Raw genomic sequence first — 109,599 nt, 5'->3', positions numbered from 1 at the left:
AAATTTGACTTCTAAAAGGAAGGAAATGTCTTGTTGAGAAAACTTTGAGTGACTAATCTCAAACTACATGTACTGTGTGCAAATACGAGGTGAAGGTGAAAAGTGCATTAGGGAGAGAGGACCTTTACATGCCCCAACTGTGTCTACAGCAAACGATCTGTGTCTGTATCATAAGGTGGTTTCAGACCACCTCGAAGTTCGCCAGTTCCAGGTATTCTCTGATCGGGAAATTTACCCCGATCAGAAAATACCAGGTATTTTGGTAATGTGAAAGCAAACTACGCGTAATTTCCCCGAAAGAAAATACCCGCTAAATAGTAGGTACTTGGCGAAATTACGAGAACTTTCGAGGGGATTTTTCCAAGGTCGCTGGGCTAGTGATTTTGGCGATGTGAAAGCAAATTACGGGAACTTTTATCCCAGCGTGTCGTTGGGCGCGGCGGTTTGGGTGGCTGCTGGGCTAGTGATTTTGAATCTCCCGCCTTGCCTGCTTATCAGACCACACTGCGCATGCTCGTAACTTCGGGAACTTATCCCGAAGGATGTGTTTCGGGGCGGTGTGAATGCAGGAATAATAACGGGTATTTTTTAGCCTTAAAAAGTTCTCGTAATTTAACGGGGATTCTTGTGATCGAGGCGGTTTGAAACCGCCTATAGGCTGCATCAGGGGGAGGGGGGGGGGCAATCAAAGAATTCATACACTTGGAAGGGGTGGAGTGCAGGTACAATGTAGGGAGTGGTATTAGCGCAGACTCAAATTCGATAATTAAAAAAATTATAAATGTAGATGACTCAACTACAAACTATCTGTCTGTGTTGATAGGAGCAGCCACAGTGGTGAATGATGCAAGCCTTGCTACTTGCGACTGTGCATTATGGACGATGCAAAACCTACATGTATAAGGGGGGGGGGTATACTTCACTGTAAAGGGATGTGCCTGGAACATTTGCCGCAAAAGATGGGTTTGTACATGTAGGAGTTCAGGATCCAGTCCTCAAACCTCTGCCCCCCCAAAAAAAAATAAAAACAATAATAACAAAAAAATAAATAAATAAGAATCTGAGTATACCCTTTTTATATCAAAGGATATTCAAAGTGTAAACCCCCTCCTCAACAGGTGTACTACATGTAGAATTCTATCCTCTGATTGCTAAAAATGATCACAATTATAGACCTACACTGTACATGTACACATGTACATAATGATATCCTTTGAAATTCCATTCCTACCTTTATTCCCTAACTAATTTTCATTACTACGAGTAAAGGCCTGGTCACACCGCCCGAGCGTTGTTGGAGCGGTCGTGGAGCGGAGAGAAAAAATCATCACCGCTCTCTACTGTTCACCATTTTCGATTTTGATTGTTTTTATTTTTTTTTTGATTTTTTTTTCTCGATTTTTTCCCCCAATTTTGAGAGCGAAATTCGACCCTCTCTCCCTTCCGCTCCACGACTGCTCCAACAACGGTCGGGCGGTGTGACCAGGCCTTTACGTATTAAAGAGTATGAATATAGAGAAAGATGGAGAGGAAGTTCATCAATTTTGGGGGTAAAGAAATTAGTTTCATTCCAATTTTGTTTAGAACCATCAAAGAAATTATTTTGGAAAACTAATATTCCAGTTGTACATGTACATGTATGTTCAATTTCCAGGACTATCCAGTTATATATCATCTTCTGCAAATACAGTTTGTGCAATTGTCTAATCATGTACAGTACAGTAACTGCTGTTTTCATAACCCATTGCCTACACACTGTTGGTCAAATGAAAATTTTGTTCATAGGGCAGATCATATTTCATAAATGGACTATACAGTACATGGTACAGTATTAAGTGGATAGTTGATGAAATCGGTACATTTAGGCCAATAGGATAATATCTGGAAATTAGAGTAACTATTTCATAAACAAAATGATAAATGGGCTATTAATAGCAATAAGACCAAATCATTATTTTTGTGTCTAGACAAGCTAATGGGCTGTTGCAATTGGAGTGAAATTACAGAGCAGATTATTTGTATCTTTGGAACAGTTTTAAAAGGTGAGGAAATAAAATACCAATACTGGTTTTAACATACTTTGTATATCACGAAAATAAAGTTAAAAAATCATTCGCCCAGGGGTCAAACTCAAAGTCAAATTAAAGGTCAAAAGGTCATGACCTTATAAATCGCTAAAATACATATTTCATGTATGTTTTGGAATTTTAATTCCTCTCTGAAAAACCTTTTGAGTAGTACCGGTACCTGTTTCATGAAAATTGGTCAACTCGTTACGACGCAATGGCCATTTGAAAGTTGAAGGTCACAACCACTTCTTTCAAAACAAAGAGAAAAGGACGGGCCATAGCACGAAAACCGACAGTGTTAATTTGTTCTTGTAATTGTATTGTGCTTGGCCCATGGGAAATTTTTATCTGTACCAAACTTCAACAAAAACTGAGAGGGTCTGGTGTACTCACTGGGATAATCCTGATGGAATAACCCAGGTGTCAGTGTGTTTGACATCATTTGTGTGGATCTTGATCTGGTACAATTACATAAATGATAAACTAAACTTTGTAAAATCCTGAAATCTAAAAGGAAAAAGGGAACACACTGAAGACTGCAATCACAGGTAGGTATTATTAAAGCACATGCTGGACAGTGTATTATTATTTCTTGGAAAAAACCCTGATATTTGACTGGATCACAAGCTAAATGCTAATCTCTCAGCAATGACACAATTTCTTGCTGATTTTTTTTCACAATATCTTTGTCAATGCAAAGATACACTTGGAAGGTATTGACCTATTTCGAAATTGTTATCACAGAGGCATTTATCTAAATCAAATGTACATACAAGAACACTTATTGATTGATTTAAATTGGATTTTTTTCCTGCTTTGAGTGGTAATAGCATTGATTGCTAAATCTATTGAAAAAAAAATAAAACCCTGTACATGTACATCATTTATCATTATTTTTAATTGAACGATGAATAATTCATTAATATTTGAAAAATAATGAATCATAGTTTCTTTCAATGTACAAGTAGCCCAAATCAAATAGTTTTTTTCATCACAGAACATAATTTACAAAAAAAAAACAATTTTGGTTTATTATGTCGGACAGATTTTTTTTTTTATTTCTATAATTTGATGAAGGGCTCTACGCAGACTCTTTGCAAGCACTTAACATATTGCTATCTGCTATGGCCTTCCTACATGTACCAAAACATTGAAAATCTATGCTTTTGCAATTTGCATAAAAAGGGACATTTTCGTTCAGTCCGACATGTCTAGCTCCATCCAACATGATAATTTGGGCAATCCCTGTTTCCAAAGATGATAAAAGACCTTTTCAAAACAAATTTGAATACTTGTGTAATAACTGCACCATGATGGATTAAAGTGATTAATGGAACTTCCGGTAGAATAACATAATCAAAAGCCAGGGAACCACATTTGTAGCGATTTTATCCGTCATGGTCAGTTTTTGCTGCTCTCGACAAATTTAGAGAAGACAATTGGAAAGTTAGATCATAATATCTTGATACCCAAGTATGGTATCCATACACACGCAAAATAATATTAGCCTTCCAGGAACGAAACTGACGTCAGCTTTTTCCATTGAATTCCCCTGATATGAAACAGGCCCAGTAAGGCTAGGAAATGCATATATGCAATAAAAACATAAAGCAAAACAAAAGAAAATGGAGTGCTGCTTTTTATTATCATCCTAGTGTGAAGTATACTATATGCCCAAACCATTTTTTTTCCATTTATGTAATGTCAAGGATATACATGTATGCCCAAACCATTTTTTTCTACTTATGTATTATGTTGTAAACATTGTGGATTTTTTCATACATCTGTATATTGCAAACAATGTATGTATAATTTTGATGTGTTGTGAATGCAGAAATAAAACAAACACACAAGAGTTGGTGTTAAAGGTTGAGGGATGTGCTTTAACATACAGAAAGGGGGAGGGGGTTGGGGTGAGCTGGAGGGACGACAATAATAATGAAAAATATGTTTAAAAAATTGTCTTTTTTTCCATACTTAACGGCACATCTTTTCTCATGTATCACCATTTATTGCATGATTATTATTCCCCTAGATATCTACCATCACGACAGTATTCAATCTAATTGAAGTCATTTTATTTTTCAGGTCATTAAATCCTCTGAAATGTCCAATATGCAACACACACAAATTCTTGGACTTGCCCTTTCTTTCTCAGGACAATGGGGAGAAAATTTGAATGTTTCATATTCAATACATAGGAAATAACGAGAGGGTGATGTCATCAGCCCCATCATTTGCATACCGATCAGGCAAAGTATGTAACTGAATTGTGAAATTAAGTGAAATTTTACAATGTAATTAACTTTCTTATTTTACATCCGAATATGATATTTTCAGTATTATGCTTTGACGCTTGTTGGATTTTTCTCTTTTTATTCAACTTCAAGTCAACTTTTTGTTGGGGTGGACTTGTAATTTACCAACTTTTCTTTATTGCACTCCGTTTCCCCCCACCAAAAGGGGGAATAAGGAGAAATCGAGGAGGACGCACAAGGCGGGCTACATGTGTAGCTCACAGGCATTCACAAAAGCAATAGAGTTGTGCGATACACCGGCTGCACTATGAATCCTATGGGACTAGTGAAAGGCTTCAGTCAGTACGGATGGGAAACCGAGGAGCATAAAATCGATTTAAATCTGTCTAGATCAGGGATTCTCAAATGATGGCGCACATGCCATTTGTGACACACCGAGCCTTGCGGAGTTGCGCTTGGGAGCCGGTATAAAGAGAAGTAAAATAAGGTAAAAATTGGGGAGAAAGAAAGAATCTACCAGTAGCCTGAAAATAAGAATTTGGTGATCATTTTAATACAAAGAGACAACACAAACTCTTGACACTTAAGTGCTCATTTATTTTCTCAAATTTTGTCCAATTTAGCAACCCCTGATTATGGAGGATTGATGGTGTTCTCCTTACAAAGGACAAAGTTTATGTGCCACACAAGTGATATGAAAACCCCGTTTGTAGGATTTCTATTTCAACGGTGAGAAATTTTGCATTTCCAGAGTATACGTTTTGGTTGAGTTAAACATCAAATAATATGATATTCAAAGAACATCCTGATCATAAAAGATTACGAATTTGGGACATAACAAGCAGAAACTTTGTTTCCAGAGACGAATAAAATCCGAAGTTGTAAAAGTGAAATACATGCATGCTCAGATGTAATAGCTGCATGTACTCTTGCTTCGGGCGTTAATAGTGCAGTGCAGCGCCTAATTTTCAGCCCTTGCAAAATCGGGGAACGTAACTTCAGCCACTGGCATACAGATGGGGGTGGGGATTGGGGGCCCCCAAGTGTTCCATGGTCAGGAAAAAAAGGAGAAAAAGAAAGAGAAAGGAAAAGAGTGGAACATTTTATTACTTTCTTAATTATGTCAAAATATAGATTTTTATATTGAAAAGTTCAATATTTTTGCTTCAGCTGCCATATCTAGCCCCCTCATTTCTTTTTTTTACTCATTACGCCACTTCAGCCAATAGATCTGGTGCAGAACAGTCTTACCTAGTGGTATCATTCCCGTATGTTGTGAAAAAAATACTGGTCATTAATATTGTGTAGTTTGATGGCATTTGTATTTCTTCTGTTGATATTAATTAGAGCCCCTCTAGGCAATTTAAAAGGCCTCATATTCCAAAACTTCTCGGGGCTCTGCCCCCTCATCCCCCCGGCCATCAGGGGCCTCTGGACCCCCTCTGCTGATACATTGCTGGTGTGCGTAATGGATAGTGGAGCATTACAGATTCTCAACAAGAAATGTGGCACTTCAAAAAATGTAATTGAGAATGGCTGGTCTAGAGTAAAATCCCCAAACATCGGAAGAAAATGACTTCAACTCGATCCTCCCCACAACTACAGGGACCTGCACTGGCAGGGAATTTGCATGCATTGAGATTCATGAACACAGAAGATCCAGGTTTCTGCTCAAAAAAATATTCCAGGGGTAAAATCCATATTGACTTCCAGATATTCTTATGACTCTCGCTAATTATGGACTCCAAAAGAATCTCTTAAAGGGGAATCCAACCCAAATAAAACTTTGTTTTTATAAGGAAAAGAAAAATCAGACAAGTTGATTGCTGAAAGTTTGAACAATATTGGACAAACAACAAGAAAGTTAAGAATTTTTAAAAGTTGTAAATATTGGTAATCACTATACCCATGGAGACTTCAAATTGGCCACTTATGGGATGTCATAGTGATGTAAGGCAAGGACTACTCTTCCATGTACTCCAATACATATTATGGCTAAATTGTCATTTTTCCCAAAAGTTTTATTTCAAATTATATTTCTATTTCATGAGGACATAAAACAATATACTATCTGGGTTATATTTAGATTACTGCCCCAGGCGAATGGGTACTTAGGAGAAAACCACAAATCCCTGATAATAAAGTACATGGCCTATGGGAAAGTTGTCCTTGCCCCTTGTCATAATTTACTTACCCAGTTGCCAATTTGAAATCTACATAGTATTAGTGATCTCAATTTTAAAACAGCAATAACTTTCTTATTGCTTGTCCGATTTCTTTCAAACTTTCACCATTCTGTTTAATTTATTTTTCTCCTTCCCAACACACCATTTTATGGCCAAGGCTGGATTCCCCTTTAAGGGGGAAGTGCTTTTCACCGGAAATATCACCGCCGAGACCACACATGTTCGATCTATCTCAAAAAAAATCTGCAATGGCTGCTGCAGGGTTCCCCATGGAAGGAAATATGGCACGATCTCAAACATCGGACATCTAGGCCGATTGAATTGGAAATGCGTACTCTTAACATGCGCGCTCATTTTCAGAACGAAGTGCGTAACATTATGCGTAAGACTCACGCATTTTGGACTCTTGTTCATCCCCTCAAATCTCTGTCTCACGCAACTATCACAGCCTATCCCCATATACTTTGTACACAATGTCTGTGATCTCACTCAGATTCACAGAATTAGAAAATCTCACGCATAGCCATAGCTGGTCTTTGAACTTGGCATCTCTGTTTATCATGTCACCAGTCCATTCACTGCCATTTATTTTATCAACCAGTCAACAGCGGTGACTTCTTTCCATTGAACCATTGATGACGTACACACAACAAAGAAGAGAGCTGAGAGTGAGACTGAGAGGTGACAAGGCCAACCAACATTTGTCCGTCTACGGACATGACGGAAACAGACATGATTTTTATTTGATTCAATGATAGCATATAGATATACACTGCCCACACTCCACACGACCACAGTCACACCAGTGCACCACAACTTGCATGACAAGAGAAGCTAGAAGTGGCACTGCACTGGCCAGTGCAGTGTGGTCACAGGACACAGATTGAATTTAAAGGAAGGCAGTGTATACAGCCACACGCGTGTGTCTTTACCATCCAGCCACACGCGTGTGGTTATATCCAGAACACCCATCTGTGGATACCGCCACACGCCGCCAGTAATAACAGTAAAACACGTACCGCGGTACGTATGTAGGTCTGACCGTCTATATCACGATCAAAATAACCTAATTTCTTCATTAAATTCTTACATTCTAAACCCCTTTGATTTCTTTATGACTTTAAATCGTTTCAATTTCATTCTCACCGTCTTCTTTCCTTGCTTTTCTTGTCTTTTTACAAAAGGCCGCCTGTTAAATAGCAAATTTCCACACTTTTTCTACTTGTGTCGATTCTCTACTGAATGAATCTAGGCTATGTGCGCGTACGTACGAAACCCAAACTGTGTATGTCTACTATACTACTCACGTATGTGCACGAGATGGGAGAAGCGCTCGGGTAATGTATCTACAATGGCGCACAAGAGGGCGCGCATCCTAGTGAAGATCAAAAATTAATCACGCTCATTTTTACGACCGAGACTTCCGAGATTGCCCAAAGATAAATTCATATATAAAATCCCAAAATGGATTTCAACATCGTATAGCAATATAATATTGTCATTACAGACATATTTTACCACCGTTAGAAGTAACAACATTCAATTCAACAAAACTATCTCTTGGGAAGCATTTTACCTCAGCCGTCCAAACTTCCGGTTTCGTGCGACTTTTTTTAAGTAAGCGAAATTTACCCCAAAAGTTATGGTTTATCCTTTTAAAACCATAGTTTTTCCAGATTAAAAAAATAGATTAACGAAATAAGAGATTATTAGCTGATACAAATTAGATCTTAAATCCCATCCATCACTTTTTTCTTAAAAGGAATTCGTGTTCTTGCGTGACCCTCTAAGGCCTTGCTGCGCACAGTTGCAAGGCGTAATACACGCGGCTCTATGGAAGCACGTCGTCTGCTCAGGGCGTCCCATACGTCATTTTCTGTGTATGGTTTTAAGGGCGTAAATGGGCTGTGCGGCTGAGCTCGGGGGCTGAGCTCAAGTTGAAGAATGAATCTGAGTCTGTATGCATGGTTATGGAATTAAAATAGCTAAAAGATATATGTAGAGCGTTGCATGAATCAATAATTTCATTGGATTTTAGGTTTATTAAGATGTAATATTGTACATTTAATCAGATCCACCATTCATCCCTCTCAATCCATAGCCAAAACAGTCAATGTCTACCCACGTACTACCGTACCGCATTGACTGCACTCACCTCATAACATGTGAACCAATGTCTTTGTCTTAATTTTTTTTTACTTACTAATCTATTTATTTATTCACTTTAATTTGTTTCATTACAATGAATAAATTTTATCTTCATCTGTACCAAATAATTTATTCATTGATTTATTACGTACCTTTCCCTTAATGATTTGATGACAAATGTGTTAGTTTTATTCTGTTCAATTCATTGAATATTCAATTAATTAACCTGATCTTAATTACATCATCTTTTGGCTTATACATTGAAATAACAGGCGTTACGAGGGAGCAGGCAGGGGGCAAATGCACGCTATGACTTTCCAATAGTAGGGTGGGGGGGATGGAGAAGAACGGGGGGAAATAATAGGATGAAGGGGATAAAAATAGATATTTGGGTAATGTACATGAAAATATATAACTCAGGTAATTGATTAAGGTTAATAATTGATATTTATTTGATAAAAATTGCAATATAAATCATCTTGCTCATGGTCAGAAACCGGTGTACGTGATATACCCTCTCAAGGCCAAGGGTGAATTTTCGCTGATGAAAAAAAAAACTCCTCGAGATTTCATTGTCTGCATCTGTGAAGTGCCACACGTAAAAATATTTCCAACATATTTTAATCCAACTTCATAGAACTGTCAACACACTCTTACCAAGCTGATCCTCATAAAATATCAGTATCATAAGCTACGTTGTCACAATCTAGAGGCTACACCCACATAAAAAAAAGGAAAAGACAAGATCACCATCTTGAGCAAAAAGCTGTAAGTACATGTACCGGTAGTTACACAACACAGTCTCATTGAACTGTTCACCAAGTTCTTGAATTACAAAAGTCTTAAGATTAAAAACCATGACTCTAAGCAGAAGATATTTTTCTGGGGCCGGGGATACAGGACACACGCAATTGTCAAAAAAACTCTAAAGGGGAGATGATACTGGGGCAGTTTTCATTTTGTTTCATTGAAGATTTTGTGAACATGTTTCGTGAATTTTACCCCCCCCCCCCCCCCCGCACCCCTGTTGCGTACAGCCATGATAAAACAATTCATTTTTATCTTTAATTCTTGTAAAAATTCTTTACCACAACGTGAATAGATAAAAAGTCTTTCTACATCAATGAAGTAAAATGTAAAATAATTATATTTTGGATAATTAATAAGGGGCACTATCCTGCCTGGTTTCACCACTCCATTCACTGCAGTTCATTTCATCAGCGGCGGTGACTTCTTTCCTCTCCCATTGACTTTGTACACAACGAGCACACACACGAGAAGAAAGGTGACTTATTTCAGGATAATGTACCTATTTTCAATTTTTCATAATAATGAATGCCCCTGGGCCTACTGATATAACTGAAAAAAAAAAAATAGGGCCTAAAATATTCTCTTAATTTTTAAAGCCCAGGATTTTAAAATACATGTTTAAAAAGAACCCTAAATCAAGTCGAATAAACATTAGGGGCCTACTATTTTTACAATAAACGATTTTAAAAAAATTAATGACACCCCGGACCCCCCCCCCCCCCTCAAAATAAAAAGTAGAAATCAGAATTACCACCAAATAAAGATTCGATCTGGCTATTAAGTGGACTTCAGTAACTCCAGTCATATGAAAGTCATTTGGAACAAATACTACTAAACGTTTAAAATAGCCAAGAAACATTGCAATCACATTGATGATATTGTCAAATGCAGCAAAAGCAGCGAACACCATTCCACGTACTTCGATGCGGGACTGGGTTCGCATTGCCGACGACACCGGCAGTGCATTGGATGGCGTACCGCTGGAATTTGAATTTCGCTGCTCGGAACACTGGATACGAGCATAAATTCCAAAATCCATTTTGAAGTTAAAATACAGTGAAGACACGTATCAAATCAAATGAATATTGATGATTTTTAATGTGAACTTATGATTACCGTCTTCTTCTTCTTCTTCTTCTCTGTAGTCTGCTTCCTTCAATCCTGAAGATTCTTGCAGAACTTGGTGAGGTGTGTGTCACAAGGATAAAGTGCATGTGCCAAATATATACATGGTGCAAGTAAAAACAGGTATTGATCTAGCTGTTGTTGCCTTTCGTCAGTTGCAGACGAAAGGCTTCGGTTGATGGTGCTGTCACAACATTTACTGGGAGAGTGTTCCACATCTTGATGGTTCTGGGGAAGAAGGAGCATTGATGTTGTTGGGTCCTTGATTGAGGCATCAGATATCCTTGAGTGTGAACAGCTCTTGTTGATCTGGTACATTTGGTGATGTATGCATCAGAGTTGAATGGGACAAGCTCGTTGTGGATCTTGTAGAACATCACAAGGCGAGAGATTTCCCGTCGTTGTTGAAGGGATGTCCATCCTAGCTCCTGCAGCATCGATGACACACTTGATGTGTTGTGATATCGATTCAGCGTGAATCTAGCTGCTCTGCGTTGGATCATTTCAAGCTTGTAGATGTTCTTGGAGGTTGATGGATCCCAGACAGTAGATGCATATTCCACCAAAGGTCTGACGAGTGATTGGTATGCTGTAGCTTTCAACTTGGGAGAGTTTACTCGCAGGTTTCTTCGTAGGAAGGCAAGGGTGTTGTTAGCCTTATGACAAACATTGCTGATGTGACTGTTCCACTTCAGGTCTGATGTGATAGTGACACCAAGATCAGCATGTGTCACGTAAATTTCACATTCTCACTCTATCGTCGTTTTCCGGAGATGAAATGAGAATTTTGCCCTAAATTCCTCCAAATCAGAATATCAGAGAAAAAGTAGTGGAGGTTTTTTGTTGTGGTATGGTAATGAGGATCCTCGTTCGTATATTATAAAATACAGTTTTCAACCAAAATCTATGGTTAGAAAGTTGTGATATTTTTCCCAAACCCTGTATTTTTTTCTCAAAATACGCTATTTTATTGCAAAAACACGTCTCAAATTCGCCCTATGATTTGAGACATTTTCTCCTGAAAAAGCCGGCCTTAATAGGTTTATCGGAAAATATATGAATATTCACAAGGTTTGCGTAGGTATTTTTCTCGCGATTGCTTTCTTTTGATGTGATTGGTTGAAAGGGAAGAAGAGGTAAATTTTATCTGAATATTTATTTTGAGAACGGACCGTTTGCTCCATTTTCGATGACGTCACTATGGAAAATGGACGCACGCGTTAAATGAGCGCATATGAACATACGTGTACTGCACTGCGCTAATGCTGTATGGGTCTGCCACCACGAAGCCAGAATCGATACAAGTAGAAAAAGAGAATTTGCTGTTAAACAGACGACCGTTTGTAACACTAAGACAAGAAAAACAAGGAGAGAAGACGGTGAGAATGAAATTGAAACGATCTAAGGATATCAAAGGGGTTTAGAATGTAAGAATTTAATGAAGAAATGAGTAGGGTGTCTGGACGTTTTTCAGAAATCACCTATTTTGTGAATTTAATCACTGTCTCGTAGCAGAAAGTGAAGAGAATATCTTAAATAACATGTAAATCAAGTTTCATAACTCACAAGCATTTAAATCCAGAGATATTTGCTTCTAAAGTTTGGCATATTTTCAGATCAAAACGCGATATCACACCGATAGTGGCACATTTTGCTTGACCGAAAACACACACAGAGCTGCTATACGCCGCATTGAAGGGGCGGAGTTGAAGGGGCGCGCAATACGATCATTGCCGCTTGGGTTGTCAAGTTTGCCTTTCAAATACGCAACTTTACAACTGCTCATGAATAATGCGTTCGTAGACGGACACGTTTAGCGTTTAGGTCACTGCTCTAGTTGAAAGGTCACAGATACGTCACAATAGAGATTACTGGTACTCGTATAATGGCAATGCATATTCATCGGACTTGCAATTACTAGTAGTACATGTATTATGTGCACACAATAATGGTGTGTGAATGTATGTGATTTACGTGCACCGTGCCGTACCGCTATATATTATGCAATTGCCATTGTTTTTGTGTACCACCAGGGATTCCCTGATTCAGTGATTGTGTGTGCGACGGCAACCCACGTGCAGCATGGAGTGATGCATCTATAGAGACATTTAGTATACATCTCTATGGAGTGATGAGTCATTAATATGACGTACCAGAATGACATTGCAATACGTCATAGTAATGTCTTATCCACCATAGGCGGCGAAGGGGGGGGGGGGGCTGGGGGTGGCGGCGGGGAACAGGTTCTCTCCTTAATTTGAGGTGGATGGTTTCCCCTAAATTTTAGTTGATAATCTGTTTTAGTTGATCTATTTTTTTTCTGCTTGTCAATTTTATTTCTTCCGACTTCATAACGATCATGACTGCTGATTTGATTTACCCCCCCCCCTCACCCCACATACATAGAAGTCTTACGTTATTTATCATCATTGTCAACCACCATCGAACACGCGTCACGCACTATGTCATTTTTTATAGGGCAATTTCATAAAATGTACGTTCAACCCTCTACATTTGGGATCTTCATTAAGTTTTCTATCTCTATAAATTTTGGGTTCTTTAACGCTGTCAACTGACCATGACTTGGCCATTTTATTAAGTGATGTAAAACTTTAGAAAAAGGGGGGTCGAATGTACAAAGAGCTTGATCATTTTATGGAATTGCCTATTATTCAAACCATCATGCAATCATAACCATACACACCCAATCGTACATCATCACCTTGAGTTCATTTATCACAAAGGCCAGTCATCATCGTGAATCCATTTCATCACTTAGGGGGAAAAAAGGAAATAGTCATTAAAACCATGCATTGTGGAAAGAAATGTAGCATTGATTTTCTTGACTTTTTTCTCTGTTAGTATATTCATCACACGGAATGTCATAAAACCATAAACATCCACATCCACACTTCATTCCATGCAGGCAAATCATCTCCATCAAAACACACTTCATCATGATGCATTATGTTTACCATCATTTTTAGATGCACAATTCAAGATGAAAATATAACTTTATTCTACTTTTCTTTATTTCAGATTTATTAGGAAACGATCAGGGGTTTCGATCGTCGGACCTAAGAAATGAGAATCAGCGAGAACTCAAAATAACACACGTATATAGAGCTTGTATTTCTGTTTTCTTGTCAACTGTTCAAGTCATCTTTATTCTAAAATCGAGTTGACATATATATGCTGTTTCATTTAATGATGTTAACTCACAAAATGACGAAATATTACCAAATGAGATATTATAAACCGTTCACAATTGTAATAATTATGTCCACAAGGTTTTTCTGAAGAATCTGTAGATAATATACGACTGAGAGTAACTGCCTCAATATTTTGTCAACTTTCAATTAGGGAAACATTGAACACATGAACTACCATATGCATTATTCTTTGCATGAAAATTGCTGTATTATTTGGAAGTTCAGCTAAATATTAAGCATAATTTGGAACACGACGTGGTTATTATAAATAGGCCTTTCAAGCCACTTGCTTAATATCTCTCATTGTATTGTGTTTTCTGTATCCCCATTTATTCATTTTCATAACATTGAGTTCCCCATGAAATTGGCGGCATCACAGATCGATCACCGCAAGGGGCTTACAGAGTGTATAGTTCATATACCTTTCATACCGTTATGACTCTATATACATTCATATAGACTCCTTATCACGGAGTATATAATTATATCATAATGGCCATACAGCCGAGGCAATAATAGGTTATATGAAAAACAGTATCCCTACCCGACTGCTCTACCTTATTTTGTTAACATATATACATATTATATATTTACACAGGTATTGATTCATTTACAAAAGTCAATATATTTATAGAATAAACTCGTCGTTCTATAAGAGTAAAAGTTCAGTTCAATATGTGCATAATTCACGCAATTGATTACTTCGTAATTACTGCGTAAGGGCCTATACTCCCAATTGAGAATGTTCAAAATGTATAATTATATTTTCCAAGAGCTTGCTTGATTACTGCTGTGTTGTATAATAAATAACAAAAAGAGCTCCAGTGTTGACAGTCTTCGGTTTATACTTATACCGCGTTGACCTTCCACCACAAGATAACAACTTGCTGAACTCAAAAGGTAAGTCCACTCTTCATGCTCTTTATTTTTGAGCGTCTGTTCAACTATAATTATAGCTCTCATATGGCTGCATGAATTGTGTTTACACTAAATTCATATTTACAAATAAAGCGTTCACACGTGGGTTCATGATGATCATTACGTCAAAGGTCATCTATTGGTCAACATTATCATGTTGTAAATATGCAATATCAGGCGAGACCACAGACCCGTGGACGACCATGTTCATGAATGCATGTTTATAGCAGAACAAAACGATCAGTCACTATTTTCTCCTTCCGGAAAAATAGATGTAATCGAGCACTCATTGCAACTCGATATTCAATACTAGTATATAGGAATATGTTATAATAACTACATAGTTATGTTCCTTTTTATAATTCCATGTATTGCAATCAAGTATACATTGTAACTCGATTTATGCAGCCATAAAGCTATATTCATATATGTGTGTGTATATATATATATATATATCACTTGCTGTTTTCTTGCATTTATTAAAATAAGCTCATTCTGGCAATTATACCTTATATAATTCGATTTATATAGGCCCAACTAAACTTTCTCAAAAATTCGCACATCTCCTTTCCAATAATCTTCCAGCAATGCTCCCTCCCATGTATTTTCTTCGTCATCGCTTTCATCATTTAAACTCTCGTATTCCACCTTGCAAGATTTATCTACACCATAGCCATCTTCTGCCTCAACTACATAACCGGTAAACCATACCTTTGCGTTGTCTACTTCCCATTTGTGTCTTATCTTATACCCTACTAATTCTCTTGCTGATATATCTTTAACATACATATCTCCACTGTTCAAGTCTTCAACTACATCATTTTTGGGATACGAGTATACAGTTTGTGTATTGGACAAATAGACAAAATTCATCGACTCATTGTTTTTACTGAGGACGAATGCGGAGTACCAATTTTCTCCTTCATCATCTTCTGTTAAATGTTGAACAATTTTACCAACTAAATCATTGTACTCCACGTGTCGGCCTCTTTTTACTCTTTTTCTTGACTTGTTTTCTATCTCAGATCTCTTCCTTTTCATTTCTTCTTTGAACTGGTATACCCTCTCCTCTGGTGCGAGCAGGATTTCCTCTACTTCGTTGTCATCCTTGTCAATCTCTTGAGTTCTTTCTCTGCTCCTTCTCACGACTGAAATCAACTGTTCCTTTAACTCCTCCCAAGTCTTCACTCTACCCCTTTCTGTGAAATTGAAGATACCTTCTGTGTTTTTCTCTCCGAACACATATCGTCTAGCTTTCAATTGTACTTTCAGCATTTCCAATTTAATGTCATTGTTCTTCCTAGCGAGTCCTTGATCTATTTCATCTTCTGACATCCATATACCACCACATACATTTCTGACTTCCTCATATATATTTTCCTTTCTTACCGTTTCCTTTTCTTCTTTTTGGACCTTGCTATCTCTCCTTTCTCTTACTTTTTTCTCCCTTTCTTCCCAAATTTGCTTCGCCCTCTGACAATATTCCTTTCTTTGCTTGACAACATGCTTTCTAGCTATACTCATGTACTCCGCCCTTTTCTCTTCTTCCAATTCTCTGACCCATTGGTTTGTATTGTTCTTAGTGTACATTATAATGCTTTCCACTGCATAAATACTCGCCCTTGGCTTCTCTCTCATTATTCTATCCATCATTCCGAAATCTCTTTCAACGGACACATTTGTCTTAGGTACCCCACTAACTTCGTTTTCATTAACATCACTATAATGAGAAGAAATGTGCTCCCCAAGAAGCCTACTCGTAATCATGACATAACTACTGAATATAAGTTCGAGAACTTGTTTTGTAACTGCATCGTCTCCTGTGAGAAGTGATTCATATACTTCATCTCTTTGAACTGGTATATCGTGGAATAACACGGCTGTGCCGTCCAGTAATGGCGATGAGTCGACTGCCCATTCTTCAAATTTTGACAACATGATCTTGTATCTTTCGTCCATTGTCGTTATTTTCTCCTTACCCTCCAACACTCGCCACAATGGGGCTGTTACAAACTTATTTACGAGGCCTAAAGCCCTACAACCAGTTAAAAACTGGGGAACATTTATATCTGAGTCTACTGCTTTAATTAATAAGTTGTCTTCCCTATGATCTGCAAAGAAATCCTGTAAATCGTGTCTTAAATAATAAACACCTCCTCCATTGTGAAATAAAATATTAAATCTATTACCCTTAAAGGGAGCTAACGGAATTAACGTTTTGCCCCTTTCCTTCAGAAATGCTCGGAAATGTACGGGCTTCCCTGATTTTTCACATCCTCTGTCTTGAATCGATTTACACACCGTTCTTACTAACCGTACTACACCACCTTCTCCACCTTTTGGCGCCACTCCAACCTTCTGTGCCCCTACCTGTTCCCCATTAAATATCATATCTTCCCACACTTTCAACGTTTGCCCCGCCTGATCTGCCAATCCGACTATAAAATGTAATCCGCAAAAGTAATTATTCATTTTTGAAAGTGATTCCCTTTCCAGGTCTGATAATTGTGCCCACTCTCTAACAACTGCTGGCAATATCTCTCTCCTATAATTTTGTAGTAGTTCATTGAATTTCTTCTGTACTATGTGCCTATCACTGATTGTGTTTTTTATTCTTTTAATTACATTATTTATCTTACTTCCATCATTAGTAACCAAACATACATCTTCTATTACCGTCTTCATTGTTTCTAACATTTCCTCCGCTGTACCTCCAACCCCTGCTCTGACGCCTAATACCAAACACTCCCCACTACTTAAATGAATATCATACGCCCCATAGTGATGACCATACTTGGTCGTACCATCTCCTCCAACTGTCATATCAACCTCCTTCTCATCTAAGATTTTATTTGCCGCTTGTATTAAACTGAGCGCTCTGGCTTCCATATACATAGCAGATCCAAAATCCTTCTTTGGTACAGACTTAATATTTACATTACAGAGCCCTTCTAGTACAGTTTTCACAACCTCACCACCTTTCCTTGTACTAACACCCATTGAACAAACTAATTCTTGTACTACTGAACGAACTTCATCACTGTATCTCCCTCCTTCCTTTAACTCAACAACGTGCGAATCTGCCTTCAATCTTTCTTCTAATTTGTTGATCTTATCAGTCATTTTTTCCATTTTCTTTTTCATTCGATTGTTTTCTTTTCTAAGCATGTAATTAATCTTGTTCTTCGCTTTCAAATAACTTCGGCTCTGTTGCCTTCGTCTTACTAAGTCACTGTCTCTTCTCACAATTTTTTTAAGCATGAATATTCTATTCTCAAGGCTAGTGATTACTTTCCTTTTTTTGCACAATTCTATGTTCAATCTTATGATGGTTTCTTTTCTAACTTTCATCGCATTCAACATCCTATCATTCCGCTTCTTTATATTCCTATTTTTAGCACATGCCTTTACAAACCTTACGCTGCATGCATCTATTTTTTCTTCAAGTTTTTCAATTTTTTTCTTCAACCTTAAAACAACTTTCTTCATATATGATGCATCTACTTTAAATCCACTTCTCTGACGAGGTCTAACACAGTTCCGTCTACACTGACGGCACACCCTTGAATTGGTACTCTTTCTGAATTCTATTCTGATATTTTTTTTCTGTTTCTTTTTCATTTCTTTTCTAGCGAACACAAACACATCATCCATTATACCTTCATTCTTGTTTACTCTTTTCTTGTTTCTTACACTATCACACAAACTTCTTATCTTTTTGTACAAATTCTGATTTGAGATTAGCGTCGTATCTACATCAAAAAAACCTTCTAATAGAACCTTAAATTGTCCAGTCGTCATATCTCTCTTTCTTCCCCATGAAAATAATTCTATGACAGCACCGTTTGTGAGACCCTCCCATCCAATCTTTTCCCTATTATATTCTCCACACAACACGGCCTGTACATCTTCCTCGTAAATTCCCAAACTATTACAAAATGACCCTATTTCTGACAATGTTTTGAACTCTGTAGTTTTTTCATTACCCCTCCCCTGATTACATTTTTTTTCGGCCTTTCTTTTCAAATTACCCAGATGGACGTGATGGTATGTATTGTTTGGAAACATATTTACATACGCCAGCAGACAGTGCTGCCGTGACTCATCGCGAGGTCTTTGCTGTTCGGCATCATCATAATAATCAAAAAAATGCTTGATGTCTCGATATCGGAGACAGAGATCATCTTTATTGGGCCTACAGTTGTAACATGAGGTTGCGAATGAACGTGAATCCGACATGGTATGATGGAGCAATATACTGGCAAGTCAATTTTTTTGCAAGATTAAACTTAATCTATACAAAATTTGAGACCAAACCTATTATTGACTTGCAGTTGCACGAACGGCCGGATATGTGGACTTGCGGAAGTATGAGGGCTTTGAGGCTGAGTAACGGGCTGGTACTCGGGTGCGTAGACGAAGAACGCGGGAGGAGAAAACCGGAGAAGCACAGCCACAGAATATCAAAGAAAGGGATGATATATCACGAAATATTGATGATCCGAGTAGCAAAGACCTCGCGAATCGCAATTACATCACACTCGATGTACAAATCAGTGGATGCTTGAAGAACAACACACTCGATAAAAAGAGTGAAATTGACAAAAATATAGAGCAGTCGGGTAGGGAAATCCTCTACACAAAACATGCACAAATTATATGAACATAAAATCTCAACGTTTACACATCGTCAATGAATGCACACACAACAACAACACAACCGCGTGGTATTTCTCATCATAGCCAACGTACATGTTCCACCTCTACACACAAACATTCACACACCAAGTCGTAGTCATGCGGACTCCACATTCACTCATGTGTTTTCAAACTCGCGCGCTTGTGCTCACGTGGACGGCTTGCCGCGAATTTGCATATGATGCAAATTAATTTGGGATTTACGCGCTCTACGTATGGCTTCGTTGTCAAGAAAATAGACGCGTACGCCACGCCTCTAGATTTCGCTTGTCTGCACAAGGGTATTTTCAAATTGATTTTGCATTGTGATCTCGTGTAATCAGCTCAAAACTGAGTGCACCATCGAAATCAGCGATCCCGGAAATGCTTAAGTCCAGCTGGACAAGTTTGTAGCAACCTCGATCGCTGTGCTGTCGAAAGGGTAAGCAGCAATTTCGTATTATCTTCACTTCATGATATAAGAGAAAACTTGTCCTTAGAAGCATATTATAGGAAATTTAATTCCCTTTCGAACCATATCATTTTTGTTTTTAAAAAATGATCAGATCACAATTTTCTGAGCTTTCAAAGGGGACCTTGTATTCAAAAAGTGTGTGCCATTTTCGCTTCAGTACGCGACGCGCATTGCCGTGCGTGTATTAGGTATGGGCAAAGAGCTCCCGCAGCTATCGCTGAGGCTATCGTTTGATCGTCCAGACACCCTAAAATGAGGTTATTTTGATCGTGATATAGACGGTCAGACATACGTGTTTTACTGTTATTACTGGCGGCGTGTGGCGGTATCCACAGATATGTGTTCTGGATATAACCACACGCGTGTGGCTGGATGGTAAAGACACACGCGTGTGGCTGTATACACTGCCTTAAAAAGGAAAGACCTCGACCTCAGGCTCAGCTCAGTCATGTCACACAAATCCGTTCCCACTCGCACTATCGCAGATCACAATCACACCAATGACAATGTGAGTGTGGCAGCACATCGATTTGGAAATCATACTCACCAGTAATATATTCAAATATTGATGAAATGTTTAATCAATGACAGAGGGGAAGCCGACAAAGGTCCTTTGGAAAGGGTGAACGATGGGGAAATCTAGTAAATAAAGAAGTTAATCAACTCGGCTCGGAGACAGAAATTGGACTCGCCCATCTTCGTCTTGCTAGAGGAAATGTAACCCGCCCACCCTTTTAGAAAGCGCAAGTTTGATTGGTCAATTTTCTGAGAATGTGGATTATTACAAGTTTCAGAGTAGACTCGGAATGAATGATACTAGCTACAGACTTGGCAGTTCTGTTATTGAATCATCTGACACTTCTATTGCACAATGAAATATATTATTCGATTTATAAAACATCAAGAAAACAAGCAAATCAGTCTTCCATAAGTTCTAGCACGCCCCTTCTATACGAACCAATAGAAATCCATGTAACAGCAGTAAATAATTACAATGATGACCTTTGACATATATCGTCTGCTTACGTTAAGTTACTGGACTTTCGCCGAAGCAGAAGTGAATATTCATGATGAAATTCGTCTATTGGTCAGTAAGATCAGACGGTCCGCTCATAAAAAAAGAACTTTTACTTGGGAATGAGGTGAGTGACGTGAATCTGTAAGTTAAGACAGAATTTGAATCGAACTATGGGAACTTTGATTGATTTTGATGATGATTTGTCATTGTGTGCGTGCCTGGCTTTGGCTTCCGCGCACTGCTCTCAACATGTCATGGTCATGCATGGGACTTGGCGCATGCAGGCTCTGCCTCTGAGCTCTGGCCTCTGCGGCGCGGCAGCCGCCGCGGCAAGGGCGCGGCCTGGGCGCCGGTCCAGGGCATACATGTAGCTGAGCTGAGTGAGTGAGTGAATGAGGGAGGGAGGGGGACTGACTGAGGGTTGGAGGGAGGGAGTCAAAAGAGCTGGTACTATGGAGTGAGTGAAGGAGCATTGACAAAGACATTGTTTTGATGTTCTTTTTGAACTAATGACAATAATGTTTGTTACGGCATTATAAATGGGAACCACCGTTCACTTCATACAGCAGTAGTGTTTTATTCGGGCACCTGCATGGTTCCCTATTTCCACCTCCATTCACTTTGTACACAAGTGCATGTACACAAATCTACAAGTGGTTCCCAAAACCACGATTTGGCCGTTGTTACTGGTATTAAGGATGGAGTGATTAAAATCCAAATAGTATCATTCATACTGTCATGATGACAGTATGAATGATAGACATCAGCTGCCAGCTGTCTGTTTCGAGGAGTTTTTAACATTTTTATTTTTTTAATTTCTCCTTGTACACACACGGCTCGTTATCATGCAGCCACCATTATAGGGGGTTAACAATGCAAAATCCCCCGATTGCCATGGGGCTCATCAATTTTTGTCTTAGACTTTATTTCATAAAAATATATAACGAGAACTGTACACCTCCAGTTAAAACTTCTTGGAGTTGGAGTATATTTCGGAGGAACGTTATACCAAGTAGTACTAAAATAAAGATTGTTATTCCGTTTACGCGTTTTGGCCTGAAATGCACCAAAACGTGGAAAATAAACTTAAAAGGGGGAAAACAGTGTTACTGTTGCGCAACTTCACTTACCTGTTTTATCCAAACTTAAAACACAAAATGTAAACATATGACCATTGAGTCCCTGTACAGATCGAGCTAGAACTTTGGTCTCTGTATTAGGTGAGTGAAGCCAATGGAGTTCAGCGGAACAGCCAATTACATAACAGAGACCGAAGCTTTTGGTCTAATCCTGAAGCTTTATAGCTCCATGGTCTAATCATGACACTGCATGGACACAACTAAGTTATCTCATAAAAGTCACAAATTTCTGAATAATTGAAAAGGTTACCTGCTTCGCAGATTTTTAATGCACTTTAGGTGGGTGTTTCATGGAAGTTGTCAGCACTAAAAAGTTGTCTTTCTCCAACAGTAACCATAGTAACAGTCAGAGTCTGATGCTTCTCAGCCAATCAAAAGCAAGGATTTCACTAAAATAGTTGGCACTGACAATTTAGTCAGTGCTGACAACTTTCATGAAACACCCATGTCGATGCGAAATCGAACGATACACAAGATCAGCATGATGATGATCAGAGCTCACTCTCTCACAAGTCATCACTGGGACATAGTTTGCATGTGGGACAGATAATGTTTTGATATATACATGTATCAGCCACAAATTTATGTTTTCAGTGGCTTATCAAAATTAATTCCATAAACCATGAATATCTTGATCGGGAATTTTATATATACATCCTGTACAGTATCAAGTAAATTTGCCTCTTTAAAGAGACAAATTTGAGTTTGAAGAGGAGGCAAGCGTAGCGCTGTAGGTTGACTATAAAATAAAACTATATGTTTGAAGAAAAGGAATGAAGGGAATAACTTTAGTTTTTTGATATTCTATATTTCAAAAATATTTTTAGATATTTTTTGGATAAAATTAAGAAGTGGCATGGAAGAAAAACTGTTCACCCTGACAGAAAGTTTATTGTAAAAATAGCAGAAAAAATAATAAAAAATATTGCCGAAGGTTTGAGAAAAATTCATAAAATAATTAAAAAGTTATTAGAATTTCAATTATTTGATTTGTGACGTCATATGCGAGCAGCATTCCTACATAGCGAATGGTAAAAAATCAATGAAATGTCATTTTCTCAGAAAATTGAAAATGGTTTCCACTGTAACTTTTGTACATCAATAGACAAATCATTTCACACCTGTTTCATGAAAAGAAAACAAAATTAAGTCATCAGGAACCATAAAAAATTTGAAATTCATACATTTCATATTGATAACACATGGGGCAGCTGCTCGTTTATGACATCACAAATCCAAAATTTTGAACTCTAATAATTTTCTTACTCTTTAACAGATTTTCCTCAAACCTTCACCAATATTTTTTACTATTTTTTCTGCTATTTTTGCAACAAAGTTTTCTTCAGGGTGAACTTCCCCTTCAATATAGCGGATTCAATTTTCTTGGTTTTTGTCTTGATGAGGCATATTACATTTTGGAGAAGCGGAAAATGTACATGGGTTAACAAAATGAAAACATGAAGAAAAGCTTGATGAGGGGAATACTTTTATATTGTTGATTTTTATATTTCTAGATTTTATTTAAAGAATATTTTTGATAAGGTTTTTTTTATTTTTGATTTTGTAGAGCGTTGTGGCCCAGTGGATAAGTTTTCTTACTTTGAAACAGAGGGTCATGGTGTAATTTCCTTCAGCAAGAAATTCATCCACATTGTGCTGCACTCGATCCAGGTGAGGTGAATGGGTACCCATTATTATTGTAACATGACCGTTTGTACACTTCCAAAATCATAAACTCAGTCTCCTGTGCTCTCCTGTACATTCAATCTCCAAAGCTCTTCTTACTTTAATTAAACTAAAATTATTAAACTTAGGATAGGGTGAACACAGAATAAATTAGAAGTTAACACGATGAAGTCCAGACCAGCACTGACTTTACTTTCCAATCCAATCTGTTTGGGAAGTTCTGCCAATGTACCCACATGAGATAATAATAAGCCAGTTCGTAGTTCCTTTCTGCACATGATCAAAAGATTCTACGCATGATCAGAAGAAGGTCATTTGTACTAAAGTGACATGGTGCTTTAAAATCTAATGAGATAAGCACCAACTTTGATGTCTTGATTATTCATATATTCTTTCTAATTGTCGTTTTCATTTACATCCACAAAAAACAACAATGCTTTCACGAACGACTGGTATTTCAAAGTTTGCAAAGTACATCGTGCAACATGCTAAGATATGCATTCAAAGAAGGGATGCAACAAATGCCTTCATTAAGTGTCCATTTGTGTGCTATTCTAGTCACCTGGTCTATTCAATTTCTTCATCCTGCTATGTAATTGTAAGGCAAGCTTACGTAATATCTTGCTTTGAAATCTGCCTATCATGATGAAAGAAATCAAAGGTCATTTGACCAAAATTGTCCATGAAGTACGAACTGGTCTATAGAAATCAACCAATCAAATACAAGGAAAATGGTATGAACTATAAAATGAACTAACCCTATTTAAGAATAAGAACCAATGAGAGAATAGAGAAGGGTGATCATGAGTTAAACTGAATCCTAATGAGAATTAAACAATAAGACCATGTGGAGTGGAAAACTAATGGAACACCAAGAAGCATGACTGAGGGGAAACTGAATGAATGAAATGCAATGAACCTGTGTTGCTATGTGAGATGTATTGGAGATGGAATGAAAGATGAGATCATGACAATGTATGTGGATTGTGAGGATGGAAAGAAGGATGAGATGAGTTGGAATGGAAATAAACAAGTTGAATGTAAACAATAAAGTATGGAAAGCCAAATGTAAGAGTACAGATTAAATAAAATAAACCCAGCAAAATTTACTGTTACATTATTATTATAAAAATGATAGCCAACTTTTTGAAAGAAATTAAGTATTACCTGTAATTCTCAGCTTGAGCTCCCTGGCCCTTTTCAGAAACTTGAATAAGTTTTTTTTCCAGGCTGCAGTCTAAATATGAATAGAGTAAACTTCACAAATGCTGAAAATTTTATCAAAATCGGGTAACAAATAACTTCAAATGTTATTTTCTCCCTTTTTTGAAGCTCTTGCTGAATATTTTCTGCATTCAGTCAAGGACTTGTGTTGGCTGTTATTGATAAATTTTGACATGTTACATGTATATCACAAAAACTTTGATCGGATGTGCTTTTTAATCTCAATACAAAGCCCAGAATTCACTTTGACTTTCATACTGTTGGTTCTGGGGTGGCTTGTCTCATACAAAAAGCATCCAAAGGATGGGAAATGAGCAAATTAAGCAAATGCAAGAAACAACATAAACAAACAACATTTTTAGCTTTCACACATAAATTTAGTAGCACAGAGTTATTTTCTATGGTCTATTGACAAAAAGCCGGTCTTCAGAATACAGACCGATGCTTTTGGCTCAACAAGTCTGGCAGTGAAGATTTCCTTTTCTACATGTAGATTGTCATTTTTTAAAGCTGTTTCCTTCACCTCCTGTTCTGAATTTTTTGATGAAATGGTTACCCACTTGTACTTGTATAGGACAACAATCAATTTCCATGAATAGCGCCATCTCTGGGCCATGTTGTGAAAGTTTATTTGATTTCAGGGTTTGCTGTTATGTTCAGATGTCGATGAGCTGAAAGTCATGCTTGAACTACTTCAAAATACCGATAAAAAAGGAATGGGAATATTGGAGGGGGAAACCCCTCACTGTACATGTACGTACTGTACAAACATTTTGGGCAGTATTCTCCTTTTAAAAATTTCTTTGCTGAGTATGATAAACTAAAATTGATGAATGTTCTAAAGTAAAAAAAATGTATTAAAAGGGTAAAGGGGGGGTGGGGGCACTCAGTATATTAAGGCATAATGGGTATGTGCCGTGGAGGGGACCCCCATTTTTACACTCAAATTTCCGTTCCAAGGCATAGCATTTTGTTTTATTGAGAAAAAGAACAAAGAAAGCCGCTCCAAGGCATAGCATTTTCTTCTTATCGAGAAAAAAGTAGAAAGAAATCCGCTCCAAAGCTTCGCATATTTTCCATTACGCCGTTCCGGTCGCAATGGTCTGCTACAATGAGCGGCCGCAGAGCCCTGTCCGACCATTGCCTCTGCACGCGCGATCGCACTCGGCGGAGGCCGCGCTAGCTGCATCATGCATGCATGCCCGTTCCATAGGGCGCATACGCACCTACTCACACGCGATCCGTTCCAAGGACCCCCGTTTTCACAAACATTTGTAGTTCCGAAGCCCGTTCCGAGGACCCTCCTTTTTACAATAAGCCCGCTTCAAGGCTCCCGTTTTTTGTCTCGCCCGCGGCACACCCCTATCACTCCCCCGGGGGTATATATGTATGGGACATTCCACTATGTTAAGACCTATTTGCATATAAGACTCAACTCCCCCCCCCCAAAAAAAAAGTAATAAGATGTTGGGGTCCATGTACCACATATGATTAAATCTAACAAAATTTGATTTTCCATGAGTTTAATTATGCAAATTAGATGCCCCCAAAATTGATTGCATGAATTTGCATGATGTTATCAAATTTTTCTTGATGAAATTTAAGAATTTAACATTTTGGCTTTCTTATCCGACCAAAGATAATATTAAAATAGAGATGAAATTTTGCCTTCTAGGGTGAAATTTTCTTGGACTTACCCAGAAATAGTATCATATTTGATAAGTTTCCTTTAATTCCTTTCTTACTCTTTTCCTTTTGTCTTGCCACCCCCCTCCCCCCCATCTCATGTTTCCAGACTCTCACAATATAACTTTAATATGGATAAACACACTCTGTTATAAAAGCCAACTACTTTTGTGAAACAGTCCCCTGGTTTCTACTAATTTGCTCCAGAGGTTCTTATCTGTATCATGTAAGGCGTGTGGCCTGTCTAATGATGATACAATGTAACTTCAATATGTATTTTCTAAACACACTGTTATAAAAGCCAACAAGTACTTTTGTGAAACAGTCCCCTGGTTTCTGCTAATGTGCTCAAGTACATTTTTTTTCTTGAATGCAGGAATCGATTCCAGAGCCTGGAGGTCCAGAGGTTCTTGTCCGTATCAAGGCGTGTGGCCTCTCGGATGTTGACTCAGAGCTTCTACAGGCCTTGGGACAGACCAGACAGGAGGTACCATGTGGGCTACAAATAGCGGGTATTGTTACAAAAGGTACACATGCTTGTTTCAAAGTCCTGGGTCCCGTAACACAAAGGTTAGCGATTGATCGTACGCTTGATTTTTACGATTGATTGTACATTGTATTTGGAATCGGTCGTAAAAAATGTTCTACGATCATTGCTAAGTTTTGTGTCAGGGGCCCCTTGTTGAAGTATTTTGATATGTTCAACTAGAGAGCTCTTTGTAACCTGTAACTGTTTAAAGATAAATTCCAGTATTGGTAACGATCTCAAAATGAGTTTTTACAGAATGTAATATAATGACTATCCAAGTGTCTGTTTGTATGAATAAAAAATATGTGCCAAAGGATTCTGGAAGAAATTGTGTAATTGCTGAGAAATAAGCAAAATAAGCGCGGATTTGGTCACTTCCATCGGGTCTTTATTCCAGCAATAATAATACACTGTCCCACGTGTGCCTATCTGTGTTGGTGATCTTCAGTGTGAATATTTTTCGGCGTAGATTTCAAGATTTCACAAAGTTCAGTTTATGTATTACTGTACCAGATCTAGATCCTCGATGATATACTGACAATTAAACCTTGTTTTACAGACTTTCTCATGAAATCAGTGTTTATTGCAACTACTGGCATTTCTCTTTAACAGTTACAGCAGGTGCAACCCTTAAAAATGTGAATATATAATGGTGCATTCTTGATGAGTACCAAATGGTTAGACGAAATGGAATGGCATAAGACTAAATGAAGGTAGACCATTTTGTGAGTGGATGAGTTTGCAGCACTTGGACAAATTGGCAATTTACCCCTCGATGATATGGAAATCCATCAATGTCATAGTTTTTTGTAAAGGAAATTTGTACAATGTCCTTTGTACCTGTACTTGGGAAGTCCACTCAATTTTCAAGAAAACAATTATGTATAGAATTTTTTTTGAACATATATGCATTTTTATGTTGGCGTTAATAGCTTTCCTTAGTTGTGGTTGCTTAGATCAATTGCAACTCTTTGTAAGACGGGACCCTGGTTACTTCGATGTCATGAAATTATTTCTTAAAAATCGTTCAGGTCATCAAATTTTCATCATTGTTAAAATTTTGCTTTTTATTGTGAAATTTATTTTCAGTTGGGTCATCAGCCACCAGGTTTAGCGTCGGGGACGATGTCGTCGGGCTCCTCCCCATGGATACATCCTCATCTGGATGTGCAGAGTATTGCAATGTGAATGAGAATTATTTGGGTAAGCTATATATCAATCGTAAGCTAGTATTATAAGCTACATGTACATCAGGCTAAGAAATATTTTGGGGTTCTTTTGGGGTCTGCATCCTTTTTTCCACATTTTGGCGATTGTGGAATTTTAGGGGTTGTTTCTTTCAAATAAGGGCTACTTTTTTATAGGGGTAACAAGCAGTTTTGCAGTAAAAGCAACTATCATTATTAACACTTCATGCGTTACGTTCGCATTATTGCACATCCGTAGGCATGTTTTCGTTTGCATTTTTGCACAACCACACATATCCCATAGACATCCCCTGTCCCATTGTTTTTCAAACAATTGCATGCCCTGTAGAGTGCCTAGCTACTATGTATAGCCTGGCGTTTTTGTATATTGTACATGTGTACCGATCGATCGCACGTGCGACATTGGTTTAGTGTTCGACAGATTATCACAGTTTACAAATTACAGAATCGTTGAGTTTTCCCCAAAAATCAATACATCCTGATCACAGCCAGGAGGTTCATTGAAAAAGGAGAGGAGAAAATCAATAAAACCCTCCTCACAAACAATACCATGGCCAGGTTTATTGTTAGGAGTCTGTGACTCATGGCACGAATGTGAATGAGACCCTTTCAATGGAGTACAGTACCTTGACCAGGCAAAAATTTACTCTTTTATTTTCCACCATATATGGGCTATTTTTATCAGATTATCATGATACAAAGCTTATTTAATGAACAGTCCAAGTGGATAAATAAAAATCTTGCCACTAACACAAGAACCAAAATAAAAGGGGGGCTAAATTTTGTTGGAAGTATTAGGAGAAAGCATTTAGAAAATGTAATTTACTATACATTTTTCCATAATTTATCCAATAAATTTATATACGATAAGAAAGCCCAGGAAACACTCTACAAGTTTGCTACACAACATTTTCTTTCAAAATGATCAGATAAAAAGTTTTGGCACTCTAAATAACAGAGTGTATTATACTGCTTCGAGGGGATCACTGCTAAAATAATGCAACACACAGGGGGTTTACAGGTGAACGCATGAAGAGTTAATGATAATTCCAATATCAATGCCAAATGCATCCCTTTGCACTATGATAATTGGATATTATTACCCTGGCTTTAGCCCAGCAGCCTTTTACAGTGTGGTGGCATTTCACGTAATAAACTCCTGCCAGGTACCCATTTACCTCACCTGGGTCGAGTGCAGCACAGTGTGGATAAATTTCTTGCCGAAGGGAATTACGCCATTGCTGGGATTCGAACCCATGACCCTCTGTTTCTGAAGACTCATCCACTGGGCCACAAAGCCCCACATTTGTTGAATAATTCTGCCATAGTTACATGTAGAATATTGATTTTATGGATAATCTTGATTGCTGTAACTTATGACAAATCTTGGGGTGACTCTGGACAGAATGGTTGGTCACCCCAAATTATGTATTTTGGGTGAGTTTTGGGGGCAATTTAGGCTGTTATGAGGGTGAAATCGCCCGTTGCCCTCATATATTTCTTACACTGAGCAACATGTACACTATTTATAAAGAGTAGGGTGTCCCCCCAGTAAATTGCCCCTGCCCTTCCCGGATAGAACTCAAAACATGACTATGATGATACATGAAAAAGTTGGTCTATACTTTGGTTTCATGACATTTTCTCTGGACACTGTAAATTCCACACGCTAAAAAATGGAATGACCAACTTCAACTCTGGATTTAACACTATACCCAATCCTAAAGAAATCCTTCTTCACCCTTTCAATATTGAAGTTTTAAAGTTGAGCTATTTAAAAAAAAAACAAGATGCAAGAGTCTCTTTGACACCATTTTTTGCGGACTGCTTGGGAGTTTCAATGAGGTTTTTCAGAATGTGCATCTCATGGATGAGTGATCCCTGAACTTCAAACTTTGTTTTCTCCGTATTTGTTGAAGCTCTCGCAGATTTTTTTCAGCATTCAATCAGGTGCCTATTTAGTTGTGAGGGTTATGTCGATCATGTTTGACTAGATATGTATCATTTTAAAGCTATAGGACATGCTCTATCAAGCTTATTGTTGGTTTTGAGGTGGCTGTTCACATATAGGGTAGAAGATATTTTGGTTTTAATATACTGATCTTGCATTTGATTCAGGAATTTTTTTTATAGTTCTCCGAATAATAGAATAAAAAAAGACACAAACATCAAGTCATAGCAATCCATCCTATTGTCCCTCATTTTTTTGTCATGTGAATGGCCCCAGGCTGTTTTTTTTTTGGGTTTATATTGTACATGTTGTTATTGCTCGTTGACAGTTTGAAATATGTGTCATGCTCTGTCCCATATCTTCCGTTTCACCGGCGGACAAGTTGTGGTGCCTTTTGGGGGACACATATTAAATTATTTAGGCTCCATTTGTCAATTTGAAAGGTGTGTTCAAGCAAAGTTGTCAAAACTACATGTAGGATCACAATCATGTTCACTGGTGTGATTCAAGTTACAAACCTCCTGTTTAGGTTAATAATAATAATAATAATAATCCGCTTTTATATAGCGCTTAATACATCGGAACGACGTGCCTTTAAAAGCGCTTCACAGATATATTATTACCCCGGTCATCGGATTCAATCAGTCATTCCCGCACACAATGTGTGCACATCCTCCACTCCCTGGGGAGTATTCCAGTCAGTCGCCGGTGAGGCGCACACAGTACTGGACAAGCTACAATGACTTTCACATCCTACCGGGTGCCCATTTAGCACCTGGGTCGAGAGTGGCAAAGTGTGGATTAACGCCTTGCCAAAGGATGCCAGATGACGAAAATCTTGCGTTTAAGAGCAGTATACCCCATTTTTCCTTATCATCAAATCTCTTCTCCCAGTACTACAAATCCTATTGCCCTCAAGCATGAAATTTAAGTATAGAAACACCTGTTTCTTGACCTCGGTCCGAAGATAATACACCCCAGCATCAACGGTCACAGCAGGGGGCCACACACGATGGATTGCAATGTGTGTTCTGGTGAGTGCATGGAGTTCCATGTATACACGCGTTGATAGAAACTTTTTTCTTCCTTTCTTTCTTTTTCTTTCTTTCTTTCTTTCTTTCTCTCTCTCTTCCTTCCTTTCTTTCTTTCATTAAGACTGTATCGTTGCGTGAGTGAACGGCATGCATCCCATATTTTCTTGCTGTACGGACAGAAACTAGATGGGATGCATCGCGGTCCTTGCATGCTAAGCATACCGTAATTTTTATTCCGCATACTTATTTCGAGGTCGATTTTCTTCGTTCGAAATTGAAAATGGACTAGTATTGGATGTCTGAATGTAATATGCCTTTGAAAACGTGATTAATATCGAATACAATAATTTCATACCGAAGATCCTTCTACAGGCAGACAAGTCTTACGTAATAGCACAGCTGTTGTTTATCATTTCGTCCTTGGCTCAACGCTCGTTTGGCTGGCCCGTGGTGGTGAAATTGAGACAAGGGGATTACCTGGCCATGATAGGTTTATCGGGGTTGGAAATGTTTTTGAGTTTCCAAATGCAAAACGGGGTATCCGACCGCAGTTTGCAGTCCGAAGTGAGGTCGGGAATCAAACGGGAAATTTTCGTAATGAGACCGCGGTGGGATTCGAACACACGGCCCTCAGTTTACAAGGCGAGAGTCAGAACTACTACACCACGGCTCCTCCACGAGGTTGTGGGTTGAGGCTCATGTAATGTGTCACTGCCCTCCCCCACACACACACTCTCACACACTTGAATACAAGCTCCGAAATCCAAATTTCACATTCAAGTTGATAGAAATTCAAAATTTCACATTTCAATTTTCATATTGAAGTTTTGTAGTAAAGGGGTAATCTATTAATAATGGATTATGAAATATTGATAATGAAAAATATTGTTCTAGCCAATAGAAATATTGATTAAAAAAACAATGATAATCCCTATTCATGACAAAAAAATATATATATCATGGACCATCAGTAATGGAGTTCATCAGCCTTTTGGGGAGTTTCTGGCATGTGAAATTCTGAACATTCATAATGCTCGATCATATTTTCGTCAAACTTTAATCAATACATATATGTTTCTGTAGTTTTCTGCTTAATTTACATACATTGTACCAGGTAGTTTAAAATCATTCATAGAAACACCATGTTCCCTAGGAGTTTTGTTTATGTAATGCATATGTTAATAATCATTTGTTTGATACAGTGATAAAACCCGAGAAGGTGAGCTACAGGGATGCTGCCAGCTGTGCTGGTGAGGGGTTGAAAATGTATACTGCTCTGCGCTATCTTGGTCATCTGCAAGGTGGAGAAACGATTCTTATCATGGATGGCGCCCGGGTAAGAATATGATAAAAAATGATACACATGTTTGTTCCAGGAAAAATGATGATGATGGTGCTTAGGCCACCGTTCTGTGCAATTTATGCATCCTGCTATGTCAGGCTAGCTTGTGCAGTATCTTGCTTTGTAATTTGCCTATCCTAATTGAGGAAAGGAGAGGACAGTTGTACATACATGTCCATGAGGTAACTACGGAAGTTTGTTTTATTACAATACATGTAGGTGAAGAGCAAAGGAAAATGTAATTTTTATAATGATAATAATGATAATAGCCAGCAGCAGATAATTTCAGTTTTTGTTAATCCCACTTTTAATATACGTTATGTTGATGATGCTTTGGTGATAGTGGTTGCAGTCGTGGAATGATAATAATAAAGGTATTTTTACCCAGGGTAGCCACTTCAGTTTCAAAAATTGTTCTACCAGCGGGCCCTGCTATTATTACCCCGGCTTTACCTGAGCTGCCTAGGCACTCATGCATTCAAGGAATTTTTTTCTACCGGGCACCCATTCTTCTCACCTGGGTTGAGTGCAGCACAATGTGGATGAATTTCTTGCTGAAGGAAATCACGCCATGGCTGGGATTCGAACCCACGGCCTTCTGTTTCAAAGTCAGAAGACTAATCCACTGTGCTACAACGCTCCACATTTTAAAGGATAGTTTAATGTTGTCATGTTTTGATCTCCATGTCGTCATCCCTCATCCATTCAATCTCTTTCCCTCTCTCTCTCTTTCCATAGCCTGCAGGATATATTGGCATTCAGTTGGCCCAGGGCTGGGGTGCGAAGGTCATCACGACAGCAGCTTCAGAAGAAGAAAGATCTTTCCTTGAGAATATAAAACCCGAACTCAGTAAGACATTTCTTGGTCGTTTTATTATAATCCCCTTCATAAATATGTTAGTCAGCATTTCCCCTCTTACATATGCCCTTTTTACACAGGATTTTCTTAACCCCGGACTATCGCTAACCCCGTACTATCCTTAACCCCGTACTATTTTTTTTCCTTTTCACACATGCCAAATTGTTATTGCTAACCCCGGATAAGGAATGCTTGCTTTTCACACACGAAACTCGCTAACCCCGGACTAGTGGTTTTTGTCGATCATTCGTAGTACAAGTACTTCACTTGTACACTTTTTACACACGCTACAATTTCCTTAACCCCGTACTATAGGTGGGGCCAAATAGTACGGGGTTAAGCTTAGCCCACTTTCGTTTTACACATGCGATCTTAACCCCGTACTATTGCTCTTAGCACCGCAATTGGTGGGATAACCCTGCTTTTTTGCAGGGCCAAATAATCCCGTACTATAGGTGGGGTTAGCCCACTTTGCAAAAATGCTGTGTAAAAAGAAAGTGGGCTAGGCTTAACCCCGTACTATAGGTGGGGCTAAATTGCCATTTAGCCCCACCTATAGTACGGGGTTAAGGAAATTTTAGCCTGTGTAAAAAAGGTAATAGAGTATTACAGACTATGTGTAATGTTGACATTTTCTCCTTCCACTTTTTTCTGTTTAGAGCATGTTTCCTCATATTCAGACCACCCTTTTACACATCTTTCTATGTGATATTTGGTCTTCCCTGATGCATGTATATTCCGTTTTTATATTGCAGTTAAATTATGCATCAGAACAATATCTCTGAGTGCTTACAGATACATTATTGACAGATATATTATTACCCTGGTCAACGGATCCTGACATGCCTGCACATAACGTATGAACTTTCTCCACTCCCTGGGTAGCATTCTAACAAGAGTACCAAGACTTAATTACATACAACATACATGTATGCTTTGGTATCCTACCATGACGTAGCCATTTAATTAAAACCTGGGTGGAGAGTGGCAAAGTGTGGATTGATGCCATGCCGAAGGACGAAAGGCAGCGGTAGGATTTGAACGCACGATCCTCAGATTACAAGTCTGGAGTCGGAACCACCACGCCATGACTCTCCCTTTCATTTTATGCCATCCACTTTCAGATCCCATGCTCTTTTCATAGGTTTACCAACTTCTTTCCTCAGCAGGTGGACCATTCGTCTCAAACCACTTCTCTTTTATACCGTTTCCACAGTCAAATCCAGGCTCAAACTTCCCAAGGTCCGGGGTTCAACTACCACTACTGCGCCCTTTATCAAGGCATACTATCTACATTTGCCACGCTCCACCCAGGATGGCGTTTCATAAAGCTGTTCGTAAAGTTACGCACAACTTTACGCACGACTGAAACATGTTCTTAGGTGCTAAATCAGTTACATAGGAGTATCATTTAGCACATGAAATGGTCACTAGTCGTACGTAAATTCATTTGTATCTTACGAACAGCTTTATGAAACGGGCCCCAGGTGTAGTAAATGGGTACCCAGAAGGAAGGAATTCCTTCAAAGCGTACAATCAGGATAGCCGTGCCAAAGCCAGGGCAATAGTATGCAGCGCTTTTAGAAACATTGTAAAGAACTATATAAATGTTGCACATTATTATTATTATTCTCTCCCTTCACAATGACTGTCTGCATTGTATGTTGTATCTCCTACAGCCCGTGTCATAGACGCCAGTGGAAGTAAAAGGTTTGCCATCCTTAATGAATGCTTAGAGGATACTGGTGGTCTAGGGGTAGATTGCATCCTGGATAACGGAGGTAAGCATTACATCTTGTTAGGTCAGTGGTTTCAGACTGCTTCCAAGTTCGTCAGATCCAGGTATTTTGTGATCGGCAAATTTACCATGATCAGAAAATAGCATGTGATTTTGGCAGTGTGAAAGCAAATAACGTGTAATCTACCCAAAAGAAAATACCCGCTAAATAGAAGGTACTTGTCAACATTTCGAGAACTTTCACTGATATTTTTCCAAGGTGGCAGGTACTTTGGCAGTGTGAAAGTAAATTATGGGAGCTTTTAGCCCAGCGTGTAGTTGGGTGAGGTCACCGTGGGCGGCTGCTTCGAGCTTGTGAATTTGAATCTCGTGCCTTGCTTGCTTATCAAATCATACTGCGCATGCTCGTGACTTTAGGAACTTCTCCCCAAGGATATGTTTCGGGCAGTGTGAGTGCGGGAATAATTAACAGGAATTTTTTTTGCCTGATTAGCAGCCACCCCAACCCAACAATAAGTCAAGATTTATTCATTCCATTCGATAAAAAGATACAACTCATACATACAAATTTACAAGATTTACATTTGAATACAATACAATGTATACAAACACAGAAATGGTATTGATTGCACATATACAGAAAAAAAATCAAATGGAATTGGGTCACTGCAAAAGTTCAAAAAGAGACTTGAACTTGTCAAGGCTGTGTCCCAAACTGGAATTAAACATTGTTGTAATGGTAAGTTTAAGGTAAATGATTATAAAAAACACTACAAAAATAAGGAATTTTACAAAATAAACATAAAGTGAAGTGAAGAGGGAGTGAAAAGTTGAATTATTATCGTATGAAAAAGTATATAAATAGGGATTAGGTATGTGTTAACTTTAACAGATATGACTTTAATTTCCTTTTATAACCATTGAAATTACTAGTTTGACTTTATCTCTTGAGGAAGTGCATTTCAAATAAGGGGTGCAGTACGTTTAAAAATTAATGAATCAAATGTTTTAGTACATCTGAATATATGAAAATTTTCTTTATGACGAGTATTGTAATTATGGATCTCATTATTGAATGATAATAATAATTGAATTTTTTCAGGTAAAGTCACCCAACATGAATATCGAGTTTTTCATTGAGCATGAAAAGGACTCCTAAGCTTTAAAATGATATCAACAAGTTCCCTCATAAAATATTTGATAGTATACAGTAGACATTCAGAAAGGGGTTCCCTCGTGAATAACATGTGCACACTGCAATTTTGGTGAAAACCTACAATCGGGCCACACAAAATGGTGTAAAAGAAACATTTACAGTATCTTTTGTTTTATTCAGATTTGCAACTTTAATTAATCTTTTAAATTATGAAGAAGAAAAATTGCTCGCCTCACCAATGAAAATATTGGGGGGGGGGCAGACATATCATTTCCCCCCTCCCCCCCCCCATAATTCCAGATGTGCAAAAATAAGATATGATTGTACTTTTACACAGAAATCGGCAAGCAAGATTGAGATAATGCAACTTGTTCTTTATTTAAAATTGTGCTCAAAACTTTTGTTTTCCAGATTGGAATATAAAAATTTTCAGCTCGCGCTTCGCACTTGCATCAATCATTTCCTGAGCATAAACCCATACATTTCAAGATTAAACAGGTGAACATGACGAAAAATCTCCGTTTGAGAGCAGCTATACCCCAGTTTCCCTTATCATCAATTCTCTTCTCCAAGTACTACAAACCGTAATTGCCCCAAGCATGAAATTTAAGTATAGAAACACCTGTTTCTTGACCTCGGTCCGAAGATAACACTTCGCAGCATATACAGTCACAGCAGGGGGCCACACACGATGGATCGCAATGTGTGTAGTTCTAGAGCCTACTATGGAGTTCCATGTATACACGCGGTGAAAGTGCAACTTTTTTCTTCCTTTCTTTCCTTCTTTCTTTCTGTCTGGCTGTCTTATTTTTCTTTCTTTCTAGACTTATTTTTCTTCATCCACCCCATTTCTACACCTCTAAAGAACCTGCATTTGCCAAATTAAAAAAATAATGATTTCATATTTGTTTGCATATCAGCCGCATGATTATTATACTTTGTATGTTGGTATGCCATTACTTCTTTTTTCGAACGTTATGACTGTATCATTGCGCGAGTGAACGGCATACATCCCATATTTTCTTGCTTGACGGACAGAAACTATGGGATGCATCGCGGTCCCTCCATGCTAAGCATACCGGAATTTTTATTCGCTTACTTTCCTTATTTCGAGGTCGATTTTCTTCGTTCAAAATTGAAAATGGACTAATATTGGATGTCTCAATGTAATATGCCTTTGAAAACGTGATTAATATCGAATACAATAATTTCATTCCGAAGGTCCTTCTACAGGCAGACAAGTCTTACGTAATAGCACAGCTGTTGTTTATCATTTCGTCCTTGGCTCAACGCTCACCACCATGGCCTGTGGTGGTGAAATTGAGACAAGGGCCTGGACCTGAGACAAGGACCTGGCCAAGATGGGTTTATCGGGGTTGGAAATGTTGTTGAGATTTTTCAAATGAAAAATGGGGTATGGGACCGCAGTTTGCAGTCTGAACTGCGGTCTTTATTCAAACGGGGGTTTGACGTAATGATAGAATGTCCCTTTTTTAGTTCTAACTAAAAAAAACCTCCTGTTACGATTGCATATATAGGGGAAGGCGGGGTAAGTTGTGACACTTTTTGCATTTTGCATGTTAGAATTGATATGACTAGTACTATTTTAGAAATAAGTACCTTGCCTGATTTGATTCTTGGGAAATGTTTTTCACCTACATGTAACTTTCTACCCCCACACTGAAAGTCATCGTGACCTTTGAAAAAACGATGTCAAATGGCTCAACTTGCCCCATATATGGGGTAAGTTGTGCTACCGTCTGGGGTAAGTTGAGCCACAAAAACTAATAATATGTACAAAATGTATGGGGGGAGAAGCAGCATGTCAATTTTTTGTTTAAAGTCTTTTCACTTGCTAATTCTCTATAAATACTAACATCCTTTAAAAGGAAAAAAGCAGTCATGTAAATTTGCTCCTTTCAGCCTGCATTTCAATCGATTTTTATGGTTTGTTTGTTTTTTTAAGATACATTACCATAAGAATTACCATGGCTCAACTTGCCCCATGCTGTTTGGCTCAACTTACCCCAGTCCGAACTTAGTGCGATAATTTTGTATCCACACATTTATTATGCATCCATCATATAAAAGACTATGACAAGAATGAAGATCCATACCTGGACTAACAATGTTGTTATCATGTCTTTACTATATTTAAAGACGTGTGTGTATAAAGCACTTATCTACATGTATTTCACACTCTTTTTTACTTTTTTGGCTGAAATTCATACTTTTCCCTCTAAAAAACTACTTTTTGTTTCAACGTGGAAAACAATGTGGTGGGGTTAGGGGTTATGCAATGGGTCATCAATACATGACACCACCACGATGTCTGACTCATTCATTATTGGCCTGGTGGCTCAACTTGCCCCAATGCTCAACTTACCCCGCCTTTCCCTACATGTATGTTTTTTTAAACTATCAAATTTGTTCAGATCGAAATATCAAAATTTCTAGCTTGCGCGCTTGCATCTATTGTTCTTTTAGATACCAATATTAATAATTGGTACCAAAAATGCTAAGAATATCAAGCTTTTAGGTCAGAATATAAAGACATTTTATCTTGCTCTAGGCACTCGCATTGTTTGTGTAGTGAGATATATATATCCTCCTCATGAGTTACAACTACAAACGGTCCTAAACAGGTACCTTTTTTAGGTACCGTCGAGGTCTAGTGGTTATGAACTCTTGTCTTTCAATTTGAGGGACATGGATTCAATTCCCAGCTTGGCTTGTTTTCCTCCAGCAGGTAATCTACCCATATTGTGCTGCCCTCAACCCGGCTGAGGTATAAAGGGTACCCAATAGGAAGATATTCCTTGAATGCTAGAATGCCTGTAGGCAGCACAGCAATTATAGCCAGGTATCTAACATTATTATAATGCGCAGTTGAGTAATTTTGTGCAATATAAATGTACAATTATTATTTCAAGGTGTCAAATGTTGCTCTCCAATGGAAGCTCTCAAATCTCACTGGCTGGACATCCCGTGTTAAAATATCAGAGCAAGTTTCAGCTCCTTGGACTTGCAAATACGGTGTCCCCTAAGGGTCTGTTATGGGCCCTATACTCTTCAATGTTTATATCACTCCTGTCTCATTTATCCTTCGTAAGCACATCTTTTCTATCTCAACTGTGCCAATGATATTGAACTATATGATGTGTTTGATCCTCGTTCACCATCAAGTATGCAAGAAGTGTTAGAAAGAATTTCTTTATACCGGTAAGTATTGCTGAGATAAACATGTGGATGACTTCAAATTTCTGTATAAGTTATTATTTTTTGTTTCAAGCAAAATAATTGAAATGTCCTAACTTTCTTATTTCACATTATTCAATGAAATTGTAACTTATATTGTTTGATTTTGCTCTTTTCAATTTGAAACATTTTTTTTTGGAGGGGGGGATGGGTTGTCTTACCCTTTAACTCTTTGTGCTGGGTCATGAACCTCTCTGTGCTGAATTATTTTCAAGGAGGGAAAAAATGGGTTGTTTGAGCGTGAAATGCGAAGTTCGCGCGGCACCGAGTGTCCATTGGTGCAAGTTATGTATGGAAAGGGTTTTAGAACTGCTTTTTCTGTGATATAGTGTCACCTAAAAGCATGAAAGAAGTTGTGCAGTAAGTTAAATCTTCGCAGATTTCCAGACGTACTGTAGTATGGAATCACAATACCTTCATGTACATGTAGCTGTATGAGAAATAATTGCATAAAAATGTGTGGCTAATGTGATTATGTGAGCACGTGTGAAAGACGACGACCTAGATACAGTACCAGAGTCAGGAATTTAAACCAGTGTCACATGTAAACTGATTTTAATAGGGATCCGTATTCAACCATGAACGCAGACGTTGAGAGAACCATGCAATATCCGTGATGTATGCCGGGAATGTGGTATTTATCTGAGAGGAAAATATTCTTTTTGATTCGAGATATTTGGTAACTTTGTGATCCATGTGTACTCGATCGTGAATACAAAAGTTGTGAGAAGCAAGTTTGCTTTACAAACTTGTGCTTACTCATGTGATTTTTTATGTACATATTTAAAACCAATATCTTTCAAAAATAAACCTATTTCTTGTATAATACAAGTCCATAACCACACATATATGATGATATATCAGCGAATTCTTTAAGATGTCTGTTTATAGATTTTCAGAAGGCGGCTGCCATTCTTATTGACTTCAATGAATCAAATTACGACCTAAATTAGCCTTAAGTTGTTTGTACATTTGTTTATACATTTGTTTGTACATTGTTTCTCTTCAGGTACCTGAAGAAGGCCAAAATATGGCCAAAAGCTTGTTGTGAATTAACTTGATGAACTAAACCCCGGCTACGTAGATTGCTTTATTCCCGCTGTATCTACATATTGCATCCTCTCAAATATACAGTGCGTATCAAAAAAAAGTTTATACACTTCGAAAAAGTCCTGTAAAATTATACATTTGTAATATCCTGAAGATTTTTCCACATTTTAATATTGGTACAGATCCATTTTAGCAAATGACGATATAACTGTCGAAAAATATTTCCGCTTGAGTGAGCACCACTTACTTTTGAAGAATTGAGTGAAAAATGATTTGCGCAGAACTTTGAAATAGTTATGCGAATAAAAGTAAACCTTAATCATGAAGAACACGTGGAATTTAACTAGTAAAATTGATTTGAAGATATCTTTTACCGTTTTTAATTTGTTTCCTTGCCCAAACCACTTCCAGGAGTGCATTGCGCCCCACCCCACTCCCCCACACACCGAGGCCATTGTGACGATATTTGCTTTACACTGAGCTGTGATTTACATAAAATGGCTTAGGCTTGATTTTCATTTTGTTAATCATTGTCAAGCTTGGGAAAAGTGTGGAGAACCAAGTATTAAATGAAAAATGAAATGTAAACCCACTGTAAATGATAAAAACTTAGTGAAAAAAAATGCTAGAGATGTCTGGTATAAACTTTTGTTCAGATTCAGTTACATGTATGTCCTCAGATCCAGCAGGCACAAAAAGGGAAAAGGTTGTGTTTACTAAGTGTTGAAATTCTAATTTGGGTGCCAAAATTGTTACAAAATGCTTGAATGTATCCGTTTAATTTCAATTGACTAAAAATGCAAGGGAAATGTATGAGAAATGTTTCGCAGGGTAAGTTTGATTCCGCCCTTTCCCCTTGACACAGCGTACAAATGAGCATTTCTGCGAGCTTTACAAAAATGGACAGTGCTCACTCAAGTGTAACATTCTGTCAAAACTTTTACTTTTGTTGGATAGATGAGACCCAAACCCAAGATTATACGTGAAAAAAATTACCCACATCTTGTATATTTTTTAATTCCCAGGGCTTTTTCAAAGTGTAAACTTTTTTTTGATACACACTGTAGAAAGCACCTCGCATTGTATAGGTTCCTGCTCTTCACAATTATGTATACATATACATATATATATATGTATTGGCCTTTTTGTTGATCGGGTTGAATGTACTTCCTGTTGATATGTTTACAAAGCATTATTTACTTTGCGGTGTTATTGTGAGGTGATGGCATAGATTTTTTAAAAGGGGAAATCTACCCTCACATACATAAAGGCGACTTTGAATAAAGGGATACTCCAGGCTAGAAGTATATGATTTGAAGTTGAACAGATACATTTATAATGCATTCAGACAAACAAAACAGTATAAAGATCAAAATAGAGTGAGGCATAACAAAAAGTTGCATTTTGTTTTTGAATATTTTGTTGAATACATTCTCAATCATGTACATGAATATTCTATGAGCGATTGTAAAAAAGGTCTTTTGCCCTGAATATGAAAATCTGAAGGGAATTATTCTTTTTGATCCATGAGATATTGGATAAGTTAATGATGTCATACATGTACGTAGTCAACTGTCAACAGGATTGTATTGAGAAGCATGTAATTATGCAAGGAATGTGAGACATGTCTTTTAAAATCTCAAAGAAAATATTGATTTGATCCTAGAGTTATTTCCTATTACATTGTTACAGACCATACATTACTCCAGACATGCCAACCGTCACCTTGTTTTGGAGTAGCTGTTCCTCTTGTTATACGCCCGTCTTGACGGGACGTAAATGTATTAGGTATCACGCTCTGTGTCATACTGTCCGTCCGTCTGTCTGTCCGGTAACTTTTCCTTGTAAATGCGATAACTTCAGTTGAACTTAACCTAAATGTAGGCTTATATTATTTGGTGTGTATGATACTAGCATGGATCTCAGGAAGCCTATTGGTTTTGAGGTCAAAGGTCGAGGTCACATTGACCTATTTTCATTGCACTCTTCTGCAGTCCTTATAAACACGATAACTTAAATTGAATTTAACCTAGGCTCTTATAATTTGGTGTGTATAATACTAGCATTGATCCCAGGAAGCCTATGGACTTTGAGGTCAAAAGGTCAAAGGTCACAGTGATGTATTTTCATTGTTCTAGGCTCATATAATTTGGTGTGTTTGATACTAGCATTGATCCCAGGAAGTCTTGATTTTGAGGCCAAAAGGTCAAGGTCACAGTGACATATTTTCATTGTACCCTTCTGCAGGCGCGTAGCCAGGGGGGCGGTCGCCCCCCAAAAAAAAACGTCCCCAAAAAGAAAAAAAAAGAAGGGGAAAAAAGAGAGGAGAAAAGGGAAGGGAGGAAAGGGAAGAAAGGTAGCTTTGTTTTTTTTTCTCAAAAGAGAAACGCCTTCACTCTTCTTGCTCTAAATTGATACGCACTATATATGAATTTTGCTTCCGCGCTGGGTGCGGTTAAATGACAATATTGAAGTTCTCCATTGTTTTCCCCACCTTTTCTCTAACCACAGCTGTTTTTCCACCTCAGCTATATGCTTCTTGCCAGTTAAAGTTAAAATTGTAGACATTAGGGCATGAATTTGAGTAAGGTTAGGCCGAAGTAAATATATGAAGTCATCTTTTTTTTCAATTGATCGCGCAACTTCTGGTCTGGTCGGCTCCGAGCGGGTAAAATCTTTATATCAGTTTCTGCCGTCACCTCCATAAAGTCAACTTCTCCCGCTTTTCAGCTCATTACTAAACAACCATAATTTTGGGGCAAACAGGTTCCTAATTTAAAAAGAGGAAGGTATGAAATTCATGTTGTATTAAATAAAAAAGTACAATATTTTTTATCAAATTGTATTAAACTTATTGTCTTTTCCCTGTATACATTCATCTCCTGTCCTGTTTTGCGCCCTCAGTTTGAAATTTTGAATGACACTTAAGTTTCTTTATATTCAAAATGAAGCGCTTCAGGATAAGTAAAAAAAATTAGGCATCCTTTTTTATATATATAGATAGATAATTTCAATAAATCACAGAAGTTTCAACTTTTTGCGCACTATTTTCATTGTAATGAAGTTCAATAATCTTAGAAAATCAATTGAATTAGAGCCGATTGGGTTTTGATGAAACGTCCGCCCTTTGAAATTTCAGAGTTTCATTGCTCTGCGCGGGGAGGAATATCTTCCTCTACCAATCTTCTCCTCTGTTTTGCGAGTTAAAAAAAATGCACTGTTGCTAAATTGTTTGTAATCAAATCTGATCTGTCCAAAGAAAGTATTCAATATATCTTTGAGAATACCCTTTTCTCGGGACCCTTTTTATATGGCAAACGCTTTAGCTTCCGCGCTTTGCGCGGAGTTATTATTTTAATTTCCTCCATTGAATTTTCAATTGTATACCTCTTTTGTGCGTTCACAATCACTATTTGGAAACAAGATTCAAAATCACAATATAGTCAACCGAATTGGAGGTACTAGAGACAAGAGGAACGGCTCCTTTTTATTTTAATTTATGAAACACTAAAAGCTTCGCGCGGGAGGGGGAAACTCCCCCTCCCTGCACCCACCCCCTAGGGAGCGCGCGTCGCACGCTCTGTAAGTGTTGGCACGCTTCGCGTGCATTTACCGCCCCCTCCAAAATGAAATCCTGGCTACGCGGTTGCCCTTCTGCAGTCCTTGTAAACGTGAAAACTTTGGTTGAACTGAAGCTAGGCTCATACTGTATAATTTGGTGTGTATGATACTAGCATTGATCCCAGCAAGCCTATCGATTTAGAGGTCAAAAAGTCAAAGGTCAAGATCAAAGTGACATGTTTTCATCTCATCCTTCTGAAGTCCTTGTTAATTTGATAACTTTAGTTGAACTTAACCTAGGCTTACCGGTATGTAGTTCGGTGTGTATGATACTATTTATAGATCCTAGCAATTCTATTGATTTTGAGGTCAGAATGTCAAAGGTGAAGTCGCCATCTTCCACTTTTCTTGCTTGACCAATAGCTCCATTTTCCGCGTTACAGACGGGCGTATTATGTGCTCGCCTTAGCGACACTCTTGTTTGCTATAAAATTTATAGCAATAAATGCACCAATAATTTTTTGGTATAAATTTGTTACTTTTAAAAAAAAATTCTGATCATGGAGTATGTATTATACTCAGTGCGTGGCACTGGCGCCGGTCTGATAGTCCCAGACCGGTAAAAATCACTGTCGGGCCAGTATTGTTGCATAAAAAGAAGAAGTGAATTCTTGCCTATGAGCACGTGTTTAAAAGGGTGAATTATCAAGTTTTCAAGTAGAGTCATTTCACATGTTTTTTCACCGATCTCACTACAGCTGGCGATTGTTACGTTGAGACAAATTTAAAAAAATACTCTTTTTTTGTCAAAAAATTCTTTTGTTACTACTACACTTTTGTGTTGTAGAAGGTTGGCAGGGCTGTTACACAACCATGAATGCTAAGATTGAGAGAAACATGAATTTCTATAGATCTCTACAATGTAGGATATTCATATAATTTTTTTGTGTGTGCGAAAATTCTTTTACCCGGAAATATAAATAAAATGAAATATCCTTGGCATCTCTGTGTTCTACCAAGGAGGTTCAAATGAGATGGAGTAACAGCAAATAAAATCTGCCAGCAAAAAGTATGTCAGGCATGCACTTCGCTCAACATCTCTTGCAATTGTGTAGACAAATGATTCCCGCATGACTCTGCAGCTATAGGTCATACATAAAGGGAAATATGCTTTTGTGATGATAATTACTTTTTCGCCGCATCTTGGTCTGGTTACATGTGTAGTACATAATTCGGAGGCATGCAAAAGTAAATTGTGCAATATGTCCTGAAATAGGACTCAAATTTGCTCGTCTCGGCATGTGCAGGCACTCATCTGGCATATACAGTAATGAACAACAATATTCCACCGACCACATTTGAAATTTTCATTCGCCGCAAATGATCGGAAAAGTGTTTAAATCTAGTTTCAATAATGGTCAAATTCTTTCTTTTTTCACTAATTAAAGGTTGATTGACATTACGAAAATTTCCCGTTTGATTCTCGACCTCACTTCGGACTGCAAACTGCGGTTTCATACCCCGATTTGTGTTTGGAATATCTCAAACAACTTTTCCAACCCCGATAAACCCATCTTGGCCAGGTAATCCCCTTGTCTCGATTTCACCACCACGGGCCAGCTAAATGAGCGTTGAGCCAAGGACGAAATGATAAACAACAGCTGTGCTATTACGTAAGACTTGTCTGCCTGTAGAAGGATCTTCGGAATGAAATTATTGTATTCGATATTAATCACGTTTTCAAAGGCATATTACATTCAGACATCCAATACTAGTCCATTTTCAATTTCGAACGAAGAAAATCGACCTTGAAATAAGGAAAGTAAGCGAATAAAAATTACGGTATGCTTAGCATGCAAGGACCGCGATGCATGCATAGTTTCTGTCCGTCCAGCAAGAAAATGGGTTCACTCGCGCAATGATACAGTCTTAACGTTCGAAAAATAGAAGTAATGGCATACCAACATACAAAGTATAATAATCATGCTGCTGATATGCACAAAAATATGAAATCATTATTTTTTTTTACCCCAAAGTCTTATTCATAATTTAAATACAAACTATGCCTGTAACTATTTTTTTAATCGCAAACGTATTATCTATGTATAGGCCTACACCTCAACTTTGAGAAAAGGACATTTATAGGCCTCACTACAGATATGATTGGCAAATGCACGTTCTTTAGAGGTGTAGAAAGGGGGTGGATGAAGAAAAATAAGTCTAGAAAGAAAAAAATTAGACAGCCAGACAGAGAGAAAGAAGGAAAGAAAGAAAGAAAGGAAGGAAGAAAGAAAGAAAGAAAGAAAGGAAGGAAGAGAGAGAGAGAAAGAAAGAAAGAAAGGAAGGAAGGAAGGAAGGAAGGAAGAGAGAGAGAGAGAAAGAAAGAAAGAAAGAAAGAAAGAAAGAAGGAAGGAAGGAAGGAAGGAAGGAAGGAAAGAAAGAAAGAAAGAAAGAAAGGAAGGAAGAAAAACTATCAACGCGTGTATACATGGAACTCCATGCGCTCGCCGGAACACATTGCAATCCATCGTGTGTGGCCCCCTGCTGTGACCGTACGTAGATGCTGGGGTGAATTATCTTCGGACCGAGGTCAAGAAACAGGTGTTTCTATACTTAAATTTCATGCCTGAGGGCAATAGGATTTGTATTACTGGGAGAAGAGATTTGATGATAAGGAAAAATGGGGTATACAGCTCTCAAACGCGAGATTTTCGTCATGGATATAATCTGGGCAAATATCTCGTCGTAATAGAGCTTGGTTATTGATGTTTTGTCATGCATTCAAATTTCAGTTTGTTTATTAATATGAAAGATGGAAAATTGATACAAATGGATATTCGTAAAAAATTCACCCCTCGGATTTCTTCACTGAAACTGGCGGCTTCGAAGGCGGACATCAAAAGCTGCTTAAATAAATTTGTTGCCTGTTGGAACTCCAGTCATAGAATCTTCTTGGTTCTACGAAGTCAGAAACTTGATCATTGCGACATGTACATGTGGAAATGGATTGACTATAAATCTTTGGGAAGTTGATTGAGAACCAAACAGGGATTCTTATGATCGGGGCATTTTGAAACCACCTACTGTGGTATCAAAAGTCCTAAAAAGTTGACAATATTTCTTCCACTAATCATGTGCCATACATGCACATGTATATTCTTGCTGTCATGTATGACCAGATGGATCAGTGTTCTAAATCACTAAAAATATTTTCAGCATTTATTAAAGCAAGGATTAACACTTCAACTAATATTGAAATATTTGTCATGAAAAAGTTCAATGCCATTTAGATTTTTGGGAGTTACTTTTTTTATTCTTTAATAATAATTTAAACAAATGTTTGAATGTTGATTCTGTGTACATGCATACATGAGTTTTATGAGGGGAGGGGTTCTATTTTGGGGAAAAAATCATAAGTTTGTTGACTGAAGATTGACAATTCTGATGAGTTGAAAAAAAATGTCCCAAATCCTTTTTGTTAATATTCATCTGTGCGTTCATGTAAATACTTGTGACTCTACAAATATGACTTGCAATTCGCTATTCAAAACAAGTCTATTGTGAACAAGATTAACATGTTTTCCACTACTAAAGATGATTGCTTCTGGTACAAATTCTATAAGAATTCATGCAAAATAAATAATATTCATCAGATTTAAAAGGGAAGTTCACCCTGAAATGCATGGATCTATGCCGTCTTTAAAAGAAAAAAAAACTCATCACGCACCCATCAGTAAATATGCGTAATTCTCATATGTGCAATAAAAATATACAATTTTTCATATTGCTATAGAAAGGTAATTGATCTCCATGTACAAGTGTTTAATACGGACATTACTCTTCAAGCGCAGTGGAAATAAAAAAGGTTTGAAATGGCTATTTTTTCAGAACAGTTTGTACCCTTCCAAAGTCCGGTAGGATGTCATCAAAATAGGTCCTTAGCTTTATCAAAGATTTTTATATTTTATCATTTTGCCTCCGAAGAAGATTCTGCTAGGATCGAAAGCTTAGGCCCCTTTTGACTCTCTTTATCAAAGATTTTTATATTTTATCATTTTGCCTCGGAAGAAGATTCTGCTAGGATCGAAAGCTTAGGCCCCTTTTGACTCTCTTTATCAAAGATGTAAAAATTGTGATCCAGAGAGTCATTTTATGGTGACAAATTTAACTAGATCAAAAGAAATACATGTACATGCAAAATGCACTGAATTTTATGGCAATTTACCTGACATCAAGCAAAAAGTTACATGTATCTTTCCTGACTTGGCGTACTTTTTTAAAAATTAAATCTTGTTTGAATAATTTTTTCTAATTACTTTGATACAGATAAAAACAAAATTGTACCATAGTTTTTTTTTTTTTTTTTACCTGGCTTGGGTATCATTTTTCATTAAATTGTCCATATGTGTGGAAGCGTCGTGGTGTAGCGGTTCTGACTCTTGCCTTGTAATCAGAGGGTCGTGTGTTCGAATCCCACCATGGCCTAGCGTCCTTTGGCAAGGCGTTAACCCACAATTTGCCACTCTCCACCCAGGTGTTAAATGGGTACCCGGTAGGATGCGAAAGCCTATATGTAGTATGCCTAGCAATTGAGTCTTGGAACTCTTGTTGGAATGCTCCCCAGGGAGTGGAGAAGTGCATACATTGTATGCGGGCATGCAAGGATCCGATGACCGGGGTAATATGTCTGTAAAGCGCTTAGAGACATCGTTCCGATGTATTAAGCGCTATATAAATGCGGAATATTATATGTTTTCCAATGAGTCTGTGGTAGGACCAAAGAAACCTTTAAACCAAATTTTAAAGTCAGCTAGTAGGTTGAAAAGAATAGCATTTGTATTTTTTTTCATTTTGTTCGCAAAATAAGACCAAAGGCCATGTTTTGACAAGGTCCTGATTTTTCCAAGGTCATTTAAAAATATGTATATATATGTATATATACATTATTTTATAAATATATTTATATGCAGGTATATAGGCCTTTTTGTTGATCGAGTGGAATGTAGTTCCTGTTGATGTGTTTACATTTAAACATTGTTTACTTTGCGGTGTTATTGTGAGGTTATGGCATAGATTTTTTTAAAAGGGGAAATCTACCCTCACATACAAAAAGGCGACTTTGAATAAAGGGGTACTCCAGGCTGAAAGTATATGATTTGAAGTTGAACAGATACATTTATAATGCATTCAGACAAACAAAACAGTATTAAAAAACATAAAAATAGAGTGAGGCATGTGTTTTTAACTTTGTTTTTGAATATTTTGTTGAATTCATTCTCAAGCATGTACATGAATATGAGCAAGTTGATCATGTTTTCTCTCTAAAATTAATGATCTTTTGTACATGAAATTATGTTTATTCTAATTTTGTCCTTTGTTCTCACATTGCTAAATTTATGAAATTTGTTTTAAAAATATTGAACTTCATGATTGTTTATCCCATTTTAATATTTTTTTAAGCATTTGAGCTTGTTGAAATAAACTAGACATTCCTGGATTACCGCTTTGATATATGAGTAGGAAAATATGTAAATGAATGTTTAACAGCAACGAAGTGTCTTGTAAGTTCGAAGTTCCCATCTTTATGATGTCTGAAAATATTTTCTCCCCCAAAACACAGGCCTGTACATATGCAGAGATATTTCTGATGAACTTTTGCTAAACCTTATTGAATGTGTTTCTCTCATACATGTATTAAATAAATTATACAAACCAGTTTGATTTCAAGGTTAAAATGGTGGTTATCTGGTGTTGAATTAAATTCCCCTCAAACAGTCAAGTCCACCACATAACAATGTTGATTTGAATCAGTATAGAAAAATCAAACAAGCATAGCAAGTACAAATTTCATCAAATCGGATGTAAAATAAGGAAATTGTGACAGTTTAAAGTTCTGCTTATTTTTCACAAAACGTTTATACTCAGTGATATGCAAATGAGGGAATTGATAATACCAATCACTCACTATTTCTTTTGTTTTTTATTTGAATTATTCAATATATCAATCTTTACAGATTTGAAGATAAATACCAAATTGACTGAACCACAAACTGTTAAAACAATGAGAGTTCCACATGTTGGGGGCTGGGGAGGAATAAAATTTTGTTTCACATGACAATGAGCAGGATGGGGAGAAAATTGAAATAATAAAATACAATAAAAGTGAGTGGGGAGGGATAACGTCATCAGTCATTTTATTTGCACGCGACCAGGATGCACATGTACATGTTATTACTGTTTTATGAAATTAAGCAAAATTATAAAATGTCATAACTCTGCTGTTGTTGGATTTTTCTCCTTTTTCAAATCAACTTTTTGTTGGGATGGACTTGTCCTTTAAACTTTAAAGATCTATTCATGTGCATCTCTGAATAACTTTTTATACTAAATGTAATTCTCTCATATTTTGTACAAACCACTTTGATTTCAAGGTTAAATTCCCCACTTTAATAGGTTCATGCACTTCTCGGTTGAGAGGTAGCCATATGGATCAAAACATACCATGGCCTCTATTTGTTTATTTATACTGTAAAGGATGAATGGTTTTTAGGAAATGACTGGCGGAAATATAGAAATACATGTACTTGATAAACCATGTCCATGTGCTAATTCAACGTGGCAAAACTAGAGGCGATGACTTCATGTAGTGATCCCCCCAAAATTCAGGTCTTTTCAGGGGAAACCCAGGATTTGTAACCTGGGGTTGTTTTTAATAAATTTTTCCATAAGTGAAATTAATTTATATACGCATGACTCGTGACCCTTTCTATAGATGCATGGTATATCCTGACTGACTTGGCACATGTTCCGTCGTGCGTAAAGTCGTGTGTATACTTTGCAATCAGCGACATGAAACGCCTCCCAGGGGCCCGTTGCAGAAAGAGTTGCATTTAAACGCAAGTCAAAATATCAAACGCAAGTCCCAAATGCGCGCTGTTGATTGGTTGAAAATGAAGTTGCGCATGATTTTTAGAGTTGCGATTGATTGCAACTCTTTCTGCAACGCCTCCCAGGACTGATAAAAGATGGCTTGGCCAATGCTTTTTAAGGTGGGGTCTGATTGCACAACAAATTATTGGGATCGAATGCAATAACCACAATGTACACTGACTCCAATGTAAAAAAATCACAGCAATTTTTTTATATATTTATAAGTGTCCACGTAGCTTTGTTGTTTTTGTTGAATATTAGACATATTATCTCTCTGTTCTATTATTAACTACTTATTGCTAAAAATGAATCCTGGAAATTGCCCTGTAAATGTCCATCTTTCATTTCAAGTGTGAAAGATAATATGTACGTTCGATTGATTATCCTTCTGCAGGGCTGCCAACCTTTGAGAAGAGTTTGGAGTGAGACATTGCGAGGGAGCGAAGCGACCAAGCCCGAGGGCGCGGAGCGCCCGCCCGAGGGGGGGGATGGTGTAGAAGGGGGGTGTCCCCCCTTGCACGGTAGGGAGCTTTTACAATTTTGCAATTTGAATGGTGCAATCTGGCCCCTACCTTTAACTCTGATTCCATAAATACATAAGGCAGGATTCAAATAGGTTAATTGATTATTTTTAATGAAGTTCACTTGCCTTGAAAAAAAAAAAGATCCACATTTTTAAGTGCATTATTCCATATCAACTCTCTTTATAATATTTTTTTGTACTTTAATGCCCCCCCCCATGTGTCACGACCCCCCCAAAAAAGAGAAAAAGAAAGAAAAGGAAAGGGAAAGGTTGACATAATATTTGGCCCCCTCAAAATCGTTGGCTCATGACGCCACTGTGACTAAGATGTACTAAAGCGGGGGGGGGGGGGTGGAGCGTTCCCCTCTAAATTTCGCCCCCTAGAATTAGGCAAAATAGGCAACAATCCGGAGCGATAACCTTTTTTTGGCTTGTCAATTTTTTCTCTGTGCCCCCCCCCCCAAAAAAAAAAAAAAAAAATCAGGTGGACTACCCCCCCCTAAATTTCAGATGGACCACCCCCTAAGATTTTGTTTGATAACCTTTTTTTTTTGCTTGTAATTTTTTTTGCTGCATCCCTCCCTAAATTTCAAGACCCTCTAAACATTTTGTTAGATGACACAAATATATGGAACAATCGGTACAATGACCTTTTAATTGTTTCCTGCACCCCTCCCCCTAAATTTTGTTGCTTCCGCTGCCACTACTATTCATCATCTGGTCATTATTATTATTATCAATTATTCACTAGAATTGAGTTTAAGATACCAATTTACGAAAATATAGGTTCTTGAATTATACAGAATACACCCAACATGCACAGTCACACAGACTGAATAAAAAATAAAATACTTTAACATCTAACGCAGATCGTCAGCCACACCGTCGATCTAAGTTAGGTCGGCGCTCGTGTAGTGGTACAGAGACAGTCAGTGTCACCCTCAATCACACTCGTTTTAGAGAAAAATTTAATCAAAATTTCGTTCTCAATAGAATACACACAACATAGTTCATAGCACTATATCAATTTATACAAGCATCCTTCCAAAGTCATTCTTACTATCATAATAATGGCATATAAAGGATCTGATCAAAACATATTTTCAAGACAAGACAAGAGACAACTTACCTACCGGCTGAAATCTGAAGTAGAAGTATACTGAGTTGCGCGGGCGCCGGCGCGGCATCTCAGCGCCGTGCCGGTGCCGGCCGGGCCGGCGGGCTATCGCATGGCATGGCTGCTGGCATTGCATTGACACTCGATCGCTCGTTGTGCCTCGTGCGCACAAAACCCCCGCTTCATAGTAAAATTTCGACGCCACCCGCACTCACACGCGGAATACAGTAAGCCAATCGCAACTCAATATCTTGTCTTTGCGCGGCAAACCAAAACCAATTTGCATTGATGGTATATTAGCTTTGCGCTTGTGTGGTTAAAAACTTTGAAACTTTCGCCTGGCCGGGTTATAATGTTATTGAATATCCGATATAGGCTAATAAACTTTTTTTCTCTCTATTTTCGGGGTTCAGCGTGAGAATTCCTATGATCAGCGTGAGAGTGTGAGAATCGGGTGAAATGCGTGAGACTCACGCAGATTGCGTGAGAGTTGGCAGCCCTGCTTCTGTTCTCTTAAAGCAGTTATTACTATTGAATCCTGGAAATTGTCCTGTAAATGTACATGTTTCAAACATGATGGATAACCCGTTCTATTGACATTATGGTTGGTTATTATCCATCTGCAAGAATCTTCAACCCTGGAGGAGGCTAGTCTGCAGGCACAGACCCTGATTGAAATTTTGATCAGCAAGTGTGTCTCCACGCAAAACAAGCACATACAAAACTTGCTGTTTCAATGCAGGGCCTTCAGTACGCAAGGCATGAGTAGGCTGCGCAATCAACTCTGAAAATAATAAGGAAGATAATGATGATGATGATGATGGTTGTGGCTTGGATTCATGAGAATGACTCTTTAATGTTTGGGGGGAGGGATCTAGCTGACAACAACGAAAATAACTGGTCAAAGTTCCCCACTATTTCCACTTTCAAGAACTCTTCTATTTTGTGACAACTCCCCCCCCCTCAAAAAAAGGGAATGACAAACTGAATTTGGGGCACTCTACCCCTCTACCCATCCCCCACCACCACCACCAGGTGAACCAGTGGCGTACCGTGGGTCACTCACGGCATGGGGGGGCACCAGCAAAAACTTTGAGTCACTTAGTGAGCGAATCACCAGGTATACAGAGACATTTTAAGCACTGTGCCATTACAAACATATTTATCTCACTGATCAAATAATGCGAGCGCAAAGTGCAAGCTGAAATTTTTTTACATTCAGACCTAAAAAGGAGATTATAAGCAATTTTTTGCAATCATGATATGTACCATGTACCTGTCTTGCTAAAAAAACAATGTGAGCATGAAGCGCGAGCTGAAATATTTGTATCCATTGACCCCAAACAGGGACAGTCTACGGACTGTTTTTTAGGAATCAAATAAGAGTATAGGCCTACATATCTTACCATAGTCATCTAATTTGAGTCCCAAGCACTTGCTGATTTTGTTACATCTAGACACATAAAACACTTTTTGTAGTCATGATTATCATACGCATCTCACCAACCAAATACTGCGAGCCGAATGCATGAGCTGAAAATTTAGGAAATTCAGACCTGAGGATGAGCATTTTAAAGCTTATTTGTATTAATTCACTAAAACCATACACTATGATGCAAGCACGAAGCGCAAGCTGAAAAATTAATATTTAGATCAGAAAAAGAGACATTTAAGGACTGATTTCAGGAATTCATAAAGAGCAGACATATCTCACCAATCCACTAATGCAAACATAAGCACAGACAGGAAATGTTTTACTATGCAGACCTTTAAAAAGGCCCCCACAGAAATTTTCAAGCTTGCGGCAAGCGTGCGACTACCCTGGGCAAGCTTGCGGCATGCTAGTGACTAGCATGCGGCTAGCTTAATAAGCGTGTAATATGTGTGCAGAGTAATAGTTAAGCGATCTTTTAACAAGCAGGGACTGTTTGCTAGCATGCACTCGCTTATTAAGCAAGCGCCCTGCGCATGCTAGTTACTAGCAAGCGGCACGCTTGTTACTAGCAAGCGGCACGCTTAAATTTCTTTAGGGGGGGTAATAAAGAAGTCATAAAAAAGAAGTATAATACTTAGTCACTATATAAAACAACTCAAAGTGCGAGGAAATATTTTTGGTGTATATTGACATGAAAACAGGATGTTTTAGTACAGCTGGATGATATCCAGCTTGTGAAACAGACAATGCATGCACCAGGAATGATGAACACATAGGCCTGAGACAAATTTGTTTTATAAGTTAAGAAAAAGAAAAATTTCCTATGTAATATAACATGTACAATAATTTCTTCTTTCCAACTATGTTTCTCTTCCTTTCTCCCTATTTTTCTCCTTTTTCTCTTTTTTTGCGGGGGGGGGGGGGCAGTTGATGGGGGTGGGGCACATTGCCCCAACACCTCCTGCCCCCCTACGTATTTGCACCACTGAGGTGAACTGAGCAATATTTACTGAGCAATTATTGCACTATACAGTCTGGTTTTCTATCCTCTTTCCTTTCGAGGCCTCCATCACTTTCAAGCTCCAAGCTTAAGATGGAGGTCTCCCACATATATATATTTAGTTCAGTTATTAAAGAAAATGTATAAATAGTCTTAATTTTCACAGTACAGTTTATATTTCATAATGATTTATGTACATTATTCATTATGTTTAAAAAAAATTTGCCTATTATGTAATATTGGAAAAAAATATTATACTTGTATATACTTTGTTTTTGTTTTGAGATGTGGAAATAAAATAAATCAACGATCTTTGAAATCAAATATTTGGGGGGTTTTAAACGGTTGAGATGAGATACATATAGAACATTCTGTTTTCTGTACCATGTAGTCATTGTGTACCACGTTTCACATACATGAATGTGAACAGATTGTTCTATCCATGCACAGATTGTGAACTTTAACCAACATAATGGCAACAGATTGAACAGATTCTAACAATGCCTTCCAAATGTTTATGTACCATTTCTTACGTATTCAAAACTTTTGCCTTTGCTTTGTTAATCGCCCATCAATCTTGGTAATCTTTCTGATGTCACTTTTCTTTGAAAACACATGGAAGCATGGAATGTGACCTAGAAATTACGCGTTGGAACACATACTGATTATCCAAAAATAAATCAACTGGAACAAAAGGAAAATGACATTTTGAAAGAATAACATTCAAGTAATACGCCAGGAATGTTCATCCACAGTTGTTCGGTGGTTACGAAATGCTATTTTGCAACTTATATGCCCTTGATTTAAATAAGGGTTTTTTTTCTACATATTGAGATATTTTTAATCTAAAAATTCAAGAATTTAATCATTATTATTCTCATTGTATTGTAGTTAAGAAATCTTAAGAGCTAATTTTCATTACACTTAACAGCAAATGTTCTCAGACTGCCCACATATTTGCAGTTTACTGATTATTTTGGCATGGTGTGCATAGAGTAGTTTTATAGCATGTTTCAGTTTCATTTATTTCACATATCTCTTTGAAAATACACAAAAATACTAAATACAAATAAAATGCGTACAAAAGAACAATACTTGAAGAATACAGTAGGATAAACAATCATAAACAGATAATAAGGAGCAGTGATCCCTGCTGTACGGCGGATGTGGAGGAAGACAGAAAGCCATTTGCCTATCAAGGTCTATCCCCATAATTACGATACCACAGGGAAAGAATAGTGTGTATGAAGGGGGGGGGGCCATGTCTGTGCATCTAACCATAGGCGGCGGAAGCGGGGGGACAGGTCCCCCAAAATTGGATCATTCCCCCCCTATATTTTTAGTTGATAACCTTTTTCCCTTTTGTGTTTTTTTTTTGCTTGTCAATTTTGTTTCCTGCTTCCCCCCCCCTAAATTCTTGTGGACCCCCTTAAAATGTCTCTTGTCCACCCCCCCTGAAATTTAGGTTTAAACCCTTTTTTTTTTTTTGCTTGTCAAATTTTTTTACATGTGTCCATCACAAAATTTCAGGTAGACCCCGTCTAATTTTTTGGGCTTCCGCCGCCAATGCATCTAACAATTTAACTTAAGATTAAATTTTTTTTTATATATATTTCTAAAAAAATTCATTTTATAATGTTTATATATATGTGTACCAAAAATATCCTAAGAATTTGAGAGAAATGTATGATAATCTTCATAGAATAAACCTCGGCCAGTCATTTTCAGATTGAACAAAAAGATGGTGTCCCACGTCCACGCACCCATTCACTTTACAAATGATTCAGGGATTTTGATTAGAAAGGCTGCATTTTGAGGTCGTCACATGAAATGCCAAAAATTCATTTTTTTCCACCATTTTGAGTTGGATTTTTTTTCCACCATTTTGAGTCAGAATTTTAAATGAATATCTTTCTATATACTGCATGTGTAAGGTGTGTGGTCATCACTCATCTTTTTTTTACTACAATCGCGCAGATACACATGTGCGCAGACAAGGGGCACTGTCCAGACTTTATATAGGGGACCTTACATAAGCATGACATGAATTATGTAGGAGTCAGTCTTTTCTATTCTCAGTTTACATATGTTCCCTTCATTTCTTTTATCTGCCTTTCTACCACAGTGAATATGTATCCCAACGAAATGGATGAAGAAGGAAGTAAGTCCCCCCGATCAAAAAGGAAATGTGACCTTCCCGAGAAGCACGAGGTCATCTCGGCATTAGGGGTCGGAGGACGATGGATAACGTCACAAAGAGACCTACAGGTGAGATCATAGACTCTTCTGAAATATAAAGACCTGGGGCCCATCTTACGAAGACTTGCGATCGATCCGATCAATCGCAACTATGGAAAGCCAGCAAAGTCAACATATAAAATGCATGTTTGCTCAAAACATTTTTCTAGATATTAATGCATATCCATAAATTCATTGATTTCTTGACTGTTCACTGTTCAGTATGTTCTCCTTTATTTACAAAGGCCATTTTGCACATTTTCTGTAGAAAGAATTATGACACTGATGGATGTCCATAGAGTTATGATTGATTGGATCAATTGTAACACTTTGTAAGACGAAGCCCTTGGGTCCCTTGACACAAAGGTTAGCGATTAATGGTACCCTTGATTTACAGGGTTAATTATACATTGAAATTTATGCCATCAGTTGGAAAACAAAATTTTCTACGATGATGTCTACTGTGTGTTCAATAAGGCTCTGTGTTACAGGCCCCTTATGTGTACTTGAAACCCCCACCTCCAATGTCTCCCCGGGGGGGGCCACTTACATTGGCGAGTGGATACCATGCGCGACCAAAAAAACATGTAAAAAGGATGTCTTTTTCACGATAGGGCACGTTACGTATGTAACGTGATAAGGGTGTCAAAAACACAAAAATAATGAAAAAAGGGTATCTATTTCGCTAGGAAAATTACGTGTTTAGGGTCGAATTTGCGGGGATGATAAAACAAAATTAAAATGTTTTATAAAGGATGTCCTTTTTGCCCCAAAACTTGGTGTTTAGAGTCCGATTTGCATGAGGTGTAGAAGGTGGGGTCGTAGTAAACCAAATAAGGTAAAGCCGATGACCGAAGGACCCGTAACAATAAAACATTCCTGTACTTGTTTAGGGGTTCATTTCAGGGAATATTTGCCAAGAGTATCGTTTTGTTTCCAATACTTGTTAAGGGTAGGGTTTCACACGCCAATACTTGTTAAGGGGTGTATTTTCAGAATATGGAAATTACGTGTTTAGGGTGCTTTTCGTGAATGGAAGTGGCCCCCCCAGGAATGTCTCCTTTACAATACTTCCTGACTTGATCTCGTATTCCCTTGTAACAATGAAACGCTAGTGCCTATAGCTATTGAAAGTCAAGTTCACGGTCAAAAAATTTTGATTTTGATGTTGATTTTAATCAATAAAGAAAAAAAGTCATGAAGCTGAACATTTTCATCAAAATTGGATGTAAAATAAGGATAATAATTCCACGCATTCAGAGAGGAATAAAACTTTGTTTCACCATGGCAATGAAAAGAAAATTAAATGATGAGATGTAAAATAAACAATAGTGGAGCAATGGGTGACGTTATCAGTCCCTTCATTTACCTGCTAACCAGCATGATAATATTTACTGTTTTGTGAAAATAGACAAAAAATTGATCATAACGTTTTCATTGCATCGGACTGTGATGAAATTTTCAGTGTTATACTTGTTGACTTCTGTTTTTATTCCAATAAATTTCCAGTTGGGTAGGATTTGTCTTTTAGAAGTGGAAAGCGTGCAAGGTTAAAATCCTTTGTATTATTATTATCATTGTTAATGTTGTGGGTCTTTCAGTTTGAGGTACACCCAGCTTTTGATTTTGACCATTGATTCGGTTTTTTTCTTTACGATTTTCATAGTATCTTTATGCCCATTCCACTTTCTTTTCAAGTTTTAATTTACTGTATTAATAGGAATAAGGTCACTTATAGATGTGTCTATAATAGGTGCCATATTCATTCATTCACCTTTTTATTTATTCATTTATTTATTTATTTATTTATTCATTCATTCATTTCTTTATTTATTTGCTAGTTTGTTTGTTTTTTATCAATCTATAGCTAGATCCACCAGACTCGAGGCTTCTGCAGCTGAAGTGTGCAAGCGTTTGTTTCCTCAATGAAGCCACCTGGACCCTATCATCGCACAAACTTGGAAAGTACTTGCGTATCCTTTGATGCTGGAAGTCTTTTTTTTTAACTAATAGTGGGACATTTTCTCCTTTGAGAGACACTTGGGATATCTTTTCATTCTGAATAATGGCAATTACTCTATGTGTTGTGGCTGGGCTGTCAAAACCCTGTATCTCTGATTTAAATGTGCACGATCCCTGGATTCAAAGAGGGCGTCGTTGGACGCAGGTACGTGTTGCGGACGGCGCAAGCTGCCCAGTGACGCCACCGTTATACAACACTTTTACAGGTGCCATGTTCTGAATGCCCAGACCCTGTCGATTCTCAGTTTGCGTACACTCTGGCTGCTGCTTTAAGATCTTGTCAGCTTGGCTCTGCCTTGTGCTGCTTTGTGAAATGATGTCAGCATTACGTCAAACCTCCCTTTGAAAAAATACCACAGTTCAGATTGCGAACTGTGGTGTTGTACCCCATTTTCCATTTCGATCTCTTAAAAATCATTTCCAAGCCCATATCAACCGCGCTTGGCCAAGTAATCCAGGGGTAATCCCCGCTGTCTCAATTTCACCCCCACAGGCCAGTATATGAGCGTTGAGCAAAGGACGAAAATATAAACAACAGCTGCGCTATTACGTAAGACTTCTCTGCCTGTAGTAGGACCTTTGGAATGAAATTATTGTATTCCATATTTAAAAACGTTTTCAAAGGCATATTGTATTCAGTAACCCAATGTCAGTCCATTTTCAATTTTGAACGAAGAAAATCGACCTCGGAATAATGAAAGTAAGCGAATAAAAATGACGGCATGCTTACAGGGACCGCACTCAGCGCTGAGCATGCATCCCATCGTGTGTGGCCCCCTGCTGTGACTGTATATGCCGGGCTGTTGTTTTATCTTCGACCAACGTCAAGAAACAGGTGTTTGAGGCAGTTACTGCTGGAGAAGAGAATTGATGAGAAGGGGAACTGGGGTATAATGTTATAGTGTTCTCAAATGGAAGTTTTTCGTCAGGAGTGGATGGATCGACTAATGCTGATGTAGTCAAAAGCAGTGCAGCGTATGTGTACCGTGCATGACTTGTGTGCATGTGTTGCGCAATTGGCTGATGATTGACATCTGCAGGTATACGTTGATGATCTTCACGATTATGATGGTGGCAGGTACAAAACTGCCCCACAATGTTGGGATCAAGCACCTTTAAAGTCATCCCAAACTTGGAAGACAGCTATAAGAAAAAAAGTTATTAAAGAGGTATGATGTGAGTAGCAACCTTGTTTTGCCTAGAAAGAGTTCTCAGCATAAATTAGGAGACTACTTTCAGACAACATGAGGCTGTCATCATGTCTGCCATATTTCTAAAATACAGGGTTTTTTTCTGAGCTCCCCTCATAATGATAAAATTTTGCTTTTTGGTTTAAGCAGCTCAGCATCAATTTGGAATATGATTGATGTATGGATTATTTATTTTAACAATATATTTGCATATTACTTTATCGTTATTTATAAAAGTCGTAGTACTTAGTGTTTATATTTGGAAGAGAATATGGTATTGAAAAATGCTGATACCATGTCCATCACAGTTTTGGTAACTAAATAAATGCCATTTAATTTCATTACACACTGTAATTTGTGAACATAAAAAACAACAAAATTTTGCTAATCGATCATCGCATCATACATTTTTAATTATATCCAAATTTTATTTGAAGGTACATGTATGCAAATTAGAAAGAGAAACAAATATAAAGTTGCCAATTTGGAGAGCAGGAACAGATTAAGTTTTGATGTTACATGAAAGCTTTCCTGAACAAACCACACTGTAGATATTCTTAAAGACATCATGGCCAAGCTACACCAGGGACTACTAAGGTAAGAAATGATCTTCAGAGATTGAATTTATCGTTAAAAACTGCTCCTGGGCCCCATCTAGTTACAAAGAGTTACGCTTGATCCAATCAACCCCAACTTTATGGAAATCCATCAATGTCATAATTTTTTCAACAGGAAATTTGCACATTGTACTTTGTGAACAAAGAGAAGCACACTGAATTTTCAAAAACACAATGAATGTATAATTATACATCCCATCTAGAAAACAATTTGAATGAACATGCATTTTAGATGTTGACATTGCTGGCTTTCCATAGTTTTAGTTGATCAGAACAATTGTAATTCTTTGTAAGACAGGGCCTCGGGTTATTCCTTGGGTTGAGAGTTCAGTGGGTTTTTTTTTAGCTGATTTCATCTACTTTTGCATCTGATTTTTCAGCTTAATTTCAGTTTATTTTAACTGATTTCATATACTTTTGCATCTGATTTTTCAGCTTAATTTCAGTTTATTTTACCTTTTCTTTATATGAAAGTTTTTTTTAAGTAAAGGAGAATGAAACCTTTGGAACAAAATAGCTTGTGTGAAAACAGAAATATCAAAGAATAAGAACAAAGAAAGTTTGAAAAAAATCAGACAAATAAGGAGAAAAATATGAGCATTTGAATATTGCAATCACTAATGCTATGGAGATCCTCAAATTGGCAATGCGGCAATGATGTATGATGTCACTTGTGAACAACTCTCCCCATTACTTTAGTAAATATTTCACTTAAATTGCCTCTTTTATCACATCTATCAGTAGATCATGTGTTCTTTATATAGGAGGGCATGTACTACAGATTTTTAACAAATACATCATGGATAAAAAGCTTGTATCACCACAACAAAAAGCAGAAAGCTACATTTTGAGGGTATTTTATAGCCCATCAAAGGGAAAGTTGTTCACATGTGACATCACACATCCTTGTCGAATTGCCAATTGGAGGATCTCGGTAACATTAGTGATTGCAATTTTCAAGTGCTCATAACTCTCATTATTTTTCAAATTTTTCTCAGATTGTCTTTTTTCTTATTCTTTAATTTTTCTGTTTTCACACAAGGTTTTTGGTTCCAAAGGTTTCATTCCCCTTTAAAACATTTTCTGTTTTTTTTTAATGATTTATGATTACTCACCCGTAGCATGAAGTATGAAAATCCAACCCCGTATGCGTGAGACCTTTCATGAAATAACTTGTCTCTGTTTTGTAGCTTTTGTGACAACTTTAAGGGTCACATATCATATCATGGTAATAGCTGAAGGGCTGGAGGTACACAAACGATTCAATCATTATAAAATTGCCATCCTATTAAATAAATAGCTATACTTTTATGTTGATTCTTGGTAGTTCAACTGGCTGGTATCCAGGCAAAAAAATGTTGTTGTTTTTTTATTTTTGTTGACTACTTTTCACAACTTACTTCCAAAATCTCCAACAATTGATAAGCTTCAACCTTGCAATGAATGGGTATTTTTCAGTGCTCTTTTTTTTTAGTTTCCAATGCTGTTTTGAGCATTTCGGGGGCTCAGTCACCTCCAGCCTCCATGTGATTTTTCCCTGCCAATATCTCACCATTTGTTGACATGTATCTTGAACTTGGTGTTTCATCATTTTGTTGTCTGACAAATAGATCTAACAAATTTCCCTTGATTTTGATGAATGAAAATAACTAGGGAGCAGTTTTAGTATAAATTGCTTTGTTTTTAACTTGTCTTTTGTAATCCTGTAGGTTATGCGATGTATTGTGTGTTTAGATTAGAATGATTGATAGCAAGTAATGGTAATATTTTATTATTCTTTACATGCAATTTTCTCTTTTATTTTGTATCAGCACTTTGAAACTTATGTCAAAAGCACTATCAAAATACATGAACCGGTATCAATATTATCATTATTATTTAATCAATACTGATAAGTCAGTCATTAATAAATTATGTGCATCTATTTGACATACTTTGCATTGGGTCCATGTTGCACAAAACTTAAGGCATTATCACTGTCTGCAGTTTGTTTTGAATTGGCCTTGCCTGACAGCATTGTGCGCCATGTGGGTAAACCCCATCGGAAATCTTGCTAGCCGAAGCCTCTCTATTGAATGGCTCTGACTCCCTGATGAGTATACTGCCATCTGTTGGTGGAAAACACTCATCTTTTTTGTGTATACTTCATCTCACATTTTTATTGTGATGTCCAGTTGGGGGCAAGCACAAGATAATGTGTTCACTGACATAGCAACATACCTGGCTTATTTCATAACCCATTGAGAGTGTTGTTTCTTCTTTAAAGGAAACTGAAACCTTTGAAACAAGATAGCTTGTGTGAATACATAAAAATCAAAGAAATAGATCAATGAAATTTTGAGAAAAATTGAACAAATAGTAAGAAAAATAAGACCATATGAAATTTGAGATCATTATTTTCCATTCCTTTTTTTTACTTAAACTGTTTCTTTTATCGCATTTATCAGTAGATAATTGTATTCTTTCTATAGGAGGGCACGTAATACAGATTTTCAAAGAATAACTAATCATGGATGAAGAGTGTGTATTACCATGAGAAAGAGGAATATTTTGGGGGATATTTCATAATCCATCAAAGGGAAAGTTGTTAACAGGTGTCATCACACATCTTTGTCGCATTGCCAATGAGAGGATCTTTATAAATTTAGTAATCGTTATATTCAAATGCTCATAATTTTATTATTTGTCTGATTTTTGTCAAACTTTCGTTGATCTTATTCTTTGATTTTTCTGTTTCCACACAAGTCCACTTTTGTTCCAAAGGTTTTTTTCCCTTTGATATTTAAAAGTCCCCAGTTACAGTGCTCCAAAATCATTTTTGTATACATGTATAACTAGTGGGGGATGTTTGTCACTTCTCATTGAATGTTTGTTTTAAAAAAATTGTCATTTCACCATCTAAAATTGGATATTTGTTCAGGTTATCTTTGTGTGTATTTTAAAATCCTTTTTTTTATATATATTCTCTGGTATATATGGGAGATGACTGCTAATGTGAGTGACTTGATTGTGAATTTAATTCATATACATGTACAAGACGCTGTCCAAACAATCAAGTTTTGGCTCATTTGAATATGAAATATGAAAAATGATAATTTGTCTGAATATGGATATGTTGATATTCAACTGATTTTCCAGAATATATTTTTCCTTTTCTTGCATTGTCCTTGGAAGAAAATATAACCCAAAGGACTATAGTTTTCCAACAATGGTATAGGTTATGTTGCCCTTCGAGTCCTAAAAAATAGCTCTATTTCTTTGTTATTGGCGTTTGATTTGTCCATCAAATTCCTGAGAATTTGACACACCCACATCAAAACTCTCTGTCTCTGGTATTCTCTGGCATGGAAGATTACTGCTGATGGGAGTGACTTGATGATGAATTTAATTCAAAAATTTACATGTAAAAGGTGATGTCCAAACAATCAAGTTTTGGCTCATTTGAATATGAAATATGAAAAATGATAATTTGTCTAAATATGGATATATTTTGATATTCAACTGATTTTCTAGGAAATATTTTTCCTTTTCTTGCATTGTCCTTGGAAGAAAATATAAACCAAAGGACTATAGTTTTCCAACAATGGTATAGTTTGTGTTGCCCTTCCAGTCCTCAATAATAGCTCTTTTTCTTTGTGATTGGCTTTTGATTTGTCCACCAAATTTCTGAGAATTTGACACACCCACATCAAAACTCTTTCTCTCTCTCTCTCTCTGGTATTCTCTGGCATGGAAGATGACTGCTGATGTGAGTGACTTGATGATGAATTTAATTCAAAAATTTACATGTAAAAGGTGATGTCCAAACAATCAAGTTTTGGCTCATTTCAATATGAAATATGAAAAATGATAATTTGTCTAAATATGGATATGTTGATATTCAACTGATTTTCCAGAATATATTTTTCCTTTTCTTGCATTGTACTTAAAAGAAAATATAACCCAGATGACTATAGTTTTCCAACAATGGTATAGTTTATGTTGCCCTTCCAGTCCTCAAAATATAGCTCCATTTCTTTGTTATTGGCGTTTGATTTGTCCACCAAATTTCTGAGAATTTGACATACATCAAAACTCTCTGTCTCTGGTATTCTCTGGTATATGGAAGATGACTGCTTATGTGAGTGACTTGATGATGAATTTAATTCAAAAATTTACATGTAAAAGGTGATGTCCAAACAATCAAGTTTTGGCTCATTTGAATATGAAATATGAAAAATGATAATTTGTCTAAATATGGATATATTTTGATATTCAACTGATTTTCTAGGAAATATTTTTCCTTTTCTTGCATTGTCCTTGGAAGAAAATATAAACCAAAGGACTATAGTTTTCCAACAATGGTATAGTTTATGTTGCCCTTCGAGTCCTAAAAAATAGCTCTATTTCTTTGTCATTGGCGTTTGATTTGTCCACCAAATTTCTGAGAATTTGACACACCCACATCAAAACTCTCTCTCTCTCGTTCTCTCTGGCATGGAAGATGACTGCTGATGTGAGTGACTTTATGATGAATTTAATTCAAAAGTTTACGTGTAAAAGACGCTGTCCAAACAATCAGGTTTTGGCTCATTTGAATATGAAAAATGATAATTTGTCTAAATATGGATATACATGTTGATATTCAACTGATTTTCCAGAATATATTTTTCCTTTTCTTGCATTGTCCTTGGAAGAAAATATAACCCAGATGACTATAGTTTTCCAACAATGGTATAGTTTATGTTGCCCTTCCAGTCCTCAAAAATAGCTATATTTCTTTGTCATTGGCGTTTATTTGTCCATCAAATTCTGAGAATTTGACACACCCACATCAATACTCTTTCTCAGTCTTTCCTCTTAACCAAACATCAAACCTGCTACCTTTCATGCATCACATCTACCTCTTTCTGCCCTCCCCAATTGTTTGTTCAAGTTCAAGTTTATTTCAATTCTGCAAAAATACATGTCATTAATGAATTAACAATGAATTAACAATGATAAGAAAGCAGAACTGAGGTGATCTATTAATAGCACAGCTTGTAAGATGTACATGTAGATCAACTGTGAAACGTATACAGTGCAAGATAATAATGATAATACTAACATTTGTAGGGTGCTTTAAACTGGTGTTTCAAAGCACACACGTTGGCAGATTATAATAATATACAGTAAATCCATTAAGAAATAAAAAAGAAAACAAGTTATGAGAAAAGGTGAGTTGTAAGTGACGACTTGAAAATTTACACGGAGGGAGCATTTTGGATATGAAATTGGAGTTTATTCCAGAGGGTGGGAGCAATTACAGAAAATGCACGATCACCATATCGGGTCTTAGTGCGAGGGCCATGAATTAAATGATAGGAATATGATGAACGTAGGGATCCGACAGAAGAGGAAGAACGAAGGGAAATAAGGAAATAAGATACATAAGAATACATACATATACATCATATAAAGTGAACAGAATATGAAAGAAGAAAGTGTAGACGGCAGACGTTTAAGGAATAGAATTAAGAAAAACGACAGAGCTACAATAAGAGGTATATCGAAAAGATGAAAGTGGAGACAGGAGGGGAGAGCATAGAGAAGAAAGAATGCAGAAGGGGAGAATGAAATAACTTACAAATGAACGGCATGTACCTAAATTCACATTTATTTACACACAGGCTCACGCACATTCATGCACATGAGCTACTAAGAAAGGTAATAATTAAAGATGAGAAACTAAAATGTACATTAGAAACAACATAGAATATTATTGGCAAGACAGAGAGACATATACACAAAACACACGTACAGTTCAAACCAGTTTAGGAAAAGTTCAATTTACAGTACATATCCTGCACAAGCAAGGTGAACTTGTACTTCACCTTAAATGTTGTTAATTTACTGGTAGATGCAATATCAGACTTAATGGTATTCCAAATACGGGGACCACTAGGAAGAATAGAATGTTATCATTACAATTACAAGATAATTATTTGCTAACAGAAGATATTTCATTAACTGACATAGCAACACACACAGCTTATTTCATAGCCCATTTAAAAGGTTGTTGAACCCCCCCCCCCCCCAGTTCTTGCCGCCCTATTAAAGTTACAGTGCTCTGAAATGCAGTTCCATTTACAGGTCGCACGGGCCTATTTACAACTGGAAAGCAAAATATATTAATTTTAGCTAATTTGAATGACTTAAGTAAATTGTCTTAATCTACATCAAGATGAACAATTATTTGTCTAAATATGGATATATTGAAAGTAAGTTGTTAAATTTCTCTGATTTTGACCAGTCGCTAGAACTTAATTTCAGCATATTCATTTAACTCGCGGGGGGGGGGGGGCACTTACATTGACGAGTGTATACCATGCGCGACCCCCAAAACACGTAAAAAGGATGTCTTTTTAAAGATAGGGCACGTTACGTACGTAACGTGATAAGGGTGTCAAAATCACAAAAATATTTAGGGTCAAATATGCGGGGATGATAAAACAAAATCAAAATGTTTTATAAAGGATGTCCTTTTTGCCCCCAACACTACGGGTTTAGAGTCCGATTTGCGCGAGGTGTGGAAGGTGGGGCCGTACTAAACCAAAAGAATGGTGTCTAAAGGTACGACGGACGCGTGACATAACAATACAATCTCTGTACTCGTTTAGGGGTTCATTTCAGGGAATAATTGCTAAAGAGTATCGTTTTGTTTCCAATACTTGTTAATGGTAGGGTTTCACACGCCAATACTTGTTTAGGGGTGCATTTTCAGAATATGGAAAATACTTGTGTAGGGTGCTTTTCAAGACCCCGTGGTCGCGCATGGTATCCACTCGTGAATGGAAGTGCCCCACCCCCCGGAATTCAACTGATTTTCCGGAATAGTCTTCCTTTTCTTTGCATTGTCCTTGGAGGAAAAAAGGAACCCCAAATGACCAGTTTTCCAACAATGGTAATTAAAGTTTATCTTAATGTTTCCCTTCTAGTCCTAAACAAATAGCTCTAATTCTTTTTCGTCGGCTTTTGATTTGTCTACCAAATTTCCGAGAATTTGTCAAGGGAAATATCACACCTGTAATCAAAACTTTCTCTCTCTGTCACTCTCGGTCTTTCACCAAACACCAAACATGTCAAACCTGCTATGCTTTCATGCACATCCATCTCTTTCTGTCCTCCCCTATATATATTGTATGTTATGTGAATACCTGGGAGTTCTAAGAAGACATCATTATGCTTGTTTTGTCCTGTTTTTTTCTCTCTGCAGCCTGACCCTCTAAAACATCTAAATTCCTGGCCTAGTCTATCACAAAACTCTCTATTTGACATCCACGGGATATATTTAGGAATTGACTTTAATTTCAATTTCTAATTTGTTCACAAACTTAACTCGTAATCAATATGGTAGTTTTCTCTTCATGGATTTTTATTTATTTATTTCTAATTACTTTTATCTTTGATCATTCATGTTACATTTTGATGTTGCATGACCTTACTTGTATCTTTTTTAACATGTTAATTTTGTACAATTCATCAGTTAGTGGCTGTGAGATAAAATTTGAAATGAACCATGAATAATTATAGTAATGATAATATTCTCAATTTCAGATAGCATCTGTGATGTTTCATCCAGGTTAGACAATAATTGTCCTCCCCTATTGTATGTTATGTGAATACCTTGGCGTTTAAAGAAAGATGTGTTACTCCTTATGCATGACATCAGGGTGCTACATAATTATTCAGAAGCACTTGCCCAGTCGGGCAAGTAAATTTTTTTAAAGTTGGAATATACTTGCCCCAAATTCTATTTCACTTGCCCGAAATTATCCTTTAAAGATGTGTTACTCCTTATGCATGACATCAGGGTGCTACATAATTATTCAGAAGCACTTGCCCAGTCGGGCAAGTAAATTTTTTTAAAGTTGGAATATACTTTCCCCAAATTCTATTTCACTTGCCCGAAATTATCCTTTAAAAAAAGTTTTACCTCTTCAAAGGAAAGTTTTGAGGTTATTTAAACCATTGACCCTTTTCTCTCTTTTGACATGAACTATTCTACCTTGTTATTGCATTTCTTGTTCCAAAGTGATTTCATCTTGCCTGCCATTACCAAAATTAGGGTTAATATCATGTTATATCGACCCTAATTTTGGTCATTCTGTTAGATTTTTGCTTGCCCGATTCGGGCAAGTAGTTTTGGTCTTTACTTCAAGACACTTGCCCGACTCTAGCTAGGCAATCGGGCAAGTGCTTATGTAGAACCCTGCATGTCTTTTTTCGGTGGGGGGGGGGCTTTGCTTTTTCAGCAGCCTTGCTCCCTTAAAACCATCTAAATCATGTAAATTTCTTACCCAACGTTCATCACAAAACTCGTAATTCATAATTTCAGATGGCATCTGTGATTCTCCTCCCCTTTGGTATGTTGTGTGAATACCTGGTTTTAGGAATATATCTTTATACTCCTTATCATTGTTTTGTTTTGCTTTCTCCGAGCAGTTCCGCCCCCTTAAAAACATCTTAATTTCTGGCCTATAGTCTATCACTAAAATCTCTAATTCTAAATTTCAGAAAGCATCCGTGATTTTTCATCCAGGTCAGATCACAATTGTTCTCCCCTTTTGCATGTTATGCAACTGCCTATGGAGTATTAGAAGATGTAATAGTTTGTATGCATGTTCTGTTTTACTTCTTTATTTATTATTATTATTGTTATTATTATTGTTGTTGTTTAGGGGTAGGGGCTTTGCTTTCTAAGCAGCCTTAATTACTCCCTTAAAAACAATCTAGATTTCTTGCTTAGAGTCTATGCAGGTTAGAACATAATTCTCCTCCCCTATTGTATGTTATGTGAATACCCTGGGATTTTTCAAAAGACATGTTGCTCCTTTAATATGCATGTTTGTTATTTTTTGTGTGTTTATTTCTTTTTTTTGGGGGGGGCTGCTTTTTCTTTTCTATTCCCAGGCTTGTCTCCTTAAAACATCCTAATTTCTGGCTAAGAGTCTAACACAAACTCTTGATATTCTCAAATTCAGATGTCACTGGTGATGTTTTCATAATTATATAGGTCAGACCATAATTCCTTCAAACATATCACTAATGTTTCTAATAAATCATTTCATTCATTATCACAAAACTCCAGCTTAAGTAAAAAAAAAAAAGTCTTCCATTGTTATAACTCAGACTTTCGTCAATCCTTCAAGGCATAAAAATGGCCCCCACATTTGGATTAATCTTTCCGAAGAAATCTAGTGTTCAGATTCAATAACATGTTTAAAAGAAATCATTATTCATATGAGAGTGCAAAGTACTTTCATTTATTCCTCTTGTCGAACCTAGATACATTTACCGCCCCTCCCCCGCTATTATGTTTGCTTGGGCACACCTGGCATTCGCTTGGGCGGATGGATAGACCATAGAGCTAAATTGATGGATGTCTCTTGTCATTTATTTCACCACAAACAGGGGAACTTGACCAAATATATAAGCAAACTCTAGTGTCATTATTGGTTCAGCAAATTTTGTATTTTAATGCAAATAACAAAGGGCAACATAGCCTTATACATTTTCAGCTTCATATCTTATCTTTCATTTATATTTGACAGATAAACGTCATGCACAATGACATGACTTGACTTGCAATATATTACATCTCTCTTTACTGTGTACCTAAAATCACATAATTCATGATATAAACATCAAAGAATATTTATTTCCAATGCATCTCGTTGTTTTTTGTGATCGCTTGAAGGTCAAGTTCACCCCAGAAAAAATGTTGGTTTTAATGAATAAAGAAAAATCAAACTAGCAAAACGCTGAAAATTTCATCAAAATTGGATGAAAAATAAGAGAGTTATGACATTTCAAATTTTGCTTATTTTTCACTAAACAGTCACGGTGATATGCACATCTCAGTGACATGCATTAATGAGACAGTCAATGATGTCCCTCTCTCACTACTTCTTTTGTTATTTTATTGTTTGAAGTATACATTATTTCATTTTTTACAGATTAGACTTTAAGGGCCAACTTAATTGAAACTTATACTGTAATAGTGAACAATGCTAATTCTACATGTTCAGGGAGGAATTAATCTTTGTTTCACAATGAGGAGAAAACAAATTATTTCATACAATGAAACACAAAAGAAATAGTGAGTGGATGACGTCATCAGTCTCTCCATTTACATACCAACCAGAATGTGCATATTACTATTTTGTGAAATCAAGCGAAATTTTAAAATGTCATAACTTTCTTATCTTACATCCTACTTCGATATAAGATTTTCAGTGTTTTGCTTGTCAGATTTTTCTCTTTTTATTCAAATGAACTTTAAGTTGTGGAATTGCAACAGAAATAGAGATCGCTAATGACACATTAATATCATGCCAGGATGATTGCAGGTGGGGTTTTTGTGTGTGTGTGTTTTTTAGGGTGACACGACATTTGCTCTGACGACAATTGTTCCAGGCTTAATTTTGTCTAAGATGTACGGTTAGGGATGCAATAAGCCAGTTCGTAGTTACTTTCTGCGCATGATCAAAATATCCAGAAAAAGGTCATTTGTACCAAAGTGACATGGTGGTTTAAAATCTAATGAGATAAGTACCATCTTTGATGTCTTGATTATTCATATATTCTTTTGAATTGTAGTTTTCATTTACATCCACAAAAAACAGCAATGCGTCCACGAACAACTGGTATTTCACAGTTTGCCAAGTACATTGTGCAACATGCTATGATATGAATTCATAGTAGGAATGCAACAAATACCTTCATAAAGTGTTCATTGGTGTGCTATTCTAGTCACCTGGTCTATTCAATCTCTTCATCTTGCTATGTAAGGCAAGCTTACGTAATATCTTGTTTTGAAATCTGCCTATCATAATGAAAGAAATGAAAGGTCATTTGACCAAAATTGTCCATGAAGTAACTACGAACTGGTCTATACTGTTTAGGCCTGAGGTTTAGGGTAGGGTATAGTGTTAAACCCAAGGTTGAAGCCCCTTTGAAGCCGGTCATTCGATTAGTGTCGGGAATTAACAGCATTGGAGCAAATGTCATGCAACCGTTTTTGTCTACACTGTTAAAAAAACCCTGATTTTACAGAAAAATAAAAGAAGATTTTGCAGAAAGCAATACCAGAATCATTCTTTAAATTCATGAAACAGGAATTTTTCTGCAATTTAACAGAACAGGTCTGTTAGAAAAAGGGGAAAAGAGTGTTTTATTTAAGGAAATTTGTAAGATTACACACACCAAATACCAATTTCCTGTAAGATTACGCAATCTGGTAAGATTACGGGTGTTCTCGAGACTCTGCTGCAGGAACTTCATTTAGTTTAAGGATAAATTTTCTAACAGTGTTACATAGGACCCTTGTTAACATTTTATTCAACGATATTATAATCACAGGGTTTCCAGAATCATGGAAAATCCTGGAAAAAATTTGTTTGTGATCATGGAAAGTTGGGGAATTTGGACAATGTGTGAAAGGTCATGGAATTGCATTTACCTCTTGGTTATTGCAGCTTCCCGGTGCAGCTTTCCAGTTTGTCGTGTCTCGCAACTCTCATACTCTGTGATCATACCCTGCTATTATAATTGGTGTTCATGATTTACTTTTTCCCCAGTTTTGTTACATCCCAAATTCTACATAACTCCCGGTATGTCACGGGAAGTCATGGACTCAATCAGCAATTTAGTCATGGAAAAGTCATAAAATTCTGTTTTCAAGTTTCTGTGAATCACATGTTTCATTTTAAGGCCACCGCACATCTTACGACTGCTCACGATCCGATTTTGGAACAAATATAGCATTTTGCTAACTTTAGAATATGAATGGAACACATCAATTTATTAGAGGTTGAAATTAATTGAAAGAATAACCATTTTTTAAGATTGCAAGCCTTTATTTTGGAGTAAAGGCCAATTCAGTTTCAGATCGTAGCCAATCGTACGACTGCTATGACGTCATTACGACTGGATATTAAATGTGCTTAATTAATTTATGTATGATATAATACGTGTTATACTTGCCCGGTAGAGTCAACTCGCTGACCGGTGCGCCCGAGAAATTGCATGATCTGTGTCAACCAGAGGCGTCGATTAAGGGGGGGGCAGGGGGGGCGATCGCCCCACCAATGAAAATATTGGGGGGCAAACCTATCATTTTGCCCCCCCCCCCAATAATTCCGCATGTGCTAAAAATAAAATAAGATTGTAATTTTACACAGAAATCAGCAAGCGAGATTGAGATACACAACTCGTTCTTTGTCTAAAATCGTGCTCAAAATGTCCACTTTTCAGATTGGAATATCAAAAAATTTCAACTCGCGCTTCGCGCTCGCATCATCTTTGTAACGAAACCCATACTTTCCATGATTAAATAGGTGAATATGGTCCCGTTTTCAGTTCTAAACCTCAAAAGAACTTCCACTTCGATTTGCAATAATTTTTGTTGGATATATATATCTTGTTCTTTATTAAAAAACGTCCATTAAATTAATTTTTTTTTTTCAGATCGAAATATCAAAATTTTCAGCTCGCGCTTCGCGCTTGCATTAATCTGCTGGTGAGATATATATGTATATATATATATATATGTGTGTGTTGGTGTGTATATATGTACACATATATATATAGGCATATGTGTGTGTTTGTGTGATCGAGTGCCTTTGGAAAATTGATTCATGATTTTGCCCCCCCCAATCTGAAAAATGGATCGACGCCCCTGGTGTCAACGATCTGTGACGTCAATGATGGAATAGTCGACTATTCCATCATTGACGTCACAGAATAGCACATTTTCTTCGGTGGGCGTTTCATTTTCGACATCATCGAAAAATAGTGAGAATATGTTTGGTCACATGATGCTATTTAAACCAATCAGCATACAGGATTTAATTTCTGTAGGATATAATTCCCGTTATACTTACTCAAAGCCTGGTATATTTGTATATTATTCCAAAATCGGGTCGCAGACCGATCGAGCTTCGATAGAGAGCCATTGATGCCAATATTAAAGACCTGGGTGACATCTAACATTCCTATACATGTATTACAAAGGCGTGAAAAATTACAATCATTGAATCGGATTCTGAGCAATCTCTAAGTTACAGATATAGTGACTGGATATTAAATAGAAAGTTACTGATAATAATTATAACCCCGGAATGTTCAGCCAGTTCTGTGCTGTAGAAAGGGTTTTTAATCAACAAGTCATACAAAGGCAGATATTTATTTTGATCTGTCACACGATTGAACTACAATATTAATGGCTCAATCTACCTAGTAAAGCTTTATTACATCATCGCTGTTTGGGGGCACGTGCATTAATATACAGATATATTTTCATTAGAAGTGCGATCATTCCAAATATTACATTAACGTGCACGTTGACACGAATAACTGACTTTCCTTTTCATTGGCTCTTGGTTTGTCCTCTAAATTTCCCAGAATATGTCAAAAAGGAACTATCATGGCCCCAGAATAAACTGTCACAAATATCACGCCCATGTCAATACAGGGCCTTAATATACTAAAGGATATCACCTCTCTCTCCCCCATTTCTCTTTCTCTCTTACCCAAACATCAAACTTGCTTAATGTTACACCTTCATGTATAAACTACCTCTTTGTGTCCTCCCATACTATGTGTTAACTGAATTCCTGGGAATTCTAAGAACCCTTCCTTTTTTTCTTTTTGTTTCTGTCAGCCTTGCCTATTTTCTGGCCTAGACTCACAGGCCCGTATTCTGAAGTCGGGTTTAACTTAAACTCAGGTTTAAAGTTGTATTTAAGTATGGGAAGCCATAAGTGTCAAAAGTTATTAAGTTGTATGTTATGTTTACTGTGCTCTTTCCTGAATCATCGATGGTGAAGACAATCACCTATTTAGACTTCCTAGACAATTATGAATGATTTGAGAGCCAAATGAGCTGAAATATGATACCTCTATGTTAGTGATTTACGTAACAATTGGCTATCCATACTTAAATCACAACTTTAAACATAAGACTAAGTGAAACCTGACTTCAGAATACGGGCCACAGAATTTGATTTTAATAGGTGCTGGGGCTCAGAGAAGTCTCCAGACTTGGAACGGCTTGGAACCACATGGTTCAGGTTTATAATCATACTTTCAGCGCTCACATTTATTGGAAAGACATTTTTTTTACATTTGCCACTCCCCATCCAGGTGAAGTAAATGGGTACCGTTAGGAGGGAATTTTCAAGCAAAATACTAGGGTAGCCGTGCTAAAGCTAGGGTAAGAACTCGATAACAGTTAATGTGCTTTGGCCATAAGTATTTATTCACTCATCTTTTTTACGTTTTCTTCCTTCATCTCACAATGACTGTGGGGGGGCTGCCCCCCCCCTGACGAGTCACAACCCATGCAAGGGACGTATCTCTGCCCCCCCCCCCCTGATGAGTTTGAAAGTGAAGACCTTTTTTTTTCTTTCTTTTTGCTTGTCCAATTTTTGTCTGGTACGAAATCCTCTTTATTTGTGGTTGAAGACCTTTTTTGTGCTTGTCTAATTTTTTTGGCGGGCGATTTTGCCCCCCCCCCCGTGGAAATCCTAGGTACACTACTAAAATGATTATAAGAAGGAGCTATCAGCCAAAATGTATTAACATTAGCAATATGAGATGAAACTTCAACACAATCTTACAACCATATCTGAACCAAAGACATTGAAATAAAAAGCATTGAGCATTTTATCAAAGATATTCCTATATACGGTTGTGCTCAAAACTTAATGAACCCCACCACCAAATTCACTCCGTCATGCTGAGTGTTGAATGTAGACAGCAACATTGCAGTGTTCGGCAAGCCCAGAGAAACAGATTTTCTTGAATGTGCTATATTATAGGGCACACGAGAGTAATTCATCTGCGCGCAAAGCATGCCGGGCAGGCGTAAGTAAAGATCACATGACTTTATTGATTGAAATAATTCATTAAAAATAGATTAAATGTTTGTATATCAAAAGAAAACGGTAGAGAAAATGCTACGTTCATACTCTTTCATAATTAAGGCGTTTGGGGAGGCTAGACTGCATTTTTGTATTTCATTTCAATTATTATTACCCACAATGCAGTTATGGTTTTTGTGGCAATGAACTGGCCGAAATTATGGTTAGTCTTATTTCAGGCCATTTAACTTTTGATTGAGCTGGGCAAGTACCTGATTTACATATCAAGTCTTAATGTACTGTTAATTGTGACTAATGTCAGTGAATTAAAGCAAAATCTATCGAGGGATTGATTTTCAGATGATTTTTTGATGAGCTATGATATAACACGTGAGTGAATGGGGGTCTGTAATACTCATGTGTGCCCTTTATCATCAGACTTTATGACATGGCAGAACTTGAACACATAAAGTATGTGGTGGGGTTCACTAATTTTGAGCACCACTGTATACAATGGTATAGCAGTATCGCATTGATTTTTACAAAAGGCAAAGTGGATATAGAGTGGATGTTCATATTGACAGCTCGGCTTAAATTACTTATTGTGGGCGAGGTTGCATTGAAATAAGTTATCTACCATGACTGGCTTCACAATAAGGATGTTCCTATAAATATAAAGATGTTTCTATAAATAACATAGCCACATTGATGTTTTCAGTCAAAGGGCATTGACGAGTTCAACTATTTGTTCTACGTGTTATTATGAAGGGTGTTTTGTATTAATAAACCCCAAGGTTGGAGGCTTTATATGGACTCTACCAATTCATAAAATGGGGGAAGGTTAATGTAGCACCTGAGTGTTTGTTGTCAACTTGTATCACAAGTGTTGTTTTGCATCCCGAGGAGGGGGAGGGGCACTTCCATTGACGATTGGATACCATGCGCGACCATGGGGTCTCGAAAAGCACCCTAAACACGTATTTCCAACTTCTGAAAATGCACCCCTCAACAAGTATTGGCGTGTGAAACCCCACCCTTAACAAGTATTGGAAACAAAACGATACTCTTGGCAAGTATTCCCTGAAAAGAACCTCTAAACAAGTACAGCAATTTCACGGCCCCACCTTCCACATCTCGCGCAAATCGGACTCTAAACGCGTAGTGTTGGGGCAAAAAGGACATGTACATAAAACATTTGAATTTTGTTTTATCATCCCCGCAAATTTGACCCTAAACACGTAGTTTTCCTGGCGCAATAGATACCCTATTTTCATTATTCTTGTGTTTTGACACCCTTATCACGTTACGTACGTAACGTGCCCTATCTTGAGAAAGACATCCTTTTTACGTTTTTTTTTGGGTGGGGGTGGGGGGTTTGTCGCGCATGGTATCCACTCGTCAAATCAAGTGGCCCCCGGGTTTTGCATATGTGTATATGTTTCATTGTTTTATATCGTTATATAAGTATAACTGTTATATTTCAGGGGTAGAGTGCGAGCCGGCGGCTTCGGACCCCTATTTGGGGGCAGCCTGCAGAAAAAGTGTCCTTTTGAAATTGAGAGAATTTAAAATTAAAGTAAAGCAAGAAATATTATACCTGTGCTTTCACTTTATTTTACGGCTCGTAAGAGTCGCAGTGGCACCGCAGTCTGTTGGTGCACGTGGACGCAAACCACACTACCGCACATGCGCGTCCGTCAAAGACATTCTGTATTATAATACGTGCCGCAAGGGTCCGCAATCTCACTTTTCTATTTCAGCCAAGCCCCTAGCGTCAACTTTAGGTCATAAAAACGCACATTTTGTTTATGAAATCGATATTTTTTTACATAGAGTGCATGAATGACCTCAAAAACGCTGAAATCGTGTAAAATGGGTTTAATTTTTCCATTTTTTTTTTCTGCCTCCAGATCCCCCGTGTAACGGAGCCTTCACTCCCCCCCCCCCCCCCCCTTCAAAAAATTCCTGGATCCGCCCGTGAAATGTTAATTATCATTATAATAATAATAGCGACAATAGTGCAGACTGCTAAAAGATGATGAAATCCATCTGCTCTTTCTCTCTCCCTCCTCTACCTACACGATATATCTACATTGTATCTCTTTCAGCTCGTGTGATAGACCACCCGTCAGTTGGTGTTACCATTCGCCCTGTATATTTAAATTTGTTGTGTTTTACAAAAGTTCTGAAAGTTTTCATTTTTTTGCAACCCTGAATCTAGCAGGGTGATGACATCATAATTCTGCCCATTGCATATCAAAGAAGTGTAATGTAAAACTTTGAAATAGTTGCAGTAAACACTGATTTTATGAGAATGACTGTAAAAACAGGCTTAATTGCCAGTATATCATCGAAGAAATATATCGCAAAGCGCAAAGCGCACGTGGGACAGTGTATTATTATTGCTTTGAATGTCGGCCCGACGCTTGACCCGAATCCTGTGCTTATTTGCTAATTTCTCAACAATTACACAATTTCTTCCAGAATCCTTTGGCACATTTTTTGTATTCATACAAACAGACACTTGGGTGGTCATTATACTGGATTTCTGTTAAAGTCATTTTGAGATCGTTACCAGAACTGGAATTTATCTTTAATTTGCTTTCTGTTCAAATGATTGCCACTTGTTAAGAAACGATGCAATCATAGAGCAACCCAAAAGAGGATTGAAGACCTTCTCGAAAGAGGACCACTTTTCTGAAAAAGTCTTCCATGTCAACAATGTATAGAGTGTAATGATCAGTACCATCTACATGATCTACCCGGCCCCTGGTTCGTCAACAATCCCAAAATAGAACACAGTTGAAATGAATATAAAGGCCAAGCTAATCACGCGTTGTTCGTGAAGAACTTTGTTATTGTTCTGAAAGATATTTTGGGCTATTTTTAAAGAGCACGATGCTTCAAGTCTTCCGGTATTAAAGATTGAAATAATGAAAGGTTCATACAAGAATAATTGTCATGCAGGGTAAACAGGTTCCACGACATTTGCTCGGGCGACAATCGCTACGATAGAAAATCTGCGCGCTAAACCATATATAAAACCTTTACCCTTAACTCAATAAACCATGATTCTTATATCTTTACATTATTCTGAACAAAAAACTTGGTTACAATCCAAACTCTACACTCTAAAAACAAATCAGTCAAAAATGACTGATTAATAGGGTCAGCTGGGAGCAACTGTTATTCTAGTCATATTTGACTATTTTCTAGTCATATTTTACTAGAACAGAGTTATTTCTGACTAGAATATCTGTCAAAAATGTGAATATCAGTGATTGCCATATCAGTTGCTCCCAGCTGACTACTGGTCTAGTCAATTTGACTGATTTGTTTTAAGACTCTAAATCTCCCATTCCACAGAGACCAAGACCTTTGAAAGACCATGAATTCTGGTTGATCTTTCAGAGGTCTTCATGGGCTCCAAAACTTTTTGAAACGGTTCAAAGCAGTCTCACAATGGTCTTACAGGAAAACGTTCTTTCAGTGGTCTTTCAGCAGTCTTTCAGCGGTCTTTCGATGAACTTTCAAAGTTCTTAATTGTCTTTCAATGATCTTTCGGCAGTCTCTCAAGATATTTTCGGAGATCACTGTAAGACTCATGAGAGATCATTGAAAGATCATTGAAAGACCAGGCAAAGTCAATGGAAAGAATTCTGAAAAAACACTTCTTGCATAAAAGATCTCTGAAAGACCACTGAAAGATCTCTATGGGACTATTCTAGGACCAGTAAGACAAGAAATATACATCAGTCTTTCAGAGTTCTTTGAGGGGTCTTTCTGAGCCATTCCACAGAGATGACGACAATCATCTATTTGTACTTCCTAGACAATTATATGATTTGAGTGCCAAATGAGCTGAAATATTGACAATTTATTGTTGACTATCCATACTTCAACCACAATTTTAAACCGGAGTTTAAGTCAAACCTGCCCGAATACATGCAGGGGGTGGTTTCATGAAATTTGTCAGCACTGACAAGTTGACTTTCTCCGACAGTTACCATAGCAACAATCAGAGCCAGTGCCTTTCAGCCAATCAAAACCAAGGATTTCTCTGAAATTGTCAGCACTGACAATTCTGACAATTAAGTCAGTGTTGACAACTTTCATGAAACACCCACGGGGTCATGGTGTTTGCGGTTACTTTTCTCTTTCACCTTTTCCTAAGAACTAAACATTGATTTTTCAGGTGCATATTTTTCCCTTTGCTTCAGGGCGTCATTTTTTTTACAGCCATGGGCGACAAATGGGACCTAACAGTTTTAATTCTTTTAATTTGAAATAAATTGCTTACCTTTGTATTTGATGACCGTAATGATACTCTTGATGATGATAAATGTATGATAATGTTGATTATGATTAAGATGATCAAAATTATTATAAGTCATGATAATAGTGATGTATTAATGATTATGATAGTATTGACAATAATATAAAAGTGATTCATGTAAGAGAAATGTTAGTAGTTTATCCCATGCCAGCCACAAATATCTACATTATTTTCAATTTACAATAGTATGACTCTCCTTTATAAGTAAGGTCGCCATAATGGAATTTCATTCTTTGATACCAAATACCAACCATTAAATAGGCGTGGATTAAGCTGTCTGACATTGGTACTTGCAAGGACTATGTCTTTTTATTTCATTTGAAAAGATGACCGGATTTTGTTCTTTCTATGTCATTGGAGTCTGGACTGTAGTTACATTCACATGGCTTTAGTTTAACTTGACTGGTCTAATAGCGATAAAGCTTTGTGGGTATTCATTATAATAAGAGTAATGGTATGTTAATATCAGAAGCAAAGCAGAATTTCAACTTGACATTAAATGCTTCCTCGTTTCGATGTAAAACTGTGTGTTTTTTAGCATGTCGACTCCTTTTGATCAGTAGTTGATAACTGGAAAGTAAGTGAATATCAGTAAATGCTGGTTTTCATTAAAATAGCGCTTAATACATTGCAACGCCGCGACGTCTCTAATACCCCAGTCATCGGATCCTGGTTTGTCCACATGATATGTGCTTTTATCCACTTCCTGGGGGAGCACTCCAGCAAACTCCATAATTTCCAGGCATTCCGCGTCGGCTTTCGCATCATACCAGGTACCCATTTAAGCTCCTGGGTGGAGAGTAGCGAAGTACGGATTGACGCCTTGGCAAGACTAATTTAGGCCGCAGTGGGATTCGAACACATGACCCTCTGATTGTAATAAAATGGTCAGTGATCTATATGTCACCCCATCACAGTTAGAAATATCCACTCTTGGGCCCCATCTTACAAAGAGTTACGATTGATTCGATCAACCACAACTATGGGACGGCCAGCAGCATCAACATCTGAAATGCAAATTTGTTCAAAATATTTTACATACTTAAATCTTTCTCTTAAAGATTAAGTGTGATTCTCTTTATTTACCGAGGAGATTGTGGAAATTTCCTGTGGAAAAAAATGATGGATTTCCATACAGTTGAGATTGATTGGATCAATATTGTCATTCCTTGTAAAACGGGTCCCAGCAAGTACAGGAATCAATTGGTTATACCAGGTAAAATCGATGGTTAATAATAATCACAAAAGGAGAATTGTAGTATTTTAGAATTGAAATAATCCCGTGTGAACATGTCTCTGTTTGGTGTCTCGAAGATATCTAATTATGGGCGTTAATGTTACCAAAGTCTTAAATCTGTCTAGCACCGGGGGTGGTATCTTCTTAAATCAAGAATCTTCCTAAAGTTCCCATCAATGCCAAACATCGGCTGTAAGCTGTCTTCAAGAAGCAACGGGATTTGTTCTCTTTTGACTCCTTTTGGTTTTGTCTTGGTGGTTTACCTTGTCGCGTTATGAAGTTTCAGGAATGTGGCCGAACTGTCTCCGCGTCTGGTATGTGTAGGTCTATTCATTGTTTAAAAAGAAAACGAGGTTTTAACTGGTCCTATATAGGGGCTTGACCACTCTTAAGTTGTGAGTATGTATCAAAGATACAGGTTTAAAAAAAAATCACCTGACACAGCAAAACGAAACCAACAAAAAGTCGAAGGTCACCACCACTTTCGGGAGCCTTTTCCTGACGAAAAATCGTCCCTTATGCCCCCCCCCCTACACACACACACACACCTTAATCTGCGCCTGGTCGTGATTGAAGATAATTGAAAGACAATAAATCATTTTCGAAGTTTGAAATCTTAAATGAATAAAATGAGATATTGTGAAACAAAATGTCATAGTTCTGATCTAAAATTGATTTTTGAAATGTATGAATGATTTTTGTTTCTATCTAAAATTGAAAAAAAAATGTACATGACAATTTGTCTTTTATCTTTAGTTTGGGGTTAATTCAGAAGGGGAACAAAATTTCTGAAACAATGTATAAGTATATAAACAATGTATATAAGTATATATTCAGACTTAAATGTGTGAAAATTAATGTTTCGAAGTAACTTAGCTCATTTTTTTAACCCCAGAAAACGAGACACTGGATGCCTTCGACGACGTCTCAATTTTTTTGTTAATTGCAATTAAGTCTCCAAGACATTTGCGCTCGCTTAGCTTTCCAGCGCATCTCCCCAGTCACAACGATGTCTCAGGGACGCCTCTCCAGTCTTATCGAATAAGTCCCGTCAGTCATGACCACGCTTCTGAGACAAGTCCGTCGTAGCGAAGCTTTGAGAGACTCTCAGAAAAAAAATCTCTGCAATTGATGGAGACTTTGAGATTGGACAGTTTGAAGGCAGTCTTAAGAAATTAAACATGTTTTAATGTCTTGCTAATTCTCGGGGACTGTAATTTCCAGGGGGGCATCTGTCCAACTACCACTATCTGGGCCTCGTCCCGGGCCACTTCCATTCACAAGTGGATACCATGCGCGACCATGAGGTCTCGAAAAGCACCCTAAACACGTAATTTCCATATTCTGAAAATGCACCCCTTAACAAGTATTGGCATGTGAAACCCTACCCTTAACAAGTATTGGAAACAAAACGATACTCTTGGCAAACTTCCCTGAAATGAACCCCTAAACAAGTACAGGAATGTTTTATTGTTACGGGTCCTTCGGTCGTCAGCTTTACCTTATTTGGTTTAGTACGACCCCACCTTTTACACCTCGCGCAAATCGGACTCTAAACACGTAGTGCTTGGGCAAAAAGGACATCCTTTATAAAGCATTTTAATTTTGTTTTATCATCTCCTAAATTAGACCCTAAACACGTAATTTTCCTAGTGAAATAGATACCCTTTTTTCAGTATTTTTGTGTTTTTGACACCCTTATCACGTTACGTACGTAACGTGCCCTATCGTGAAAAAGACACTCTTTTTACGTGTTTTTTTTTTGGTCGCGCATGGTATCCACTCGCCAATGTAAGTGGCCCCCCGGGGGCCTCGTCTACAAAGAGCTACGATTGATCCGATCAACCTGAAATGGTATGAAAATCCACCAATGTCATATTTTTTCGACAGAAAATTTGCGTTACATCCTTAGTGAAAAATGAGAAGCGCACTAAATGTTCAAGAAAGCAATGAATGAATGTATGAATATACAGCATTTCTAGAAAATATTTTGAACAAACATCCATTTTAGATGTTGAGGTCATTTACCTTCCATAGTTATTTTTTATTTTTTTTTTTAAACAAGTGCACACCTAGTTACCAATAATGCATATAGCATTTATATTTATTTGAAAGCAAGATAAAAAGAGCTTTGTAGATTAAATGCTTTGCTCACGGGCATTGGTGCCGCGGCCGGGAATCGAACCCCGGACTTTCCATGTATAGCCAGGCGCCTTAGACCACTCGGCCACGGCACCTCTAGTTATGGTTGATCGGATCGATCACAATTGCATGTAAGACGGGTCCCAGGATTTGCATACTAGTCTCAATTAGTTTCAAGCCCAGTGATGTTTATATCTCTGGGAGGGCCCAGGGGTGCATTACTGAGCGCAGTTTCACCTATGTAACGTGGTGGGGGCGGGGGCAGCGCTGATCACGGATGGAGCCCCCACCATGGGGGTTATTTGTAAACTCGTCAGCTCCCAGTATACCATGCAATGTATTTTGTTTATTCCACCATTATTCTTTCAGACCACCAGTCGTGACATCGATAGCTTTAGAAGACGTCCCACATAAGTACCTTGATCTTCTGTCATCAGCGGGCTGCAAGAAAATCGTCATGGAAATGAAGTAAACAAAATCAGATCAGAGCACTACATGGTCACCTACTTCTTCCTTATGATGATGAATTGAATTAAGACTCATTGATGCTCGCAGAAAGAAACTGAATATGCAGTAGTTTACATGATCACTTTGCGTAGTAGACATGGTAAAGTAGAGGGATGACGCCATATTTTCCGAATCAATTTTAGTACATTTAGGTTACTGCAATCATTAATATGCACTTTTGCTAGGTGAATGTTTGCAGGCATAACCTTCAGCACACTTTTACAGTTTGTTCCAAATATTCACAAAGCGTTGCTAAAAATCTATTATGAGTCACGTCACACGAGGTTTAAATGTAAACCTTTAAATTGTATTTATATTGCAATATATATTAATAATTATTAGGGAGGATGAAACCTGAGAAAAAATTCCATGTCAATGAATTGGGAGAGAGAGCGAGAGAGAGGAGCGATTAAACAAAAAAGTTTTTTTTTTAACTTGGTTACGAAATATGTCAGAAAGTCTCGGTCTATATTCCATAGTGATCCTCAAATAATTACAATGTTGCTTCAGAATTGCGGGTTTAGAAGTATAGCCCACGTTATATTTTGTTCACAAATTCATACCTTTCTCCATTATCTCTCACTAATGTTGTGTCAAATACGTTTTGCCGTGATAGTGTGTCTTGAGCACTCTCTACCAGCTACACCGTGTTATTTCACGCATACTCCCCCCCCCCCAAAAAAAAAAAAAGAATAAGAAGAAATCAAGGCGCATTTTCCCTGCTCTGGAGTCAAATTCCACGAATTCCCAGCCAAATCCGCACCGCAGATTATGTGCCAATACAAACTAATGTCATATGAAAGCTAATGAATTTCTTGAACAGGGAGAAGAAATACAATTAGAAATTTATATTATATACCAGTTTATAAAAACTTAATAAACTAGTATTGAATAGATTTATGGTCATGATTATTTAGAAACAAAACTTATTTTATTTGTAAAAGGTACATTATATCGAAATGAATGTTAAATGTATCCTGTCATACTGATTAAAGTATATATATATATATGTGTATACTTGCCGATCTGTCAAAATAAATGATTTGTACATGTATTTTTCATGTGTTTTGTCATTCTTTGGCCTATCGTGTATATTTCATTGTGTACGAAATCACAGCAACGGTGTGAATTGTCTATGAAATGCCGTGCCTGTCCATTTAATACCATGCGAGGTTTGTAGAATAAATAGATTTTACACCAACATACGAGGTAGACGATGTTTGCGTGTTTATGAGGGTGAGTTTGTAAATTGAGACAATTTTAGTCCAATTTTTACCCATCAACCGAGGACGTCCCCGGTTCATATATCCGTGCCAATCAATTCCTCATCTCTTTTAAAACAGACTCGTGTAGTATCAACTCATGATTTGTTAAAAGTCCCCGTTCGGTCAATTAAACTCAAAATGTGTGTGTAGGGCTCGGTATTAAGTGTCCCCGGGTAGCGAACTATACACTCTATGCTCACGTTATTATGTCCGAAAATGAGCCCGGTTGGTGGATTGTGGATTAATATCAAATTTATCATTGTATAAGATTGCAAACATACGTCCTCACTTTGGCAAGTTATGATTAGTGAGTCCTCGTTTGTCACATTGCAATACTGGGTGTGTGTGTGAATGCGTGCGCATGCACGCATTGGTTTTTTGTCTCACCTGCGAAGCAAAGTGAGACTATAGGCGCCGCTTTTCCGACGGCGGCGGCGGCGTCAACATCAAATCTTAACCTGAGGTTAAGTTTTTGAAATGACGTCATAACTTAGAAAGTATATGGACCTAGTTAATAAAACTTGGCCATAAGGTTAATCAAGTATTACTGAACATCCTATTAGAGTTTCATGTCACATGACCAAGGTCAAAGGTCATTTAGGGTCAATGAACTTAGACCATGTTGGAGGAATCAACATCGAAATCTTAACCTGAGGTTAAGTTTTTTGAAATGTCATCATAACTTAGAAAATATATGGACCTAGTTCATGAAACTTGGACATAAGGTTAATCGAGTATCACTGAACATCCTGCATGAGTTTCACGTCACATGACCAAGGTCAAAGGTCATTTAGGGTCAATGAACTTTGGCCGAATTGGGGATATCTGTTGAATTCCCATCATAACTTTGAAAGTTTATGGATCTGAATCATGAAACTTGGACATAATAGTAATCAAGCATCACTGAAAATTTTGTGCAAGTTTCAGGTCTCATGATTAAGGTCAAAGGTCATTTAGGGTCAATGAACTTTGGCCGAATCGGGGGTATCTGTTGAATTACCATCATAACTTTGAAAGTTTATTGGTCTAGTTCATTAAACTTGGACATTAGAGTAATCAAGTATCACTGAACATCATGTGCGCGTTTCAGGTCACATGACCAAGGTCAAAGGTCAATGAACTTTGCCCGAATTGGGTGTATCTGTTGAATTACCATCATAACTTTGAAAGTTTATGGATCTGATTCATGAAACTTGTACATAAGAGTAATCAAGTATCACTGAACATCCTGTTCGAGTTTCAGGTCACATGATCAAGGTCAAAGGTCATGTAAGGCCAATGAACTTTGGCCATGTTGGGTTTTTTTGTTGAATAACCATCATTATCTCTGTAAGTTTATTGGTCTAGTTCATAAAAAGTGGACATAAGAGTAACCATGTATCACTGAACATCTTGTGCGAATTAGAGTAGTATTCAAAGTCAGCACTGCTGCTATATTGAACCGCGTGATGCAGGTGAGACGGCCAGAGGCATTCCACTTGTTTTTTTTTACAGCCGTATATCATGTATCATTCACTTATAGGACGGAAGTTTACAGGGAAAGTCCAACAAAACGTAAGGTAGAATTTAATAAAATGAGAAAAATCAAACAAACATAGCTTTAAACATTTCATTAAAATCGGATGTAAAATAATTGGAGCTAATTTTTATTCTCTGGAGAGTGAGTGTACGGTAGGCTACGGGGTCGGGAATTATTTGAAGGAAAAAAAATAAGATACTAAAGCAGGAAGTTGAAAACAGTATTAGACACATTTTCAAGATCAATAGAATCAATGCTCTGCATGTAGTTTAAAGGTCAAGTCCACCCAAGAAAAATGTTGATTTGAATCAAATCAAACAAGCAGAACGCTGAGAAATTCATCAAAATCGGATGTTAAAAAAAAGTTATGACATTTAAAAGTTTGGCTTATCATAAAAAAAAATCTGTGCACAGCTCACTGATATTCACATGAGAGAGTTGTTACTGTTTTGTTTTTGTTTGAATTATACAATATTTCAACTTTTCCACATTAAATGTTGACAATAAAGATGCCAGGTTGACCGAGCCACATGGTGTTAAAACACTGGGACTTCTGCATGTTCGGGATAAATGTTTCACTTGACAATGAGGAGAAAGTTAAAATATCAAAATAATGCAAATGAAATAGGCCTACTGAGTGGGTGATATCATAAGTCCCCTCGTTTTCGTTATACGGATTAGGATGTGAATATTTCAAGCAAAGCTTAATATTTGAAATGTCATAAATTCATTTTTTGCATGCGATTTTGATGAAATTTTCAGCGTTACGCTTGTTTATTTTTTGTTTAATTCATGGTTTTATTCAAATCAATTGTGTGTTTGGATTGACTTGTCCTTTTATACCGTTGGGAACTCCACAGAAATTCCCCTTTTTAGAAAGGCTTTCATATTATAGGTTAACGACCATTAAAATGAACGGAATAGAAACCTAAAATGTACAGCCTATTATTATGCAAGAGTGGGTTTCGAATAAAGGGTGCAGGTAGGGGTTTAGAAAAGTTATTATTTATTACCCTCAGACCTTGAACACTTTTCCCGTATTTCTTGAGGCTTGGGTGTATTTCTCCAAACTTGAGCTATCTGTACTTCAAGAAACTGTATCACGTATTGTTGTTATGTAATTATAGGAATTATGGCTATAAGTAGGGGTTAACCAAAGTTATTTTTATCAGTATAATTAACGTCGAACCTTCCGGCTCCAAACTTGAGCAATCTGCACTTCAGGAAACTGTATCACCTATTGTTGTTTTGTGATTATGAGAATTGTGGCTTTAAGTAGGGGCTACCAAAGTTATTTTTAACTTGATACAATAATTCGTCCAATCTTGTAGCTATATTCATCCAAACTCGCTAATCGATCTGCACGTTAAGAGGCCAGATCCCTTATTGTTATTATGTAATCATGGGAATTAAGGTATAGGATGTTATTCTTAGAATTACAATCGCCTAACCGTGTGCACTGGTCCCCTTTTTGAGGCTAATGCTCCCAATTTTGAAATGGCACTTCAAGAAAATGTACACCTTTTGTTCGTAATGATAAGCATGTGTACGAAAATAAAGGTGTATCAGATGTCCAAAGTTATTTTCAAGTGATACTACAGGCTATAATAATGTAATGTGAACATATAAATTTAAATCAGGCGAACACAATACTGAAGAGTTCATCAAAATCGGACAAGGAATAACAAAGTTATGACATTTTAAAGTTTTGCATTCACAGCAAAAATGTGGTGTTAACCAGTGTACATGGAGGACCACACCAGTTATTTTACACCGGTGTTAAATAGGTGGTGTTATAGTTTTACACCAATAGGTGTTATTACAACAACTATGGTTGTTATATACATTTACACTCTTTGGTGTTATGTTCAATCTTTAGGGTGTAATTTTAGACCTCAGGGTGTGGTCCTCTATTAACACCAATTGGTGTCAGTTTTAACACCACAGTTTTTACAGTGTTGTTTCAGAGAAAACAAAAACTTATTTTGAATAAAAAGAGAAAAATTCAACAAGCATAACACTGAAAATTTCATCAAAATCGGATGTAAAATAAGAAACTTATGACGTTTTTTAAAGTTTCGCTTCATTTCACTAAACAGTTATAAGCACATCTCGGTCGGTATGCAAATGAGGGAACTGATGACATCACTCACTCACTAATCCTTTGTATTTTATTATATGAAATATGAAATATTTTGATTTTCTCGTCATTGTCATGTGAAATGAAGTTTTATTCCTCCCTGAACACGTGGAATTCCATTACTTTAACATTTTGTGCTTCAGGCAAGGAGGTCCTAATCATCAAACTCGTAAAAATTGAAATATTTGATAATTCAAACAATAAAAGACAAAAGAAATAGTGAGTGAGTGACATCATCGACTCTCTCATTTGGATGTAACTGGCTCGTTCATATAACTATTTTGTTAAAAATAAGCGAAACTTGGAAATGTCATAACTTTCTTATTTTACATCCGATTTTGATGAAATTTTCAGCATTGTGCTTGCATGATTTTTTTCTTGATCCAAATCAACATTTTTCTGAGGTGGACTTGACCTTTAAGTCGCAATGAACAAGATGATTACGTCATATCCCCACTTATTCCTTTGTTTACATGAAATCATGTTTATCATTTTTCCACCAAGAATTATAAAAAAAATTGATTAATCTTTACGATAATCATTAGAAGTGAGACATGTGCTATACACTCGTACGTGAAAATATGAAATAAGTACCTGTAAATATTTCAATTATGTATGATTTGTTATTTTTGTTTATTTTTGGTCAGCGTTGACCCAATAAAACATATAAATACCAAAAAAATGAAATAAGCAATAATGTAAAAAGGGGGAAGTGGGGTCGTGACATCTTCAGCCCACCTATTGCATGCTCACGACGGAGTGCATGTAACTGTTTTCACAAAATATTTCAAAATTTTACAGTTGAATGAGTTGGTTATTATTTTGTTATCCCATTTTGATGAAATTTCGCCGTTTCGCTCTGTGATTTTTACTTTTTATTTAGATATATAGGGCCTATTCATTTTCAGCCGGGCGTCACGGTAGCCCTTTAACGCCTTCACCTTCTGTCCCAGTTTTTGAAGATTTGGAAGAATATTTCTCCAAACCAGACAAGTCTTCATTTCGTAAAACTGTATCACAGTTTTTCCAGGGTACCTGAAGCTAATATCAAACTGTATCGCGTACCCCGCCAAATTATGTTTCTCTGACCCACAAATTAGCCTGTTTCTATGTTGGCCTAGTGGTCACTAGTAACAACGATGACCATCCGATCTGACCACTCGCAATGGCCGTGGCCCTCTTTCCTAGGTCTGCTTTTCGGACAATCCATCAATTCCATAGCCTGCCTGTCATTCTGGCCGTATGATTATCCAGATTTTGAGCCCCCTGTTGCGATCGAAATGAAATGTTCAAGGATATTGCAATTATTATGATTTCCATTTTTGTCCGAAAATCAGCGTCAAATTGAGGTCAAGGCGATTGTCCAGTGTACAAACTTTGCCGGTCCGCTTTTTAAAGCGTGTTTTCAATAATCGCACATAATATTACACGCGCAAAATTAGATCGAAGTTCACTGTGCCATATAACTGTAGTTTTTCGTGTTTTCATGAAATCAGTGCTAGAATCTCAAATAAGGGGGGGGGGGCTCAAACTACCCTGTCAGGAAACCTATTTCAAAGAAACTCGGCGTCTGTAAATGGGAACCTAGCCTGTGTGGAAAAAACAAATACAATAAAATAAAGAGGAGAAAAATAAGTGAGACAGAACATGAAGCATGGTGAAAGTATGAAAGAAATCGGACAAGCAATACGAGAGTTATGACTGTTTTAAAATTGAGATTTCTAATAATATAGGTTTTCCCGTCAAATTTCATCAGAGTTGCATTCAAATTAATGAAAGGACGTTCAAATTCGGAATATTTTGTCAACCCTTTGCACACATCGTTCATTTTCATTTATTCAGCATTCAATTCGGTTCTATATGATTCCCTTGAATTTTGTAGAAATTCAATTTAGAGAGAAAGTCGTTCAAATTAATGGCCCAAAGTTGTCATTTAATTTCGCGACGACAAACTGATCGTTTAATTTCGCCTAAAATGCCATTTTTCAATTTCATTTATCGGAACACATATTTGCACTTTAAACGTCCAAATTAAGATAAAATGTTTCTGTCTTCAATTTTTATTACGTTGTACAATTTTCTTTTCCAAACTTAACGTTCTTTCTATTTTTTCTGATCTTTTCAGTTAAAATTATTTTATCCCATTATGTTTGATAAAGACATAATTCATGTAACACTTATAGGATATGGTTGTAAACGGTATTTGATGAGTGGATACAGGGGCGGATTCAGGATTTCCCAAAAGGGAGGGGCACAATTTGACGAGCAAAAAAGAAGGTTTTTAACCAAAGACTAAGGGCATTTCGTCAACGAAAAAAAAATATTTGTGCCTCTCAAGGGGGGGGGGGGGCACGAGCCGGCTGTTTTCCCCTTGGATCCACCAGTGAGTGGGTGGATGACCTATGCCAATGAATAGGTATTTTTTCTTCATCATATTGTTCTTTTTTATTTTACATAATTGTATATCATGTCTTTTTTGGGAAGGGATGAGAAACATGGTATTGGTCACAGTCCATAGTTATGAAGGTGGAACATAAACGAGTTGTTGTTCAACTTATAGGTTGTCAGATGGGTGATACATTTCAGTAAAATTGTAAACCTCCACTAGAAATAAAACCCATTTTCGTAATTATTCAAAAGAAGTATAAAAACAACGAAAAACACTGTCCATATGCTATAGGTGATTGCATATTAATGAATTTGAATTCCTAAACGTTCGCAAGGAGGGCACCGCTGGGAATTTGAAAACACTTCTTCAGCTATTTTAATTTGATTGTTCTTTATTCATGTTTAAATGGGATAACCGTGAAATCGCGTACCAATAGAATCAAATTGAATTAAGTATTTGGCTATTTAAATGTTGATCTCATAGGACATTCAAACTAGTTGCAAATTGAATTATTACATCATTAAATCGGTTGAAATTTTGACGAAATTGGGCGGGAAAACCTATATTTTAATTTCAAAATAGCAAGATGTAACACTATATAGTGGCATGTTGTACATGTCCTCATGAAAGAAAGATACGATTTGAAGCAAAACCCTTGAAAAGAAATTATATGGTACGAGAGTAAATGGAAAAGTTGTCCTGGTCTAACACCATTTCAACATCACCAATGTGGCCAATTTGATGTCGCCATAGTACCAATTGTTACGACATTTATGAAAAAATCATAAATTTCCTATTGTTTGTTCGATTTTCTTCAACGTTCACCTATCCCCCGGGGGGGGGGGCACTTACTTTGACGAGTGGATAACATGCGCGACCAAAAAACACGTAAAAAGGATGTCTTTCACGATAGGGCACGTTACGTACGTAACGTGATAAGGGTGTCAAAAAACGCAAAAATAATGAAAAAAGGGTATCTATTTCACTAGGAAAATTACGTGTTTAGGGTCGAATTTGCGGGGATGATGAGACAAAATTAATATGTCTTAAAAAGGATGTCCTTTTTGCCCCAACACTACGTGTTTAGAGTCCGATTTGCGCGAGGTCAGTGTAGAAGGTGGGGTCGTACTAAACCAAATAAGGTAAAGCCGACGACCGAAGGACCCGTAACAATAAAACATTCCTGTACTTGTTTAGGGGTTCATTTCAGGGAATATTTGCCAAGAGTATCGTTTTGTTTCCAATACTTGTTAAGGGTAGGGTTTCACACGCCAATACTTGTTAAGGGGTGCATTTTCAGAATATGGAAATTACGTGTTTAGGATGCTTTTCGAGACCCCATGGTCGCGCATGGTATCCACTCGTGAATGGAAGTGGCCCCCCGGACCTATCCCTCGGGGGGAGGGGGCACTTACATTGACGAGTGGATACCATGCGCAACCCAAAGAAAACAGTAAAAGGGATGTCTTTTTCAAGATAGGGCACTTCACGAACGTAACGTGATAAGGGTGTCAAAAACACTAAAATAATGAAAAAAGGGTATCTATTTCGCTAGGAAAGATACGTGTTTAGGGTCAGATTTGCCGGGGTGATAAAACAAAATTAAAATGTTTTATAAAGGATGTCCTTTTTGCCCCAACAGTACGTGTTTAGAGTCCGATTTGTGCGAGCTGTTGGGCCGTACATGATGTGTAAAGGTAAAACCGACGACCGACGGACCCGTGACATAACAATAAAATACCGCTGTACTTGTTTAAGGGTTCATTTCAGGGAATACTTGCCAAGAGTATCGTTTTGTCTCCAATACTTGTTAAGGGTATGGTTTCACACGCCAATACTTGTTAAGGGGTGCATTTTCAGAATATGAAAAATACTTGTTTAGGGTGCTTTTTGAGACTCCATGGTCGCGCATGGCATCCACTCGTCAAGGGAAGTGCCCCCCCCCCCCCGGACCTACTGATCTACTTGTCTTTTTCCTGTAAAAACAACTTTTTGGGGTGGTTGGCCTCCCTTAAACTAAACTCTACACCGATCCTATGTGTCTCTCGCCTCTAGCCTTTTAAGCTTGTGAAAGGGGGAATTTAACACTGACAAAAAATTTTATTGTGAAACTAGCGGGGAAAAATAAACATTGGTGAAGGCTTGAGGAAAATCCAACAAAGATTTAACAAGTTATTAGAATTGTTAATATTTGTGACATGCAAGCAGCTTCACGTGTATCATAAAAAAATAAAGCAATTCAAGTGACATTTTGATTAATTTTATCTATGTAAATTATTTTCTTGTACATTAAGTATATATCAACAGATAATGCATTTCACATTCTGTTCCTGAAAATAAGAAGGCATCATGAACCATTAAAACTTGACATTCATGCATTTTAATATTACTTACATATCGGGATAGGGTTCCTTTCTATTCATTCTCTTCTGTTCTCAGCAATAATACTGGACACTTTCTACAACGCACCAATTCTCTTAAAAATGCTAGTCAAATCACAGTGGAGAGAGGTTTTTGTCGAAAGTTGATGGTCCGGGACAGCATCGGAAACTCTTGACTCTGGGCAACGACATATTTGCAGTTGTTCGTTCGGTGCAAATCTTCCAACGATCTGCTGTCCTAGTCCACCAACTTTCGACAAAAGCCTCTCAGCTGTTCGTTGTGATATTAATTGTATTATGAAGAGGGTTTTGGCATTAACCACGGAGACACTATCTACAAAGCATCGATTCGGGGGTTTTTGTATTGTATTTTTTTTGGGCGGGAGGGGTCGCACAATTTGCGGTCATTATGGTCATGCTCGACTTGTACTTCGACGAGACTTCAGATTCTCGTTAACTGACCAGAGTCACGTGAGTGTTATTTTAAAGAGATGTGTGTTACCATGGTAACACCCACAAAAATTTCACTCGAATCTGAAAATGTCAAAATCTATGTGCTCTATATTCCACGTTGGTCTGCTTGGAAAGTTAACGTGATGTCGGTTTGATGAAATGTGAATTAATTAATGATGAATAATTATATAAACATGTATATCTCATACCTAGTTCCCGTTGTCAGTCGTATTGATCGTAGACAATGTTTGAATGGTACAACAATGGATTTTCGCGATCAGTTACGAAAATGCCAATCGATCGCACTGCGGTGGGAACGAGATGTAAGACGAAAATAATTGTTCATCAATTTTATCAGTCTTTATACGAGTATTGATAATGACACAACTACTACTACTACTAAACTACTACTTCTACTACTCCTACTACTACTGCTACTACTACTACTACTACTGCTACAGTACTACTGCTGCTACTGCTACTACTACTACTATTACTACAGTACTACTACTACTACTACTACTCCTCCTCCTACTACTACTACAGTACTACAACTACTACTACTACTTCTACCACCACCACCACTATCACTCTTTACTATATACCACTACTACTACTACAGTACTACTGCTGTTACTGCTACTACTACTACTATTACTACAGTACTACTACTACTACTACTACTCCTCCTCCTACTACTACTACAGTACTACAACTACTACTACTACTTCTACCACCACCACCACTATCACTCTTTACTATATACTACTACTACTACTACTACTACTTCTTCTACTACTACTACTACTAATAATAATAATAATGATAATAATGATGTTTATAATTATAATAAAAAATATAGTAATACTAGTATGAACAAAAATGATACTGATAGTGATTATAATGTTATGATAATACTGATAATGATGATAATGGTTGGAATGATTATAACATAACAAAAAATCTGACCCCTGCATTGCCTTTGTAGGTTGGCTATCATTCCGGCTAATAACATGAATAATACCACGGTCACATTTGATCTACGGCGGCCGTACGGCGAGTCGAAAACAGCCGTTTTATTCATTTTTATTCGAGCCACATGTGTCATGTATGTATAGCTAGTACCAAAAAAGTGTTAAAACGGCTGTTTTCAACTCGCCGTACGGCCGCCGTAGAGTAAATGTGACCAAGGTATAAGTAACCGAGTTGATGTCCTTGATGTACATTTCAAAATACTGAGAATTCGTCTGCTTCATTAAAAAATTACCATTGAATGAGTGTTGAAACGCTACTTAGGCCTAATTGAGACATCAAGCATATTCTTTCCTTCTTAAATTACATAACAATTCTATACCAGTTATTTATCACATCAAACTGGCGATTTCTCATCTGCAATTAATCTTTAGAGTCATGAACAACTAAATATGTGAAATAAAATCTCTTACAATTCTTCTTTTATGTAGCACGAGGCCTAAATGATTTGTCAGTCGGAGGTAATGCTACAGAGCTCATGCACTATCTCCACTCCCTGGTGAGCATTCTCACAAAAGATCCAAACTCAATCGCTAAACATATTAGGCTTTCGCATCCTTTGGGATATGGGTGGAGAGTGGCAAAGAGTGGATTAACGCCTTGTCAACGGATGCTTAGCAGTGGTGAGATTCGAACTCAGGGGCTCTGACTACAAAGCCAACTCCAGAACTACTACCCCTCTCATCATCGGGGTTTCGGTCTCTAAAGCTGATCCTCTTTTTTCTTTTCTTTCCTTTACTTTTTGAAAGAGAAACAATGAACTCGGCTTACCTGTAAAAAGTACAGACATTCGAACCTGTCCATGGGGGAGTATTAAAACAAAGGGCTTAATGTTTACAACTTTTTCCAAAGTGATACTAAAGCTAGCTACAAAAATAAAGTTATTCGAGTCATTTGTTTTGTAATAACACTAGAAAAGTGTAAGTTCACGTAATAATATTTATTTCAACGAATTCATCGGCTGCATTGTCAAGGACATAATGGCCTCAAAATCATTATAACGACACCCAAACATTTTTTTTTCTTTGGCTTTTGTCCTACATTACCATGATTACACAATTAAAGTCTTTCTTTAGCTTTGATAACGGGTCAGAAATGTGGATTTGCTCTGGCGACAATCGCTCTGCAGCAAATTCCACTCATTAATGGAATGACCAACTTTAACTCTGGATTTAATAATGTACCCTTTCCTAAACCTTACCCTAAACCTAACATAAAACCCCAAATTGCAACACTAACCCTATATATCTTAGACGAAATTAAGTCCGGAGCAATGTCGTGTCATCGAAATGTGGGCTAGACTCGAGCATCATTGAAGGGTACAATATTACAGAAGCATGCATATTTACCAATTAGAATTTAAATATGGCATGTTTTTTCTGCAGTTTCTACAGTTAAATATAGGATTTAAATCTCAATCTCGCATTCTCCCTCTGTAGACCTTTTTATTGTTTATTTCTCAAAATTTCGACAGAGACTTCTTCTGGATTATCCCTTTAACTCCGCCTCCTTTTTTTTGTATTTGTATTGTATTCAATTGTCCCGATTGCCATTTAATATATTTATAGTCTTATTTTCTATAGCCTACCGATTTCCTTTTCAAATAACAGTTCTGGATAATGTATCTCTGCCATTGATTGTATAATTTTGCATGCATTGACTAGTTACGCAATTTCCAAAGGCATGTCGCATAGGAGTACTCTTGGCTGAAAGATTTAGTAAAATAGGACAATAAAAAGACGGAAAATTTATCAGAATCGTAAGGGGAATACGGAAGATTTTTACTTGTCAAAGTTTTTTTTTCATTAATTCGATGAAACACCTCCTCATGATTACGCAATGAACAGTTTGCTGAAGTCATATCGCCATTTTATTCTACTGTATTTTATTATCTGAAATTATAATTATCTTTTTTTTCTTCCAAATTGTAAAATTGGAGTGTCTGCTGATACTGTATTAATAATTTTGGTTGAAACTTAATTATTTACTTACAAATATACGGTTTTAGACGCATGTACGGTCATGTGAAATGAATTCACTAATGATATCATGTGATATATAGAATAAACATGACAAAGAAAAGGATAGTAGGGAGGTGATTCATCAGCCCAACTTATTGCTCATTGATGAGGGCATTAGTATGACAAACATGAAAATTCAATCATTCTTTAATATTTTCATCATGGCCCAGTGCTGGGGGTGATCCATGGAAATGGTAGTGAACCACCCCCCCCCCTTATTATTTTTTTTTTTTGCTTTTCAAATTCCGCTGGACCAAAAATGACATTGGTTTTGTAAAGGAAACCTTTTTTTTCAAATTTACATCTGCACGCCCCAGTAAAAAAAATCCGCATACATTCGTAATTCCGAAGCTTCGTTATTTCGAAGGTTCGGATATTCCGACGGTTCGTTAGTCCGAAAACGAAATGAGGTTCGTAATTCCGAAGGTTCGTTAGTCCGAAAACGAAATGAGGTTCGTAATTCCGAAGGTTCATTAGTCCGAAAACGAAATGATTAACGAACCTTCGGAACAACGAACTTTATTTCGTTTTCGGATTAACGAACCTTTAAAACAACGAACCTTATTTCGTTTTCGGATTAACGAACCTTCGGAACAACGAACCATATTTCTTTTTTGGGACTAACGAACCTTCGGAATAATGCCACAAATGTTCGGTTAACGAACCCTTTTACGTTTTCGGATTAACGGACATCGAGGTATAGGCAATTTACGTGTTTCAGAATTATGAAGCTTCGGAATTACGAAGTATAACCAAAAAATCGTTCACATGGCTTTGATATTATCCGATTTGGATTACTCTGGCTCGCTGAATTTTACTTTCTTAGATGTCATATATTTTTTGTTCACCCTGGCCCCTTAATTCAACCCCGCCTCTTTCAGAAAGTTCGCGCTCAATTCAGACGACCCCTTTGAGCATTCATTGTGTCTCAGGTTTGATTACGCAAAGATGAACGAGTGTGTGAGAGTTGAAATCATTTTGAGGTTATTTAAAATCAATTTAGCATATCTATCTCGATTTCAAAGGAGCTTATAATGATTATGATGTCCGTCGGGGTCGCTAGTATTTCTCCCCACTTAATTTTCTGGGAACGGTTGCGATTAGTGGATAGGATTAGTGTGGGCGGGAGATTTTTATTACCTAACACTAAAAGGATCCTCGGCTGGAGGCTGAATTACGAAGTGGGTGTAATCTGTCTTATATTCAAGAAAATTCAATGCAAAAAAAAATAAAATCCTCGGTTACATAATGAAATAAATGTTTGGATGGATGGATGCCTGTATATTGATTACAAGTCATGTGAAAATCAGACCGCGGAGTACAGTAGCGAACAAATGCGAACGTTAGAGCAACCTTGCACATGTTGCATCCCCAAATATATTCACAGTACCTTGTCGTGAGCTCCTTATATTAGAAAATGTTCATTAAGGGGAAGTTCACCCTGACAAAAAGTTTATTGTAAAAATAGCAGAAAAATTAATAAAAAATATTGCCGAAGGTTTGAGAAAAATTCATCAAATAATTAAAAAGTTATTAGAATTTCAATTATTTGAGTTGTGACGTCATATGCGAGCAGCATTCATACATAGCGAATGGTAAAAATCAAAGAAATGTCATTTTCTCAGAAAATAGAAGATGTTTTTCACTATACCTTTTGTATATCAATAGACAAATCATTTCACACCCGATCATGAATAGAAAACAAAATCAAGTCATCAGGAACCATATAAAATTTGAAATTCATGCGTGTTATATTACATAACACATGGGGCAGCTGCTCGTTTATGACGTCACAGATCCAAAACTTTGAACTCTAATAACTTTCTTACTTTTTAACGGATTTTCCTCAAACCTTCACCAATATTTTTTACTAATTTTTCTGCTATTTTTACAACAAAGTTTTCTTCAGGGTGATCTTCCCCTTTAACACCTTTGATAGAACATACCACCCCCTTGAAAAAATGTCAAATCGTACACTATGCAAGAAAGCACGCTACTGCCTCGCAATCACAAAAAAAAACACTCTGTACTCAAAATAAATGAATGAATAAATAAAAACGAGTAGCTTATGGAATTGTCCATCTTATCACTGAAAATGCGTTATAAAACTTGAAAAGTTTTGCCTTGCTTGGTAGATGTGTACCAATTTGGTCCATTGTTACATAATAATAATAAATATTATAAACAAAATCATAAAATAACTGGATAGAGTTCATTGTATGCTGCTGCACTCATGACCTTGAAATAACAGGAAAAGATTACGACACAATAAACAGATAAAGAGTATTTGGGGCCCGATACCATCATGACCATGGCAGATACCAACTAGTAAGAAACGACAAGCACAAGGAAGAAAAGGAAAAAAACACACTCTTAAGTGATTTGAGGCATCAAAATATCGCGGTTTTTGTTTCATCCATTTTTTTATAGCGATAGGAAAAATCTTTTGACGATGATGTACTCTGGTACCTAAATGGCGTAATTTTTATCAGGAAGTTTCAAGAATAAAGAATTTATATTGTCAAATGCCCTTCTTGACAAAGATTTTCAATACATATACACTCTTAAAACATAGGTAGGCAAAAATGCCCAACATTTAACCAACCCTGGGGATACATGCCGTCCACGCAACTCTTGGTTAAAGGTCAAGTCCACCTCAGAAAAATGTTGATTTGAATCAATACAGAAAAATCAGACAAGCACAATGCTGTAAATTTTATCAAAATCGGATGTAAAATAAGAAAGTTATGACATTTCAATGTTTCGCTTATCTTTAACAAAATACTTATATGAACGAGCCAGTTACATCCAAATGAGAGAGAGAGTTGATGATGTCACTCACTATTTCTTTTGTTTTTTATTGTTTGAATTATACAATATTTCAATTTGTACGAATTTGACGATTAGGACCTCCTTGCCTGAAGCACAAAATGTTAAAATAATGGAATTTCATGTGTCCAGGGAGGAATAAAACTTCATTTCACATGACAATGACGAGAAAATCAAAATATTTCATATTTCATATAATAAAATACAAAAGAAATATTGAGTGATATCATCAGTTCCTCATTTGCATACCGACCGAGATGTGCATATAACTGTTTTGTGAAATGAAGCAAACCTTTAAAATGCTATAACTTTCTTATTTTACATCCGATTTTGATGAAATTTTCAGTGTTATGCTTGTTGAATTTTTCTCTTTTAATTCAAATTAAGTTTTTGTTGGGGTGGACTTGTCCTTTAAAATCTGCCCATATTGGGTAATAAAAACAAATAATTGGGTTAAAAAATTCTCAATTGGATAATGATTTTCCAGAATTTTAATACCAACATACATTACCCAACACAGTGGACAGTATGTTGCCCAACATTTAAGTGGTATACCATTGTCACGGAATGGTGAGCGCCCAGGACCGAAATCCAGTTGAAACCAATTAGAGCAAAACCAATTGAAACCAGTTGGCCAACTGGATTCAATAGGGAAATTGGAACAACTGGTTCCAATTGAAACCAGAAGCAAATTGGTTCCAGTTGAAACCAATTGTGGGCAACTGCATCTCGGTTGGTTCCAGTTGTTTTAATTTCCCCATTAAAACCAGTTGAATCCAACTGGAGGCAACTGGTTTCTATTGGTTCAAGTTGAAACCAACTGGAGGCAACTGGATCAAATTGGGAATTCCAGTTGGAACGTGCCAACACAGAAGTATTTATATGTCTACAAATACCAATGTAAAGGGCATTGATAAAATGTAGACTCTGATATATATTCTTTCCAAATCTACTCGTTGATTATTGCGTAATCGGTATCATGGGTATTGTCAACTTTACGAGCTCTTTTTAAACAAATGGATGATTTTTTTTCCTTAAAAAAAGTAGGCATTAATAAAATTAGTGCCCGATGTGAAGACGTAAGAGCGTGTGTCGCAAGCAAATATTTATAGAGTCCACTTTTGGCCAAACATGAGGGACAGGGGTGAGCTCCTCCTGTGATTTACCATGTTCTTAACAAAAAGGAAATGGAATTCAAAGGGGAAAGGGGGAAAAAGTGTCAAGAAATAGATATTAGTTCTTTGAAAGGTATACAGTGCGTATCAAAAAAAAAGTTTACACTTTGAAAAGCCCTGGTAATTAAAAAACATACAACATGTGGGTAATTCTTTCACATATAATCTTGGGTTTGGGTCTCATCTATCTAATGCAAGTTAAAGTTTTGACAGAATGTTACATTTGAGTGAGCACTTTCCTTTTTTTTAAAGCTCGCAGATATCTGTTTGCGCAAAACTGCTCGTTTTCACGCTGTGTAAAGGGGAAAGGGCGAAATTAAATTTACCCTGAGAAACGTTTCTCATCCATTTCCCTTGCACTTTTAGTCAATTGAAATTAAACAGATACATTCAAGCATTTTGTAACAATTTTGCCACCCAAATTGAAATTTCAACACTTAGTAAGCACAACCTTTACCCTTTTTGTGCCAGCTGGATCTGAGGACATAACTGAATCTGAACAAAAGTTTATATCAGGCATCTCCAGCATTTTTTCACTAAGTTTGTATCATTTAAAGTGGGTTTACATTTCATTTTTCATTTAATACTTGTTTCCCCACACTTTTCCCAAGCTTTAAAAAAATGAAAATGAAGCCTTAGCCATTATGTAAATCACATCTCAGTGTAAAGCAAATATCGTCACGATGGCCTCGGTGTGTGGGGGAGTGGAGTGGGGCGCAATGCACTCTTCGAAGTGTTTTTGGCAAGGAAACAAGTTTTAAAAAGGTAAAATATACCATCAAATCCATTTTACTAGCTAAATTCCTCATGTTCTTCATGATTAAGGTCTACATTTATTCGCATAACTATTTCAGAGTTCAGCGCAAATCATTTTTCACTAACTTTTCAAAAGTAAGTGGTGCTCATTCAAGCGGAAATATTTTTCGAAAGTAATATCGTCATTTGCTTAAGTGGATCTGTACCAATGTTAAGATGTGGAAAAATCTTCAGGATATTACAAATAAATAATTTTACAGGATTTTTTTCTAAGTGTAATTTTTTTATACGCACTGTATAGGGGGGTTATTACCCCAGCCGTTTATATTCAACTGAGGCAACAAAATGAAGTCAAATTTTGGTCGACACTCCCCCCCCCCCCCTCCTCTACCTAGGAAAATAGCCTGGCACCACCCACAACTGGGCGTTGTGGCGTGCGCCTGTAAAAGATATATGTGGGGAAGTTACAAATTGAGGTTCCAGCCATGGTCACGTCTTTCGGATGGTGACGTTAAAGGTCGGTCCCTGACGTAAATAATCATATCTGAGAGGCCGTTCTCATTACGCTTTCTAAAACTAGTTTACTGGAAATCGATTCAGGAAACCACTTTGGAAGATCACTTTGCTAGCGTTCTCACTTGATCACACGAAAGTGGTTTTCAAAATCACTTCACGTATAGCGCTCTTGTTGCTATGGAAACGCTCGATCTTAGTGGGGTGACACGTTTCCCGCGAAATTCGAAACCGCAGCATAGGCACTCTACACCGGTCGTGTGGAGTAGCGCGCTCAAAATGTGCGAAGATCGCTTCCCGAAGATCGTTTGTGTCCTCACTTACGCTAAAACCAGTTTAACGAGGCAAAGCTGAAAACTACATCGCGAGGTGGTTTTCAAAATTTCCACTAAACTAGTTTCCAGTAAACTAGTTTTAGGAACGTAGTGAGAACAGCCTCTGATTGATACACGTCTGACAAAACTCAAATACACACATGCACACACACGCCCCATGAGAAGCCGATTCTTTGTACCCAACGTTTGACCCAATTTTAGTGCACGTCGGCACTGTCGCGGTAGATGAACATGAATAATTATCGTCAGTGATGCGCGCGTTGTGATAGCATTAGTTGTTCGCTTCCATTGTAGGGCCTATTGTACAACTACAAAACAAAAATCAATATGATTAATCTATTTATTGCTTTCAAATCGTGGCGAGTAGATAGCAATGTTTGAAATAGTGTAGTAGGTTTCACGTTACACCATGTATCTTTCTTGGACAACATAGGCGGATCTAAGGGGCGAGTCCCCTCCCTCTATTTGCGGAGGGGGAAGAGTGGGGGGGGGGAAGGGCCTCCCCCTGAGAGGCTGGCACGTGTGACCAAATTTTAGTGCCCGTCGGCACTCTTGCGGTAGGTCATTGTTGAGGATGAGCAAGGGGGGGGGGGGTAGTAGGCAAGGTAGGGGGCTGCATGATAATCATTGCCCAAATATCAACTTCACAGTTTTTAATTTTCGAGCGAGCGAACATCTTTTTTCAATTAATATTAGCCTTTTTTACATTATCATAATTATGTGAAACGTGCAGAAATGATACATTCGGTCATAAAATTACCAATACACGAGGATATTGGAGCACCTCGCAGTCCTCGTTGCCCTGCATTTTGCAGCAACGTTTGGATGTGTAGGTTTGGAAGTGGCACTGAAAGTGGGAAAGGTTACCCAGGAGATGCCCAATCAAACAGTTGGGATCTTACTACTACTGATATTTGCTATCAGAAGTGAAATGTATTGGATCGTGATCGATATATTTATAATCAAGTGGTAATTGCAATGTTTACAAATTGCAAATATTTATCTTATTCCTCTTTGAAGGTGTTAACATTATGTTCCCTATTCTGCTCATTTGGAGACGTTAAAAAAGAGGTGTTTGACTTTGAAATCAGTTGTATTCATGCATTTGTTTTATTTCCATATACACAGTTAAAAAATATAAAATTCATGCACTCATAAAAATCAATATGAAATTGAAAATAAATGCGACAGTAACATGATATATCAATAGATATGGGGAAAATCACTCACCGTCTGGCAGGAATGTTAGAAGGTTGAGGGAATTGAAATTGAAAAATAAAAATAGTAATAAAAAGTTTAGATCTAAAACGATACATTTTGTGGACTTGATTATGAATAGGATGGGTATCTTCCTTAATAAAGTATGCGAGCGCGAAGCGCGAGCTAAAATTATGATATTCTTAACTCACTGGACACTAGACATTCTAAGCAGTTTACAGCATGGGTATCTAGACAGTCGTGCTGGCGCGAAGCGCGAGCTAAAACTTTTGATATTCCGACTAAGAACTGGATATTCTAAGGACTTTTAGTAAACCGTGAACGAATTGGTTTCTAACTGAATAATTAATTGATGCGAGCGCGAAGAGCCAGCTGAAAATGTGAGATATCCCCCCCCCCCTTTGGTCGGCAACCCCCCCCCCCTTCGCAAAATAGCCTGCATGGGACCTCCCCTTGAGAGGCTGACACATTGTACTCAACGTGTGACCCAATTTTAGTGCGCGTCGGCTCTGTCGCGGTCGATGAACATGAATAGGATCAGTGGTGCGCTCTTTGATTGTTCGCTTCCATTATGAGGCCTACTCCTACCAATAATCTAACAAGAATTAATAGTCTACCACGAATTAACATGATTAAACTAATTGTTGCTTTCAATTCATGGCGAGTAACTAACAATGTTTGAAATAGTGTAGTAGGTGTATCTTTCTTGGGCAACATAGGCCGGTCCAAGGGGGCGAGGGGCTCGCCCCCACCTATTGGCGGAGCAAAAAAAAAAGAAAAGAGGGAAAGAAAGAAAAAAAAAAAGGTAAAAAGGGGAGGGAAAAATGAAAAAAAAAAATAAGGTGAGGGGAAGGACTGGGAAAATGAAAAAAATATCTTTCATGTCACTAATTAAAATTTTCGCTCACGCCTCGCGCTCGCATTGCCTGTTCGATGAGATACATCTATTGCTCAATGAACTGATATGGAGCTTACAATACCATTTTTTTAAAAGTAAATGTACAAAATATATTCAGCTCGGACATCGACCTTTCATATTTTGTTAGATTTACTAATTGATTTAAAAAAGGTTCTCTCAATGTTTGTTTGGTGGTCTGAATATCAACATTTTAACTCGCGCTACGCGCTCGCATTATTTGATTTGCCAAGTACCTTATTTTTGTCGTGCATTCAATAAGGTTTCAAAAATATCCCGTTCCAGGTCTGAGTATCGAAACATATCAGCTAGCGCTGCGCGCTCGCAATTCATTGGTAAGTTTTGTATACCTGTATATTAATTCTATAACAAACTACTTGAAATCTCCTTTTCATGACAGTTCATCGAAAATTTCTGCTCGCTATTTGCGCTCACGTTATTTTTTTAAAAATGTATTAACAATGCATCCTATTCAATTACACAATTGGCGTAATCTACATTAAGAGGTTTTTGAGAACAAAGAATAATATAAATTGTTAAATGCAATTCTTTACAAAGATTTTCAATACATATACACTCTTAAAATAGTTGGGCATAAATACCTCACTTTTAACCAAGCCTGGGCAACATGCTGTCCTCACAGCTATTTGTTAAAATCTGCCCAATTTGGGTAATAAAAACTAATAATTGGGTAATGAGTTTGCTCAAGTGGATAATATTTCCCAGGATATATATATATTCTTTTACAAACATACCCACCCCCCCCAAAAAAAAAAAAGGTGGACAGAATGTTGCCCAACATTTAAGTGTGTATAATGTGGTCTTGAATCATTTTCACCACGTAATGGTCAGGCAGGTACATCTAAATGAAAGCAATAAAGATATATTTATGAATGTGGGGTGTATGTGTGTGTATCTTACCAGGTGGAAACGCCGAAAATAACACGATTAACTACTTTTATAACCAAACATTTTTTTTTGAGATGTGATATTCTTTACAAATCCACTCGATGGTTATTGCGTAATCATTATTGTCAACTTTACGAGCTATTTTTTTTAACAAATGCATGATTTATCTGGGGGGGGGGGGTTTCAGAAAAAAGACGTAGGCGATAAACAAAATTTGTGCCCCCGATGCGAAGACCTATGAGTGTGTGTCGCAAAGAAATATCTAGGGTCCACTTTTGGCCAAACACGGGCACAAGGGTGAGCTCCTCCTGTGATTTACCATTTTCTTGAAATATAAATAAAATGGAATTCGAAAGGGAAAGGGGAAAAAGTATTAGAAAAGATATAGTTCTTTAACAGATATATGCATATAGTGGTGTAACTGCATTACCCAAAACTTTTGTATTCAAGAGAGGCAACAAAATGAAGCCAACTTTTGGTCTGCACCTCCCCCTCCCCTCCCCGAAATAACCGGCATGGGGCCGCCCCCTGAGAGGCTGACACATTGTACACAACGTGTGACCAAATTATAGTGCGCGTCGGCACTGTCGCGGTCGATGAACATGAATAGGATCAGTGGTGCGCGCGCTTTGACAGCAATTGGTTCATCTGTTCGTTTCCATTTCAGTGCCTTCTGTATATGGCAAGCCATTGGTCCTATAGTTTTTCGATCTAGTTTTTCGATTTAGTTTTTGATCGAAAAACCTAGTTCGGACATCGACCTTTCATATTTTGTTAGATTTACTAATTAATTTAAAAAAGGTTCTCTCAATGTCTGTTTGGTGGTCTGAATATCAAAACCTAGTTTTTTCGATCGAAAAACTTATTTTTTCGCCGATAAACTTAGTCTTTCGCCGATAAACTAAGTTTATTACTTGAAAAACTCAGTTTATCTAGAAACAAAAATCAGTTTATCAGTCGAAAAACCTATTTTTTCTTTGAAAAACTTAGTTTATCGGTGATAAACTTAGTTTTTCAATTGAAAAACTTCATGAAACAAATGACTTGCCATATGCGTACTGCTTCTCGAATTCGATAAACTAAGTTTTTCAAATCGAAAAACCCAGTTTATTGCATTGGAAAAACTTAGTTTATCGGCGATAAACTAGGTTTTTTTTAAGTGATAAACTTAGTTTTTCGAATCCGATAAACTGAGCTTTTCAAATTGAAAAACTAAGTTTATTGGAATTGGAAACTCTGCTTTTCACTTGAAAAACCTAGTTTTTCACTTGAAAAACCTAGTTTTTCATTGAAAAACTTAGTTTATCGGTGATAAACTTAGTTTTTTGCCGATAAACTTAGTTTTTCAATCGGCGATGAACTAGGTTTTTTAAGTGATAAACTTAGTTTTTCGAATCCGATAAACTGAGCTTTTTGAATTGAAAAACTAAGTTTACTGGAATTGGAAACTCTGCTTTTCACTTGAAAAACCTAGTTTTTCATTGAAAAACTTAGTTTATCGGTGATAAACTTAGTTTTTTGCCGATAAACTTAGTTTTTCAATTGAAAAACTTCATGAAACAAATGGCTTGCCATATGCGTACTGCTTCTCGAATTCGATAAACTAAGTTTTTCAAATCGAAAAACCTAGTTTATTGCATTGGAAAAACTTAGTTATCGGCGATAAACTAGGTTTTTTAAGTGATAAACTTAGTTTATCTCTCGAAAAACCTAGTTTTTCATTGAAAAATGGCTTGCCATTTGTTTCATGAAGTTTCTCAATTGAAAAACTAAGTTTATCGGCAAAAAAAAACTAAGTTTTTCATTGAAAAACTAAGTTTATAAAAAAAAACCTATTTATCAAATGAAAAACCTAGTTTTTCTTGATAAAAATTAGTTTTTCAAGTGATAAACTTAGTTTATCGGCGAAAAACTAAGTTTTATAGGCGAAAACTTAGTTTTTCGATTGAAAAACTAGGTTTTTCGATTGATAAATTAGGTTTTTCGGCGATAAACTGAGTTCATCGCCTTTATGGGACAAAGGGCTTACCATATCTGTATAATTTAACTCCTTATTGCTTTCAATTCATGGCGAGTATGTGAAATGTTTGAAATAGTGTACTAGGTTTCGTGTCACACCATGTATCCTTCTTGGGCAATGAAATTGATTTTTTGGGGCAATGAAATCGATTTTCTTGGGCAATGAAATTGACTTTTTTGATACGCACTATATAGTTTCTCATTCCTGAGTTTTTTTGCGCAATTTTCGTATATTTTGGTTATTTGATATTTTCTTTAAATGACGTCTCCTGTTGGCAATCATGGTTTCTATTTTGATTTGTATATATAGAATTTATTTCTCACTTGTCATATTTTGAGGAGCCAACGATATACATGCTTTACTTTTTAGTGAGATCCTCCATTTTCACAAATTATAAAACATAAATCCTGTACACATTATTCTTTTGTATGTATGACATTGGTATATTTGTATGATGTTGACTTGTTATGATTGTATTTATTTGATATATATTTTGTTGAAAATGAAATAAATGAAATGAAAAATGAAATGAAATTGTTGGTCCTGAAAAGGACCACCCAAACTCTACGTTTGAAATAATGGTTTTGCATTTGGCTGCCAAACCTGATCCACCCGTACATGAAATAACATCGAAACCAGCTTGTATGATATTTTTATTGACACATGCGCAAAATGCTATTTTGTTTTATTTTCATTTCTACGTTCACAATACACTGTCAAACACATTTACATTGTTTACATTATACAAAATAATCCGTAATGCATACAATATAAACATAATAATCAGAACAAAAAAAAAATGGTGTTGGCATACGCTTCACATTGTAATAATAATGATTAAAAAAAAATAAGGCATGGTCACACCGCCCGAGCGTTGTTGGAGCGGTCGTGGAGCGGTAGGGAAAGATGGCCGAATTTCGCTCACAAAATTGGGGGGAAAATCGAAAACATAAATCGAAAAAAAAAAACAATCGAAATCGAAAAAGGTGAACGGTAGCGAGCGGTGATGATTTTTTTCTCCCCGCTCCACGACCGCTCCAATAACGCTCGGGCGGTGTGACCATGCCTTTAAAGTATACACACAAAGAAAATTCACGAAAGTGACGATTATAGACAAATTATATATGAATGGAGAGGTCTTGCCGTTTTATACACAAATATGTCACTAAAAAGTCTTATAGAAGTCTTGGAAATGAAAGAACTGAAATTATTAGAGACCCTTCTCAGCCCCC

The 109,599-nt window shown here is 37.1% G+C and overlaps 1 protein-coding gene across 1 annotated transcript; it reads left to right on the top strand.

Moving 5' to 3' along the window:
- Positions 1-20,886: 20,886 nt before the first annotated feature.
- LOC121414185 (quinone oxidoreductase-like protein 1) lies at positions 20,887-84,901 on the top strand. Its single transcript, XM_041607259.1, has 10 exons — positions 20,887-21,020; positions 27,008-27,158; positions 28,250-28,363; positions 32,556-32,689; positions 33,434-33,545; positions 35,234-35,335; positions 57,448-57,590; positions 59,428-59,533; positions 61,324-61,369; positions 84,359-84,901. Exons 1-10 carry the CDS (start codon positions 20,946-20,948, stop codon positions 84,459-84,461), a joined length of 1,086 nt encoding a protein of 361 aa, XP_041463193.1. The 5' UTR covers positions 20,887-20,945; the 3' UTR covers positions 84,462-84,901.
- The last annotated feature ends 24,698 nt before the right edge of the window (positions 84,902-109,599 follow it).

This window comes from Lytechinus variegatus, chromosome 4, assembly GCF_018143015.1.
Source record: "Lytechinus variegatus isolate NC3 chromosome 4, Lvar_3.0, whole genome shotgun sequence".
In the NCBI taxonomy this organism is placed as follows: Eukaryota; Metazoa; Echinodermata; class Echinoidea; order Temnopleuroida; family Toxopneustidae; genus Lytechinus; species Lytechinus variegatus.
This window is presented reverse-complemented; position numbering and strand designations above follow the sequence as displayed.

Coding starts and splice junctions, on each gene's coding strand:
- LOC121414185 (XM_041607259.1), top strand. CDS start 20,946: ATGATGAAATTCGTCTATTGGTCAGTAAGATCAGACGGTCCGCTCATA. Junction 35,336..57,447: donor TTGCATCCTGGATAACGGAG/GTAAGCATTACA, acceptor TTTCTACCACAG/TGAATATGTATCCCAACGAA. Junction 61,370..84,358: donor CTACACCAGGGACTACTAAG/GTAAGAAATGAT, acceptor TTATTCTTTCAG/ACCACCAGTCGTGACATCGA.